The sequence below is a fragment of the Muntiacus reevesi genome, chromosome 10 (genome assembly GCF_963930625.1).
Source record: "Muntiacus reevesi chromosome 10, mMunRee1.1, whole genome shotgun sequence".
Classification (NCBI taxonomy): domain Eukaryota; kingdom Metazoa; phylum Chordata; class Mammalia; order Artiodactyla; family Cervidae; genus Muntiacus; species Muntiacus reevesi.
This window is the reverse complement of record NC_089258.1, coordinates 17,779,375-17,923,553: the sequence shown is the minus strand read 5'-3', so window position 1 is coordinate 17,923,553 and position 144,179 is coordinate 17,779,375. Positions and strand designations below refer to the sequence as shown.

At 39.4% G+C, this 144,179-nt stretch overlaps 2 protein-coding genes across 2 annotated transcripts; one reads left to right on the top strand and one right to left on the bottom strand.

Annotated features, from left to right (window-relative positions):
- Positions 1-52,372: 52,372 nt before the first annotated feature.
- On the bottom strand, positions 52,373-113,022 carry SPTLC1 (serine palmitoyltransferase long chain base subunit 1). Its single transcript, XM_065947029.1, has 15 exons — positions 112,889-113,022; positions 109,950-110,057; positions 107,290-107,384; positions 94,072-94,165; positions 93,125-93,197; positions 84,345-84,477; positions 73,694-73,823; positions 69,967-70,056; positions 65,921-66,028; positions 63,624-63,719; positions 63,164-63,260; positions 61,883-61,937; positions 57,576-57,693; positions 55,395-55,468; positions 52,373-53,671 (listed from the first exon to the last, which is right to left on the bottom strand). The coding sequence occupies exons 1-15, from the start codon at positions 112,943-112,945 to the stop codon at positions 53,578-53,580; spliced, it is 1,422 nt and encodes a 473-aa protein (XP_065803101.1). The 5' UTR covers positions 112,946-113,022; the 3' UTR covers positions 52,373-53,577.
- A 1,557-nt stretch (positions 113,023-114,579) lies between these two features.
- On the top strand, positions 114,580-115,807 carry LOC136176715 (lysine-rich coiled-coil protein 1-like). Its single transcript, XM_065947221.1, has one exon. It carries the CDS (start codon positions 114,924-114,926, stop codon positions 115,695-115,697), a length of 774 nt encoding a protein of 257 aa, XP_065803293.1. The 5' UTR covers positions 114,580-114,923; the 3' UTR covers positions 115,698-115,807.
- The last annotated feature ends 28,372 nt before the right edge of the window (positions 115,808-144,179 follow it).

The following is a 144,179-nucleotide window of genomic DNA, read 5'->3' as shown; positions in this document are numbered from 1 at the left end:
CCTTCTGGTTTCTCATTTCCTCAAAAGCACAAAAAGTAGCAGACTCCCTTCCACGTGGGGACTTTTCACGAGCTGGTCTTTCTGCTTGGAACATGCTCTCCCTGACTTCCTTCACTTTGGTAGCATTTACTCCTCCCATCAGCTGTCACTTCCTCAGGGATGCCCCCTCTATCACCATCATCTCAGGATGGGTCAAGGTTCCATGTAGATGGAGTACCTAGAACCCCACCTGGAGGCACATATTACAGTTGTAATCTCACCCCTATGATACAAGCTGACATGATTAGGTCAATTTTCCCTACTGTTCTAAAGTTCCATAAGAAACAGGTTGATATATCCCCATCAGTGCCTGAGATGTGGTAACAACATACATGGGAGGGAGGGAAGGAAGGAAGGAAGAAGCAAGGCAGAAAAATGCTGGTGCTGAACTCTCCTTTGGGAAAAATGCAATTTTTTTTTTCATTTACCAGCCTACTGCCTTTCTCTCTAATGTGCAGCAAATTTTTATAAAATAAAATAAATGCTAGCAGTTTCTTCATTTCATGCTTACATGACTGAATAAGTCTTTATGGGCCTATCCTGAAATTACACATCCATCCTAAACTGCAGTGGTTTTGAAAAGAATATTTTATCTCAAATCATTTATGTCTACATTGAGTTTAGGTAGGCTTTCTTGTTTCCAAAAATTCAGATTCGGGAATGATGAAACAAAGATTCCAGTTTCCACCACTAACTAAAAGCTTTAAAAGTTCTAGGAGCTTCTTCCCTGGTGGTATCCAGTGGTAAAGAATTCACCTTTCAATGCAGGGGACTCAAGTTCAGTCTCTGATGGGAGAACAAAAATCCCACATGCCTCAGGGCAAGTAAGCCCCTGCACCTCAGTGAGAAGCCCACACATCACAATATAGAAGCCCCTTCATGCCACAACTAGAGAAAGTCCACATGCCACAAGGAAGAATCAGTGCAAACTTTTTTATAAAGAAAAGAGAAAAAAAATTAAAGTGGAAAATAAATGTTAAAAAAAGTTCTAAAGCTTGAACTCATCATTTCAACAAAGAAACTTTATCTTCGATTTCCAATCTTTATGTCAAGAAATGGGGGCAGCAGGAGACTAATAAGAAACAATCTCTTCCTTTTTAGTTCATCATTTCATACAAAGATGACTCCCACTTGGCAGGTGGTCATCTCAAGGAGACCCGTTACTGGTTGAAGCTCACATCTTAATCTCCTTAATTGTGTTGAGAAGTGTTTTCCTCCTCCAAGAACAAATGCATGGTGTCTCTCCAACATCAATTCTTCAATGTTCCAAACAGCAACTGGGAATCCCATGATTTAACTCTATTCTAAAACTAGCTATGGTCAGTTAGCATCAAACTGCTTAGGTTAGGGGCCTGGACCCACAAGACACCCCCACATCAGATGCCAGTCTCAGATACTGGGTGTTCAAATTACCCACTCTTCAGCCCGACTTGGCTGCAAAGCTGAAGGGGGTCCCACAACCCCCACCTCAGGTTTGATAATTTGCTAGAATGGCTCCCAGAACTCAAGAAAGCACTTTAGTGAATATTTCCAGTTTATTATAAAGGATATAATCCGAGAACTGTCAAATGGAAGGGATGCGTAGGGCAAGGCATGGTGTGGTGGGGCGTGGCACGCCTGTGTCCTCTCTGGGTGCACCGCCCTCCCAGCACCTCCACATACTCACTAACTTGGAAGCTTTCTGGTCCTTTTCGTCTAGAAGTCTTTCGTGAAACTTTCACTACAAAGGCATGATTGATGAACCATCAGCCCCTGGTGACTGAATTCCACCTCCAGTCCCGCTTCCTTCTGCAGAGGTCAGGTTGGGATGCAGATGGGGGCTGGGAGTGTGTGACTCTCTAATCATGACTTAATTGGTCTTACTGGTGACTAGCCCTTATCCCAAACTTCTCTAGGACCCCTCCAAGAGTCACCTCATTACCATAAACTCCGGTAGGGTTGAAGTAGTCGTTATGAATGACAGAAGACTCTTCTGTCTCTCTGATTTCAAGGGTTCTGGGAGCTCTGTGCTAGGAACCAGGGATAAAGATGACACCACTATAAAGATTATACCCATTACACCATACATGTGGTTAGAATATTTTCCTAACAGGGCAATTAAAGATAAAAGTTCGTTCTTTTCTGAAAAGTCAATAAGATCAAGAGGTATTTATATCACCACGGTCACAGCCGTAGGATTGTTGGATGATGGTACTATTATTGCTATGATTCTTGTTCAACAATATTCCATGCCTAAAATATCTTCCAAAATCCTTCTAAAAATAACTTATTTCTCAGTAGTGAAAGCAAATGTGTTAATAGAATCTCTGTCCCTTATGGTTCAACAATCACTAGTCTTATTGTGATTGTGATCAATCACTAGACCTTGATCTTAGACTCTAGCCTCCAGAATTATGAGATAATAAATTCTTGTTTAAACCACCCTGTCCTGGTGCTTTGTTACAGCAGCCCCAGAATGCTAATAGAGTGTAATAAATGGATGCAACCCACAGGTAACCCTTTCAAATTACTATTAATCACAAAATTATTAAAAATAACATAAGATTGCCCAATATAAAAGCATTTAAACTAGGGACTTCGCTGAATGTTCAATTGTTGAGATGCCATGCTTTCATTGTAGGGGACACAAGTTCAGACCCTGGTTGTATAACTAGGATCCTGCGTGCCACGCATTGTGACCAAAAATAAAAAAGCGAACAAAAAAATGGTATCAAAACTAGACAAAATGCACACACACACACACACACACACACACATTCCCTTGTGTTAGAGGAAGACCACAGGGCCTTCCCCTTCAGGAGGGAGTGACTGCTGGTCCAGTGATCGCTTCATCCAGGTGGTTACTCTTGTTTTCTCAGGGAGGGGCTGACCTGGTCATCCCAGAACTGGATCCACTCCAAGGGCTGTCATCAGAGTGAGATCCAGAGCTTCCAGGAAAGACTTGATTCCCCAGCTCTAGGAGAGCAGAGCGACAGCATGCAGCCCCTTGGAGGGAGGCATGTCTTCCTACTTAACAAATCCTGGTATGCTGATACCCAATTGGATGGGTGCCCTGCTCCCCCTCCCACACGGTGCCCCGTGTCCGACAGAGTGGAGCCACTCTGGCACATCACTGCTGAAAGACTGTCTCCAGGATTAGGCAGTCCTCAAACAGGAGCTGACGGTGTACTGTGGCCCGAACAGAGGCTGAAGTCTTAATTCCCTCCCAGATCAGAAGGCCAGTAGCAAGATGTTGTACACAGTGTCTAGTCTCTCATCACCCCAGAATGGTATACGGCCATTCTCCCTTTTGATGGAGACTTTGGAAGGGCATTAGTGATACCCACCTGAATATATGACCGTGGAGCTCTTGTGGACAGGAGAGTGGCCTTGACAAGGCAGATAGATAAATACCTTGTCTGTCAGCTGGAGTTTGTATCAACGCCAGTAGTACCTAGAAACCGTGGGAAGCTGAGGCATGGAATCACCCTAAGAGGGTAATTGGGAAAGAAGGACTGGGGAAACCCAGCAGACAATCCTGCTGGTCTCTCCTAAAATAGGCAGTTAACAGAAAAGTCAATATAAATGGCCACTACACAAAGAAAAACAGATATATAATTTAACCAGTAATCAGAGAAACTCGAAGTAAAATCCCATTTTTGATCTGGCGATCACTTTAGGGGAAAATGATATTCCTGATCATTACGGCTGTTGTTGCTGTTCAGTCAAGTCATGTTTGACTCTTTGCAACCCCATGGACTGCAGCACGCCAGATTTCCCTGTCCTTCACAGTCTCCTGGAGTTTGCTCAAACTCATGCCCAATGAGTCAATGATGCTATCTAACCATCATGCTCTGCCATCCCCTTCTCCTTTTGCCTTCAGTCTTTCCCAGCATCAGTGCCTTTTTCAATGTGTTGACTCTTTGCATCAGGTGGCCAGAGTACAGGAGCTTCAGCTTCAGCAGTCCTTCCAGTGAATATTCAGGGTTGATTTCCTTTAGGATTGACTGGTTTGATCTCCTTGCTATCTAAGGAACTCTCAAGAGTCTTCAGCACCACAATTTGAAAGCACCAATTCTTTGGTGTTCAGCCTTCTTTATAGTATAACTCTCATATCCATACATGACTACGGGAAAAAACAATATCTTTGACTATACAGATCTTTGTCAGCAAAGCTCTCTGCTTTGTAATATGCTGTCTAGGTTTGTCATAACTTTCCTTCCAAGGAGCAAGCATCTTTTAATTTCATGGCAACAGTCATCATCCACGATGATTTTGGAGCCCAAGAAAATAAAATATGTCACTATTTCTACTTTTTCCCCTTCTATTTGCCATGAAGTGATGGGATCAGATGCCATGATCTTAGTTTTTTGAATGTAGTTTGTTTTTTTTTTTTTTTTGAATGTAGTTTCAAGCCAACTTCTTTAACCCTCCTCTTTAACACTCTCCTCTTTAACCCTCATCAAAAGACTCTTCAGTTTTGCCTTGCTTTCTGCCGTTAGAGTGGTGTCAGCTGCATAACTGAGGTTGTTGATATTTCTCCTGGCAAGCTTGATTCTAGCTTGTGAGTCATCTAGCCCACATTTCGCATGATATACTCTTTGTAGAAAGCAGGGTGATAATATACAGCCTAGTTGTATTCCTTTCCCAATTTTGAAACAGTCTGTTTTTCCATGTAAGGTTCTAACTATTGCTTATTGACCTACACACAGGTTTCTCTGGTGGTAGGTGAGGTAGACGGTTACTCCCATCTCTTTAAGAACTTTCCACAATTTGTTATGATCCACACAGTCAAAGACTTCAGCATAGTTAATGAAGCAGAAATAGATGTTTTTCTGGAATTCCCTTGCTTTCTTTATGCTCCAGTGAATGTCGGCAATTTAATCTCTGGTTCTTCTGCCTTTTCTAAACCCAGTTTATCTGAAAGTTCTCAGTCAACATACTACAAAAGCCTAGCTTGAGGGATTTTGAGCGTAACCTTACTAGTATGTGAAATGAGCACAATTATATGGTAGTTTGAACATTCTTTGGAATTGCCCTTCTTTGGGATTGGAATGAAAACTGACCTTTTCCAGTCTTGTGTCCACTGCTGAGCTTTCCAGATTTGCTGACATATTGAGTGCAGCACTTTCACAGCATCATCTTTTAGGATTCTAAATATCTCAGCTGGAATTATATCACCCCTACTAGCTTTGTTCTTATTAATGATTCCTAAGGCCCACTTGACTTCACACTCCAGGATGTTTGGCCCTTGGTGAGTGACCACACCATTGTGATTACGGGAGTCATTAAGACCTGTATAGTTCTGTATAGTTCTTCTGCGTATTCTTGCCACCTCATCTGAATCTCTTCTGCTTCTGTTAGTTCTTGTGTTTCCGTACTTTATCGTGGGTGGGGATTTAAAGTGGTATGCAGCCATTCTGGAGGGTAACTCAGTAGGATTTATTTAAGTTTGATGTGCATGCCTAATGACCTAGCCATTTGGTTCTTTGTATACAGAGTTACTAACCAGCCAATCCTAAAGAAAATCAGTCCTGAATATTTATTGGAAGGACTGATGCTGATGCTGAAACTCCAATTCTTTGGCCACCTGATGTGAAGAACTGACTCATTGGAAAAGACCCTGATGCTGGGAAAGATTGAAGGTGGGAGAAGGGGACGACAGGGGATGAGATGGTTGGATGGCATCACCGACTCAATGGACATGGGTTTGAGTAGGCTCTGGGAGTTGGTGATGGACAGGGAAGCCTGGTGTGCCGCGGTCCATGAGGTTGCAGAGTCGGATACAACTGAGCGACTGAACTGACTGACAGAGTTAAGGAGGGAAGTTGTGCTGTTGGTTGCAGTTTCGCTTATCTATTGCCACATAGTAAACCCAACACTTAATACTTAAAACAGCAATTCACAATCATCCCTCAGGTTCTGTGGGATGACTGAGCTCAGCTGGGTGATTTTCCACTGGATTGTAGAACTCTGAAGGTTCAACCGAATTAAACATCCACGATGGCTTTTTCATTTACATGTCTGGCACCTTTGTGCTCTTCTACTTGGCCTCTGTCTCCAACGGAAGTGTGGGGCACGTCCTTCTCCAAGGCCTCCGTGAGATGGTCTGCATCTCTCCAGAAGACTATTGGACTTCTTACATGGTGGCCAGCTTCCAAGACCACAGAAGTGAAAGCTGCCAGTCCTTCTAAGCCTTGGTCCTAGAGCTGTTGCAGCACCAACTTCCCTGCATTCTGCTAGCCATGGGGAGCCACAATGTCAGATTCAGTGTGGGAGGGGACTTTTTTAAGGACATGAAAATCTGGAGATGGACTTTATTGGGAGCCATCTTTGGAGACTAGGCACTACTATATACAGTATTATTTGTCATAGGCAAAAATTAGAAATTACCCGAATATCTATCAATGGGGAAATGTCTAAATGAACAGATACATGTGTATATTTTTCACAATATTGAACTGCAGTATAACACCATGAGGTAGAGCTACATATACTGACAGAGTTTCATGATATGTTAAGTGAAAAAAGAAAGTCATGGAACAATTCAACAACATAGGATTTTTTGTAAAATAATAATAACATAATAATCTCATATCCAATCTGTACTATATAATTGCATATTATAAGCATTTGAAGGATACAGTTTAAGCAGCTAACAGTGTATATCTATGGGGAAGAAGAAATGAAATTGGGGTAAATGTCGGGGTAAATAATATCTATGATTCCAAGTGTTTCTTTATTTTCCTTACAATGATGTCTACCCTCAATTCACAGAAAACTGAAAGTACAACATTGAGCACAGATAAGATTTCTGGAACAAGGATCTGTCTTTTCTACATGCTTCCGTGTGCCCCAAAGAAGAACAACAGTGAATGAGACCTCACCCAAGCCTTTGCCTTGCCCTCGCCAAGCACAAGAAATGAACATCTTTGTTCCTTCACCCTAAGGCCAGGAATTTCTGAAAATAAACCTCATAAAAGGACCTGACTTTGATCAATGAAACTATCAGGAGATAAAACTGAAGTGCCAGTTTCAAATTTATAACTTCTCAACAATTCTCCATGTGATGAGAATTGCACCAGCATAGGTTTTGTGCACACCCTGGTGCACATTTAGCTAGAGAATGGAACTAACACTGTGACGTAGGCCACTGGCCTCAGAACTGACCTACTGTGCTGGCACAGAAGCAGAGCAGTTAACAACAATATCGAATAGATTTGCTTGGGTTCAAATCTGACTTCTATTAACATATTAACATGTCCTTGAGTTTTTGTCAGCATTGAGTTGTTGGCACATAGTAACCCTTAGGAAAAAATAATTGTCATCTGTTGTTGGGTTCAACCTTGTTAAGATATTATTTAAACCAGTATTACTCAAAGTAGCTGGTCAAAATTCAAATCTTTATGTGAGGATAAAAAAGGAGTTAAATCAAGTACAGAACAGACTTTTGAACTCTGGGGGAGAACGTGAGGGTGGGATGTTTTGAAAGAACAGCATGTATACTATCTATGGTGAAACGGACCACCAGCCCAGGTGGGATGCATGAGTCAGGTGCTCTTGCCTGGTGCACTGGGAGGACCCTGAGGAGTCGGGTGGGGAGGGAGGTGGGAGGGGGGATCGGGATGGGGAATACGTGTAACTATATGGCTGATTCATGTCAATGTATGACAAAACCCACTGAAATGTTGTAAAGTGATTGGCCTCCAACTAATAAAATAATATTAAAAAAAAAAAAAAAGAGAAAGATAAAAAAAAAAAAAAAAAAGGAGTTAAATCAATGTTACTCAGAAAAAAAAGATCTGGTCTGTGAATACTTCATCAGATCTATGACAATAGAAGGAAATTATGCTAGAAAATGATTCAATGTAAAAAACTTACTTCATCAAGAATTTCTTACCATTAAAAAAAAAAAGTTATTAGTTGAAGTGAACTATGGGCTTAATGGCATAGTTGATTTACATTCTGGCATAAGCTCCTAACTTGTAGCACATCGGCACACAGATCAAACTTTGAACAGTGCTGATTTAAATCTTCTTTAGTATTTTTTTGCTAATATTTAAATTGACATATAATTGGGCTTCCCTGGTGGTTCAAACGGTAAAGGATCCACCTGCGATGTGGGAGAGACCTGGGTTCGATCTCTGGGTTGGGAAGATCCCCTGGAGGAGGGCATGGCAACCCACTCCAGTGTTCTTGCCTGGAGAATCCCATGGACAGAGGGGCCTGGAGGGCTACAGTCCACAGGTTTGCAAAGAATCGGACACGACTGAGCTACTAAGCACAGCAGAAAGCCAATTTACAATACTATATTAGCTTCAGATGTACAGCATAGTGATTCAATATTTTTTACATATTTTACTCCATTTCCAGTTATTACAAAATAATGGCTGCATTCTCTTTCCCAGGGAACAAGTACCACAAGTACTATGTTTCCTTGTTGCTTGTATATTTTATTCACAATAGACTGTATCTTTTGTGGGGTTTTTTTGGCCACACTGACTTGTTGGATCTTAGTTCCCCAACCAGGGATAGAACCCACACCCCATGCAGTGGAAGCAGAATCTTAACACTTGAACCACCAGGAAAGTCTCAGTAGATTGTATGTTTTAATTCCCTACCCAGTCTTGCCCCTTCCCTCTTCCTTTTTCTGACTAGTATATCCACTAGTTTGTTTTCCGTATCAGTGAATTTGTTTCCGTTTTGTTATGTACCTTCATGTTCTTATTTTTTAGGTTTCACATATAAATGATAATATACATATTTGTCTTTTTCTGTCTGAATTATTTCACTAAGCATATGCCCTCAAGGACTATCCATGTTGTTACAAATGGCAGAATGTCATTCATTTTATGGCTGAGTAATGGTCCATTGTGTATATATATATAAAATGTATATATCACATCTTCTTCATTCATTATCTACTAATGGACACTTTGGCTGCTTCCATATCTTGGGTACTGTAAATAATGTATAAACATTGGGATGCATGCATCTTTTCAAATTAGTATTTTCAGTTTTTTCATATATGTACTCAGAAGTAGGATTGCTGGATCATATGGTAGTTCTATTTTTATTTCTTTGAGGAATCTCCATACTGTTTTCCATGTGTCAGCAAAAAAATATACATTCTTATCAAGAGTATACAAGGATTCCCTTTTCTCCACATCCTTGTCAGCATTTGTTATTTGTAGACTTCATGAAGCTTGCAGAATCTCAGTTCCCACACCAGGGAGAGAACCTGGGCCATGGCAGTGAAAGCCCAGAATCCTAACCACTAGGCAACAAAAGGATCTCCCTATTTGTAGACTTTTTGATGATAGTGTTTATTCTTGCTTATTTTTGTCTACTTGATTTATTTGTGCCCAGAAGAAGCTTGTTTACACTGTGATTGTGATTTTGTAAGTTTGTCTCCATGATCATGTCATGTTTTGCCTTTCGTATTTCTCAGTGATGATGTTAGGTACGTATGTGAAAAAGTGAAAGTCGCTAGCTCGTGTCCAACTCTTTGCAACCCCATGGACAGTCCATGGAATTCTCCAGGCCAGAATACTGGAGTGGGTAGCTATTTCCTCCTGCAGGATATCTTCCCAACCCAGGACCTGAACCCAAGTCTCCTACATTGCAGGTGGATTCTTTACTAGCTGAGCCAACAAAGAAGCCCTAGGTATATATAAATTAATGATAACTTTGTCTAGTTTGTTTTGTCACTGTGTTTAATAATTGCAGATTGAGGCCCACCTCATACACATTCTCCCCTTATTCCTTAGCAGTAACACCCCAGTTTGGTTGGAGTAGCAATATACTCAGCTAATAATTTGCAACTACTGGTTCACCTTCTATTTAGGAATAGTCATGGGTATCACCCATGGGTATAATCAGGACCATTTCCAAGAAAAAGAAATGCAAAAAGGCAAAATGGTTGTCTGACCAGGCCTTACAAATAGCTGTGAAAAGAACATAAGTGAAAGGCAAAGAAGAAAAGGAAAGATATACCCATTTGAATGCAGAGTTCCAAAGACTAGCAAAGAGATAAGAAAGCCTTCCTCAGGGATCAATGCAAAGAAATAGAGGAAAACAATAGAATTGGAAAGGCTAGAGATCTCTTCAAGAAAATTAGAGATACCAAGGGAACATTCATGCAAAGATGAGCACAATAAAGGACAGAAATGGTATGGATCCAGCAGAAGCAGAAAATATTTAGAAGAGGCAGCAAGAATACACAGAAGAGCTGTACATAAAAGATCTTCATGACCCAGATAATCACGATGGTGTGCTCACTCACCTATAACCAGACATCCTGGAATTCGACGTCAAGTGGGCCTTAGGAAGCATCACTACCAACAAAGCTAGTGGAGGGATGGAATTCGAGTTGAACTATTTCAAATCCTAAAAGATGATGCTGTGAAAGTGCTGCACTCAATATGCCAGAAAATTTGGATAACTCAGCAGTGGCCACAGGATTGGAAAAGGTCAGTTTTCACTCCAGTCCCAAAAAAGGGCAATGCCAAAGAACGCTCAAGCTACTGCATAATTGTACTCATCTCACTCAAAGTAAAGTAATGCTCAAAATTCTACAAGCCAGGCATCAACAGTACGTGAACCATGAACTTCCAAATGTTCAAGCTGGATTTAGAAAAGGCAGAGGAACCAGAGATCAAACTGCCAATATCTGTTGGATTATCAAAAAAGTGAAAGAGTTCCAGAAAAAAATCCACTTATTCTTTATTGACTATGCCAAAGCCTTTGACTTTGTGGATCACAACAAACTGTGGAAAATTATTCAAGAGATGGGAAAAACAGACCACCTGATCTGCCTCTTGAGAAATTTGTATGCAGCTCAAGAAGCAACAGTTAAAACTGGACATGGAACGACAGACTGGTTCCAAATTGGGAAAGGAGTATGTCAGGGCTGTATATTGTCACCCTGTTTATTTAACTTATATAAAGGGTACATCATGAGAAATGCTGGACTGCATGAAGCATAAGCTGGAATCAAGAATGCCGGGAGAAATATCAATAACCTCAGACATGCAGATGACACCACCTTTATGGCAGAAAGTGAAGAACTAAAGAATTTCTTGATGAAAGTGAAAGAGGAGAGTGAAAAAGTTGGCTTCAAGCTCAACATTCGGAAACCTAAGATCATGGCATTTGCTCCCATCCCTTCATGGCACTAGATGGGGAAACAGTGGAAACAGTGACAGACTTTATTTTGGGGGGTCCAAAATCACTACAGGTGGTGACTACAGCCAAGAATTTTTTTCCTTTTTTTAAAAAATTTATTTGTTTCATTTATTTATATTAGTTGGAGGCTAATTACTTTACAATATTGTAGTGGTTTTTGCCATACATTGATATGAATCAGCCATGGATTGACATGTGTTCCCCATCCTGAACTCCCCTCCCACCTCCCTCCCATCCCATCCCTCTGGGTCATCCTAGTGCACCAGCTCTGAGCACTTGTCTCATGCATCAAATCTGGACTAGCGATCTGTTTCACAATTGATAATATACATGTTTCAATGATATTCTCTCAGATCATCCCACTGTCGCCTCACCCACAGAGTCCAAAAGTCTGTTCTATACACCTGTATCTCTTTTTCTGTCTTGCATATAGGGTTATCGTTACCATCTTTCTAAATTCCATATATATGCATTAGTACACTGTATTGGTGTTTTTCTTTCTGGCTTACTTCACTGTATAATGGGCTCCAGTTTCATCCACCTCATTAGAACTGATTCAAATGTATTCTTTTTAATGGCTGAGTAATATTCCATTGTGTATATGTACCACAGCTTTCTTATCCATTCATCTGCTGATGGGCATCTAGGTTGCATCCATGTTCCGGCTATTATAAACAGTGAGCAGCCATGAAATTAAAAGATGCTTGCTCCTTGGAAGAAAAGTTATGACCAACCTAGACAGCATATTAAAAAGCAGAGACATTACTTTGCCAACATGTCCGTCTAGTCAAAGCTATGGTTTTTCCAGTAGTCATGTATGGATGTGAGAGTTGGACTATAAAGAAAGCTGAGTGCCAAAGAATTGATGCTTTTGAACTGTGGTGCTGGAGAAGACTCTTAAGAGTCCCTTGGACTGCAAGGATATCCAACCAGTCAATCCTAAAGGAAATCAGTCCTGAATATTCATTGGAAGGACTGGTGCTGAAGCTGAAATTCCAATACTTGGGCCACCTAATGGTAAGAACTGACTCATCTGAAAAGACCCTGATGCTGGGAAAGATTGAAGGCGGGAGGAGAAGGGGATGACAGAGGATGAGGTGGTTGGATGGCATCACCGATTCAATGGACATGACTTTGAGTAAGTAAGCTCTGGGAGTTGGTGATGGACAGGGAAGCCTGGTGTGCTGCAGTCCATGTGGTTGCAAGGAGTCAAATATGACTGAGCAACTCAACTGAACTGATGGATATAACTTCTGATATAGGTACCACTCTTTCTTTGCATTTCTTTTTTCCCTCTTCTCTCTGTAACACGGAGGTTAGGAGTCATTTTTATATCAGTAGGAAGGCATGAGAATGACAGAACATAGAGAAATAAGCCAGGAGACTGCTGAGAGCATGAGACATGGGGTAGGTCTGGCTTGCCTGGCAATGAATTACTGATATTGTTAAAATAAACTCTCTTTGTTGAAGTAACTATTGTTGGGTTTTGTTATAGCCACACATGAAACCCTAATTGATCACAGTGTAAAACAGCATCTCTTGTCCTTTTTTATGTCCCATACCTTAAATTGGGTCTTCCAGCGTATTTTATTTTTAATTGGAGGCTAATTACTTTACAATAGTGTGGGGGTTTTTGCCATATTGACATGAATCAGCCATGGGTGTTAATACTGCTATGCCAGCTTTGTGTTTATAATACAATATTTGTCTTCTAATGATTTTGTGCCCATTTATTTTCAATCTACGTGTCCTTTTTTGAAGTGTCCTTTTGGTGCCCCCCTTTCGTATTTAATATGTACCTTTACGTAGCATATTGTTCTATTTTTAATATCTAATCCAATTTTCTCCAACGCTTCAGAGATAAATATACATATACATACATATAAACTATATATATCATATGTAACAAAACTTATTTTTAAGATCTTATTTTGGGCTTCCAATTTATTAGGCTTTCTCTTTATTTCTAGTTTTTCCTTTTTGACTCCTGTCTAATAAAAATATATTTTTTTACCATGTTTACTTGTTTAGAAAGTTATCTATTATATTTCTATTTTACTGATCCCTAACAAATATACACACACTTAAATTTAAGTCTAAAGTTAGTGAATATCCTGTTCTTCTGGATAAGACTAGAAACTTTAACTTTCCTCCGAGCTATTCCATTTCCATCTCACATGGCTCTGCTTTCGTGAGCCTCCTTGTCCCTTAGTCACTCATTCCTTCCTCACTAGCTTCCTTGGTCTCTTTTTGCAGCCCACTGCCCCTGATGCTGCCAGAAACACACCTCTCTGATAAACTGGATGCCACACTGCTTCACCTCCTCCAAGTTCTACTCAAATGTCACCTCCTCACTGGTGCCCTCCCTGACGACTCTGTCCCCGAAGCTGACCATTCCAATCTCCCTTGACTGCTCTCTATTTTTAATCTTTTGTGTGTATAATTATCTATACACTACTCATTTTACTCATTCAGTGTGTATTCAACTCGCCACATGAGCTGAGTTTAAAATAGTTTTTTTTTTTCTGATTTCATCTCTTCTCTTCCATAAGATATTGTCTGGGCGCATGGGTGTAGCTTACTGCATCCCCATGAGGAGGAGGGGGAAGAGCCTTCACATCCCTGCAGAGAGCACAGCAACCTTGACGGTGGGATGACTTTATTGGTCTGCTCCCTGGTCCTAGCTTGCTTTTGGAGGTGATATGCCACCACCATCCTTTGGCATCTGTGCCTGCAGCCATGAGACTGCCACCCTGAGTGATGTTTTACTCCTGACCCAGGGTGCTGACATTCCACAGATGTGCTCAGAGTTCCTTGGAGCACATGGGAACTCCTTCTGTCCTGTTACACAAGAATGCATGATTTATTCATCTCTTAGGAGGTGTAGATTATACAAACAATGTATTATGCCACAAGTTCCAGCCTTGCTCCTGTCAGTATTTATTTGAGAGTCTGATGCCATATCATAAAAATGATATGAACAGTTAAGAACTAAAATTTATCGGTACTAGTTGAAACAATAAGATTGAGAACTTGTTGAAATAATAAAATACAAAGTGTTTTTCTTTTTAAGGAGAGAAAGAAATTTAGTATGCACATGGGATGGAAACTAAATCCTTTTTGGTAAATCATGATCTAACCAATGTAGCAAAGTAATATAACAGGACACATACCATCCTCAAAATTGATTATACTTTCAAGTTAAACATTTTCTGAACTGCCATATATAGCAATTCTCATTGCCCTGATGTAAAAGGACTACTTCATAGTGAAATAAGTTTAAATAATATACTTAGAGCACTGAGAGTGCTGCCTAGTAACTGTAAGTACCATATGAATAAGCAATTATTATTCATTATAGAACTCAGAGCTGTTTGTTACATTATACATTTTACTTTCCACATGAAAAAACAGTTTGTAGCAACATTACACTGTAAATCTATCAACTTTATCCCAATAGCTGTTTTAGAACTTTTCGAGGCCTAAATGAATATGCATTGTCGAAACCATGAATAATTTATACTAGTAGTTGAATTTCCTGATTGTATTGCATTTTAACCAGGGTCCACTTCACATTTAACCAACATAAACTTTCCTAGCGGAGGCTTGTCAAGGCCCAAATTTGAGAAAGAGAATTTTTGTTTAGTTTCTTGATGGTTTTGTCTAGGGGCCTAGCATATAGATGAAAAGAATGGACTTTGGATCAGGCAATCTAGGTTCTAAGACTGTGTGACAGAACATAGTTTGTGTGGTTTGTAAAATATCTAGAAGTAAAGTTTATGACAATAAGAGAATAAAGAATAGACAGAATAATAAAGAAGAAACAGAAATGGAAGTATAGTATTTTAAGGTTCTCTTATATACATAAAGTGGTGTGACTTCACTTGTAGGGAGGTTGTGATGAATTCAAGATGTACACTATGAACTCTAAAACAATCACTAAAGTAACAAAACAAAGATTTATAGCTCAAAAGCCAATAAAAGAGATAAAACAGAATCATAAAAATTCAATTAATCCTAAGGAAGCCAGAAAACAGAGAAAAGGAAATAAAGAGCAGATGGGACAAATGGAAAACAAAGAGCAAGATGATTGACTTAAATGTAATCAATTTAATAATCACATTAAGTATAAATAACTAAACCCCCTAGTTAAAAGTCAGAGCTAATCGGATTGAATTAAAAAAACAAGACCTAACTATATACTACTTATAAGAAGTGCACTTTAATAAAAAGAAACAAGTAAAAAACAAAAGAACTGAGAAAGGTATACCATGATAACACTAGTCAAAAGGAAACTAGAATGGCTATATTAATACTTCACAAAGTAAATTTCAGAGTAAAGAATATTACCAAGGATAAAGAAGATTATTTCATAATAAACAAAAGGGTTAGTTTATCAGGAGGACATGAAAATGCTCACAATTCTATAGTGTAAACCTTTATGAACCCAGTAACAAAGTTCTAAAATAATTGATACAAAGATAAAAGGAGAAAAAACAAATTGGTAATTATAGTCAGAGTTTTCAACATCACTCTTTCAATAACTGATAGAAAATCAGTAAGGACACTGAAGATTTGAACTGCACTATGAAATCTATAGAATACTCCATAGATGCTGTACCATAAAACAGGTCTCAATAACTTTAAAAAGATTCAAGCCATACAAAGTGTGTTCTCTAACCATAAAGGATGAATTATAAATCAATAACAAAAAAGTCTCTGGAAAATCCCCCAAATATTTGGAAACTAAACAACATATTTCTAAATGACCCAAAGGATGGAGAAGAAATAAAAAGAGAAATAAGATATTTTTAATTGAATGCAAATGAAAACATCACATAGCAAAATTTGTGGGGGTGTAGCTTTAGCAATACTAGAAGGAAATCAATAGCATAAGTGCATACATGAGAAAAGAAAAAATTACTTAAATCAATAACCTCAACTGCTACCATAGAGACTAGAGAGCAAATTAAGCCAAAAATAAGCAGAAGGAGGGAATCAATGAGGATCAGAGAGGAATTAAATGAAACAGACAACAGAAAATTGATAAAACCAAGTCCTTGAGGTCAATAACACTGATGAATCTCTAGCTAAAGTAACACAGTGTGATAGCACTAGAGATTATATAGACATTAAGAGGATAATAAAGGGATATTTTAACAACTTAATGCCAATAATTTCAACAACTTAGATGTAACAGGTTAATTCCTCAAAAGACATAAATTACCAAAGCTCATTCTGAAAGAAACTAAATAGCCCTATATCTATTAAAGACATTGAAATTGTAGCTAAAAATTTCCTCCTATTGAAAATGCCAGACCTAGATGATTTTATTGGTGAATTTTGCAAATTATTTAAGGAAGAAATAACAACAATTCAATACACAGTCTTCTATAAAATCAAAACGGAGGAAATAGTTCTCAGCTCAATTTTTGAGGCCAGCATCATCCTGATTACCAAAACAATATACATTACAAAAACACAAAACTATAGATGAATATCTCTCAAGAACTCAATGTAAAACATTCTAAGTAATATTTTAGCAGATCAAATCCTACAGATATCAAAAGGATTATACATCATGACCAAATGGAATTTAGCCCCAGGAATGCAAATTTCATTACAGAATATCACCGACTTTTTGTCGCATAGAGCTTCTTGGTCTTCCATGCCATCTTCTCCTGAAGGTCTGTTACTTTCTTCCAGTTTCTTATTGCAAAATAAAAAACTACACCAAAACTTAGTGGCTTAAAAGAACCATTTGTTTTTAAGCAACAATTTAAAAACATCTGTTGTTTTTAAAAGAAAGATTTGATTTTGCTCACAATATGGTAATTCACAATTTTGGGGAGAGCTCAACTGGACAGTCACTCTGAGCTACATAGGGTCAACTAGGGTCCCTGAGGCTGAGGCATTCCTTCCAGATGGCTTCTTTACTCAATGTGTTTCAGTGGTCACTGGCCTTTCTTGGCCTTTCTCTCTTTTCACACAGGATCTTACTCTCCAATGAGTCTTCTCACAGTTGGGCTTCTTGTAATGACCTTAGGCTAGTTAGACTTCTTACATGGCAACCCAGGGCACCAAGAGGACAAGATAATAGGTATTGGTCTTAAAGGCTATGCCTGGAACTGGCATAGCTTCATATCTGTCATACTCCATGGGACAAAACAGGCACAGATCAATCCAGATCCAAAGGGAGGGGAAAGACACCCACTTCTATGGGAAAGGTATCAAAGAATTTGTAGCCATCTTTAGCCTGCCTTGTATGCTTATCCCAGGGGCTTCCCTGTTTTCCCCAGGGGCTTCAGATGGTAAAGCATCTGTCTGCAATACAGGAAACCCTGTTGTGAGTTGAGGGGAAATAGCTCACTGATTTTTTTAAAAAATACCTTTATTAGGTTATAATTTACACACCATACAATTCACCCATTTAAAGTGTACAAGTCAGTGTTTTTTAATATATTCAAAGTTGTGAATATATTATCATCACAATCTAATTTTAAAGTATTTGTCTCCACTAAAAGACAGATTTCCCAGCCCAATTTTCCCCAAACCTTCCCAAATTTCCCCAAACCCCTTTGTACTCACATTCTCCCCCTATCTCTCTAATAACAGCCTTAGGCAGTTATTAATCTACTTTCTGTCTCCAAGGATTGGTCTATTCTAGAATTTTAAGTAAATGGAATACAATATGTGATCTTTAAGACCAGTTTATTTTGTTCAGCAAAATATTTTCAACATCTCTATGCACTGGAAAATATATCAATTCTCCATTTCTTTTTATTGCTGAATAAATTTCCATTCAATGAATATATCACATTTCATTTACCCATTCATCTGTTGACAGACATTTAGGTACTTGTTAAAATTCTTAAAATTAATTTCTAGGCTACATTTGAAATATTTTGACCAGCAAGCCATATTCTCAATTACTTTTTAAAAATCCTGAAGTAGTTTTGACATTCTGCCTCCTTATTTCAGCTCCCGCTGAAAACAGGTGTCCTTTTTGTGGTCTACTGAGCACCACATTTTTCTCATTTTTGTGCGCAACAATGAAGAGCTGTCTGGTGTCCTAAGCACAGTTAGGCTCTGATGTGTCATATAAGCTTCTTTCACCCATGAGTTACAGTGATGCTGGCTGTGAGTTCAATGTTCATGAATCAACAAAAGTCTTAAGTACAGTGTCTTTAAATGGAAACCCATATAAAACAAGGTTATGTATTAAGCGTGTGCTTGTGTGGGCTCCCTCAGTCGTGTCCAACTCTTTGCAACCCCATGGACTGTAGCCTGCTAGGCTCCTCGGTCCATGGAGTTTTCCAGGCAAGAACACTGGAGTGGGTTGCCATTTCCTCCCTCCAGGGGATCTTCCCAGCCCAAGGACTGAATTCATGTCTCCTATATTGGCAACCAGACTCTATCACTGCACCACCTGGGAAACCCTTATATATTAACCAGTTGGTGAAAAGGCAACTGGAGTTTCACAGGAACCTAACTCTGTATTTCCTTTAGGAGCAAATGGTTCAGTATTTGTTGATTCACTGTTGGAGGTGACTTCATAGAACATTATTATAATAATGAGAACTGACAGTATATGTAAATGCACATATAATTTTCAAATTTGCATCACATAATACATTGTTTTCCAACTCGATTCTCTAAATGAATGCATGATGGAAATATTTTCATATCAGTACATTATATCAAACGAAATCTTTTAAATGCATGGCAAACAATCTATAGTCAAGTCTGACCTGCTGCCTCTTTTTATAAATGAGGTCTTACTGACACTGCCTTGTTCATTCATTTTATTATTGCCTATGACTGCTTCTGCATTCCAGTAGCAGAACTGAGCAACTGAATATGAGACCATGAGGCACCCACAACCTACAACATTTACTATTTGCTCCTTTACAGAAAAAGTCTTAACCAAACTCTGCTTCAAACTGTTGTAGGAGATTCTGTGGCATGGATATTCAACAATTCAGTCATTCCTTTATTTGAAGGATTATAGGTCCTTTATTTATTTATGTTATTTTAAGTAATTCTACATGGATCACTGTCAACACTTATTTGTGTGAACTAGTGCAAATGTTTTTTAAAGTTTGTTAGAAGGGGAATTGCTAGTTAAGTGTGTACATGTATTTGAATGCTTAAGCGATACTAGTAAATCTCCTTCCAGACAGCTTGTACATTTACACTTCTACAAGAGTATATTTCTCTTTGTCCCTACTTAAACTCAAGATTATCAAAATAACTGTTTGCCAAAATGATGAATGAAGACATTTTTTTCTCCTTATTGTTTTTTACGCTTTCCCCAATGATTAGTGAGGAAGAATTTGCTATTTCTCTATATTCATAATTATACCACTACCACTTGGGCAAATATATATACTTTATAATTTGGAGTATAAACATATGTGTTTGCTCTCCTTCTTTTCAAGACTGACTCACTTGTGTTTTTGCTGATTTTAACTATCTTCACTCCTCTTTTTACTTCTTTCTCCTGTATTTCACTGAAATAATTGGGAATTACAATTCCAGGCTATGGTTCACTTATTTAAAAAACAAAAACAAAACAATATTTGCTCCTACTTTTTAAGGAATCCTTATTTAAAAACTGAAGTTCACTTTACGGCCATATCATTTACAACTGTTTATATACATGTATGTCTCTTTACTTACCATTCTTCTTTGATTTAGGCGTCATCTTTTTTCGTGAAAGTTTTTTTCCTTTATATTGGAGTATATCTTCAAATTATTTCTTTGGAAGAGATATAACAGTGAGTATCAGACATTGTTATTTGGCCATCCAGTACCCTTTTTTTCCCTTTTTTCTTTCAAAGAAAACTCTTTTGAGGTATTCACACTCCTCTCCTGCTTAAACAGTGTGACTCAGGGCAAGTGATCCCCGCTCCTATTTTGTGGATTGATTTAAGATAATCAACGCCTCACTGACTCAATGGACATGAGTTTGAGTAAGCTCCAGGAACTGGTGATAGACAGGGAAGCCTGGTGTGCTGCAGTCCATGGTGTCGCAAAGAGTCGGACACGACTGAGTGACTGAACTGAATCAGCATATGTTATATAGTGTTGAGCACGCACAGCCTGAATCAGTCCCATTAGATTGCAGAGAAGGATGTACAGTTTCCACTCTTTCTCTCCTGATGTATATAATTTAGGAAACTTGATATCCTAATGGAAGTGAGTTGTAGAATGAAATGGATGCTTGAAATGGTAGAATAGAGAGATGGACAGACAGTAACAGGATTTCTAGGACCATCATTAAGCCTTGAAGCAATCCCATGTGACCTCAGCCCTGCCTCAGGGCTCCTGCTATCTGCAATCAAAAGCTTACCTTTTCAAGTCCAATGTTGTCTTCATCTCCCTTCAAATTTCACTGATATTTTGGCTGTGTCCTGGAATCTAAGATCAAAATAGTTTCACCTGAGAAGGAAAGCACGAGATAAAGACCTTAGTCTAAATCTCATTGCTCATGAAAATGAACTGTTTATCTCTTGGAAAGTTTTAGGATTTCCTCTTTATTCTCGATGTTAGGAGTTTCTCCAAATTATACCTAGGTGTGTGTCATACAAATTTTTCTGGTACTTGTTGGATTCTTTAAATCTCAAAACTTGTTCATCTCTAAGAAATGTTCTTACATTATTTGTTCTTTTTATTGTTCCTTATCTGCCTATTGACCTCAATCTCTTCTTCAAGGAATCTAATCAATTTGTTTGACTTATATACATATTTTGATGTCTTAAGTTTTCTCTCACTTCTAATTTCCTTGATTTTACCTTACAGACCACAAATAATTCCTTCTTTACCTAATTTAAGTCAATAATTTAAAACTTCAGGTGAAACCTTTAGTTATAAAAATCATACATATGCATAATTTTATATATATAACACATAATTTTTAAAACTTCTAGAAACTTTTGCTCTTCTTTCCTAGCGCCTATTCTTGTTTTATTGATGCAGTATGCACTTGAATCTATCTAAGGATCATGACTGCAATTCATATTGGCCAGATGATTTTCTTAGGTATATAAAAAAAATAGTGTGCATTTTCCAGATAATAAGGCTTTTAATATAAAAATTTAGGGGCTCATACAACTATTTAAAGGTGGGGGAAAGCTAAGTGAAGAAGTCATTGAAATTTTACCCTGGGTCCCCCAAAATGGGTGATTCTCAGAAGATTCCCAGGATGCTGCTGCAATTCTCATATATCTTTGGAAGCTCCCATCAACTTTCACTCTGCCATAGTGAGGTGGGTGGTTCTGCACAGTAATCTGGGGAAATGTTCTGAGTTCAACATCTGTTCACATGTTCAGTTATAATTGCCACCTCTAAGTAATGTTCTCTCCTCTTACATGTTCCTAATCTCTTACACATGTCTTTCATGAGAAGACACTACCGCAGAACCATCCAAGAAAGGAGATTCTGGGATGTGGTTCCTGGCTCTATTGCAGATGTGGAGGCCATGAATAGAAATGTTGTTGATATTACACTGTCAAGTCCATTCTCAAACTACTGAACAATTGCACTCATCTCACACGCTAGTAAAGTAATGCTCAAAATTCTCCAAGCCAGGCTTCAGCAATATGTGAACCATGAGCTTCCAGATGGTCAAACTGGTTTTAGAAAAGGCAGAGGAACCAGAAATCAAATTGCCAACATCCGCTGGATCATCAAAAAAGCAAGAGGGTTCCATAAAAACATCTATTTCTGCTTTTTTGACTATGCCAAAGCCTTTGACTATCTGGATCACAATAAACTTTGGAAAATTCTGAAAGAGATGGGAATACCAGACCACTTGACCCACCTCTTGAGAAAGCTGTATGCAGGTCAGGAAGCAACAGTTAGAACTGGACATGGCGCAACAGACAGGTTCCAAATAGAAAAAGGAGTATGCCAAGGCTGTATAATGTCACCCTGCTTATTTAACTTATATGCAGAGTACATCATGAGAAATACTGGACTGGAGGAAGCACAAGCTGGAATCAAGATTGCTGGGAAAAATTACAATAACCTCAGATATGCAGATGACACCACCCTTATGGCAGAAAGTGAAGAAGAACTAAAGAACCCCTTGATGAAAGTGAAAGAGGAGAGTGAAAAAGTTGGCTTAATGTTCAACATTCAGAAAATTAAGATTATGGCATCTGGTCCCATCACTTCATGGCAAGTAGATGGGGAAACAGTGGAAACAGTGGCTGGCTTTATTTTTGGGGCTCCAAAATCACTGCAGATGGTGATTGAAGCCATGAAATTAAAAGACACTTACTTCTTGGAAGGAAAGTTATGACCAACCTAGACAGTGTATTAAAAAGCAGAGACATCACTTTGTCAACAGAGGTCCATCTAGTCAAGGCTATGGTTTTCCCAGTGGTCATGTATGGATGTGAGAGTTGGACTATAAACAAAGCTGAGCACCAAAGAATTGATGCTTTTGAACTGTGGTGTTGGAGAAGACTCTTGAGAGTCCCTTGGACTGCAAGGAGATCCAACCAGCCCATCCTAAAGGAAATCAGTCCTGGATATTCATTTGAAGGACTGATGCTGAAGCTGAAACTCCAACTCCAAAGCTGAAACTTTGGCCACCTGATGTGAAGAGCTGACTCATTTGAAATGACCTTGATGCTGGGAAAGATTAAGGGAGGAGGAGAAGGGGACAACAGAGGATGAGATGGTTGGATGGCATCACTGACTCAATGGACATGAGTTTGGGTGAACTCCAGGAGTTGGTGACTGACAGGGAGGCCTGGTGTGCTGCGGTTCATGGAGTCACAAGGAGTCGGACACGACTGAATGACCAAACTGAACTGAAGTGAAAGCTCATACTGCTGTGTGTATTGTCTGTTTCCTACCAAGTCTGTTGTGTTTGCTCATCTTGGTCTGTCTCTTTCATGGATGCTGCTCATGTTTTAATGCTAGAAGGCAACAGAGTGAGCCTTCTTATGTATTTCCTTAATGACTTCCCATCAGTCTCCTTTCCTGAAGGTGTTCTGGGGAGAAGGTAGGCATGGCAGGGAGCCATATAACTGTTGATGGCTCTTATTCAGGGCATGGTGTAAGTTCATATACCTCTTACCCTTGGGGTGAGATATCTTTATATTTCCTTCCAGTTTCCTGTCAGTCCAAAATTACCTCATTCTCTCCCATGCTCCTCTAAGGCAAAATTATCCACTCTGTCATTTTCTCTACATTGTTTAGATCCTTGGGAAATGAAAGAGGGCCTTTAATTTTCAGATAAACATCTCTGCTGCCAGCTAATTGTGATTAGACACAATGTTCAATTCCCCGACAAACCCTTTTGCTGTTTTTCACCAAGCTGATGAATTTGTCATTTAAAAGTAAGTTTTATCTCATTTCGTGGGATTTTTAAGGGAAGAAATACTGTGCTCAGAACTCCATCTTGAAGTGGGAACCATAAAGTAACTTAACCAACATGTGGATTCTCTAAGTCCTTCCTGCGCTTGGCACACCAAGCTATGGGGGGAATGTGAATGTGGGGGAGGGTCAACTGAGCTTATTAATAGGGTTTCCTTGGGAAAAAATAAGAAAAGAGTCTTGTTTATATTTTTATTGTCATATCTAGAGAACATCTGGAAAACATCGTTGTCACTAATTCACTCCATTTGTATCATTTCATCAAGAAGTAAAAACTAAAAGGAAATCCCAAATAACAGTGTTTTCTTTTTCAGGGCCAAACATTTTTTGTTATTATAGACATGTTTGATTATAGCTCCTGATAGAACTCTCAGCATTTGGTAAGCCAGGATTATAGGGAGTATACACTGTTACAGATTGCTGTCTATAATAGTTGCTACTGTTGTTAATAAGACGTATTCAGTGAGTACCTCCTATTTATGCAGCGTGATGCTCCAGAATGTAGGAGATACAGCATTTACCTGTGGCTCCTGCCTGCAAAGGACATATGGTTTGGTTGGAGGGATAGTATTAATGGTCCTAGTATAGCCTGAGATCATAAATTGTGTGGTTCTGACAATGAAGGATCAACAGAGACTCAGGGCATTAGGGTGTTAAAGTATACTAAAGTATTTAAGCTGGTCCTTGAAGACTGATTAGGCTTGAAGTATGCAATTACAGTATGTGGGTTGTAGTCATTATCTATTGCTATTTAATATATCAGTTTAAAACAATACACATTTATTATCTCATAGCTCCTGTGGGTGGGGAATCTATGTGGAGCATAGTCGAGTGATCTGACTCAGGGTCTCTCATGAGACCAAAGTGTTAGCCGGGGCCAAGGTCTCATCTGAGGCTCAAACGGGGAAGGAATCAATTCCAGGCTCTCATGACTCTTGACAGGCTTCGGGTCTTTGAGGGCTGTTGGACTGAGGGGCTCATTCCTCCCGGCTGTTGGTGGAGACCGTGCTCGGTCCTTTACTACATGAACTGCTCCAACAGGGCAGTCTGACTCATCAGTCAGCAAGAGAGAATCTCCTGACTAGGTGGAAGTTCCTGTTGCATGTAAGCTAATCGGGCCAGTGACCTTCCTTCACCTGTGCTGTATTTCACTGGTCAGAAGCAAGTTCCAGGTCCTGTCCGCATGCAAGGGCCATGCTACTGTGCTCATGCTCACTGCTGTGGACCAAGCCTACAGGAGAAAGACGAGCGCTGAATAGACCATAACACACACAGCGGCGTGGAGGGCACCGTGAGATGCTTCAGATCCGGTATAGGGACAGTGTGATACGGGCAAGGAGGGGAGGCACAAATCCAATGGCTGGGAAGCTTGCCTGAGATTAAATGCTGGCACAGGGATCTGTGTGACGAGAAGACACCATGAGAAATACCCACATGGATCTCCTACAGTGTTCTTGCTAAAAACATTTAGACTCAAATCTCGTCAAACCTTTAGACATAACTCCAGTTATAGAAAATAACTGGAAATACAGGGACAGAGGACCAATAAAATGATGCCAGGAGGAAACAACCTGGCAAAATCCTTAGAGTGAGATGTTTCTCATGACAAGTGGTTTGATCTCTCCGACAAACCAATATTATGCAAATATAAGGGGTTAGGAAGGCTAGTTTAGATAAAAACAGAGCACAACCCTTGGATCATGGTTCTAAAAAACAACTATGAGAGACATTTGAGGTGGACGTTTACATTTGGAAATTATTAATTATGAAGCATTGAAGGGTAAGATGTCATGAAAACCGTAACTTATTTTAAAGTGGTTCAGAAAATACACATGCATAGCTTTGTGTTGGGCAGTCATAGCAGAAAAAGCAAAATATTCTAAGACTTGGGAAGATGACAATACCCTCAAACAGGCTTTGCTTCAAAATTCCAAAAAAAGCATCTTCCTTGAGGACTTGTCTTAGTGAAAACTGTGTCTTTCCCCTCAAATTAGCACAGTGCTCTGCTCAGAGCAATTGCCCCATTATTTCTTGTTACATGGAAAATATTCAAAGACATTAGGCCACCTTTGTGCTCAAAATGGCTTCAAAAGAAAAGGACTTCTTCTTATAGAACAAGTCTGGAGATAGCCATCACTGTGCAGGTTCAGCTGCTCTGTGATGTTCTCTGAGACCCTGGATCACTCTCTCTCCCTGCAACTCCGTGATTAGTGATGGATTTCACATTCGCATTTCATGCCCTGTCTGCAGGTGGCGGCAGTGGCCTTCAATGCAAAAGGAAAGGGAAGCTTCCCATGGGACCTTTCCTGACTTATCTTTGGCCATAACTGCTCCCATGAGCTGCAAGGGAGACTGGGAAACCAGTATCAAGCCATTTCCCCACCCCACCCCCAATTGAAATATTGTTGATTTGGCTCAGTGGTAAAGAATCTGCCTGCCAATGCAGGGGATGTTGGTTCAATCCCTGGGTTGGGAAGGTCAATTGGAGGAGGAAATGGCAACCCACTCCAGTATTCTTGCCTGGGAAATTCCATGGACAGAGAAGCCTGGCAGGCTACAGTCCATGGGGTGAAAAGAGTCAGACACGATTTAGTGGCCAAACAACAACACATCAATAGTTGAATTGCAATGTTGTGTTAATTACTGCTGAATGGGAAAGTGACTCGGTTATACATATATGTTCATTCTTTTTCATGTTCTTTTACATCACGGTTTGTCAAAGGGTATTGGATGTAGTTTCCTGTGCTATTCAGTAGGACCTTGCTGTTTATTCAAGTATTAAGCCATTCTAAACTCTCTTAGCAGGAAGCAAAGGAATTGAAGTTATGAACTGGATTCTGGAGGAGGAGCTAACAAGCAGGTTTGAGCTCCAACTGCTTCCTACCATGTCTAAATGTACCTTCTAAGTGGATTTCTTTTGCAAGTATCCATACACAAAGGAAAACAAAAACTTGGAAAAAAAAAACTAATTTGAGAAGTTATTGCATTTAGTATGGATAGAGCATGAATTCTTTCCATAAATGTTTCACAAGGCCTTGGCTACACACCAAACACTGGGCTGAAATCCGTGGAGATGGGGATGAATGAGGGATGTCCCATATCCTTAGGAAGTTTACAGTGCAACTGTGGAAACAGGCCTATAAGTGGATTATTACAATATAATGGGGGAAAGGTCCCGTAAAAGAAAGACTAAACAGACAGTGATAAACTAGCCCGGAGACTCAGAAGTGTTTGAGAGAAAATTTGGCTCCAGTGAAGGCCTGGTGATGAGGACAACTTGGCGCCCAAGAGCTGTGAACAGCATTATGTGACCACTCTTGTGAGGACTTGGGTGTGTTCTAAGAATTTTCCTCTTTCAGCTTTGCAGAAAATGTGCAAGACGTGGAGTCAAGAGTCTCCTTCTGGAAAAAAAAAAAGAGTCTCCTTCTGGTCCTGCTGCTGATGAGCTGTGGAAGCTCAAGCTTGAAATTCAACTCAGGGAGTCGCTTTATTTAGCACCTCAATCCTAGAAATGATTCCCGTCCTATAAGAACACCGGTGTTTCACGTGCTGGTTCTTAACGGCGGAACTGCTATAGTGATTGGAATGGCAGCCATCTGCCAGCACTTGGTAAATTTTGGGGGTAGAGCAAGTCAGACATAACTTACTATGGCAAATTTGTACCTGGAAATCACGGCATTGTGATGGCAGACAAGCCCTACGGTCTTGGAGGAGTCTCGCCAAACTGCGAAGTAAAACCTGAAGGATTTCCTGGGACAACACTGGCTTTCTGATGACTAGCAGCACCAAAACCAACCATGACCAGGAGGAAAACACTTTAAATCAGGAAACACTGAAATAACTTTGTATCTGCCAAATCCAGAGACAGACAGAGAGAGAGAGAGAGAGAGAGATGGCATGCCATCATCGGTGTTCTAATTTCATTTATTATTTTCAAATAGAAAGCCTTCACCTCTCCTTTTTTGGTCCCTTAAGCTTTCCTTGCTGGTGATTTGCAAATGTCTTTTATTCCATGACATTATAGGAAAGGCGCTTTTGGAGCCATAGTTGAGTTATAAATGACTCTCACACAAGTGTTTTCTATTTCCATTCTGTTTCACTCACTGAGAATGTAAATTGAACTTCAGGGCTATTGTGCTTTGTTCTGCTGCTCTTTGTGGAAATGTGTTCTGAATTAAGGCCCACGAATAAACCAGAGCGGTCCTAAGTATTGCCCTTCAGCTTTTGACGAGCCCGAGAGCCAAGAAAAGATAATGTGGTTTTATGAGCCCCAGATGGCGTAGTGGGTGTCATGATGTCTTTATGCGGAGGGGTCACGGGTTCAGTCTCCATCTGGAGCCGGCTTGGAGCCACTTTGTATCCAGAGGAGTCAAGATGGGATCTTGGGAAGGGGACGTGGTGCCCTCTCCACCTCCCCACGCGACCTCGATCAGTGCCCATCATCTGCGCCTTTGATGCAGGGTAAAACACTATCCTGAATGATTTCCCCACAATCTCCTGTCTCCACCGACTTTATCTTTGCTACGAACCCATGTTAACTTCTTCCCTGCTCATTACTGGGAAACTCACAGCATCCTTTTATTTACTCACTCCTGAAGCTTTCTGGACATTCTTAAGCTATAGTCCTTGGGGAAAGAATAGCTAAAAGAAATTTTCTGAGACCATTTTCTGCTTCTCTCCAGAGCAGACATAAATCTAGACATAGTGATGGCTTGGCTCTTAAATAAAACTGATATGGTAAAATCATAATCGATTTGTGTCATTGTTATTAATCCATGTACCTTTTTTTCTTTTATTTTTAATTAAAAAATTTTTAAAATTGTGGTGAAATACACTTAACGAAATTTACCATCTTAACTATTTTTTAAGCATGTGGTTCTATGGCATTAGGTACATTCACATGGCTATGTTACCACCATCCCTCCACAGAACTCTTTTCACCTTGCAAAATTTAAACTCTGTCCCCATTAAACACTAAGTTTGCATTCACCCCTCTCCCCAGCCCTGGCAACCTTAATTCATGTACATTTGCTTGACTTTCAGGAATAAGCTGTAGGGAAATCATTTTACCTCTTACACTCACCCACAGCATTCTGAGCTTAGCCCAGAAAAAAGGGATCTCTTCCCATTCACTTCGGTCTCTGCAAGGGAAGAGGGAGACTTCTCTGATGGGTATTTGGGGGGGAGCTGAGGGCGTCTGGATCATCCACGATTTGGGAGATAACAGACTCTCCAGATCTGGTCATTGGGCTCCACAAAATCTGGTCATTGGGCCTTGCCTTCTCAGGGACTGTAGTGGCTCAGCTCTGCCCATGATTGGGTGGGTCTGGAGGCGGCGGGGTGGGGTGGGGGGGGGGGGGTAGATACTAAGAAAAAGTCCTTAGAAAGTAGAGGAAAAACCCTTTTCTACAATCTAACACTCATGAAACTGATATTTTGATCACTGATTGTCTTATGTGTCAATTTGTTCAGAAGTCAGGAGAAGAAAAGAGAGGTGCTATTTTTTGCTCCCTCCCAATCTCAACATGAGCTTGAGAACATTGAGCATGTCTTCCATTTTAAACTATGAACATATTTTAGTCAGTTTGTAGGCATATCTTTGAAGATTCCTTTAATTCAACTTTCTTCTCAAGTCATACACCAATCTTGGTAAGAAAGAGCCAGTTTCTCTTATTATTAATAACTGGCACCTTCCCATTTTGCACAAGACTAAGTAAATCTTGGCTTCAATTCTCCTGGGACTGTTACTGTTGCCCATGAGAGAAGCAGTCAGGTCACTGATCAAGAAATCCTTGCCAGGCATGGAGAGCAAGCCCCCATGGGACTTATGATCTGGTGCCAAGGGGGAGCAAATCATTTTCTCTGCTGCCAGGTTTCTTATCTTTATATTTTGACATATTTTTAGTTTTGCAGAGAAGTTGCACAATAGAACTGAGAGTTCCTGCATACCCTCACCCAAGACCTGCAATGTTAACACCTTCCAAAGCATGGTGATCAAATCCAGGAAATAAGTGTTGATAGGAGGCTGCTAGGCAAACTGTAGGAAGACCTTACTCAAGTCTCATGTTTTCCCACTATGTCCCATCTCTATTCCAGGATCCCACCTGGCATCTAGTTGTCAAGACTCCTTACTCTCCTGTTTTGGGACAACTCCTCAGTCATCTTTGTCCTTCATGACCTTGACCCTCTTTTGAAGAGCCCTGGTCAATTCCTTCTATAAGATGTCTCTTGATTTGGGTTTGTCTGATGCTTTTTCATGATTAGATTGAGGTTGCACATTTCCAGCAGGCATACCATCCAAATGGTGTTGTGCCTTTCTCACTGCAACGTCCCCTCTCTGGGTTCATCATGTGGGACTGTCTAATTGTTGATGAGATTACCCTCAGTCCCTTGGGAAGGTTGTTTGTTGGGGTCCGCACTGTGCAGTGTCATTGTTAGAGGGGGGATATTTTGAGATAATACAAATATCCTGTTGCTCCTCAAACTTTACCCCAGTAATTGTCACACCCATCAGTGGATCTTGCCTGTGACAATTATTATGCCCCCTCCCAATCTCAAGCTTGAGAGCTTAAGAACATTGCTAATTTTCTATTTCCCTCATTCTTTATACCATTGTTAATTGGAATTCACCTGAAAGAAAGAGTTATTACTACTTCCCCACTTATTTACTTTCTCAAAATTTTATTTTGTATCAGTATGAACTTTCAGATACTTATTTGTTCAAAGAGTAAGATTCCATTATGTACTTGACTGCTCCATGTCATCCCTTGGGTTCAAATTCTGATGCTCTGACTCCCTCCTGGCATGTGTGTAATTGCTGCAAAATGGTCCTAAAGTCAGAGGCAGTCTTTTTTTTTACGTTAGTTACTATTCCAACTGGTGCTCCATGCCAAAGGCACTGGGCTTTTTCTAATATCTTAATATAATATCCTGCCAGTTAATCTGGATTTAATGATTAAATTTTTAGTTATAAAAAGCTAGTTATTCATGTAAGGTTTTGCCAGGTTTTTGAGGGAATCAAATAAGTCCTTGACAAAGTATACGGGTTCATTAAATGCTAATTGTTGACTATGGTTATTGCTCTGATCTCTCAGGAACAGTATCATTATAAATAGGACCACTCAGAAATATGCAAGCAGAAAAAAATTTTGCTGAATTTCATTCAGAAAAAAAATTCCTCATTTATATATCAGGGAGAACCATAGAAAGTCACTCAAGTCATGTTTAACTCTTCGGGACCCTATGGATTATAGCCTGCTAAGCTGCTTTGTCCATGGAATTCTTCAGGCAAAAATACTGGAGTAGCTAGCTAGTCCCTTCTCTAGGGTATCTTCTCGACCCAAGGATCATACTCAGGTCTCCTGCACTGTAGGCAGGTTCTTTACCATCTGAGCCTATATATACATATAATTTTGCTTTTAAGTGTTACATGGACCATCTTCAAACATGTCTTCTTTAAATGTTACTCCCCTCTCCCCTAAACTAACTCTATCACTAATCAAGTTATTCTTTTCATTGTTACCTTTGTGGAGAAGAATTAAGGGTGATTTTTGTCCTTGTTGCTTTCCTGAACATTTAAACTTTTTATACAATGAACACATATTTTTTTCTATTACAATAAAATGTCATTTAAAAGATTTTATAATGTAACCCTTAAGCCCTGCTTGAAAAGAAGTAGAAATCTCACTTTGCTGAAGAGACAGGACACCTTTCCTATTCTGCTCCTTGGATTGAAATGCTCAGTTGTTTTCCCCTTGGGCACACACACTTGTTTATTTATACATCAGAATGGTGTTAGGGAGATTATTTTGTTAGCTTATAACATACACACAATTGGATTCATCATTCTCCTTTTGAAAGTAGTACCACCAGGAAAATGTGATCTGTTCAAATTTCCCCAATACAGTAAAGAATTTTAATTTACTTATGTTTTGGCTTTGAGAAACAGGATTGCTTAAACAAACTCCCTCCAGACCATGGAATGCTGTGGGCCAAGTATTGGATTAAATTCAACAAGCGCGTTTCCTTACCTAACTGTAATCGTATAGGCGTATTAGCACTGCTTTAAAACAGTATTTGCTCAACAAGTTCTGTTACTATCTTGAATGGAGTTTTAACCTAGACGGGTTTAATTCAGAAAACTCTTTCTATGGAAATATACCTCGAAAGCATTGTTATTCAAGAAAACCACAGCTGCCCAGGCTGAATTCCAGGTGAGATAGAACGAACTAAGCGGCTGTGAGCAGTGTCCCTGATGGTTCGGGAAACCCTGAAGGGGCAAGGGAGGCCCTGGCCTGGGAAGGTTCCCCCCAGGGACCCAAATCCCACGGCCTCACAACTTCTGATCCCTGAGCTGACCCAAGTCCCCAGAGCAATTATTTGTGTAGAATATCCCTCTGGTTAAAATCTCCAGGCTGTTTGCTTGTTTAATGAAACTGAGTGACCCTGTCCTGGGAGAAGACTGGTGGGACAGAGAAGGTGGGGATGGTAGTGCTGATGGAGACACCTCTCACGGGAAAGATTCTGATGTTCAACATATTGATTATTTTGAACTGAAAACATTTGAGAAACAGCAGGTGAAAGAAGGGCTCTGACCTACTGCTTCCCACCTAAAAGCAGGTCATCAATTTCCAGTGATTAAGTGCCGTCTCCATACGAAGTGGAGAATATTTTTATTGCCTGAGACAGAGTCAACACCGAGATGGATCCTCACAAACAAATCTTACTAAAACTACTGTTATCTTCCATTCATTTCCCTCATAAATTTATCTTCTTGCAATTCACTGCCCCTAGAAACATAAATTTCTTTCCCTTTGTCCTGTTTTCATACTCTTTCACTCTTCATTAAAAATGGTATAGAATCTCTCAGGCCTAACCACTTCTTTGGGGTTTTCATTTTATTTCCGTGAGGCTCCCTCATATGGATATGAAATAAACCTTTATCTCCTCCTAATATGTTTTTATTTGTGTGTGTGTGTTGGGGGGGGGGGGTGGTGGTGTCAGTTTAATTTGCATTGTCCCAGGAACAGAACACAAGAGGGTGTGGAAAAGGATTTTTCCCTCTTCTTACAACATCTTTTTTTTTTTCTTACAGCATCTATTGATTCGTCTTTATCCACTTGAGTAAAGCTTGCTCACGGAGCCCCTGCAGCTCAGAGAAATTCGAGCTCTTTTCATTGTAAAAGTAAAAAGAAGAAAGTTCCATCTGTTAGTTTTTGGGGGGAGCTTAAAATTTAGACTGGTAGTTTAATGAGTGAATTAACCTTGTTTGGGATGACGAGCCCTTTTGAGAATCTGATGGAAGCTACAGATTCTCTTCCCAGAAGAACCCAGTTGTGTATAATGAGGATGGGTGGTCCCTCCTTACTGCATTCAAAGGCATTTCTTGCTAATTTATGAGAGATGATCAGGGAACACTCCCCAGGACACTGTGGGCTTGGGAGGAGGACTCTATCTGACACCTCATGTCTGGGTCCATGGCTCCTCATATGTTGGTGCAGGCCTCAACCAGCAGTTCTTTAGAAACTTGAGATATCCCTGCTGTAGCTAAGGAGTGGTTATCAGTCCTTTTCAAATGATCTCTTGCCTAAACAACATTTTTTAAAAAAACTGAATTGTTGTGAACACTTCTCCCAGTAGTTTGAAGAGCAGAAATTGTTACTTCATCTTGCTTGCCCACTCCAAGATGTCTTGGGCAAGTCTCCTAGCCTCTTTGTTTCTCAGTTCTCTCATTTGTAAAATTGGGGTAATAATAGTATCATCAAATAGCATTGTTGGGAGGATCAGATAGGCTAGTATGTGTAAAACGCAAAACAATTCCTGGTACCTGGTAAGTGTCGTCTAAATAGCATTGATTTGATGGTCAATGGACTCAATGATTTCTAAGGTTCTTTCCTGCTCTAAAAATCAGAAAAGTTACCTCTGTATATTAATCTACTACCCTGTTGACATACTTTGTTTCACTTAATTCCCTAAATAATCCTGAATTGGATTACATTGCCTTGTTAGAAGAGAGGAGGCTGAAGTTGAATAATTTGCCTAAGATCACACAGTGATTGGTTCAGTCTCAAAGATGACACAGCCAATCTATCAGGGAAAAGAATCTGAAAAGAAATACACACACACATATAACTGAATCATTGTGCTGTACACCTTAAACTAACATGATACTGTAAATCAACTATGTGCTGTGTGCTAAGTCGCTTCAGTTGTGTCTGACTCTTTGTGATCCTATGGACTGTAGCCCACCAGGCTCCTCTGTCCATGGGAAAAATACTGGAGTGGCTTGCCATTCTCTTCTCCAGGGGTTCTTCCCGACCCAAGGATCAAATCCACATGTCCCGCGTCTCCTGCATTGGCAGGTAGATTTTTTACAATTGAGTCACTGGGTTAAAAGAAACAAATAATTCAGTCTAGAAATGCCTACATACTGGATGATTCTGATTATATCACATTCTTTAAAAGGCAAAATAATGGAGATAATAAAACACTGGTGGTTGTCATTGGAGGCAAAGGAGCAAGGGATGAAGAGGCAGAGCTCAGAAAGTATTTAGGGTAGTGAAACTATTCTGTATAACACTATCAGGATAAACATATACTTTAATACATTTGTCCAAACCCATAAAATGTACAATAAAGTGCACTCTAAGGTAAACTGTGGATTTGGGGTGATGATAATGGATTAATGTTGGCTCCTCCTTGGTAACAAATGTACCATTCTGATAAAGGGGGAGGCTATGAGTATAAGGGGGTAGAGGATTTATAAGAAATTTCTGTACCTTCTTCTCAATTGTTACAGGCCTAAAACTGCTCTAAAATATAAAGTCTTGAAAAAACAAAATGACACAGACAGAATGCTATGTCATTTAGCCCTAATCTCCCTAAATCACAGACTGTGAGAAGTTATTTTCAACATAGAGAATAAGGGGTTAGAACTTGAAGGAAAAAGAAAGCTTATACATCAGTAAGGAAAGAGCAAGGAATTCAAAATGTATAAAATGAGTGGACAGTGGACAGTAGAAGAAGAAATCTACAACACGACCAACACATCTGTGATAAATGCCCAGCCTCACTGGCTATCAGCAAATTTAATTACAATGACAGTGGGAGGGCTTCCCTAGTGGTCCAGTGGTTAAAATTCACTTTGCAATGCAAGGGATCTCTGGTCCAGGAAGATTCCACATGCCATGGGGCAACTGAGCCCATGCTAGAGCCCGTGGTCTGCAAAAAGAGAAGCCATGGCAAAGAGAAGCCCACAGACCACAACTAGAGAAAGCCCGTGTGCAGCAACAAAGACCCACCACAGTAAAACAAACAAATAAATAAATCTTTAAAAATAATGACACTGAGAAACCATCGGATAAACCATTTGAAGTGCTGATGAGGACAGAGGGAAATGTAACTCATCACTACTAATTTCTCACTAGCTTTTAACTTCTCATATGACTGCTGTAAAGTTCCATGCTACTATTATTTCTGATTCTTTGTATGTATATTAATTAATCTGTGTTAGGTAGCAAGGAATTATAGAAGAGGAAAAACATTATCTACCTTCTTAGTTTCTGTAGCTGCATTTTCAAATTAAACTGGGAAAAGACTGATTAACAGGAGGAAAAAGCACACACATTTTCTTTGATGTTAATTTAAATTTTTATGTGTACACAAAGAACTTTATAGAATAAAAGTAAGGACCCCAAGGGTTGCTTAGACCTTGAGGCATATATGTCATTTTAACAAAGAGTGATAAATTGTGGAGATTCAACAAGATAAAGGAAAGGGGTTTAAGTTAGGCTTCTAGAGGTAGTAAATACATGGGAGAAAGCAGTGAAAGATACGGGTTATTTAGTAAGACTTGTTTATGCAGACTTATCACCTCCATCTCTAGTAATAAATGTGATTCTTCCCTCCTGGTACTGGAGAGGGGTACACATTCATGAACATAAACTTGTGCCCTGTTTTTAGGTAGATAGAGGGAAGCTAGAGAGCTTTTCCTATAGCTCCCACTTCTCAACTGCCTTCAGTTCCAAACAATTCTTATGCCAAAGTGATATATGTTAGGGTGTTTTCTCCAGATTCTTCCCAGAACATAGCATCTGTCTAAAAATAGCACAAGTACGTTGATTGCTCCCTTAAAGAGAAGTGGAAAAGGAAGCAATCCCAAGGTTGGATTCACAACTTCCCATGTGCTTCAAGGCTCCAGGCTCATTCCAGCTCTGCTCCTCCATCAGTGTGTTAGCAATGGTCTTCATTGGGATAAGACGGATGCACCAGCTCCAAACATCACAGCCTGAGTAACAAGGAAAGTAGCAGGAAGTTTAAACTAGTCCCTGTAGATGTCTCCCTGCCTTTCCTTGGTCAGGGCTGTGACACACCACACCTTGTTCAGTAACTGACCAAGGTACCCGGGATGATCATGCCTGGCCATGACTCTTCCCCTGGGAGGAACCATACTTTAGGCCTCTGTTCCGAGGACATCCACAATGACTGTCATGATAGAAGATCTGTATTTTCCCTCTATGGAAGGTTAGAATTATCAATTCTCCCTGGTGTTCTGGGTGGAAATAGATAACTCTAAACCTCGTGTTCTTTAATTCAGCTTTGGCTAGAACATTTGGTTGAAGCAGAAGTATTCAATAAAAGAAACCTGGGTGAATGGGAATCCATTAACCTTTAAAATTTTTTCAGTTGTTTCTTTCTATGCCCTGCTGTGTGTGCAGGCTCAGTCATGTCCAACTCTTTGTGACCCCATGGACTGGATGTAGCCCACCAGCCTCTTCTGTGCATGAAATTTTGCAGGCAAGGAAACTGGAGTGGGTTGCCATTTCCTTCTCCATCTTTATTTCTATATCTTCACTTAATTAGATACTGTTCATCCTAGAATGATTTTCTAATTTTCTTATATATTCTTCTATTTTCCATTTCTCCATCTTTCTTACCCTGATATTTCCTTAACTTTATCTTCCACTCCACCCATTGAAATTGCAAAAAAAAAAAAAAAAAAAATTAGGCTATTTTTTTTATCTCTGATAATTATTCTCAACTCACAAATGCAGAGTTTTCTCTACTATTTCTGATGATACCCAACCATAGAAATGTGTGATTATGTTTGGCTGGTTCATGTGTTTTGGACGCTCCCACAAAGGCAATTTTCCTCCATCTATTCATATTGAAGAGTCAGGTGCTGAGAAGCTGGCTGTTTGTGTGTGAAGGAGGCAGTGGCTGGTATGCCCAACAAGAGTGCTCCTGGCAGGAAGCCAGTTCTTTCACTCTACTTGTCAGCACATGGAGGTTTTTTTCTCCAAAGAAGGACCCTCAGAGGGAGTGGCCTTGGGCAGTGACAGCCTGCCTGCCAGAATTCTAGAATGTACTGGACAGACAGGCCATCCAGTTACTCCTTTGAGGAAGGGCTTGTTGCCCCCAGCTGTCAGTTCCTTCAGGGTCTGTCTCAGGTGTAGGGAGCCCTTTACCTCAGGAGCAGCAGCCCTCCAATGCCTGACCAGGGAGAGAATCTGCTGTCTGTGACTGGACTATGAAGAGAACAGCCTGGCAGGGAGCTTCTGGGTCCTTCAAAGTCCTAGGTTTAACTCTCTGTTGAAAGTGATCACTGTCTCCTTGGGGACTTGGTAAATGCTGAGTTCTCTTTTGCAAAACTTGTAGTAGCAACATTGTTGATGCTACATTCCTTCAGGGCTCATATCTGGCCCTCTGTGACCCCTACAGCAAGTGCCTGTGGCCTCAGGAGCTTGTGCAGCATGGGCAAGGATGTGTGGAGCAGCCCTCATTCAGAGGGGCAGGAGTGGGGCCACGAATCAGCCTTCTGACTCACCAAACAGTCAACTGGGAGGGTCCCAGCAGGACTGAGCCCCTGATGCCTCCTGCTCCCCTGCAGGTGCTTCTGGGGATCACCGCCCAGATTCACTGCTGTCACTTTAATCCTTATGTCAGGGTCTGTGTTTGGCAGAGCCCAAACTCAGCCACACTGAGTCAGGAGCTATTCAATGGGCAGCAAGTTAGATGCCCTGCACAACTGGCTTGATGCTGGTCAGGGACGTCCATTCTGATTGGCTGTCGGTTGTGGACATCCATTCCAAACGGCTGTTGCTGGGATCAGGGCTCTGTGCTTAGTCTGCTGGGCATCCTATCATCTCTGCCTGTGGAAGGGTCACATATCACCAGGAAGTTGCCTGTCTCACCTCATTTCATAGAAGGGGAAACTGAGGTTCCAAACGTTGCTTGAGGTCACAGAGCTAAGAAATTGAGAGTCTGTTATTGAAATTCCACCTTCTATTTCCAGGGTCCATTTTTGTTCTTGTTTTTTAAAATCTTTTAGCTGCACTGTTTGTGGGATCTTATTCCCAGACCAGGAATTGAAAATGGGTCCCCTGTGACGGAAGTGTGGAGTCTTAATCACTGAAAGTCCCCAGTGCCTTCTGTTCTTAATATAGAAGTCTGCTTTGCCTGTCCAGAAACAGATGAAAAGTGATTCAGAAACAATATTCCATGAATATTAATAGTGTTCCCAAGACTCATTTATGAGTTATTTTTGATACACAAAAGAAAAAAAAACATAATAAACACCATTATTTGAAGGAGAAAAAAATCCCAAATTTAAAAGTAGAAGGTGGGACACAAAGTATGCTAACAGTTCAGTGGGACAAAAGAAAGTTATATTGGATTAGAAGGCAAGGGGGACTTGAGGGCCATTTTGGAAATTATTGTTTTCTAGGATTTGATCTTCCAGGGCTGTTTTTAACCCAGTTTGGATTGCTGTGTGATAGAAAAGTCTAGCAAATAGAGTGAACAGGAGTCAAGAACAAGTTTCGGTGACATCCTGGCGGTAGGAAGAGAGGCAAGACAGTTTCCCTCATTTCTTATCTGTTAGTAGATTTTATGGAGGTTCAAATGAGTTGCAATTTCTTGGAGAGCTTTGAGACATAATACTACAGATGTTAATAGTCTACAACCTTGGATGCTTTTAATCTAAGTCTTGGGGAGCAGATATAAGTGGGATACAATTGTGTCACCCTGACATATGTGCGTACAAATGAAGACTGGTATTCCAGATCTTCTCGGTGCTTGATCTCTTCCCAAAATATTTGTTAAAGAGGCCTTTCAAATTTGAAAGCTCATCAAAATAACCCACTCATCTTTGAAACATAAATGCATTTGGAATTTGGTTTCTATGAAATTATTTAAGAAATGGCTGTGTGACTATTTCTGAAACAACATAAAAGAGGAAATACAGACAGTCAGTAAACTCTTTAGATGTTAAAGTGTATTTTTTCCCCTCTTTAACCAGACTCTGATTGAGAGAAAATAAACTTTCAAATATAAACATTCTCGAAATCAGAAAACTGTACACGTGAGCTGCTGAAAACTGTGTTTAAACCCAATTTTACACCCTCTTTTTGAACTCCTGACCACTGAAGATGGAAAGGGAGTGAAGCTGTAGGACGTACGGTGCAGATAGTCCACGGACCCCCTGGAGCACACTCGTGTGTTCTTAACGGTAGGTTATTTCAGGGGTAATTTTCCATTCATTTAATAAATATTTACTGAAGAGCCTATTTAGTGTCACTTATGCCTCTGAAGGAAGAAGTTAAATATTAATAAAATGCTCTAGATGTAATTTATCTTTGGCATGAAAACCATCACTACTAATGAAGGATAAAAGCTGACATTCTAGAAGCTTATAAAATGGGATACTGAAACAACAAAGTTGATAATTAACATAAATTTTATTTAAGTATTCAGAACTCATCTAATTTCTCATATCATCTTGGGAAACAAGGGCTGTCTGCAGTAGCAGTTTCACAGGCGGGTGGATGCCAGTACCACACAACCTAATTTAAAATAATCAAGTCCAGATGCCATTGCCAAAAAAGAGGTTTGCACCATTCACCGCTGTGACCTGGATCATATTTCAAAAGTGTCAAATCAAAGCTGTCCCACCAAAGCCTGATTTCTTAATGAATTCCTTATGTGTTTCATCTCTTGAATACAAAAAGTGGGGTATCCGTTGGGAAGTAAAATTCAAATTTACAAAAACAAAACCTGTGGGTGTGATCCATTGTGAAGCACACCCCTCACAGATGATCCCCTCACTGTAGAGCTATTTACTGCTTCAGTAAGATGCTTTTACTTAAAAAGCCACATCTGAGAGGCATCATAATATTCACAGAGTAAAGGGACTATGAACTGAAGGGAATCTCATTTAAACCTCAACATTAATGTCTTTAAAAAATGCAGACATTCTGTCATGTTAATCCAGTGTTATTAACAGCAAATTTTTTTTTTAATTTTAGCATTTCTATATCTTAAATACTTGACCTTTTTCTTGAAGACAGATTCAAGCTAAGAGGGTGTTTTTGAGTCCTTACGTACTGTGTTAAGTTGTCTGAATACTGAAGAGTAAGTTTTCTTCCTTTTGGAAAAGAGAAAAGAATAATTGCTCCTCGAGGTGAATATATATATATATATATATAGTAGTGCCATTAGCTTTTAGAAAACAGCAGTCTCCTACCTCAGGCTACCAGTTCATTGTGGTCTTTTCTCAGAAAGATGAAGACTAAAAGCCCTGAGGAGTACTTGTCCAAGAATTCAGGGAAATGGGGCTCTGGCTTATATATGCCTCCAGGACACTGAAATTAAAGTATGAAAACTCCATTTATTCATTCATTCAACCAATAATGATTACAGAATGCCCACTCTACACCAAGGCCCAGCAGTAGCTCTTGTAGCTTTGCAATTCAAGTGGATCATTCTGCTTTCCATTTGCAAAATCTTTAATAGCATTTTCAGTTCCAGAACAAGAAAGTGTAGACTCACTTATCCCTCATCCTCCTCACTGTCAAACAACTAAATAGCGTGGAAATAATCCAACAGTCAAGAATAAAGGATTCTGAAAGCTGGAAAGGAGAGGTTGACTAGTTAGAGACCTCAGGACTGATGATGTGGTGAGTTCCTTTCTCTCTCATATGCCTCATATGGGGCCAGAGAGACCTGAAATCTGGAGACACTAATGTACATAGACATGCAAACAAACAAAGGCACTGGCCAAAGAATCAGAAAGGAGAAACCCAACAGAGCCAAAATGGGGTGGGGAGTACTAACTCCCACGTCACAAGGGGGCACATCAGAGGTCTCCAATTGCCCTCAAAGCCACACTGGACTGACCAGCCCCTTCTCCACCCCTTCCTCTGGGTACTGCTGAGTAGGCTGATCCACTGCAGGCAGCATCAGCATAGCCTAGCATGGCTCTGCCCTCCACCCAGTGGCATGAGAAGATCCAGGCCCAGTGGCTTCAGTCTCTCTACCTCCCTTGGCTGAAGGTGGCCCGTCACCTCTGTGTGACCCAGGAAAGCAACTTTCATCCCTTTAGGCAGCACCTGCAAGGACTGAGCAAGAGCCACATAAATGCCAAAAGAATGAAGCAGACCAGAATAGAAGGTCAAGGGCTCTGAAAACTAAGTGGTTACTGGAACTATGGCCTATGAAGATAGGCTAGAACCTCGATGGTAAACTTAAAAAGGGTGAGTGTCTAATAAAACAGATTTAAAGAGCACTTAAAAGTCTCCTAATATAATAACCAAAATGTCTAGGATACAATAAAATTTCACTCATCATACCGAGAACCAGGAAGCCGACACTTTTAATGAGGAAAAAAACTCCAATATTGAAACGAGAAAAAATGCCAATAATGAACTATTTGACAAGGATTTTAAAAGTTGTAATAAGAATGCTTCAATAAATAAATATGAATTCTCTTAAAACAAATGAAAAAATAGAAAATCTCAGTAAAAATTAGAAACTACAAAAGACAGCCATATGAAAATTACAGAACTGAAAAATATAATAGCCAATATGAAAGAAAAAAAAAAAAAAAACAACCCTCAAAGGGTAAGCTCAATAGAAGAGTAGAGATGACAGTGGCTAGAATCTGAGAACCTGAAGGTAGGTAAATTGAATTCATACAGTATTAATGAACAAAAAAGATACTGAAAAAAATGACCAGTGCAGCAGGGATCTGTGAAACAGATATGGAACTAAAGATCTAATGAAAAAATAAAGACAAAAAAAATCAATTAATTTTAAAAATCTTAAAAACAATCAGAGAGGAATGATGTATTAACTCTGCACGAAGACCAAATTAATGACTCTCGATTTCTCATCTGAAACCATCAAGCCAGAACTTAGTAGCACAACACTTGGCAAGAGATGAAAGGAAAAAACTGACAATGAATTCTATATCTGGCAATTCATAGTATTTGATAGAACTATGAGAGATAAAATCAACAGGAACAAATAAATTTATAAATAAATAAATGAATGAATAAAATCAACACAGAAGACCATCAGCCTAGTGGATCTAACTGACATTTATAGAACACTGCCCCCAACAATAGCAGAATACTCATTCTATTCAAGTGCTCATGGAACATTCATCATGACAACCATGTCCTTCCTAGGTCATACAACAAACCATAATGAATTTAAAAGAATTGAAATCATACAGAGTATGTTTTCTGTCCACAAGAAAATCAAATAAAGTCAACAATTGAAAGACAACAGAGAAATTTCCAAATACTTGGAAATTAATACACTTTTAAATAATCCATGGGTCAAACAGGAAGTTTCAAAAGAAATTCTAAAATAAAAATTAAAAATTGTATAAATGAAATAAAAATACAACATATCAAAGTTTGTATGGTTTATCTAAAGAAGGGCTGAGAGGGGAGATTTATAGCACTAAATCTTTACATTAGAAAAAAAAACAATATATCAATAATCTGAATTTCTAGCTCAAGAGACTGGAAAAAGAAAAGAAGAAAACAGAAGGAATGAAACAAGCAAAAAGCAGAAGTCAATGAAAATAAAAGCAAGAGAGAAAATTAATGAAACAAAAACTCATTTGTCAAAAAAAATCAATAAAATTGGCAAACTTCTTGACAAAGATATAAAAAGAGATTATAAAATCACCAATGTCAACATGAAAGAAGGGTATCACAGTGGATCCTGCAGGCATTAAAATGATAACAAGTAAATACTACAAACAACTCAATCCTCATACATTTGACAGCTTAGAAGACCAATTCCTTGAAAACCACATACTAGTAAAACTAAGCAAGATAAAATAGATATATGAATAATCTTATAGTCATTAAAGAAATAGAATTTGTAATACAGTTTCCTGGAAAAGAAATCCCCAGGTTTCAGATATTTTCAAAGAGAATTTCTCCAAACATTTAAGGAATTAATAGCAATTTTTATAAAATCTCTTTTGGTAAAGAGAAGAGGAGGGAACACTTTCCAACTCATTTTATGATCAATTACAAGGTAAATATGCCCACTACCACTGCCACCATTTAATCTTGTTTTGGAGATCCTGGACAATGCTATAACAAAAGAGAAAGACATAAAAAGTATAATCTACTTAGAAAAAACAAAATAATCAACAAGTGATTCAGCAAATTTTCCAGATAAACTTACAAAAATCAATGCTTTCTCTACACCAGCAATAACTAACTAGAAAGATAATAAAAGTAAATTACAAATTACGATAACTAAAAGTAAAAAATATCTAGAAATTATCCAAGACACCAAAAATCCCTCAATGGGAAAACTTAAAAACTCAAAGGAGATTGAAGATCTGAATAAATACAAAGACATCCAATTCTCTTAGATAGAACAATTCAATACTGTAAGATATTGATTCTTCCTAAATTAATCTATGAATGAAACACAATATCAGACAATTCCATTTGGATATTTTGAGGAACTCCACTAAATTTACTTAAAAACATATATGAAGGAATAAAAACCTATGAATGGTGAATTCAACTTCAGAGAAAACAAAGGGTGAATGTGTCCTGTCAAATATTAAGATAGGCTAAAAGGCTATAATTTAATAAAGACAGTGAAACTGCCATGAGAACAGATGAAAACACCAAAGGACATAATAACGTAAAGACTGACGTTTGTATGAGACTTAATGTAAGATAAAGTATAAAAATAAATTTAAGGGGAAAACAATAGATTGCTTAGTGAATGATTTGGGAAAACAATCTCACCATATGAAGAAGCATAAAAATGAAACTGGACTCCTATCTAATCCTGACTTCAGATGAATTAAAGACCTAAATATGAAAGATAAAGATCTGAAATCAGTGGAGAACTAAGAGTGTTAAAAACTCCTTAAGTAAACTTCAAAAGCACAAACTGTAAGGGAAAAAGAAATCAATAGCTTTCATTACATCAAAATGCAGGCAGCTAAGATACAGATGACAGTAATGCAACTGGACAAAATTTTAAGGGTTTATTACTTGGCATAAACTAAGAACTCCTAGAATAAACAAGTGGAAGGTAGTAATTCAAATAGAGACATGAGGAAAAAATATGTAGAGAATATTTTCAAAATAGGAGATCTTAATGAAGACTGATAAATGAGGAAATGGGGCATAACATTATTTAGACAAATGCTTGGTTCTCTAGAAGAAATAAGAAAAGGTTTAAGTGGACTACCTCTTGAGAGTGTGGCTGAAGGTGGGAACAGTTGGGGTAGAAATCCTTCAATATAATTTGATTTTTAAGTTTTAAAAGAGAAAGAACTAATGTCAAATAGCCTCATCCATATCTTTCAAAAAGTTAAAGGAAATGTCTCACTTAGAGTAACCTAGTCAGTAATAATTACACTTAAAATGCTGCATAAGAACAAAAAATTTTAAATAATTTCAAAAATGATGGCAACATACTGTTTACAAAATAGAAGGATTTAACTAGGTAAGGATAAGTGTTTGACAAATAAAAAACAGGTCTAATAAATCTTATATAGCAATTAAATATATCATATTTTAAAGACATTTTTGGCATATTATAAGAACACAAAAATACATTGAGCAGAAAAAATTAGATTGCAAATGAAATAGGTGTGACATGCAAAAGTTACAGTATGTATAAAAATCAGTTCAGTTCAGTCGCTCAGTCATCTCCAACTCTTTGCGACCCCATGGACTGCAGCATGCCAGGCTTCCCTGTCCACCACCAACTCCCGGAGCTTGCTCAAACTCATATCCATCAAGTCAGTGATGCCATCCAACCATCTCATTCTCTGTCATCCCCTTCTCCTCCTGCCTTCAATCTTTCCCAGCATCAGGGTCTTTTCCAAGGAGTCAGTTCTTCGCATCAGGTGGACAAAGTATTGGAGTTTCAGCTTCAGCATCAGTCCTTCCAATGAACATTCAGGACTGGTTTCCTTTAGGATTGACTGGTTTGATCTCCTTGCAGTCTAAGGGACTCTCAAAGAGTTTTCTCCAACACCACAGTTCAAAAGCATCAGTTCTTTGGCACTCAGCTTTCTTTACAGTCCAACTGTCACATCCATACATGACTACTGGAAAAACCATAGCTTTGAGTATAGAAGCTTTGATATAGAAATACAAACCAATAAATCTTTGGGGTGGGGCAATAAAACAATGGTAATTTATTCTCTAGAGTTCTGGAAGCCAGAGTCCAAAAGCAAGATGTTGGCAGGTCGGCACTCCCTCCAGAAGCCCTGGGGGAAAATCACTAGCTTCCAACAGCTGTTGGTCATCCCTAGTATTCCTTGGCCTGTAGTTGCATCACTCTGATCTCTGCTTCTGTCTTCATGTCTTCTGTCTCATCTCCCCTGTGTCTCTCTTCTGAAGATACTTATCATTGGACTCAGATACCTCCCCCCAACCCTTTTTTTCCTAAATAATTTGAAGCATTCACAGATTCCTGGAATTAGGATGCAGAAGTCTTTTTCAAAAATTAACTTTTAAAATTGAAGTTTAGTTGATTTACAATATAGTGTTAGTTTCAGGTGTATAGCACAGTGATTTGTAAACTAAATAAATCTTTTATTTCTAAAGTACTTTATAGTTTCCAAAGCATCTTCCTTTTGAATTTGAATTAATATCAGCTGAACATCACTCCAGACACCTTCTCTGGTGATAAATATGTATCAGCGAGATGGGCATCTAAGATCCTTAGGATTCTCAGACACACATCACCAAGAGAGAGAGCACAATGAAAATGTGATCTTGCATGAAAAGATGTGTGATTTGGTATATGGGCGCATAGATGTTAGAGCCCAAATATCTGGATTCTATCTAGATTCTACCTCTTTCTGGCTGTGTGATGATGAGCAAGTCACTCCACATCTCTGTATCTCAACTTTCTCAACCATAAAACATGAAGTCAGTAATCCCCACCTCACAGGGTTTCCTTGAGGATGAAAAAGAGGTTAGAACAGAACCTGGTACATTGTAAGCCTTCAGTTAACGATCACTGTTTTCCTTGGTCTGATTTCTGACAACCAGAAGGCCAAGAAAGAGTCTTCTGGCCTTTCCAGGGTCTTTTCCCTGGTAAGGACAAGGAAAAAAGGAGGGGATGTTGTTGGGTCTGGGTTCTGTACACTCTAGTACGATTTTGTCACATGTTTTATTTATTTATAATATTTATTTATTTTCAGCTGCTCTGGGCCTTTGTCGCTTTGCATAGGCTTTCTCCAGTTGCAGTGAGAGGGAGCTACTCTAGTTCTGGTGCTCAGGCTTCTTAATGTGGTGGGTGCTCTTGGGGCAGAGTGCAGGCTCTAGGCATGTGGGCTCAGCCGTTGTGGCACATGGGCTTATTTGCTCCGCAGCATGGGGAATCTTCCTCGACCAGGGATCGAACCCATGTCCCCAGCATTGGCAGGAGGATTCTTAATTCATTGTGCCACCAGGGAATTCCTTGTCAGATGTCTGAAGCAGAGATTCAGCCATCATTTGAGGAGGTGTTTTACTCCCCCAGGTCTCAGATTGCTCCCTAAAGCTTCTGAGGATCCTGAGAAGTACCTCTCACTTCTTCTCATGTTTTTTGCGGGTGGCTGAGGGAAGTATAGCAGACAGTTAAAGAAGAATATTTTAATTTCTTTTCTAGCTTTTACCCATCTTTCCACCCTGCTCTCCTTTTCATTTTGTTAGGATGTTTTACTTTACCTCATTTTCCTAGTGCTCTGGCACTGCGTGGTACTCATTTAGTTCTAGAATCACCTTGCAAGGCAGGCAGAACTTGTAAGACTGTGGCCATCCTACTGATGAGAAAGCCAACCATCATAGAGTAAAGCTGTTTGCTCAGGGTTGTACATGGCTATGACTTTCCAAGTGATGCTAGTGGTAAAGAACCTGCCTGCCAATGCAGGAGACGTAAGATACTCAGGTTCTATCCCTGGGTTGGGAAGATCTCCTGGAGGAGGGCATGGCAATCCACTCCAGTATTCTTGCCTGGAGAATCCCATGACAGAGGAGCCTGGTGGGCTCTGGTCCATAGGGTCGCAGAGCTGGACACGACTGAGGTGACTTAGCATGCATGCACATACGTGCCTGTGAGGAAGAGCCAATGCCATGAGTCTATACCAAGAGCTTACTGCTCTCATCCTGGAATGTATTCACTCAATGTTTATTGTGTCAATGAGGATCTGGCTACACTGATGCAGGGGGTGGGGGGGACAAAGATGAGTAAATATAGTTTTTTCCTGCAGACCTTCTAACCTAGCATGTTCAGAAGAGGCTTCCATTAACATAGCTGTGTGGAGCATTTGATGTCACCAGGCAGTTTGTAGCCCAGACAATAAAGGTCTCCATCAACATGTTTGAAGGCAGTATGATGCAGACACAACCACTCTGATTTTAAAATATGGTAACCTGAATCTTACAGTCTTCTGGAAGAGAAAAAGTGCAAGAATGTCAAAGCATATTTTGAACTAGAGAAAGATAGGAGACTTGTTCTACCAGACAGGAACACATATCAGAAATCAACAATAGTTGCAGTGTTCTGATGTTGGCCAAGATAAGACAAACAAGCTCACAAAGCAGCTATTGATCCATAGGAAGAAGTATTTGAAGGAGAAAGGACAACTTTCTTATAATTCTGGAGTGAGGACACCTCTTTTTAGCAAGGCAAAATTTCTAGGCCATATGGAAGAGACTGGCAAATTTGACAGCATAAAAATTTGAAACAGCTGTAAAGAGAAAATAACACAAGAACAAGCAAGAAAAAAGAAAACTCGTTATATAGATACCTGATAAAACTATTTGCTGGTTTTTATACAAAGAAAGATTTTGCAAACACCTGGGCTCAAGATTCCAGTTCTAGAAGTCCACATCATGGAAATTCCAGAGGCACATTGTTACATGTCTGAGGATGTTCATTTCAACATTCTTCGCCATAGGAAAAAAATAAGAAATTTAAATGTCTACAAAAAGAAAACTAGTCAAATAAATTGTGACACATCCAAAATACAGAACACTCTGCCCAAAGTAAATGGAATGAGGTGCTGTTACAGAAAAATTCCTACTTTAAGTCAGAACAAGAACTATGCAGCTGGTCTGTGCTTTTAAAAATCCACTTGAATATAGGTATACTTGCAAATAGAAATGGTTTCTGGAGGTTCCCCAACAAATTTTGAATAAACAGTTACCCCTGGGGAGTGGAATTGGGTGGAAGTAGGATTTTCAAGTTTTATTCATCATGCCTCCTTATTTTTTTGGATGTTTAATTTGAACATATAATCACTTGTGTAATTTAAAAAATGTAAACAACAAGAAAGCAAGGTTCCTCATCCCCAGGGATGAAGAATAAGGACTTTGCTTGTCCATTTAAGCTGGGGAGTCAGACAAGTCAGGAGGCCAGCCAGAAGCTAAGGGGCAGGAAACAGATGTGGAAGAACAGCAGGCCACGAGCACTCACAAATCCCCTTATTGCTCAGCTCTGAGCAGACTGTGTGTTGACTGCAAAGGGTGAATGAGGGTTTCCTCTTCACTTGAATGAAAGAAATCAAGAATATGGAAGAGGCAGATGTGACAACATATAGAATGATGTATCACCTGCAGGTCTGAGGCCCTGGAGCTATCCTAACTCAGCTCAGCTCAGCAACAGCGGTGTCAGGATGCTCAGAGACATCTCTGATCATCCCGGCCGAGGACTCAGGCCTGTCTGCATGAGGCAGCCTATTAGGAGGCCTGGCCTCCAGATCTCAGTTACTAGTTCTGAGTTTGTGAGCTGAGGAAGGGCTGAAATGCAAATACAAGTCTTTCTTAACTGGAAGGAGTTGGGAAACCAAACAACATACCATACTTAATCCGCCTTTCATTTTCAGTGCCATCAATGACAGAAGAAACATACTGGGAATTTGAACAGAGGGTCTCTCTCCAGCTCTAGTCGCCAGGATGGGTGGGGCACTCAGTTCCTCAGGCTTCTATCAGTCCCAGGGTGGGAGATGAGGGGTGGGCCTGCAACTGACTGCCAGATCTGGATTCTCAACAGAATATGTAGAAAGCTGGTTTAAGCCATGCATGTGAATTAAGGCGGCAGAAATACTTTTCTTGGAAATCTTCAATATTTGGAGTGGCTTCTGTAAACCAGTTGCAGGAAAAAAAAAATCACAGACCTGGATGTTATGTGAGTCCCAAGTCCTTCTGGAATGACTTCCTACTGAAACACATAAGAGAGAAGATAGGCAAACTTTTTGCCAACTTGTCTCAATTATTATCATTAATAACAACATATATTTTGTACTCAGTACACATGAAGTGCAATTTAAAGTATTTGCATGTATCATCTTACCTAATTCTCACAATGGTTCTATGGGCTGAGGCACAATAACTCTCATTTTACAGATGGAGAAACACACAGTCAGTTTAAGTCACTGTCCAGGTTCACATGATGACTGGTGGCGATGCTGGTCCTTTTAGGTGTCCAGACTCTGGGGCATCCTCTGCACTCTGCATGGAACCCTCGGCGGCCTCCTCAGATGTTGCAATTTGTGGAATAAATTTGAGAGGAAAAAGGGGCCTGAGGTGATGCATAGCATGGGGAGTGTCTCCAGGGAAATTCTTGGATGCCGTTAAGCAGGCGAGAGATGGCTTGGGGCTTGGAGGGACAGAATCACTCGGAGGGTAAGTAGCAACAATCAGGGGAATGGAACCCAATCTTTGAAGCTTTCTGACTTGTGTGTTTTCATCAAAATAGTATACTGATTGGTGTGAGTCATATTCCCTGTGGGAAAGGTGTGCACAGGTAGTTCTTTCTCAGTGACAGAGGTCTCTCTGGAGCCAGAGAATTTTCCAACTTGGCTTGGGAAGCACTGTGACAGCAGGAGGATTTAAGATAATTCAAACATAGTCCGTCAGCCCAACTCTATTTCATAAAGAACTTGTTCAGTGAGGAGTAGGGTCCTGTCCAAGGATTCATGGCTAATGAGCAGATAAGCTAGGACCAGACCATGTTCTGCTTTCAAATCAGCCTTGGGCTGCCTCCGGTTCTATTTTGGCATACTGTCCTCTGGTGCTGAGACCTGCCACCCCATCCACATCGTGGACTTCCAAATGTTCATCAGGGACAACACAGATAAGAACACATTTGCTGAAATGACTGCAAGAGTCAATTGATTAGTAATTATGTTCATTATCACAGATTTGTACTTGATTCAGTATTGCTGTTGTTCAGTCATTAGGTTGTGTCCGACTCTTTGTGACCCCATGGACTGCAGAACGCCAGGCTTCCCTGTCCTTCACTAACTCCTGAAGTTTGCAGTCAGCGATGCCATCCAACCATCTCATCCTCTGTCGCCCACTTCTCCTGCCCTCAACCTTTCCCAGCATCAGGGTCTTTTCCAATGAGCTGGCTTCACATCAGGTGGCGAAAGTATTGGAGCTTCAGCAACAGTCCTTCCTATGAATATTCGGGATTGATTTACTTTTGGACTGACTAGTTTGATCTCGATTCAATAGTTTCTAGTATAGCTGAGGGAACTAAGATGGCGGAGGAATAGGACAGGGAGACCACCTTCTCCCTCACAAATTCATCCAAAGAACATTTGAATGCTGAGCAAATAGTTTCTAGTATATTCAGAGTTGTGCAATCATCACCACAATCCTATCTTAGAACATCTGCAAAGGTCCCCTGTGCTGATAAGTCATCAGTCAATCTCAACCTCACCCCCAGTTGCAGACAACCACTAACCACTTTTTATATCAGCTTTCTCTGGACATTGACTATGCATAGAATTACATAAGTTCATGGTCATCATCTGTTTTTTTCACTTATCAAAAAAACTTTGAGACTTTTTAATGCTAACTTGTATTCCATTTTATGAATATACCACTTTCTGTTTATTCAATCATCAGCTGGCAGACATTTGGATTGATTTATGGCCATTATGAATAGCGCTTCCCAGGTGGTGCCAGTGGTAAAAAAAAAAAAAAAAACCTGCCTGCCAATGCAGAAGATGTTAACAGATGCAGGTTTGATCCCTGGGTTGGGAAGATCCCCTGGAGGAGGGAACGGCTACCCATCCAGTATTCTTGCCTGGAAAATGAATGAACACAGGAACTTGGCAGACTATAGTTCATAGGGTCACAAAGAGTTGGACATGACCAAAGTGACTGAGCGTGCACACATGCATGGCAAGTTTATGTTAATTTGAAGAAGCTGCCAAACTGTTTCCAAAAATGTTGTGCCATTTTACCTTTTACCAGCTATGTGTGGGGTTTCCGATTTTTCCATATCTTGCTGACATTTGGTATTATCTTTTTGATTATAGTCATTCTAGTGAGCGTGTAATGGTATCTCATAGTTGTAATTTGCATTCCTCTGATGACGAATCAGACCAAATGTTTTCATGAGTTCAGATATCTGAATGTCTCTCTTGGTGAAATGTCTAGTCTTTCACCATTCTAAAATTATACTTTTTCATTTCTTATTTTGGAGTTGTGCTCTTTACATTCATATGGATACATATCTTATATATGACTGGCAAATATTTTCTCACAGTCTGTGGCTTATCTTCAGCTGTCTTCTGAAGAGCAAATTAAACAAAAAAAATTAATGAAGCTTAATTTACCTATCTTTTTCTTTTATGGCTTATACTTTTGGTATTACATCTATGTTTGCCTAACCAAAGATTTGAAAGATTCCCTTCTGTGCTTTCTCTTAGAAGTTTTGTAGTTTTATCTTTATATTTAGGCCTATGGTCCATTTTTCCTAACCTGACTAAAAGTCCCACTTTTCCTGAGCTGGAGTCTCCTATAGACAACAAAAAGGAAGTAGTTGTGTGTGGCTTCTTCCTCCCCTGGGGGCAAGCGCTGAGTGGAAATCTGCTCCAAAAGCTTCCCATACTACTCACCTAGTCACTGCCTTTCTAAACAGAGGACCACTGATAGAGCACTTCATCACTGTCTCGAAAACAGCAATTTGCAACCTGCTTTAGATTTGAGATATTGTTTCTCACCGTTTCCCTTGTTTTACACAATTTTTTTGTTTCTAATAGATATTTTTTTGTGGTGTGTATTACTGGATTGTGGTCACTCTACAGCTTTAAATTAGACTTTGTTTTTTGTTCATGTTGATGTGTTTCAAGGATTGAAGTTAAACAATATGTGCTGCTCCATCATTTTTTTCCAGGAACTTCCAATAATTTTTTTAAAGTAGCAATAAAAATCTAGATATTGCAATCTTGACTTTGAAAGGTTACAATCTTAACCTGCTTATAAAAAGAACAGGTCTTGTATTTTTGTAGGCATAAGTGACCAAGGCTTAAATCAGTATGAACCAATGAAATTTCTGATACTATATATTGAAGAAAGGCATTAAGGAATTAAACACCCCCATAACACACATACACATTCACACACACAGACTACCACTCTAGGTCTGCAGAATTTAAAATTAAGAGACCATTCTGTTGAACATATTACACATGGAAATAGACTGATTATCAGGAATGTAGATTTATTTAATTAAAAAACAAAACAGAACAGATTCATCCCCAAGAGTACTGTTACCTTTTAAAGCAGCAGCAATCACAAGGCACATATGTACAAAATACCTCAAGCAAAATAGAAACTAAACATTAAAAAATATATGTTATCTAAAAAGATGTTGAGGACCATTTGTTAATATGAACATATACTATAAAAATGATATTTTCAATATAATTTTATTCCTTTCCCTTTAACAAGAGATGGAATAATAATGTAATATCTATGCACTATCTTGTGGCACATATCACAAACATTTATATCACCCAACTTGGTCTGCTAAAGAAAAAAACAGATAGCTAAAGCACGGATTAATGATTTTATTTTCAGTGCTTTCACATCTTTTTCAGATATCTGGATTCATTAAGCTGAAAAGAAATAAAGGTCTCATTTTCTTTAGCTTAGAAAAAGACCATGGTTATATGTCCCTAGGCAAACCCACTATACAAAAAAGAATACATTCAAGATATTCTAAAATACCAAGGACATGATTTCTATTTTGGGATGATCACAGTAACCCTCTTCAGAAAACAGATTAGAAGTCAACACAGAATAAATATAAAGGTCAATTATACTAAAATAAAATAGTATTTGATGTAAATTATTGCTCACTTAGGAAGTACAATGACTGCTCTCTGGTTAGGGATGCTAAGATTCAATGTTAGGAATGGCGCAACATCAGCATTTAGTGTATATAAAAACTCTTGGATTCAAATATATTATAATGAAAAGTTTGTAATAATCACACAAAAGTGTTCCTTTATATATTAGCCACCACTGAGCTTCACATGACAAAGACTGAAAAAGATGTGGTTGGATTAGCTCTTCAGTACATTTTGTATCACATATGCTGAAGTGCCTCTAAGCTTTACCGGTGTAGACAATTTTGTCTAATTATTTAGACAAATAGTACTAAATAACACAATTTAAGTATCAGTTAGATGCTATCATTAGTTTTTCCTTTAAAAAAAAATTAGATTTTGGGTTTTTGGATGTTTTCCCTTAAAGAGTCACCAGCATCCATCTCGTGGTCACACAACACGTTGACATCCACACCGTCTAGAGACACCTCATCAGGTAACAGCAAGGCACCCTCTGCTCGCTCGGCCAGGATTCTGAGGCCTGAGTGTTGCGTGCTGAGTGGACACCAGGCCCCAGACTAAAGCAGCACGGTCTGGGCCACCTCGCTGATCGTGGACGCAGCTTTCTCCAGCTCCTCTTCTGTTTGTTCCACTGTGACCACAACCCTAATGCTGAGAAACCATAAGGGACACAAAAGACAGTCAAATCAGAGTCTCCACAAAGGGTCAGCGGCCATCTGTTTTTGTGCATAAAGCTCTTCTACTGGAACATGGCCTACTGTCCACAGCCACTTTCTCCCTGCCCTGGCAGGGCTGAGCAGTTGTGGCAGGGACCTTGTGTCCTGAGAACCGCAAGTACTGACTGCCACTTACAGGAGTGACTGTTCCTCTTGGACTGCTAGTGATCTGGTCAAGGTAACCTTGCAGTGGGGCTCTGCTGGGGCCAATAGGAAACTCTATGCTTTTAAATCTACCACTGCAGGTTCAAAGCAGGAAGTCAACACTTCTCAAATTAATGAGTCTGCGGTTGTTCACAATTTTAATTCAGTAAGTCATTCAGAGTTCTACAATATTTTGATGCAAGGCAAAGGTTTTCAAGTTTTCAAGAAACTAGAGATAAGAAACATCAGTCTGACAGTTCAATGCTACCCCTGTGCCTTCTACTCTGCTCTGCAAATATCTGCATCAACCATTGGACACGTATGTGTTGAAGTGGGCTGGGCTTGGAGTCCTGAGGGCAAAAAATTAGGGTGGCCCCTGTCCTCATGAAACACAGGCTCACAACTCGGGATGATGTGATTGGAACAGAGAGAGCAGGATTTTCAGGGTGCTTTCCATTTGCTGCCAGAACATTTTTCCAGAACCCAGCCTGGGGCTCCACATCTGCATGGTGCTCTGACTCCATGTGCTCTTCTGGGTCTTTCCCAGCCTCCCCCAGGCTCCCTCTCCATGGTTCCTCTCAAACCTGTGCTCTGGCCTCCCCTGATGCACCTGTAGCTCTCCATAACCCTGCATTCCCTGCTGGAAGACCTCATGCGCACCCCAGCTTGTCTGATACACTCAATTTTCCTGGTTTGACTTAAGCATCACCTGCTCTGGAAGCCTGAGTCCCTCCCAGGCTAGAATTAACCATATCCTCCTCTGTGACCTGTGTCATGACCTCGAACACTCAATGTTCTGACCAACCTCCTTGGACTATACTGTAAAGACTTAAGGGCAGAATAAGGATGTTTTGTTCAATGAACACTGATTTTACTTATTTTTTTAAAATTAATTAATTAATTTAATTGGAAGTTCATTACTTCACAATATTGTAGTGATTTTGCCATACACTGACATGAATTAGCCATGGGTGTACATATGTTCCCCATCCTGAACCTCCCTCCCACCTCCCTATCCATTCAATGAAGACTGATTTTAAATCATGAGTCAAGGTACTTTCCATGGAGGGCTGCTCAAACCTCTCGATTTTCCCCACTGATGCTTTGTTTTTCCTTGGGAGTTTAATAAATGTTTGTCAGATTAAGTATCACACACAGTGCTTGGGCCAGAGGTGAGATGAAACCACCAACCAGACTGTGCCCTTCCCTACAGGACTGTCCTCTTGGCAGAAATGGCTGCCACAGTACGGTGGCAGGTTGTCACTGATGGGAACCTGGGCTGTCCCAGTTCCATCTTGGGATCACAGATGTTTCATTTACTAGGGTCCTGAGGGATTTTCAGTTAAAATAGGAAAACATCTAGTTTAAGAACAACAGGTGATATACTATTTTTTAATGATACATATTCTTCCTTATCTGATGATAATCTTTCAGAAAATTTCAAAACATATTTCAAAAGAGCTTAAAGTAGTAAACAAAATGACGCCTCAGGTCATATTTTAAAGTCTACTAACCTTGGAGGAGGGAGGTACTTTTCTTCTTTCTCCAAGTAGCGTGCCTGAGTTAACGCGATGCCTCTGTCCATGCACTGCATGAAAAAGGAATATACCTGTGACCTGAACTGCAGATGTGCATGGGTGCAAAGTTGCTTCAGTCATGTCTGACTCTGTGCGACCCTACAGATTGTAGCCTGCCAGGCTCCTCTGTCCACGGGATTCTCCAGACAAGAATCCTGAAGAGGGTTGCTGTGCCCTCCTCCAGGGGATCTTCTCTACCTAGGGATCCAAACCACGTCTCTTGCCTCCTGCAGTGACAAGTGGGTTCTTTACCACTAACGCCACCTGGAAAGCCCACACTGCAGACACTGGTCATTAAAACAGGAAGGTACACTGAAATGCCACCCTCAACAGAAGTTTTCATTCATTTTTCCAATTATAACTACCAGAAGACAAAATAACTACAAAGTCATCCTGAGCAACAGTGTCCTACAGAGCTTCCTGCAATGAAGGAGGTGTTTGCTCTGCACGTTCACGGGCAGTCAGGGCCCCACGTGCCTTTCGGCCACTGTGAGACACGCTAGTGCAACTGTGGCACTCAGCTCTGAGTCTGACTTAATTCAAACAGTCATAGGTAATGAGGGATTACCGTTTAGGGCAAGCAGAGTTAGGACACGGGGAAACAGGACCAGCAAAGTCCTACAGGCTAACCAAGAGCTGGATTTAATAACGCCAGCAGAATCACTTCAGAAAGAAATTGCTTACAGGGAAATGGCAACCCACTCCAGTATTCTTGCTTGGAGAATACCATGGACAGAAGAGCCTGGTGGGCCACAGTCCACGGGTTCAAAGAGACACACCTGAGCAACTAACACTTTCAAATGCTAGCAACACCTTTGATTCCCATGTGCTACACTTGGGCACGGTGCTACCAGGCACAGAAAAGTCTGGTAGCACACATTTTGTGGACAGTTTTCCAATACATTAGCTATCTGTCAACAATGTTAAAAAATTAACTAATGCTATCAAAATAAAGAAAGTATAAAAGTCAGACAAGGGTAATGATTTATAACCGTTTCTCTTTGTGGTGATGAATCACCCCAAAATTTGCAATCATACTGTTTCCTGCACAACCCTGTGAAGATACTAAAAACCACTCAACAGGATATTTTAAAGGGTGACTTTTACAGGTGAATTGCATTTAAACAACAACAACAACAAAACCCAGTCAGAGCAAGAGGTGCTCTAAAGGAGAGAACAGTCACGGCCAGCCTGGGGCAGTTATCAGCCTGAAGAGGAGCCACTCTGTAAGCTGTGAAGGCAGGTTTTCCTCTGTGAGGAAAAGACTGAAAACAACGGCAGGCAGTGACGTTTGCTAACTTTACACTCAGGAAGTGTACTTGGAAGAGTTAACTCCTTCTGCAAACATCTGGACCGGCTCTGCTTCCTGGCTAGTTAAGAAACATTATAAACCATAGCTCAGTTTGTACAAAACGGTGTTTTGTCAAACAACTCAACAAAAACTTGGCAGAACCTCCTCTCAGTTCTACAAAGCTTAAAAAAGGGCTACGGTGTCATAATTCCCTTTTCTCTTTCAAATACGGAAAAGAAAAGGCAAAGAGGAACAAAGGCTTTTAGGATGGAAGCTGTGATGATGCAAAAACACTGTAAGAACTGACTCTTCCTTCTTACAAATGCAGCTTTCACAGAGTATTTGTTCCCTCCTCCAGAGCGCCTGTTCTCTCCTCATTCGACTCTCAAGATGATTTCCCATAGACAGCCAGTGTCGGTCGGGCCCACAGATACTACTTAGGGATCTGTGAACTGTCCACAGGCTCACTTTTTCTGTTTGTTATGAGGATAAAGTATGTTAAGTACAGTATGGAGTCAACTGATTCACATGCCCTCTTCTGAGTCTCCCTCTGGAATAAAGTAGCAGTAAGACTAGCTGTTCCCACGAATGAGAAGAGGACAGAGGTGAGTCTGATCAGAACAGACACTCTGGCACCTAGACAAGGCCCACAGCCCATGACACAAAGTGTGTGTGGAGAAACATTACTATTACCCTGACGCCTGGCAGCATAGACTCAGGGCAGGAGGCTCAGGAAGCAACTGTCAGGACAAGCAGGACAAGGAAGCAGAGTGAGTCTGTTATCATTCGCAAATACGTATGTATTCACCTAGTGACTGGATACTCACTTGAGTTACTATTTCCTGAAGCAGTTTAACATCTCTTTCTCGACACCCAGTGGTCTCTTCCAGTTGCAGGTGCAATGCTGGAGAAATAGACTCCCCCACTACTTTTAGTCCAGGAATGCTGAAAGGGAAACACACACAGAAGCATAAATCCCCTTCCAAGCTCAGGTTGTGCTTATGCTTGTGTGAGTTGCTCAGTCAAGTTTGACTCTTTGTGATCGCATGAACAGGATATACTACCAGGCTCCTCTGTCCGCCAGGCTCCTCTGTCCATGGGGATTCTCCAGGCAAGAATACTGGAGTGGGCTGCCATGCCCTCCTCAAGCTCAGGTTCCCCACATGTCAATAATCTTATGAAGTCTGCATTAATGTATGCAACAGAAACTTGGAACTTTCATGGGAAACATCACGTGATGGGATTCTAGATCTGACAAAGCAAGGTAAAAATGCATGCTCCGGGCAGTGCTTCCCGGTCTAGGACACCCTGCAGCGCGGCTGGGAAGACGGTTCCCTGTCTGGAGGGTCCCCCTGGGTTCACATTTCACAGAGAACACGTACATCATCTCCAGCCTCCCACCAGGTGGTCTACATGCCTCGCCCAGCTTGGCTGGGACCTCCCCTGCCTCAGTGGGACCCTCAGAGGTCCCACTCGGGTCGTGAGCCTTGGTCTTGCAGCTTCCTCTCCTCATCGATTCTTCCCCATTCTACTGCTAGTGCCAGACACGCCTGGTCCCGGTCCACTGTCACTTCCCTGAGGGCCTCCCTCATCACCCACTTTAGGAAAGCACCTTCATTTTCTATTATTTTGTTTTTTTCATGGACAACTTATTATAATTGATAATGTTGCTTCCTTATTTTCTAAATCTTTAGTTCATAAATTACAGGAATGACTTCTGACATTGAAATTTTATATTTTGACCACCAGCAATGTTCAGGTTGTAAAGCTGCCTTCTTGTGTGATGTTTTACTTGAATTACAATTATTTTCTTCTTTCTTAGGATTAACAGCACAGAAACCTGCTCTTTCTCAAGGAGAAAAAGAGATTTCTTTAGGGGTGAAAGTCTGTATTTTCAAATGATTATTACAGATGTTATGAGAACTGCAGGCCATATTACTTAGTCAGGAATGGTATGATTTTTGACCTATCTCAAGGGACAGAAACTGTAATACACGCTATTTGAAACTGGGCTAAACATTTTAGATTGCTTTCATTTAATGTGCTTTACTTGGAAAGATCTGCTTTGCCCTTAGACTAAAATGAACACAAAAAGCACTTGGCAGCATATTCAATTCCTCAAATGTTTTTAGGACTCACAACGCTTTTCCTGAATGACTACTTGTGCCAAATAGCACGTAAGGTGGGGAGGCTAAGATCACCTGCCTTTCAAGCCACCGTTGAACATCATTAATTTATGTCTACTTTCTTTACATGTAATAATATATCATGCTAGGATCTCTCAATAAACCAGGCTGCAGATTTGAATGGAACCTTAGATTCTAGGACTTCTAGAATACTGGGAAACCTTATAGATCAGTTGTTTTACTAATTACTAAGCAATATACTTTCAAAACCCATTTCCTAGGTAAATTTTGAATGTGTTAAACCTTATACAAAGAAGTATCAATTATTTTAGGTCATATATTCTCAAACAGAACTGAAAATATTACTTTTCAAATAGCATCTCCTATGAATAAAATGGCCTGGATTTTCCTTGTTAGCAACAAGGCACCTAAAAGCCCAATCAAGGTTATTATTTGATCAAATGGGCTCATTTCACATGTTGGGTGGAGCAAGCTGGTGGGAGAGGAATGAAACAAAATGCCCTCTTTCTGGCTGCCTGGATACTGATGCATGAAAGTTTAACTAAAACCAATGGACAGAGTTATAACTCGAGTTTAGAAACTTAGAGGTTGTGTTTCAGAGCCTATTATACTTAAGAAATCTTTTTGGAGACCTTATTATCTACCATATTTTTTTACCAAATGGAAATCCTACACACTAATCTAAGTCCCAGGGACAGAACAATCAACAATTCAGACACGGTCTATCGTGTATTTACTGTGGGGAGAGCTCTGGGTATGAATAACTATCTGTCAGAATTTAAGGACTTCAAGATTCCAGCAAGGACTCAAACTAGCAGAGACCATTTACTTCCTTTCCCAAATGCAGCCTCAGAGACGACAGACGCAAACCTCTGATTAGAAGAGATTAAAAAAAATTACTTAGAACTGAATGTTGGAAATACTGCCTTTGAAAATGTTTATCTTTAAGATATTTACTGGAAAATAATAAAACCAATAAGTTAAATGTAAAAAAGCTAAAAAAAGAATAAAATAAAAATTCAATGAAACAAGGAAGGTAGAAAAATAAGGAAAAAAAAGATCAACCAAAGAAAACAAAATCAAACTTAAAAAAATGTGCTGGGCAAAAATCCTGGGAAAATATCATAAAAGGAAAAATAACAGAAATAGAAAATAAAAGGAGAAAATAATACACACACAGGAAAGATAATCATAGACTACATGCCCAACCCAAAGGCCCCAACTCCAGAGTCTGACAGAAGAGTCTTGCTCAACTCTGAAGAAATAAATCATCAAGCCTGGTCTTATACAGTAGCTCCATAATGCAAGACAGTAGAAAAACTGTCGATCATTTGAGGCTACCACAACACTGATTCCTAGGTTACGTAAGGCTGTTGGAACCAAGGATTGTAGGCCCATTTAAATCACAAATATGAATACAAAAATTCAAAATTTTAACAGTGAAGAAAAATATACTATAATCAAGTAGGGGTTTACTCAGGAATAAAGGATGTTTTAACATCAAAAAATACAGTCATCCCTGTTAGTAACAGGCACATGCTGGGTAACGTGCAGGAGCAGAGGTGGGTTTCAGTAGCTCCAAGTGTGCAGGAGACGTGAGGGTGCGGAGAAGACTAAACAGTGGGAAAAAGGCTGACCACAAAGAGAGCAGAGCCACGGGCTAGTTGCCAGAAGAGTGTGGAGTCCTGGGAAGGAAAAATTTAAGACAAGACGGGGCAGAGCTAATCAAATGACTCAGGAAATGGGAGAGACTGCAGAGAAAGGAGCGGAGACAATCAAAGGCACTCGGTTTTAAGAAAGAAGAGCTATGATGGATGGATGAACACTTCTCTGCCTAAGTGAGGGAAGACTGGCTTGGATACCGGCAGGTGTACAAGTTTGTGAGGGAAAATGAAGGAGTTCCCAAGTGAAAGCATGAGGCAAGGCTGTCAGCGAAAAGTAGGTGGAGTGAGAGAGAGGGTGAGGGATTTTAGAGAGAAGTGTGAAAGAGCTGGGAAAAATGGAGGACTGGACTTAAACATATCAACACTGCTAGACAGAATAAAGGGCATATAAGGCATGTGTTTATGAACTGGCAGTGACTCCAAGGTGCTGGGCTGAGCAGGTTTATTAATATTTCATAAACCAATGTAACTGGAAACAATAACAACAATATCTCTCTACCATAAATCATGCAAGAACTTTTGCTATGATCGTAAAGTCAGATCCAGACTTTAATTATTTCTGCCCCTATATTAGCTGGAACATCTGTGACCTGCTTATTTATTAACTGTCTTTTTCTTTTAGAAAAGTTTCTAGGTTCCATATCTGGGAATAGGGATAGGACTTCCATGACTGAGAAGGCAGGTTTCACCTTGGAAAGGCAAAAAGAAACATCACAGGCAAGGTGAGTTAATTTTCTATAAGAGCCGGAGGATGTCACCAGCCTCAATTTTTCCCTCCTCAATTCTCAAGGAATTTTGAAGAACTACTCTTGTATAGTTAATATAAACAAAAATAAACAGAATACACATAAGGTTCACTTCATTTTCACTAGTTCAAGTAATTTAAAATAAAACAGTAATTTTCTAAAAAGTAACATGGATAGTATGAACCCACCATCATCTAATTATGTCCTTCTATCCCTACAGATGTGCAGAGATTCTCCAACGTTTATCAGTTATTTTGGGTGGTCATATGTTCTGTTATTTGTTGCTTTTCATCTTTATCTTTTGTACTGCTGTAATTATTTTACTAATGAGCTTGTTATCATTTTTAGAAAAACAAAGCTATGATTCTTTAAAACAATGGCAAAATGGATGTTCTGGATTCACACAAAGAGAAATTTGAATGAACTGTGTTTTTGGTTTCTTGGTTGCAATTTAGTCAAACTGATCCAGCCTATTAAATGCACTCAAAACCAAAGAGGTGACATTCAAAAATTTTCATGAGTTGTTTGAATGTGGTGAAGATAAACTTTGAGTTGGTTGAAAAGATATAAAACTCACCCTTGTAAAGCTTTATGAATTCGTTTGCACTTTTCCTTCAACACTGCAAAAATACCTGAATGAAACAAATACATTTGGTAGTACATTTGGAAAATTTGCTATTACTAATCTAAAAATGTTTTTAAAGACCCAGTTCATCAATTTATTTTAATTAATTAACTTTACTTTTGGCCATGCCGTGTGGCATGCAGGATATTAATTCCCCAACCAGGGATCGAAATCATGCCCCTGCAGTGACAGCACAGAGTCTTAACCACTGGACACCAAGGAAGTCCCCAGTTCATCAATTTCAATCGCTGCAAATCCTTCTGCCTACTAATGACACAGACAGCCGGTAACTCCTCTGAAGGTCCCCAGCTTTCATCTCTGGCACATCTAGATGGCACCTTCTCACCCCACTTTCAGCAAAATCTGGGAGGTTTTCAACAACAAAACAATGCCTTTTTTTCTTACCAAGATTCTATAAATTATCTGGCTAAGAATAAAAGGGTACAAAACTGATTTCTGGACCCTAAAGAATTTGGGAAAACACAGACACTGTGTTAATTAATGTTTATGATCTCTTTGTTGATACTTTTGCTTTCTTTTAAGGAAATTTCACAAGCTGAAATATCTGAGGAGAGTGGTGGGCTAGCTGACAAGCAAGTATATGAATATGCACAGAGAAACGTTCACTTTTCTGATTCTCTGAATTAAAAAAATCAAGGCTGAAACTTAAGAAATTTAGAAAATTTTAAGTTTACAAAACCCAGGCCTGCTCTTGCATTTGTGTTTTATCCCTTAGTGAGGTGTTATCACAACCTCGAATCACATTTTAAATTGAGTCACCTGCCCATTAAGCAAGCTTTAATGGTTGGTAAACCAGTTTGACTTTGGTACCAACTCATGGTTCAAAGGCTGAAGGGGAAAACCAGACAATAGCTATAAAATTATATGTACCAAAAATTAGCATACTTCAGCAAATTTCTCAAATAAATAAACTTAACAGTGACTGGCTCAGAGGTAACCCTCCTGTTTCTGGCATCTTTGCCCACCAAAGGAGCCAGCTCTGCTGTGGCTCTGGGTTTATCTCCAGAAACAAGAAACTTTCTATATCAAAACCCTGGGGCAGGGACAACTTCTTCACCACCATTCTTCCCACAGGTTGCCAGATAATCTAATTCTGAGCCAGAGCTTTGTCTAGGAAATAATTCCTTCCAACCAATTTCTCAAAAAAGCAAACCAGGAGCATGGCTAACATAACCTGTGGTATCTTTGATTTCCTGGGATTAAAGGTTATACCTGGATTCTCTTCCATGATGTTGAGAGCCTCAATCGCAGCAGCAGCTAACAGGGGAGGTAAGGAAGCTGAAAAGCAGTATCCCTGACCAGAAAGTCGCTGAAAAGAAACAAACAAGTTACAAAGCATACATTTGGTGGGGGGTAGGGGAGACAGAGAGGCTAAAAAAATCTAAAGGCACTAAATCTCCGTAACACCTACCAAAGAGTGTGTACAACTGCTAAGGTGGTAAAACCCAGGCATGTACAGACATTATCATGTAACAAAAACAAAACCTTTTTTTAAAAAGGGAAACAATTTCTAAATGTAAATATTTTGAGTGATTCTTTAAGAAAACTATTTCTAAATAAAAACTGTATGATAAACTAAGAATGAAATTTTGTAAAAACAGTTACATGTTTGGGTGATTCAAATGGAGCAGTAAGTTTCAGTTTTTGCTCTTTGTTTTTAAAAAGAACCCACCTGATGGTCAATCACGAAAGACCTGCCACAGCAGAAACCCCCAATAGAAGCAAGTGAATTCTCCATGTTGGCACTGATAAGATCAATATCATCAATCTGCCAGAAAAGAGGGACAGTGGGAGTTACTTCTCAATTTAAAGAAAAGGAAAAGAAAAAAAAAGGCCAACGTCAAGCTTAGAGACAAAATTTCAGCAGTGATGATGTCAACATCTGGATTCAAACTACCTCTGTGAAAATAAAGGATAAGTCATACAAAATCAATTGTTAAAAGGACTGTTGCTTCACAACCCACCTCTGAAAGTGTCTCATTTTATATATACTTTTCTGCCATTTCGTCATGCACTGATAATTTATTCAGAGGATAAAAGATGAAATCTAAAGCCGTTTGACACTAAACGTATTCAGAGGCACAAGATAAGATCATTACTTGCTAAAACAGTGGTCTCAGCTGGCCTTCTCCATAGAAGGTACTTGAGAGAAACAAAAAGGAATCTTTTGAGCATTTTTGCAATGTGTAGTACATTGATCTTTTCCACCTTTCCTAAAACGAAATCCATTTATTCAAACATGAAAGCAATAGGTTCTTTGAACAAACGAACCAATTTGGGCATGGATAAACCTAATGTGCCCAGTGGACTCCTGAATACCCACCACCTGTTCAACTGCTCAGCACTCCTTGGGTCCTCATGTTCTGCTCCAGCCCCCAGCACCAAGTTCCATCCTGTGTACGACAGCCATTCAGTAACTACTCACTAGTGGCCCTAATAACAGGTCAGATCACATATGCTGCTATTCTAAGTGTTCTACAGATCCAACAAGGAAACCTGCGCCCTCTTATTCTTCTTTATCCTTTCCTTATGAAAAATTTCAAACATATATGAAAGTATACAGAATTACCACCAGATTCCATAATTATCAACTTATGGACAAACCTGTTCTATGAACAGCCCCCTACTGCCTCTTCATTTCTTTGGAGCAAATTTTGGACTTAACTTGTTTTCATCCATAAATATTTCAGTGAGCATTTCTAAAAGATATGCACCCTTTCAGAAACATTATCAAATTAAAAAATGAAAAATTTCTTAATGTCAAACATTGAGGGTTCAAGTATCTGTTTACAAACCTTGTTTTCCATAGTATTTGTATGAATCAGGATCCAAATAAAGCCCACACATGCTGTCCTTTTACTCATACTCTTATAAACAGTATCTCTGAGACTACTGCTAAAAGCAGTCAGAAAACCACAACAGTGAAGTTAGATGGCGCTTTTATCTTCTTTAAAACCTTCATGTCTTAAAAGCTGCTCTGGTCTAAATTTTACTTGAACTACATTTCCATTTTTCTTAAATTCTTTAGGGCATTTAGTTGCCAAATGTCAGTCTGTCTCTGAGGAACATGCTTCAGTCAACTTTCTGTGGTATTCATTCTGCTTTACATTTTTCTCTAGTTCTGTATGGGTAGAGGGATGCAAATATAATTGAAGGTGATTTTATGTTTCATACGTTCAACTTTTTAACACAAGTTGTGAACATTTTTATACACAAGATTTGGAGAAAAGCCTCTTTAACTTGACCACACAGTGGAGGGCAAGGACAGGCCATGGCAGTGGTGAATGAAGACAGGCTACAGCAGCGGTGAGCGAGGAGAGATTACACAGTGGTGGGCGAGGGCAGGCTATGCAGTGGTGAGTGGTGACAGGTTGTGCAGATGGGCCCACGCTGCTTCTCCTTCCTGAAGATCTAGGCGCTCACACCACCAAGGGTGGGGCTAACTGAAGCTCATTTTCCTTCAGCAAAAGAAAAACATGACGTACTCCAGTTGTCTGGGACCTTGTGGGGCTTTTCCGTGAATCCCATGTTGGTAGTGTTTCTGATATTGTACATATAAAAATCATCCCCATACATATATGTTACACAGAATATATAATTCTAAATGTTAGAAGGGATATCTTTTCACTGCTGTAATAAATATTTTCTAAGGACAACTTGGGGAATTCTTACTGATTTTAAGGAAAAAAAAGAAGGTAAATTTAACTGTTTCTAGAGAAGAGATACTGAAAGCTGGGATCAAATGCCACCTTGTAAACAGAACACAATTCTGGGATTAGCCACTCTGAGTTCACAGATTTCAAGGGAAGACGGGGCCTCTGGCGTGGCTGAGCCGCCGTCCACGGGCCCAGTGAAGTGCTGCACGTGCACGCTGACGAGGAGCACTGTCTTCTAGCCATGAAACCTGCCCAGCAGGATGGAACTGCATGGTTACTACGTGAGGGGATGTTCCAAAAAAGGAGAGCTTACATTGATTCCAAAATGTTCCGTGACTCCTCGGCCATGCTCTCCCAGGACTCCAAATGAAAGGCTTTCCTCCAGAAAGATTCTTGCTTTATATTTATATTTTAACTTAACCTATGTGGTAAATAAACACAACTTTAAAATACTGATGATTAGCAGTGCACAGAACATACGGGTAAGAAAAAAATTAAACCTAAAATAAAAAGGAAAGGGAAAAAACGTACAGTTGATCCTCAGTACTGGTGGATTCATATTTGTGAAACTGCCAACTCGCTAAAATTTGTGACCCCAAATTAATACTTAAGGCACACTTGCACAGTGGTGAAAACTGTGAGTCACCTGTAACACACTTCCCAGCTGAGCAAACAGGCTACTGCTTCAGCTCATATGGTGAAAAAGTGTCCTCTTCACGTACTGTTTACTACCACATTTTTCACATTTTGTGGTTTTCGTTGGTGATTTTATTATTTAAAATGGACCCCGAGCATAGTGCTGAAGTCTTGTCTAGTGTTCCTAAGTGCAAGAAGGCTATGATGTGCCTTATGAAAAAAAAAAAAAATGTGTCTTACATAAGCATCATTCAGGCCAGAGCTACAGTACTACTGGCCATGAGTTCAATGTGAATAGATCAACAATATATACTAAATAAGGTGTCTTTTAACACAAACACATATAAAACAAGGTTATGTACTGAGCCACGGATGAAAATATCGTGATCAGAGGTCTGCGGAAAACTCACTCTGTATTTGTCCTAGGAGCAAAAAGTTTAGTATTCGATAATCGGTATTGGCAGCAAAGTAAACACACCCACAGACAGTAAAGAATCTGCCTGTAACGCAGGAGACCCGGGTTTGATTCCTGGGTCGGGAAGATTCCCTGGAGAAGGCAATGGCAACCCACTCCAGTATTCTTGCCTAGAGTATTCCACAGACAGAGAAGTCCGGCTAGCTACAGTTCATGAGGTTGCAAATGACTGATAGGCTAACACACACACACTCTTCATAGATCAGAACTGCCATGAATAACGAAAATAACGAAATTTGGATGCTCTAAAATGATTCAATTTAACTCAAATAATACAGACAGCACAATGTCAATTTTTAAAAAAGGAACTGTTTAGACCTTATAAGTACAGACTTGTAATATATCTGTCAAATATTGGTCTAATTATGCATTAAAACTTCCAGGAAAATGTTGTATACATTCTTCCCTCAGAGGCACTGTGCTTCAATTTAGATTCATTTTTATTAATGCAGAAAAAGTTTTCATTAGTATGGTTTTTTAATCTTTTTTTCCTTCCCCTTTGCTTTCTGGCTTGTAGGAAAATCCTTTCCCATCAAAGGTTTAGATGCATATTTATCTATATGTTCGTCTAATTATTTCATAAATTTTTGGGTGTATACATTGGGAAATGCACAAGTGTACAGTTTTTTTTTCTCCTTCTGATGTCTAATTGATTTACCCCTTTACAATATGTATGTGATCAGTTTTACAGCTGAATTAAAATATAGTGATTATCAACCACTAAATTTTTATATATGTGACATGAGAAGTTGGGTCATAAATCCTTCCACAACTCAAGTAATCTTCCCTTGTGCCACAATCATACTTTTAATAATCAAATTTTAATTACTAAGACTTTTCCCACTGAGACTATAGAATTAATGCACAAAAATATACAAGACTCTCGTATCATGAGTCTCTGATAATTTATTTTTTAACCATAATCATGCTAATCAATATCAAGTTGGGAAGGGATCCCCACTGGGCTTTTAGATAAGTTTTCATTAACAATGAATGAACCAATTTGGGGAGAATTACATTTACTGACTCTGTCCTACCCATTAATATGAGATATTATCAAATGAAATAGTTTCTAAAAACTATGTTTTAGAAAATGTTTAATAATATTATTACAGTACTGGTACAAAAACAGACAAGTGTAACAAAACAGGAATCCCTTTGCCAAACCCTAATTTGTATCCTGTAATTTTACATATTCAATACTTACTGTTCCTACACTTTATATTTTTTCCATTGGCTGTATATCTGCCCATGAACACTGCTTTATTAATATATTTCTGTAATATATGGTTCTAGTATCCTGTGGCCCACTCTTTCTCCCACATTATCCTATCAGTCTTTGACACAAAAGGAAGGAGAGAATAAGAAATCATCTCTTTTATTAACATTTAGTATGCATCTAGATTTCCTCAATAAATAGGGAAAAATTTAAAAATAAGATATGAAACTCTTAATTTTAAATCCTTATTCAATTGATGGACTCACAGATTCAGACTTTAATGGTCAAATGCAATGGTAGTTTACTACAGGAAAATCAGTGTAACATACTATACTAATAGACTGAAGGAAAATTACATATTTAACTTAACTGATGCAGAAAAAGCATCTGACGAAACCCAAATCACATATGAGAAAAGGGCTCAACAAATTAGAAAAAGGAGGAACTTCCTCAACTTGATTAAGGGCATTTATGGAAAACCCACAGCTAAAATCTACTCAATGGTGATGGCCTGAAAGCTTCCCCTTAAAGATTAGGAATGAGACAAGGATACACATTCCTGCCACTTATAGTCAACACTGTACTGGAAGTTCTAGCCAGAGCATTAACGCAAGAAAAGGAAGACAACCAGATTTGAAAGGAAGAAATAAAACTATCTCTGTTCACAGATGACATAATCTTAAATACAGAATAATAAGTTCAGCAAAAGCTGTACAAGACCAATACACAGGAGTCAGTAGTATTTCTGTAAGTAGCAATGAACAATTCAAAAAGTAAATTAAGAAAATAATCCCATCGATAACAGCATCAAAAAGAATAAAATACTTAGGGATAGATTTAACCAAAGAAAGATAAGACCTTACAGTAAAAACCACAAACAGTAATGAAAGAAATTGAAGAAAATAAAAATAAATGGAAAACACATTCCTTGTTCATCAATGAAAAGACTTACTATCATTAAGATCATAATACTTCCCAGAGCAATCTAAATATTCCATACAACCCCTATAAAAAAATCTCAATGGCATTTTTTTACAGAAATCGAAAAGCTGATTTTAACATTTAAATGGAATCTCAAGGTACCCCAAATAACCAAAAGAGTCTTGAAAAAGAACAAAAATGGAGAACTCACATGTCTTGATTTCAAAGCTTACCACAAAGCTACATGGATTAAGCAATTAAGCATGGTGCTCACATAAGGCTAGATAGACAAATGGAATAGAACTGAGAGTCCAGAAAGGAACCTATATATTTATAGTCAGATGATTTTGAACAAGGGTGCCAAGACCATTCAATGGGAAAGTAATAGTTTCTTCAACAAATGCTAGAGGGACAAACAGATAATCATATCCAAAAGAATGAAGTTGAACCCCTCTCTCACAGTATATACAAAGACAAGTAAGAACAGCAAGTTAGATAAATTGGACTGTGCCAGAATTAAAGACCTTTGTGCATTATAGGCCACCATCAAAGAAACAGAAAGACAATCTACAGAATGAAAGAAAATATTTGCAAATCACATTATCTGATAAGGGTTTAGTATCCAGAATACACAAAGAACTTAACAGAAAAGACAAACCAATTTAAAACTCGGCAAAAGGCTTCTACAGACATTTCTCCAAAGATCAAGAAGTAGCTGACACAAGAAAAGAGGCTCAACATCATTAATCATTTAAGAAGTGATCCTGAGGGATCCTCTGGAGTGACAGAAATGTTCTAGACTGTGGTGCTGGTGATACAGTAGTGTACACCTGTCAGAACACATCAAATCATACATTTGAAATGAGTGTATTTTATTACATATCCATTCACTTCAATAAAGTTGAGTTTAAAAAACTCAGTTGTGATTACTCTTTAAAGGTCATGGTTGGCATTTATGTTAATCTACTTCCCTAATATGATCAGAATGTGCTTATGATACCTATTAAGCAAAGCAGTGTAGACATTATACATTAAAGTGGTCATAAACAAAAGGTATAACTGCCAAATAGTCTGAATTCTCAAATAATTAATAAACATAGTTGCTCACCAGTTCTGGAAGAGGGCAAACAGTTCCAGTATTCATATACAATCCTTCAACTATAATGAAACGTCGAGTTACACGAGCCTTGCGAGGATTCTTTAAAAGAAAAAAAACAGACATTTTAAACTTTAGTAACTCCAAATACAAAAATCTGTTAGGTGCTTTCCAGCACTTTCACCCTACAAGATTTATTCACCAAGATAAATAAACTGACTAAATTAATTTCAAGCTTTTTTGAGATCCTGTTACTATGAGATGAAAAACAGTGCTTTCTTCTCCCAGGTATGTTTTCAGGTCACATAGCCAATGAGAAGGCCTCAACCACAAATAGAGACTGTTTAGAATCTGAGAATATTAAAACAAAAATAAAACCCTCCAAGCCCAGAATGACTGGAAAGGGACCCAAGGGAATCTTCTGGGGGAGAAGTGGATGTTTTATGTCATGATAGGGGTCAGGACACCTGGGCTACATAGGTATAACTTACTGGTCAAAATTGGATGACTAGGATTTATGTATTTCAGTGTCTGTAAATTTTACCTAAAATAAGAACTACAATAATGATGACAATCATCATCATCTTCAGAGATGGGGTGGGGAGTCAGGTGAAGGTTCAGATGACACAATGACAGAATTTTGAAAACAGAGCTGAGAGAAGGGCACAGGGGGCTTCACTATACTATTTCCTCCAAATGTGCCAGATCTTTTAATAATAAAAAGTTAAAAAACAGACAAACCTTGATCTCCCTTGTCAACCAAAAAACAAATGAAACCTTCCTTATTCCTCAAAACTGAGTCAAGTAAAACTGACTATGGCTTCATCCAGTGATGTTCAAAGGTGGTGTAATGGAGGGACTTTTTCAAATAACACATGCTTTCCACACCCCACTGATATCAAGTCACTAATAAACCACTCCCACTGCTGAATCTGTTGATGTTTCAGGTATGCTGCACTGAAGGAAATGGCAACCCACTCCAGTGTTCTTGCCTGGAGAATCCCAGGGATGGGGGAGCCTGGTGGGCTGCCACCTACGGGGTCGCACACAGTCAGACACGACTGAAGCGACTTAGCAGCAGCACTGAAAAAATTCCATAGACAGAATTTGCCATCACCTTTCTACTCAAAGGCTTCTTGCTTCCAAGCTTCTAGTGAACAACTATAAATTCAAATATCAGAGCTGTTCTTTAAGGTATATTGGAGAACCCACAGCTGTAATGTTCAAAAAAGTGTCTACTGAAGTATGCAAAAGTTTACATCATTGAGTTTTCTTGGTCATCTTCACTCCGCCATTAACTCAAACATGAAGTCTGTGGGTCTCCTGGGAGGCCACAGGGGAGGACATGGGGGCATCCTGCTTCTCCTTGCCTTTCAAGAATGAAGTATCTTTCTTATGATCTTAAAATAATCAATGAAGGAATATTTTATTCCTGTAATATTCTTGGGAAATGGAAAAGTACAAAAAAGAATTTAACAAATGAGTTCATCACACCATACACTGATTAACTTACCTTGTTTAAGTCAGGATTTTGCTGCAATAGTTTCAGGATGTGAGTTTTAAAAATATTATCTGTGAACATTTTTACACTATTTAATATTATTTAAACCATGATTTTAATGGAGATTTACTATTTCACCTTATAGATACACCACAGATTACTTAATTATTCCCACAGTGTTGGATTTAGTTTGTTTCCCTCATTTGGTTTTTCCAATTTGCATTGTGAATATCGGTTGATCTTTTTTTTTTTTTTTTTGGATCTTTGACACCATTTCTGATTATCTTATCTTCTAAAGATAGAAATCCAGAGGATACAGGTATTTAAGAATCCTAGAATATATGCGCCCATTTATCCTCTAGAAACGCTGTCACAACTGAAACTCTCATCAGAGCTAGAGGAGAACCCTTTGTATCATCACACACATCAGTGTGGCACTGATTACTACCATAAAAGTTTTCCCTAACTGGACAGGCAAAAACTTTTACCCTTATTTCTGTAATTGTTAGTGAGGTCAGACTGTTTTTTATTTGCTTAGTTGTTTGTATTTCTGTGAACTGCTGTTTTTAATCTACTTTTTTTTTTCTTAAAGAAGGATTAATATGGGATAAGAGAACTCTAAAAGAAATGAAAAAATTGTATGAACTCCAATAGTTGGGAAATTTTTGACAAAAAAAGTCTGATTCAAATCCAGACTAAACTGCAATATTTTAACTCACTTTCAAAGTAAAAACAAGCATCTAAGTAGGAGTAAATATGAAAATAAAATCTAACAAGATTTATTTCTAAAAATCAAAATGTAAAGTAATTTAGAAAGCTTACTCTTGGCAGGGAAATATGGTATAAATTAACTAGTAAAAAGGTAAAAACTATAAAATGGAAATAAATTTGAAGATAATTCCTGATTATTCATTTTTAAAAAGTTCCACACATTGTAAATCTTATAAAATACATACAGACAAAACTTGAATATGTTGTCTTCCAGATTTGTACAATGTTAACTTGGCAAAATAACTCTAGAGCAGACCAGTTCATTGGTCATACTTTCTATGGCAGTGTTCTTCAATACGGTAGCATTCTATTACTGAATCAGAATAAGGGGCATCATTTTACAATTTGTAGAAAGAATTCATAGGTGGCATGGTCTCAACTTTAAGATGTTCCCTAACATCTATAGAGTTTTCTAAATCGTATAATTATAAAACATGGCTTATAACACATCTATCGCAGAATAGCAGAGTCTACGCATATTCATCACAAGAATGTGTATAAGCATGTAGTGCTGCTCCTAGGCTATCACCTAAACAAGGACAACTGAATCCAAAAGAAATAAAACGAGTATCTAGAAAAATGGGAATTAACACAAAATTAAGAATGTGATGAGCATCTTTATCAGTTACTCTAGCAATGGATGAGTTGCAGTGGAAAAGTCCACTTGAAAGTGGTGTTTCAGACCAAGGATCTGGTGACCGGGTTACTAGTACATCTACGTACAGTGGTTCCTTCTGCAGAACCACAGACCAGAACTACCTTTTCCACCCCTGTTGTCAGAGGCAAATAAATGTTAATTCTAACAGTGATGCTTTGAACACATTTCCTCTATTTCCCCCTTTATCAGAACAACAAGGAGCAAGCTCCACTCCCCCAAATCCCTCCCTGCCCCAAGGAGCAAGGCAGGCGCTTGAGAACTGTAAACAGGCTGCAGGAGGGAAGGAAACCATGCTGGAGGCAGTTGCTTCCCATAGGAAGCAGTCGCTCAGAGCTCTGGGATGAGGCTGGGGTCAGAAGAGTCTCACATAAATTCAGAAATCAAGATACGCTGCCCCTGTTTTTTCCATTGAACTGATACATGATTTATTCTGATATGAATAAGCCTATTTTAAATTCACTAGGTATATCCTGTTAACACTGTAATGAATTCTGGTGTTATTTCCATAGAGTTGAGAATATATATCCCTCCATCTCCAAAAGTGCATGCAATTTTTCTTTTTCTCCTTTTAGAAAGCTCCCTAGATATCCTTCTTCCAAATTTGCCACATATAACGATGACAATGATGAGGCAATTACTATCAGACTTGGCTTTCTAACCTGAGGTACATTTAATAAGCAAGAACACCCTTATTTAATACCCAAATGTGATCCACAGGCAAGTTTTCATGACAAATTACCATTTCATTTATAATTTAGCTGGTTAGAAAGCACTAAAGAACTGTATAATTTTCTTCAAAAGAATCATACCTTTTGATCTTCAATCTCTTGTTCTTTTAGTAGTCGCTCCAGGTCGTCCATATCATTATGGTTAAATAGCTTAATGTCACTACGTGATGCCTGTAATCCCTTCTGAATAGCAAAGCAAGCAGCTTTATCTCTGCAAGAAAGACAGATCCACCACACTGGGGTTTAAAGGGTCTTGTCAACACTCTCAGAAAAGGAATGCTTGCTTTTGTTAGTTGACCAATATCCACTTGTTAAACTGAACAGGGTAAACAGATAAAATATCTTTGAACATTAATACATCATTGTTTGCACTTCACTCTGCACGTCTTTCCACCTAACTACCATACTGATTCTGTTCCAAGAAGCACACTCTTGCCATATTTTGACCTTTGAAAAATCACCATGCATCTTACTGTATGGAAGGCATATTAATTTATTCACAGTAATCTTCTCATTCTGAAAACTAAATGAAACATTGATGTATCTTATCATCAATAACATCTCTGATTTGACTGGCCACCACTTTGCCATTACTTTGCCATAAATATGAATACTGGACTGTTGACTCTACATAACCCAGAGGAGAATGCTGAGTCATGTAGATTAAACTTCAGTACGATCTCCAAAATTGAGTTATTTGTGGTGAAAGGGTGGAATATACTTTTTAAATTAAGTGTATTATTTAAAAGTTCAAACAAGACTTCTACTTCTGGGGAGAAAGGCATTATTAATTTTTCCTATTTTTCTCACTGGGTAAAACCAAAAATCCTGGACATTGTGTATAAAACAAATATAAGACAATACTGAAAAATAAGAAAAAGCAGACAAGCAAGGGATGTAAGAAATGACATGAAACAGGTTCCTGGATTTTCCTGATTTGGAACTGATGCAGCATGCAAACTGGAAATACCAACACACATAGACAAAAAAGGTCTGACAAAAGTCTGCTCTCTGTAGCCAAAAGGACAGGAAAGAGGGCAGCTCAGCAAATGATAACGTCTCTGTGTGTGTTTTTAGTCACTCAAGTCGTGTCCGACTCTTTGCAACCCCATGGACTGCAGCCCGCCAAGCTCCTCTGCCTGTACGGATTCTTCAGGCAAGAATACTGGAACAGGTTGCCATGCCCTCCTCCAGGGGATCTTCCCAAACCAGGAATCGAACCCAGGTCACCCACACTGCAGATGGATTCTTTACCTTCTAAGCCACCAGGGAGGCCCAGTAATGTCTGTACTGCAGCCAAATCAAGAACAACCTGGGCCTGTCTCCTCCACATCAGCAAAGGCTTAGGGGAAACCTAGACTCTAGCCCTTGCAAGGCCATAACAAGGCTCCCCAACACCCCAAGGGAGTTGTCAGAGAAGACAACCAGGACGTGTATGTATCCCTACTGGACAGTAACAAGTGACATCCACTGTGAAGACCATGTGGAGACACCCAACTTCCCACTGTCCTGCCTGAGAGGCTCTCTCCCCTCTGTGCTTAGGGTGTGCCAGGGGCGGCTCAGAGAGAAGAAGGACTCTAGTCAACAACCAGCTGAAATGAAAATAACCCATGTCAGTGTCAATGGAGGCCCGGTGGAGACCCTGGACTTATAAAGTCAACTAACGTAGGTACTGAGATGACAAAGTTGCCAGAATTATCTGCCAATGACTTCAGAGCAGTCACAATGAAAATGCTTCAATAAGTAAATATCAACAAGCTAGAAACAAATGAAGAAACAGGAAGTCTCATCAGAGAGAGGCAAGAAATAAAGAATCCTGTGGAGATGTTAGAATTGAAAAACAAAATAGTCAAGAGAAAAAGCATAGTGGATTAGCTCAAAATCAGAGAGCTAAAAAGACAGAACAGTAGAAATCAAGTCACTGTAGATAGCAAAGAGAAAACAGACTAGAAAGAAAAGAACAGAGTCTCAGGGACCTGTGAGACTACAATAAAATATGCAACATTCAAATCTGTGGAGTTCCAAAGAAGAGAACCAAATTAAGTACTTAAATAAATAATAGCTAAAAAAATCCCAACTTTGGCAAGAGGCTTAAACCAACAGATTAAAGAAGCTGAGTGAAATTCTTGCAGGTGAAACCAAACATATAAATGCCAATAAAATTTTAGTCAAATTTCTGAAAACTAGTGACAAAGAAAAAATTCTTAAAAACAGCATGCAAAAAATTACATCTTACATATAAGAGAAAAAAAATTTGAGTAACAGTACATTTCTCATCATAAACCATGAACACCAGAAAAAAGTGTCACAATGTATTTCAAATGCTGAAAGAAAAGACCGGCAACCAAGAATCCAAAACCAGCAAAAATATTCTTTAGTAATGAAGAGAAGATGATATATTCTCAGTTGAAAAAAACTATGAAAATTTTTCTCAAGAGGACCTACCCTAAAAGAATGGCTAGGGAAAATTCTCCACATAGAAATAATAAATAAATAAAATAAAAGAATTGTACATTCTGATGAAGGAAGAAAGGACAAAGTAAAAAGTATGAACAAACACAGTAGGCTTTTCTTCTCATGAGCTTTTGAAATTATTTTTGGATGGTTAAAGTAAAAATTATAACACTATCTGTGGTTCTCAAGGTATATATGAGAAATACTTAAAACAACTGTATTATAAAAAAAGATATAAGTGATTGTATTATATAAACAAGATAAATAAAAATGGAACTCCCAAAGACATTCAATTAACCCTGAGAAAGGCAGGAAAAAGAAACAGAAAAACAAACAGAACAAGTAAGAAATGAAAAATAAAAATTGGCAGATCTAAGCTCTCACATAATTAGATAGCATTGCCAATTCAACGGACATTAATCTGAGCAAACTCCATGAGACAGGGAAGGACGTGGAAGCTAGGCATGCTGCAGTCCATGGGGCTGCAGAGGTGACACAACTTAGCAATCAAACAGCAAGCTCTCATATACCAATGATTACATTAAGTGTAAATGGCTTAGATATACAATTTAAAGACAGAGACTGGCAGAGAGGATTACACATACTGCCTATAAGAGAAAATGCCTTCAGATGTAATGAGATAGGTAGGTAGTAAGGGAATATGTATGTATGTATATACAATAATACAGGCAGTGAACGTATCTATTACATACAATAAATGTACCCCACAAACATTCAAAAGGGAACGAAGAGTGCCTGTGTTATTAACTGATAAAGACGACCCTGGAACAAAAAAAATTATCAGAGACAGAGAAAGGCATTCAGTTTAGTCAGTTGCTTAGTCGTGTCCGACTCTCAGCGACCCCATGGACTGCAGCACACCAGGCCTCCCTGTCCATCACCAACTCCCAGAGTTTACTCAAACTCATGTTCACTGAGTCGGTGATGCCATCCAACCATTTCATCCTCTGTCCTCCACTTCTCCTCCCGCCTTCAATCTTTCCCAGCATCAGGGTCTTTTCTAATGAGTCAGTTCTTTGCATCAGGTGGCCAAAGTATTGGAGTTTCAGCTTCAGCATCAGTCCTTCCAATGAACACCCAGGACTGATCTCCTTTAGGATGCACTGGTTGGATCTCTTGCAGTCCAAAGGACTCTCAAGAGTCTTCTCCAACACCACAGTTCAAAAGCATTAATTCTTCAGTGTTAGCTTTCTTTATAGTCCAACTCTCACGTCAATACATGACCACTGAAAAAACCATAGCCTTGACTAGACGGACCTTTGTTGGCAAAGCAATGTCTCTGCTTTTTAATATGCTGTCTAGGTTGGTCATAACTTTTCTTCCAAGGAGTAAGTCTCTTTTAATTTCATGGCTGCAGTCACCATCTGCAGTGAAATCTTGGAACCCCCAAAAATAAAGTCTGTCACTGTTTCTACTGTCTCCCCAACTATGTGTCATGAAGTGATGGGACCAGATGCCATGATCTTAGTTTTCTGAATGCTGAGTTTTAAACCAACTTTTCGCTCTCCTCTTTCACTTTCATCAAGAGGCTCTTTAGTTCCTCTTCACTTTCTGCCATAAGGGTAGTGTCATCTGTATATCTGAGGTTATTGATATTTCTCCTGGCAATCTTGATTCCAGCTTCTGCTTCATCCAGCCCAGCATTTCTCATGATGTAGTCTGCCTATAAGTTAAATAAGTAGGGTGACAATATACAGCCTTGACATACACCTTTCCCTATTTGGAACCAGTTTGTTGTTCCATGTCCAGTTCTAACTAACTGCTGAGCCATTATATAATAATAAAAAGGATTAATTAGTCAAGAAAACTCATCCTAAATATGTACCAAATAACAGAGCTTATAAAAGGTAAGAAACAAAAACTGATAAAAATGAAGGAAGAAATAGACAAACCACAGCAACAGTTTGACAGAACCATAGTAGTAGTAGTTTGATAGAACTTCCAAACAGAAAATCAGCAAGGATACAGAAGAACTCAATAACACCCATCAGGAAGATTTAATTGTCATTTACAGAACACTCCATTCAGCAGAATATTGTTTTCCTATTTAATGACAAGGCTTCCCTGGCAACTCAGATGGTAAAGAATCCACCTGTGATGCGGGAAACCTGGGTTCAATCCCTGGGTTGAAAAGATCCCCTGGAAGAGAGAGTGGCAACCCACTCCAGTATTCTTGCCTGGAGAATCCACAGGGACAGAGGAGACTGGCAGGCTACAGCCCATGGGGTCACAAAGAATCAGACACAACTAAGCAGCTAAGCATAGCACAGCACATTTAATGATGATGGTGAAAAATAATTTTCTTCCAAAGTTAAGTAAAATTTCATATGGAAATTATTTTTGTTTTACTAAAACTATGATATGTAGAAATATATCTTAAGAAGTTGACATGTAAAACTACCACTCTCTCTCTGAGTGGATTGATTGTAAGGTAGAAGAGGCAAATAAATGTTTTGTGGTTTCTTTTGGTTTTAATTTGCATATCATTGACTTTTAACAAATAATAATCAGTGTAACATTTCATCACTTAATACTATCATATGAAAAACTGAAATGCATAAGGAAGGAAATTAATCATGTGTCCTATCATGGAGTGATGCGTTCTCACTGTGGTCCTCATACAGGCTTTTCTATTTGCCAGAACATTCTTTTTTAAAGTGACTATGGAACATATTCCAAGAGAGACCACATCACAGGCGACAAAACTAACAAATTTACACTTTCCAAAGGTTTGGACACTAAACAACACACTTCTGCATAACCTATGGGTCAAAGAGAGTATTAAGGAAAAGAAAATACAAGGAACTACATGAAAATGAAAATAAAGACATCAAATTCATGGAATACAACTACAGCAGTGATGAGGTCAATTCATAACACTAACACAGTAGAATGTGAATTAGATGTAACTGGTGATAGAAGCAAGGTTCGATGCTGTAAAGAGCAATATTGCATAGGAACCTGGAATATTAGGTCAACCAATCAAGGCAAATTGGAAGTGGTTAAATAGAAGATGGCAAGAATGAATGTCGACATTCTAGGAATCAGCGAACTAAAATGGAATGGAATGTGTGAATTTAACTCAGATGACCATTATATCTACTACTGTGGGCAGGAATCCCTTAGAAGAAATGGAGTAGCCATCATGGTCACAAGAGTCCAAAATGCAGTACTTGGATGCAGTCTCAAAAATGACAGAATGATCTCTGTTGATTTCCAAGGCAAACCATTCAGTATCACAGTAATCTAAGCCTATGCCCCAACTAGTAACGCTGCAGAAGCTGAAGTTGAACGGTTCTATGAAGACCTACAAGACCTTTAAGAACTAACACCCAAAAAAGATGTCCTTTTCATTATAGGAGACTGGAATGCAAAAGTAGGAAGTCAAGAAACACCTGGAGTAACAGGCAAATTTGGCCTTGGAGTTCGGAATGAAGCAGGGCAAAGGCTAATAGAATTTTGCCAAAAGAACGCACTGGTCATAGCAAACACCCTCTTCCAACAGCACAAGAGAAGACTCTACACATGGACATCACCAGATGGTCAACACTGAAATCAGACTGATTATATTCTTTGCAGCCAAAGATGGAGAAGCTCTATACAGTCAGCAAAAATAAGACCGGGAGCTGACTGTGGCTCAGATCATGAACTCCATATTGCCAAATTCAGACTTAAATTGAAGAAAGTAGGGAAAACCACTAGACCATTCATGTATGACCTAAATCAAATCCCTTGTGACTATACAGTGGAAGTGAGAAATAGACTCAAGGGATTAGATCTGATAGACAGAGTGCCTGATGAACTATGGACGGAGGTTCGTGACACTGTACAGGAGACAGGGATCAAGACCATCCCCATGGAAAAGAAATGCAAAAAGGCAAAATGGTTGTCTGAGGAGGCCTTACAAATAGCTGTGAAAAGAAGAGAAGCGAAAAGCAAAGGAGAAAAGGAAAGATACTCCCATTTGAATGCAGAATTCCAAAGAATAGCCAGAAGAGATAAGAAACCCTTCCTCAGGGATCAGTGCAAAGAAACAGAGGAAAACAACAGAATGGGAAAGACTAGAGATCTCTTCAAGAAAATCAGAGATATCAAGGGACCATTTCATGCAAAAATGGGTTCGATAAAGGACAGAAATGGTATGGACCTAACAGAAGCAGAAGATATTAAGAAGAGGTGGCAAGAATACACAGAAGAACTGTACAAAAAAGATCTTCACGACCCAGATAATCACGATGGTATGATCACTTACCTAGAGCCAGACATCCTGGAATGTGAAGTCAAGTGAGCCTTAGAAAGCATCACTATGAACAAAGCTAGTGGAGGTGATGGAATTCCAGTTGAGCTATTTCAAATCCTGAAGGATGATGCTGTGAAAGTGCTGCATTCAATATGCCAGCAAATTTGAAAACTCAGCAGTGGCCACAGGACTGGAAAAGGTCAGTTTTCATTCTAATCCCAAAGAAAAACAATCCCAAAGAATGCTCAAACTACTGCATAATTGCACTCATCTCATACGCTGGTAAAGTAATGCTCAAAATTCTCCAAGCCAAGCTTCAGCAATACATGAACCGTGAACTTCCAGATGTTCAAGCTGGTTTTAGAAAAGGCAGAGGAACCAGAGATCATAGTGCCAATATCCACTAGATTATCGAAAAAGGAATAGAGTTCCAGAAAAACATCTATTTCTGCTTTACTGACTATGCCAAAGCCTTTGACTGTGTGGATCACAATAAACTGTGGAAAATTCTGAAGGAGATGGGCATACCAGATCACTTGACCTGCCTCTTGAGAAACTTGTATGCAGGTCAGGAAGCAACAGTTAGAACTGGACATGGAACAACAAACTGGTTCCAATTGGGGAAAGGAGTACATCAAGGCTGTAAATTGTCACCCTGCTTATTTAACTTATATGCAGAGTACATCATGAGAAATGCTGGGCTGGATGAAGCAGAAGCTGGAATCAAGATTGCCAGGAGAAATATCAAGAACCTCAGATATGCAGATGACACCACCCTTATGGCAGACAGTGAAGAGGAACTAAAAAGCCTCTCGATGAAAGTGAAAGAGGAGAGTGAAAAAATTGGCTTAATGATCAACATTCAGAAAACTAAGATAATGGCATCTGCTCCCATCACTTCATGGGAAACAGATGGGGAAACAGTGGAAACAGTGACAGACTATTTTTGGGGGCTCCAATATCACTGCAGATGGTTATGGCAGTCTTGAAATTAAAAGACGCTTACTCCTCGGAAGGAAAGTTATGATCAACCTAAACAGCATATTAAAAAGCAGAGACATTACTTTGCCAACAAAGGTCTGTCTAGTCAAGGCTATGATTTTTCCAGTGGTCATGTATGGATGTGAGAGTTGGACTGCGAAGAAAGCTGAGCGCCGAAAAATTGATGCTTTTGAACTGTGGTGTTGGAGAAGACTCTTGAGAGTTCCTTGGACTGCAAGGAGATCCAACCAGTCCATCCTAAAGGAGATCAGTCCTGGGTGTTCATTGGAAGGACTGATGCTGAAGCTGAAACTCCAATACTTTGGCCACCTCATGCGAAGAGTTGACTCATTGGAAAAGACCCTGATGCTGGGAGGGATTGGGGGCAGGAGGAGAAGGGGACAACAGAGGATGAGATGGCTAGATGGCATCACTGACTCGATGGACATGAGTTTGAGTAAACTCTGGGAGTTGGTAAAGGACAGGGAGGCCTGGTGTGCTGCGATTCATGGGGTCGCAAAGAGTTGGACAAGACTCAGCGACTGAACTGAACTGAACTGAACACATTAGAAAAAAAGAAAGCCTCAAATTAGTCACTGAACTTCTCTCCTCAAGAACCTAGAAAGAGCAAGATAAACTGAAAATTAGGAGATAAGAAATACACCAGAAATCAGCAGAAATGAAAACAAAAATACACTGTAGCAAAAATCTATGAAACAGAGTTGATTTTTTAAAAAAAAAGATCAATAGAATTGATAAATCTCTAGCAAAAATGACAAAAAAGAGAATAGACAGAAATTACCAATCAGGAAGGAAATGGGCTTCCAGACATTCAAAGGACAATAAAGGAATACCACATTAGAAGGATAAAAAGGAATACCACAAAGTATGCTATACATACAAATTTGATTATTCAGAAGAAATGGACCAATTACTTGAAAAACACTAACTACCTCATCTCACTCAATTTTTAAATAGTCTTATAAGTACTAAGGAAATCAAATTCATAGTTAAAATACTTCTAAAACAAAACAAAACAAAAAAACTCCAGGCTCAGCTGTTTTTACTGGAGAATTCTAACAAATGTTTACAGAATTTCTCCAGAAAATACTAGAAGAGGAGAGAACACTTTCAAACTGACCTCATAAAGTGTTATTCTGATGCCAAGACTGCTGCTGCTGCTGCTACGTCGCTTCAGTTGTGTCCGACTTTGTGAGACCCCATGGACAGCAGCCCACCAAGTTCCTCCATCCCTGGGATTCTCCAGGCAAGAACACTGGAGTGGGTTGCCATTTCCTTCTCCAATGCACGCATGCATACTAAGCTGCTTCAGTTGTGCCCGACTCTGTGCGACCCCATAGATAGCAGCCCACCAGGCTCCTCTGTTCACAGGATTCTCCAGGGAAGAATACTGGAGTGGGCTGTCGTTTCCTTCTCCAATACCAAGACTAACAAAGTCTAAAAACAGTTAAGTATGGCTAGTCATCAGGGAAATATAAACTAAAACCACAATGAGATATCTTTATACACCTATAGAATGGTTAAAACAAAAAATAGTGACAACACCAAATGCTGCTGAGGATGTCGGAGAAACTAGATCACTTATATACTGCTGACAGAAATGTGAAATAATATAGCCACTCTGAAAAGTTTGGCAATTTCTTAAAAAATGAAATGTGTAACACTGCATGACCAGCAGCTGTACTGTTTCATCTATATTCCAAAGAAATAAAAACTTAAGCTCACAGAAAAACCTGTACATGAATATTTATTGCATCTTTACTTGTAATAGCCCCAAACTAAAAACAACTCTGATGTCCTTAAGAAGTGAATGGTTCAACAAACTTTGGTGTATCCGTACCATGGAATGTGGCTCAGCAATCAAAAGGAACAAACTCCTGTTTTACACAATAATTCTGGAGAATCTCTGGAAAATTCATTCAAAATGAAAAAAGGCAATCCTCAAATATTACTTACTATATGATTACATTTAGTAAGTAATCAGCAATTTAGTACAGCAGTCTTGAAATGATGAAATTACAGAAATGGGAGAAGAGAGTAGTGGCTGCCAGGAGTTAAACAGAAAGCAGGGTATGAGGGACACAGGTGTGACAACACAAGGGATTATCTTGACTTTATCAGTGTCTACATTCCAGTTTGAAACTGTATTACAGTTTTGCAAGAGGTGACCTTTGGGGAAGACTAGGTAAAAGGCCCAGAAAATCTCTACATTTCTTACAGGTGTATGTAAAGCCACAATATATCAACATAAAGCATTTCATTAGAAAAGGGTACATAAAGTAACAGAAAGATAAAGTAACAAGGAAAGACTTAAGTATATCAACAACCATTGCTCTGAGATCTGTAGGCAAAGCATTATCATGGTTTACTACAGAAGAAAGAAAATAAAACCCCGGGCATATTGCCTATGCCTAATGAATTTATCAAAAAACAATTCATTAAACCATTTACTAAATATCATTTTTACCTCCAGTGTTCCTACCTAGATTTCAGGTGGAATATTTAAAATTATGTACAAGGAAATAATTAAGTTGTCTAAAGATGTACTAGAAATTTAAATTCTAAGACACCAGGCATAAGACTTGAAAGTGAATTTAGACTAGGTTTCCCAACTAAACCAAAAGGACAATATAGTATTTATTATTTGACAACGGAAGCATACAAGTTCAACTGTTAACTGTAAGCTTTTTCTGAACTTTAAACTCAAAACAGAATTTATGGGGTGGTACTTGTACAAAGCAATACTGGATGACATTGTAGTTGTAACTATGCTTTATTAAAAATCTAGCCCCTAGTTGGGGACTTTCTTAACTCACAAGGACACCATGCTGTCAGGAGCTGCATAGGGAAGGCAGAGGGCTGGCACCTTCCTGCAGAAGTTTGACCTTCTCAACGTTAAAAAAAAAAAAAAAATCAATATTTTAGGTAAATGATCTCTAACAGAGGCATTCTCTAGAAAGGCCAACATTATTTCCAAAGGAATTTTGATGAGAAATGTAGGTAAAGGTTACTTACACAAACACAATGTCCCCTCTCTTAGAGTAAGCAGGAATAGCACTAGCTATAGTGGCAAATCCATATGAGTATATTATGGCTTCTTCTGTCTTCATAAATTTTGCCAGGCGGTCTTCTAAATCCAAGTGCACATCTAGTTCAAGAGCAAAAAGTTAAACGGTTAAAAGGTCTTTTAATTCTTTCTCTTTGACTAAAGAAGAAATAACATAGGCAGTTTAGTTATGAATAGTCACCTTGTGGTCAAATGTAATTGTTTTTAGTTATAAGTTACACAATATCTACTAAGATAATTCCAGGCCCAAACTATTTCTATACTCTGTGAACTGAGTCAGCTACTCATTTGTCCATAAATGTGTGACTGAGATGGCTCTGACTCTTGGTTTTGCTTTCGTATTACTCTAGCAGTAAGAATTCAAGTCCTTGTCACTTTGCCTGCTTTAACTTCTCTCAATCAACAATGCTAGGTGTTATCAACGTACAGTGTTCATTTATTAATGCCTTTTTGCATATTAGCAGAAGTGACCAAACCAGGCATTAAGACAACTGTCAACCAGCTTTTAAAAGGAAAAGAATGAAAAAAGCAAAGTAGTTAAAAAGAACTCTACACACTCTGCACTGACAGGGAGACTTTCTCAACTATGGAGGTCACTCTGCTGACGGTTTGTGTCGGCATTTATTGGTGGCACCTTCCATCACACTGTAGGACTGAGTCTCTGTCTGGGTTTTCTTTTTAAGAGCACTGGTGAATTCAAATGTAGAGTACAAAGAGAAATATGGTCCTTTTATGGAAGCAGCTTAGGAAGAATGTTGGTATAATTATAGGGATAAATTCTATTAAACTGTTTTTTTCCTTCTCTTACATCATGGTTCCACATAGCCTTTTACCTTCCCAGGCCCTCAGATGAAAAGACCAGCAATATCTGGAATAAACAGTATACTGACTGGCTTTGAACTGGAAAACTTTTTAAGGTGTCTTGAAGCATTACCCAAGAGCGGAAAAATTTTTTCAACTTCCTTTAGCTCTTCTAACTACAGCAGGACCCAAGCCTGGAGAACTAGATCAGCATTTTACCCATGCCCTGTGCAAGGAGAACTCAGAAGCTGATACAGGGAACATGCAGACAGCCCCCTCTAGCCTTGTAGTTTCAAGAGAAAGATGAGGAGCTCAGAGGAGTAAAGGCAGACTTTCAGACAGAGCCGGGGCATGTCCACTGAGAGGAACTCGGAAGTTCAGGCAGTGGCAGAGGGCCCAGATGTTCTCAAGTAAGGGGTGGTGAAGAAGGTTGACAGCCCAGCAGAACCCTCCCTTCAGCCTAGATGTCGAGGACCCGTAGGTGGGAGCATCGCACCAAGAGATCCCTTCAACATCAGCCTTCCCTGCGGTGTGCCCCTCCCCACCAGAGGCATTCCTAGTGAGAAAGTGGAGAGGGGAAAGACCTGAAGGACTGAGAGATACAAAAGAAACAACTTAATCCAGCTAAACAAAGCTAGACTCTGAGTGGACTAAATATTTCCATGGAAAGGGACAGGGACCTAGTTAATTATAAAGATTCCATCACCTTCCAGGGAGGGGTAAGTTCAGCAATAGGAATAAACCACTTTTTAGAACATTTGACTAAAGTATCTAAACCCTGTAAACCCACTTACTGATACATCAGAGGCAAGCTAATCTTACTGCGATGCCTTATAATTAATGAGACAAAATTGAGAATTATAAAAGATACAACTTCACAAAAGACTACATTTTTAAAAGGAGATGAGGGCTAACAATCTCAGTTAATTCAATTGCTAATTAAACATTTAGTAAGTATCACATAAAGATACTCTGATAAGCACTGGGTCAGGGAGAAATACAGGGCTCCTGCCACTTGACAAAGTGAGACAGCTAAGAGAGGCATCTGGCAGTTCTCAATGGAGAACTCTGAGTCTACAGGGCAGACAAAAGACTGAGCTGTGCCTTCGGTCTCCTGGTCTGAAGCATCTGGATCCCTTCTACACTCAGAACTGCAACACCTCCATGGTGACTTCTGACTAAAGGCAGAGGTCCCTCCATCATGAACTAAAGGCTGCAGGGGTGGGAGCCAGTAATTGAGCAAGAGAGGACACAACACAGAGAGTCCAAACTAAATCCCAATTTGATGGCAAGAGAGACACAGTGAGAAATTAGAAAATGTAGCAGCATTATCTGAAAAATAAAATAAATCAAAGTCTACTTCATTCGTAGACTTCTTAAAGGATGATACAGAATTGTGAAACTGAACTATTTATCCCATTCTAATCAAGCAATGATAAAAAAAATAATCTACTTAAAAAAAAAATCTAGGCATGCTTCTGCCCATTTATAAGTTTAAAAGTATACCAATATAGCCTGAAAGTGAAAGTCACTCAGTAGAGTCCAACTCTCTGCAACCCCATGGAATTCTCCAGGCCAGAATACTGGAGTGGGTAGCCTTTCCCTTTTCCAGGAGCCACGGACAGAAGCCAGTCTCCTGCACTGCAGGCAGATTCTTTACCAGCTGAGTCACAGGGGAAGCCCAAGAATACTGGAGTGGGTAGCCTATCCCTTCTCCAGCAGATCTTCCTGACGCATGAGTCGAACCGGGGTCTCCTGCATTGCAGGTGGATTCTTTACCAACTGAGCTATTAGGGAAGCACTCCTAATAGCCTATTACATAAAAAATACATGAAATATCACTTGATTTCCATTACCAAATAGTTATTTTTATAGAACTGATACTTTAAATACATCAATATTAAATAAACATGAGATTTCATGATAACAAGGTCTAGAAGGATGCATCCCGGTTGATCAAAATGGTACCAAAGGAGTGCTTAGCTTTTCAAGCATCAAACCTGTGGCAGCAACACCACCAAGTCTAAAGACTTGATTTTGCTCCTGCCTGCCCGCCCTTCTATAACGTATGTTGCCAGGGAAAGCTTTCAGGCAAAAATCTGACAAGAACAAGGAAAGCAGAAAAGCACCAGACAAGCGGTTTCCCCCATGCAGCTGAGCACAGGCATGTCTCAGGTGTGCCTTCCTTTTCTTCTCTCTTAGTGCCCCCTGAGCACCTTCCCTACAGGAAGACCCCCGCCACTCCACTGCCTCCCGTTTCTGATCAGATGAGAGGGCAGGGCCCATGTAGGAGGACTCCTTCAAATTACAATGCTGCCTCTAAACTGGGAATTAGCTGTGGCAAATCTCAACAATTTAGCATAAATACAACCCAAGTCACAGTGAAATGCTTTCATTATTTCCATTTCAAAAAGAAAAAACATGCTGTGGATACAGACAAACTTTCTGCCAACCACAAAAAGGGATTTAAAATCATTCTGTAGATCTAAATCGTTCTCTTCATTGATTAGCAATAAAACAAATAAAAATAAATAAAACAAACACATCTTGGCTCTGCTTTAGGGGTTTAGAGTTAGCAACTCAGTTGATAAGGAAATTATGTTAATACTCTCATCACACATACTCATAACCATTTTTATCTCATTACCATGAAGTAGTAAGAAGAATCTCTCTACAATAAGTCAGTGATTTACTGGTTCTTGTCTAGTCCCGGAAGCTTAAATAAGACAGGCCTTTTCTCCTCCTACCTAAAAACACTGGGCTTTAGTTGATGACAGCCTTGCAAAGCAGGTTTTGTGACAGGTGAACAAGGATAACTGTGTAACTTCTTTTTATGTATGATACTACTCTGCAATGAAGAAATTCTCAACAAAAGGGCGTGGGAGGCAGCAACAGAAAAAACCGTCAGGGCATGTTCTTGGACTCTGGATGTCTATCTTCCGTGTGTATGATCCATTTCAACAATTAGATTCCTAGATTTGCATGCAGCATTCTTTAATTCACTGCTAGGAACCAATATGGCACGCAAGAGGCTATGGCAGGAGGTGACCAGCACCTCCTTGTCTTCTCAGCACTTGCTGCCCTTTATGGCACTTGCTCCCTCACCAGAACATAACAGATGGGAGGCAAGGCTGGGGCAGGATGCCCCACACCAAGCACAGAGCCTGACCATGGTGGTCATCACACGGGCTCAGATCTGGGGTCCCTCACCGCCAGCTGTGAACCCCAGACAGGCCTAAAACTATTCTGTCCCTCTCAGGTCCTTCCTCTGTCAAACGGCAACAGGTGTGCCTACCTGAAAGGATTGTTAGGAGAACTGCAAGAGTTAATGCTCATAAACACTCAGAATAATGCTTGGCATGGAAAAAGCAGTATGCTGTGTGTTTGTTCAACTGAATTAATATTTGTAGAATAAAAGAAAATGTTTTCTTCTTTTAAAAGGAAATATCAGATATGTTACCTTCTAATGAAGCTATTCAAATTCTGGATATCCAAATATAAGGACTATCTTATATTAAAGCCACTTGGTTCAATTTCCTATTTATCAGAATAAAAGGAGGTATTATGGCCAAGTTTGTTGTTCAGAGGAAAAACCATAAAATTGCCAACTTTAAAACAGTTTAAAAACAACCTACTATATTTTCTCTTATATCTCCATATTTTTATGTTACATATTTTAAATACCTGAGACTCGGACAATTTTTCTTAAAATTACAAATATCACATATATACTCACTAGAACACAAAAACAGTGCTGAATGTTTTTCAGAATGCTTTCATATGCAGTATTTTTTCACAAACAGTATCTTATGTGATTATTACCAAAATGTTCTAAGTTGCACAAAGATCATTCCCTGCCTACACTGAGAAAACTACAATCCCATGATTGGTAGAAGGAAGTAGCAGATCTAGGAATTTTATGACCAAGTGCTTTTCCTACTAAAACATGCAGTCAGGATCCTACAACAGAGAAAAAAATATTTTCAAAATAAACAAATGAACAGTTCTTTACTACTGGCTCTAAAACACAATTAAATGTCACTATCTCTCAACACAAAACCCTACCAGTAACTGTCTTCTGATTTAGTTAAGACCACAGAGCCCAGTATGTATATTACATATGCAAGGCAGATCCCAGACCTGAGGAATAAACAAATAAATGAGATCTGAATGCATTACTAACAAAATAAAAAGGTTCAGTAAGAGCAATTATCAAAGGCATTGGGACCTCATCAGCCTTAGAGAAAAGGAAGGCTCCACAACTTGATAAAACCATTTGACTGATTGTAAAATACACATTAAAACAGTAAGATAAGAAGGTGGAAAAACCTCTGATTCACATGGTCCTTTACTATGTAAGACAACTTGCTGGGCCTTTAGGAGGCAAGAGAACATTTAGTCTAAGAAACTAGAAGAATTTTAACTCAATTCTCAATTTTCTTTTTTCTCTGTTAATCATCTAGTATCACCTAATTTTACTACCAAACAATAAGTGGAAAATGTTTTAATAAGGAAATTTACTTTTCTACTAAGTGATTTTCATTCATTATTTGAAATGTTGAGAGCTAAAATAGGCAACATTTGCTTCACTGAAAATAGATGCCTGAGTGATCCTTCCAAGAAAAGAGACAAAATTACAAGCAACCTTTTGCTGGGCCAGGGAAAGAGACCCTAGTCTCACAAATGCACAAGCTACTAAAATGAAAGGAAAGGGATCTTCACTTCTGCTTTAATGCTCAGTGCAAAGGGTTAATGCACCCTAAATATTTAGAATAATTTAACTGTAGACGGTATTTTAGAGATTTAAAATACAGCCTTAGCAGATCTCAAGTAGCTTCCCTGAACTTAACCTACACTGAAATTTCAAGGTAATGTAATACAATTACAATAATTTAAGTGATTGGTTCCAGAATAAGGAAAAACAGAAAATATCCTATTGAAAAACTAAAAAGTAAAAATACATGCAATATACATATAAAGAAAGGAAAAAAGATGATAAGCAAGCATGGGTAATTGCTGAAAAGGAACAAAGCGAGTTAATAGGAAGGACGATATACTCAGAAAACATCACATGTTACTCCAGGCTGTAGGTTTGGTGTCTTATTACAAAACCATCACACGGCAAACTAACCCTCAATCTTTGTGCAGATACCACAGTCTGACTGGACCTTGAACTACAACAGGACAAGAACAATGCGTGTGAGTGGGTATATGCTGTCATTTAGACATGTCCAACCCTTTGAGACCCCACGGACTGTAGCCCACCAGGCTCCCCTGTCCATGAGATTTTCCAAGCAAGAATACTGGAATGGGTTGCCACTCCCTACTCCACGGGATCTTCCTGACCCAGGATCGAAACCACGTCTCTTGCAGCTCCTGCACTGGCAGGCAGATTCTTTACCACTATGCCCAATAAAGACACAGTGACAAATAAAGTAGTTCACAGAAGAGCTGATAACACAACTATGTGTTTATTACATTCAGACATGTGAGAGATTAAATTTAAAACATACTTGAACAGCATACTACATATATAGGGTATGCTATCATTTTTGTAAAACGGGTGAAAAAGTATGGAAGTGGTTTGCACACACTGAAAAAAAGTCTCTGGAAGAATTAACAAGAAACTACTGACAGCAGCTGTCTTTTCTGGGAGGCAGAATGACAGTGGGTAGAAGACTTCACTATCTTCTTAAACCTTTTTGAGATTTATATCATGGACTGAATTATTCAATCAAGAAAGTTAATTCAGGGTTTTATGAAAAGTGAAATAAGTCAGGCAGAGAAAGACAAACACCATATGATCTCACTTATATGTGGACGCGAAAAAACAAAACAAACAAACCATAATGAAAACAGACTCATAAAGAAGAAATATGTGGCTGCCAAAGGGAAAGGGGATGAGGAATGGGGAGAATTAGGTACAGGGGATTAAGAGGTACAAACGTCCCGTTTCAAAATAAATAAGCAATGGGGATGTAATATACAGCATAGGGTATGTGGCCAATAATATTGTAATAACTTTGGGGACAGATGGTTGCTAGACTTATCATGGTGATCACTGCAAAATGTATGCAAACGTCGAATCACTATACACTTGAAACTAACATATTTTTTGTCAACTATATTGCATTTTAAAAATTAATCTAAAAATCATTAAAGACCCCCCCCCCAACCCACACACAAATCTGGAAGCACACAGCATCCTATTATGCATATTTCAGGTGATTCAAATGAAAAATTGACTGGGCGATTACATATTTCCACAGTTCTGGGAAAACTGGTCTTAAAGATTCAAAACTTTTTTTTCACTAAACTTTACAATAAATCTCTTATTGGTCTTCTCAGATAACTCTCGAACAAGAGTCAAGGCCACACGAGCAAATAAAATCTGCTAGAAAGAGAGGCTTTTAAGAAAGCAAATTCTTTACCCCAGCAAGCAGATCATGGAAAGAAAGGCTTGTTCATCAGATTACAACAAATAAACCTGTAAAAACAAAAAGTGCCTTTTCTAGTTTTCTAATTCTTATCAAGGAAATAATACCCTACCAATAAATGCAGGCAAACAACTCATGTTTGCATTAGGCTAGGAGAAAGAGGGAGGCTCTGATCTAAGCTCTTTAAAGTCTTTAATCTTCCCATTACGATTGCAAATCAGAAAACTTGTTTTCTAGTTTTAGGGTTGAAATTAATTAGCAGTGTGACCATGAGGAAGTCACTTAACCTCTCTGAGCTTTCTAGTTCTCCTCTGAATAGCTGGGATGCAAAAATGCAAGATTTTAAAGATCCTGTCCAGCTGCAGGATTCTTGGACACCAACTCCCATCATCTGTTTCCAATACAAATAATTCAACCACTAAACTAGCTAAGGGATAAAGAAAGGTGCTCCCTTAAATAAAAACATCTTAACTGCAGAAGTGAAAAAAAGAAAAAAAAAAACAAAAACACAGACCAAGAAATGAAAATGAGCAGAGAAGACAAAAGAGACTTCCTTCCCTGGCCCCTTTCCCCACCCTCTGACATTTCATAAACCAGAATGTTGTTTCCAGTAGCATACTCACTTGAACAATTACACAACATTTCTGAAATTTTCAGAAGCAAAGAACAATATACATTTTAACAAAAGCCACCATAAAATTCCAAGGTCTTCTTTGATGACTCTGATTTAGGGAGTTCACTGTGTTTGAAATCACACTCATCCTAACATGTAGTTAATCCATCCCAGGTCATCCACACATAAGGAAATCAATGATACTGCATCTTCATTCCAGAAAGAAAAGGGCTATACAGTTGACCACTGCCCTCCTTACCCCCAATCTGTTCTCACCTTGCTCCTGGCAAGTGGTGGCTGCCCAGCCAGGGCAACTTCCCAGTCCCTCTGCTGGAGACATGATCCAGGTTATGTTTCCACCAATGGAATGTGAGCAGAATGATGAGCAATACCACCTGCCCACCCAAACGGGTACAGCAGCCCTGCACTCCTGCTCCCCCATACTCATCATTTGGCTACAGCCACGCAGACAAGGAAGGTGCCCTTATTAGGCCAACAGCAACAATACAGGGAAGACTTGGGTTCCTGCACAACTATAAAGAGCAGAGCCATGCAAACCAGATGATTCCCATCACAAATGTCATGCATGGCAGACAGTCTCCTCACACCACTGTCTCTTGGGGCAAATGCAACAAGAGCTCAGTCTTCATCCTACTGAGACAGTGCGCTTTTTGGTACCCATGGCCCTTTGACATAAGGGACAGTCAGCCTGAGATCAACACGTCTCCCACCAATGCTTTCAAACACAAAATCTTTTAGAAAGCTCACCTGCTTATTACCACAACTAACTAAGGATACCTTTTCCAAGGAGTTTTGAAATCAGATTGGATCTTAATTGTTGAAAGCAGTAGTCTAGAAAATATGACAGAAAACATACCAAATGTGCCATAAAATCCTCTAGGTCCACAAGTTCCCACACCATACTTCTTTAGAGATGCCAAAGCTGCTGCCTTTGTGGAAAAAAATATACATATTGTAATAATTTAGCTTTAAGAATTCAAAAATGAAATTTCCTGTTTTTTAACCCACATAGCTCCCCAGTCACCTGGATTTTCCTCCTTTATAAGGATTAAGACAATTCTGACCAGATATAAAGAAAGGAGGAATGGAAAGATTTAGGCATATGACTAAGGACATGGAAAAGTTATATTAGCTTGATCATCAAAACCTGGTTGTCAGTTGCTCAGTTGTGTCCGACTCTCTGCAACCCCATGGACTGTAGCCTACCAGGCTCCTCGGTCCATAGGATTTTCCAGGCAAGTGTACTGGAGTGGGTTGCCATTTCCTTCTGCAGGGGATCTTCCCGACCCAGGGATGGAACCCAGGTCTCCTGCATTGTAGGTAGACACTTTACCATCTGAAAACCTGGTTAACTCAATGCATTCGCACTTTTTGGCATTTTGGGTGTAAGTTTTACCTCAAAGTTCATGGACATGAACTTGTGCAAACTCCGGGAGATGGTAAGGGGCAGGGAGGCCTGGCGTGCTACAGTCCAAGGGGTTGCAAAGAGTCGGACATAACTGGGCGACTGAACAACTTTCCTCAAAAAATGTTTACTGGCCCACAATCCCAAAAGCAGATGAGACAATTTCTTAGACACATCTCCAACTATTACTGGGTTTGGTTCATATAGTTCTCTGGCTGTCATCTAACACTAAACCACATGAGGACGCTCCTGCCTTCCTTTGTTACAGCTCTGTCAAGAAAGAATAATGATAAACATTTACATAGACCTTTCAGATATTCTGCATTTGTCTCTTATTTTATGTCCAGTTGCTTAAGTCAGTCATGTTATCTGTCCACTTCAGCATATGTGCTACCTACCTTGAGCCTAGGATTATCCAATAATCCAAGAAAATTGAATGAAGCGAAGTTTATACATTCTTTTCCATTCACCACAATGTTATGGCTTGGAGGGCTGGGGAAAGAGACAAGAGTGGTATACTTTAGCAGTCATTCCTGTTGCAGGACACACATTATTATACTTCTCGGAGAGGGAAGGGGACAGGACACACAAGTGTTATCATTCTACTCTATTTGCATACTCCTATCTCTCTTTTTATTCTTAAAAAGTAAAATTAGAAAATGTTATATTAAAAATCAGATACTTGGTCATTAATTCTACTCTTAATAGGCCCCTCTATACTACTTAAATAAAAAAAGGTGAGCTAGAATTTCAAGATTTTGGATAGATGAATGGCAAACCTTTGCTTGGTTTTGAAACTCACTTAAGTTGCTAAATAAAGTACCTAAGGAAAATCAAGATCAAAAACATGAAGAGGCAGAGCGAGTCACAATCTTACAGACAAGCAGTTTAAAAAATACATGTTATCTACAGGAAGCCACCACAAGAGTAAGTGAGGTACGGCCCCCATTTCTAAAGTTAATGCTGAAATGCTATTTAAAAGGAATTCCCCACCCCTCCACAAAGGGGTAAAATAAGAGTGCCCAGTTGCACACAGCATGGATCTGAGTTCAGCTGAACAGGAGATGGGCTCTTACTCAGACAACCTATTGACCTCTGCTGAAAAGTACTCGAGCTACAAGTCATACTTTAAAAATAAGGGCCAAACTATGGGACATGAGCTATTAAAGGGTGTGATTAATGGACACAGCCAGTCTATTTCACCTAAAGGAAATCATAAGAATAAAGAATAGAATGGAATAGAAACACACCACACAGGGCCAGGGAAAGGACAGTGGCATGGAACTGATTCTTGCTCTGTCACTGGGCTGTTCTGTAAAATGTACTGTGGCCAGAAAAGATTAGGGAACACCATTCTCACCAGTATATCTTAACAGAACTGGTTTTCTATAAGAAAAATAATGAAAAATGCTGGGAAACCAGGGAAGGAAAAGAGTGACTACTAGAAGTAAATTAACAAACGCAGATGAACTCATACAAGACTCAATGAAAAGAACAGTTGTAGAATCAGTCAGGCAGATTCTGTCTGCATTGTGGCCACTGACGGCTTCAGAAACTCAGGGTTGTTACTTGGCCTCCATGAGCCTCAGTTTCTTCATCTATAAAGTGGGGTAAGAACCTATAGCTCAACTTGTCATTATAAAAAGTGCTCATTAACTATTTTCTTCTTTCTTATCTATGGCTTCAAGGGCTTTTTCTCTTTCAAATCATCCACTATGATTCTAAATCCACTATGTCACTTGTTTTCCCAATTCCCAGGACTTCTTTAGTTTCACAAAACTGAAGTTTCATAAAATTTCCTGAGGTGGTGGAGCTGGCACCCACAAAAACATGAAAAACCAAAATACCCATGTAGACAAAGGCTGCACACAAAATCTCAAACATTCCAGAATGGAAGGCAGAATGAGTAATATGAAAGGACCCACTCACTGATCTTAAGAGAGCCTCCCAGAGAGGCAGGAGGCAAATGGGACTTAAATGGGGACAGAGACACTGGCAGCAGTCATTTTTGGAGATCATCACATACAGCAACACTGGTGCTGACAAGTGCCACTCTGGAATTCTCACTCTAGCTTATGAGCGCTGAAACTGAGCTCTGTCTACCAGACAGCACTAGCATGGGAAACGCCAGGTCAAGGGGCCCGATGGGCAGAGACACAGTCCCCCTACTAGCAGGCAGGCTGTCATGGGACCCCGTGAGCTGCAGGAACCCCAAGACTAACCCTGCCCACCAACAGCAGGTAAACACTAGCTCTGCAGCTCCTGGCCTTCAGTCAGCTACTTCGTAACCTGGGCCCACCCATAGTGGGCTGGTCCCAGGACTGGGACTCCACTAGCCATGTAGCCAGTTGTGCAGGATCTGGACATGCCCGTCAGAGGCCAACAACTTCTGCACAACTTCTGTGGCAACCAACCAGACCAAGAACCAGCCATGGCTACCAAGTATACACAGGAATCAGTCCACTGAAACAGACTCACTTAGCCCACACAGGGCATGCTCAGAACATGTAGCTCTGGTAACCAGATGGAAGTGTGCTGTTGCAAACTTAAAGCAATACAAGAGTATCTCAAGAAACAAAAAATCCCTCAAATAAATGACAACTTTACACTTAAAGGAGCTAGAAGAAGAACAAGCAAACTCTGAAGTTAGTAGAAGGAATAAAATGTCACACACATAAAATCACAGAAATTTCACACAAAAAGGACATTACAGACCAGCACCATTGGTGAACATAGATGCAAAAATCTTCAACAAAATATCAGCAAGCTGAATTAAACAATACATTAAAAGGACCATACACCATGATCAAGTGAAATTTATCCCAAGGATGCAAGGATGGTTCAATATCCAAAAATCTATCAACATGATCTATCATTTTAACAAACTGAAGAATAAAAATCATGAGCATCTCAACAAGGAGACAGTTTTGACCAAATTAAACATCCATTTATGATAAAAACTCTCAAAAAAGTGAGTACAGAGGGAACATACTTCAACATTAAATAAAGTTCACACAGAGCAATCCCACAGCTAATATACTCAACTATGAAAAACTGAAAGCATTTCCTCTAAGATTAGGAACAAGACAGGATGAGCAAGGGATCTAAACAGATACTTTTCTAAAGAAAACATACAGATGGCTAACAGGCACAAAAGATACTCAACATCCCTAATCATCAGGAAAATACAAACGACGATGAAACACCACCTCACACCTGTCAGAATAGTTATCATCAAAAAGAAACAACAAATAAATGTTGGCAAGGATGTGAAGAAAAAGGAACCCTCATGCACTAATTGTGGGAATGTAAATTGGTGCAGCCACTACGGAAGACAGCATGGAAACACTTCAAAAATGAAAAATGGAGCTATCATACAATATAGCAATTCTAACCCTGGGTATTTATCTAAAGAACACAAAAACACTCATTAGCAAATATTTTTCCATGCTTATGTTTATTTCAGCATTATTTACAATAGCCCAGATATGAAAGCAATCTGAGTGCCCATCAATATGGATAAAGAAGATGTAAGATATATGTGTGCATGTGCATGTGCGCACATACACGCGCGCACACACACACACACATACATGAAGGAGTATTACTCAGCCAAAAAAAAAAAGAACAAAATCTTGCCACTTGTGAGAACATGAATCGATCTACAGGATATTATGCTGAGTGGAATAAGTCAGAGAAAGACAAATATGTAAGATTTCACTTACATGTGGAATGTGAAAAACAAAACAAATGAACAAACATAACAAAACAGAAGCAGTCACAGAGAAGCAGAGTCACAGTCAGAGGGAAGGAAAGGTGGGGAAATGAGAAAAAATGGATGAGGAAGAATAGGTACAAATTTTCAACTATAAAATAAATGAGTCATGGATATGAAATGTACAGTGTGGGGAATATAGTTAATGATTATTGTAGTATCTTTGTATGGTGACAAATGGTAATTAGATTCATCATTGTGATCACTCTGAAATGTATACAAATATAAAATCACCATGTTGTGTACCAGGAACTAACACAGTGTTTTAAGTCAATCATACTTCCAAAAGAAACAAACTCATAGGAAAAGAGATCAGATTTGTGGTTATCAGAGGCAGGTTAGGGATAGGGGGTATTGGATTGAGGTGATCAAAAGGTACAAACTCCCAGTTATAAGATAATAATTAAGTACTGGGGATGTAATGGGCTTCCCTGGTGGCTCAGATCATAAAGAATCTGCCTGTAATGAATGTACAGCATGACAAATATAGTTAACACTGCTGTTAAATTATATATGAAAATTGTTGAGGGTAAAACTTGTTTTCCTCAGAAGGAAAAAAAAATTACTATTTAATTTTGAATCTGTATGAGATGATATATGTTCACTAAACTTAATGTGGTAATCAATTCATGATCTATGCTGTACAAATCATTATGCTGTACACCTTAAACTTGTACAGTGCTATATATAGCAGTCAAGTATATCTTAATAAAACTAAAAAAAATTATTTTCTAATTTTTAAAAGATACTTTATTGCTAACAAATGACAACTATCATCTGACAACACAAGGTTGCCACAACACCTTTAATTTGTAACAAATGCAGTGCCTACGGGAGTGCAAAGGAATTCCCAGGTGGTAGAGTGGTAAAGAATCCACCTGCCAATGCAGGAGACACATGAGACGTGGATCTGATCCCTAGGTTGGGAAGATCCCCTGGAGTAGGAAACGGCAACCTGCTCCAATATTCTTGCCTGAAAAATTCCATGGACAGAGGAGCCTGGTAGGCTACAGTTCATGGGGTTGCAAAGAGTTGGACATGACTGAGCACGCACACACACACACACACAGGAGTACAACAAAGCAAACTGCAATAAAATGAGGTATGCCTATATATAAATACCTGCAAACAACAGCAGCTGCACCCACTACTAAGTTACACATATTTTGTTCTCAATTGGAAAAAATAAAATTGAATAACCATATACAAAGGTGAATTCCAGGCATTTTAAAAGCCTAAAGAGTACTCTGAAAAAGATAACAGAAGAAAATTTAGAAAGTCTTTGTGACCTTGGAATAGTAAATGATTTCTAGAGCAAGTCTCCAAACACACAAACCATGAGGCTAAAATGGATGGATATGACTAAGTCAAAACTAAGAATTTTGGTTCAGTGAAGATACCACAGACAAAACTAACAGACGGGTGATAGAAATTTGTTGTATTTCATGAATCCAAGATGGCATCGACTGTATTTTATCTACCACTAAGGAAGAAAGACACGGCCAATTAAAATGTAATGATATTTTTCTTATTATATGTGTTTCAGGTTATATTTGATGAAAAGGCATTTCCGACACAGATTTTTGTCATTCTACTTTCACACCTATGTATGGAAAAAATAAACAAGATGAATCAGTTAAGACATTCCTAACTTTTAGTCAGCAGTTCTGACTGACTGCTCCCTGCTACATCATGGATATCACAGGTATTCACACTCCCTGCTAACCGGAGTATCCTGGTATTGCTTAGAAGGATGCTCCACTATCATCTCTGAGATTACCTGACAAGTCAGTATCACCCATTCTCTAAATTTCATGCTGGAACTTTTCTATTGGACTAAACTCCTAATTTAATCTTTCCTCAATTGAATCATGTGTTTCTAGAAAGTAAGCTCTCATTATCCAAAGGCAGCAGGAATCTGATAAAGGAATGCTCAAAGCCGTAATCCCAACAGCCTCGGTTCATCCATCTGGAGGAAGGTGAGCATTTCTCCTTCCATCAGGTGACTTACACGACTGATGGCCACATAACTCAACTGAGGTGTTGGCAGTGAGTATAGTCATGACCAAGCTCATCGGTGCGTAAGAAATGATACCACCCCAACTGCCCCCAGGTAAGAATGACTCTCAGCAGCTGTAAGATTCATATCCATTTCAGAGATCTTAAAATAGAAAGAAAAAAAAAGTTTCTTAGAATCATTGTAATAAATCACTACTCAAGAACTGACCAAGAATTAAAATCTACACAATACTAGGGATTTCTGATAATTGAAAGGCAGGCTGGGAATCAGGTAGAAAAACAAGTAGAAGATACCAGTAGGCATTTTACAGAAGGGAAAAATTCCAACAGCTAATAAGTAGATAAAATTATACTTAATGGCTCAAATAATCAGAGAAATGCAAAATAAAACAATGTTGTCCAGGAATGGGGTACTGGTATACGCCTGTCTCATTTCCCTCTGGGACTTTCCTACATCATGATTCTCCTGCTGGGCCCACACCCCTAGAGAGACTCAAACAGGTCCACAACAGGATATCAATCAGGTTTATCACCACACTGTTTGTGGCAGCGGGGAGTCGAGGCAGCTGAGGTATACATCACAAGGAAAATGGGTAAGTAAAATGTGGTGGCCATATACCACGAATAATACGTAGCAGTCAGAAGAAGTGATGAGAAGTACACTTAGCAATTCCATCTCTCTGTGCTGCTTCATATTTCTTTATACCACTCAACGCCAGCTAACGCTATATTTATTTCATTTTTGGTCTGCCTGGCCTAAGAGAACTAAGATTTTGATTTACTGCACATGTCCAGCATACTCCTTGAACACAGCAGGAACTCAAAACGTTAGTTGAAAAATTGTGCTGAGTAAAAAACTTGTTTAAAAAAAAATCAGAATGGAGTCTAGAACACAAAATTAAAAACACACATTCATAAAACATTAAGATTAGATAGTTTCAAGAATATATACACACTAAAAATAATAAAATACATGATTTTAATGACATAAAATAATGAAAGTAAAATACAAGCATCACAGTGGGATACATTACTGGCGAAGAACAGATGCAGGTGCTGGGGATAAAGGAAACAAAGAAAAAAGTAAATGAGAATGCTGTCTTACATGAGTGCTGATGAGAGCAGTGCTCAAGAGAGGGTCAATATCTGTGTCTGCAAGAAAGGTCCAAAATGAAGAAGATAAAACAGAGACTGAACTAAACCAGAGCACAAACCTTTAGCAAATTTGAGTGAGAAAGGAGACACAACTGACTGCAATGCAGATACAAACCCCACAGATGTCTTGTTCTACACATCTGTTTATAAAGTTGTATATACGTACAAATAGCATATGTATTACTTTACATATAATATGAAGAGGACTTCCCTATAGCGCAGATGATAAAGAATTTGCCTGCAATGCAGGAGACCTGGGTTTGATCCCTGGGTCACGAAGATCCCCTGGAGAAGGAAATGGCAATCCACTCCAGCATTCTTGCCTGGAGAATCCCACGGACAGAGGAGCCTGGCGGGCTATAGTCCATGAGATAACAAAGAGTTGGACACAACTAAGTGACTAACACACACATATATATATTTTATATATATAATATATATATATATTTTACAAATAAGTGATAAAATTGTATAAATTACTTCATGCAAAAGCATTTGAAAACACAAGAAGAAATGAGCAATTACTAAAATGACAAAAACCAAAACTTACTCATAAAGGAAATAGAAACAGCTTTACAAACTCGCTGAAGACACTAAATTCATGATTAAAAATCTATGCTCAACAGAACAAACAACAAATACGTATTATTGCCAAGAAAACTACAAGACTAATAAATTTTTGATACCAAACCTGGGCCGGCAGAGTAAGGGAAAAGAAAAGACTAAACTCGTCTTCCAATATTGATACTAAAGGTACCAAATATTAGCAAAAAAAAAAAACCAAACCAACAATTAATAAAAACTAACCAAATAGTCATGCTAAAATAGGGTTTATCACTAAGTTATAAGAGTTTTCTAATATATATTTTGGATACTAGCCCCTTAACAAATATATGACTTGAAAATATTTTCTCCCATTTTGCAGGGCTTTGTATTATTTCTCTGATAGTGGACTTTGAAGCAGAAATGTTTTTAACTTTAATGAAGTGCAGTTTATCTAATTTTCCTTTGGCTGCTTGTGCTTTTTGTGTCATATCTAAAAATCTTTGCCCAACCTAAGATTACAAAGAATTACTCTTCTGTTTTCTTTCTTCTACTAAGAATTTATGATTTTTGCCCTTAAATTTAGGCCTGTGATTGGGCTGGGAAGATCCAGAGGAATCGGGTGGAGAGGGAGGTGGGATGGGAGACCGGGATGGGGAATTCGTGTAACTCTATGGCTGATTCACATCAATGTATGACAAAACCCACTGAAAAATAAAAAAAAATAAAAAATAAAATAAATAAAATAAATAAATAAATAAATAAAAGCACCATCAAGTCAAAAAAAAAAAAAAAATTTAGGCCTGTGATTAATTTTGAGCTAATTTTTACATATGTTGTGAGTTTGAGGTCTGTCATCATTCTTTTACATATGTCTATCCAGTTGTCCCATCACCATTCGTTAAGAGACTATTCTTTCTCTACTGAATTGTCTTGGCACTTTGTTGAAAATCAGTGGACCATAATTTAAGGTTGTCCACCCATTTTTAAGAATAAGACACTGAAATGCTAACCGGAAAGAAAAAGGTGAAAGTGTTAGTTGCTCAGTCATGGCCAACTCTTTGTAATCCCATGGACTGTAGCCTGCCAGGCACCTCTGTCCATGGAATTCTTCAGGCAAGAATAGTGGAGTGGGTAGCCATTCCCCTCTCCAAAGGCTCTTTCTGACCCAGGGATTGAACCCAAGTCTCTCTCATTACAGGCAGATTCTTTACAATCCGAGCCACAGGGAAGCTAGTTGGAAGCACTGTGTAAATAGGCCTGGCTTCTTGACTCACAGTGGGCTTCACTCTATAATAATCAGACACGAGTTCATCTGTGGAAACCCTAAGCTCAACATTTTCTGTTTTTTCTCTTGACTTTGAGTTTCACCAAAGAGAACTCCTTTGGTCTTTGGTATATATGAGGTATAAATCTGGTTTCCAACTTTCTCTAAGAGCTGAGTTGGAGGAAATGTGATCAGCAACCTACTATTCATTATAAACATTTTACTTGCATTCTGTTTTCAGAAGGGCACCCATTCCCTAACACATCCTTCAGCCTTTTCATTTATATTTAGCCTTTCCAGAGAGTAAATCTCCATCTTTCTGCAAGTCTACCAAGCTAGAATCTGAGTGACCACTGCAAGCATGGTTGCTTGCAATTTTCTCAAGAAATTTTATGTGTTTTAAAATCAGAGTATTAAATTTTATTAAATCTGTTGAGGTGATTGTGACTCTTCTTCTCTAATCCATTAGGTTTTAAATTGTACTGATTGCATATGCTTAATTAATGTAAAAAAATCAATCAGTACAATTTAAAACCTAATGGATTAGAGAAGAAGAGTCACAATCACCTCAACAGATTTAATAAAATTTAATACTCTGATTTTAAAACTAACAAAAAGTTTTCTTAGCAAATTAGGATGAGAAAGGAAGGCCTGTAACACCATACAGGTTATCCCTTAAAATTAATCAGGAACAGGACACCGAAGTCTTTGTTACCACTCCTATTCAACACTGCATGGAAAGTATCCTAGCCAGTGCAATAACACAGAAACAAGAAGAAAATGATGCTCTTCATGACAGAAATGAAAACTCTCTGGTACCTAGAGATAAAGCTATTAAAACATATGCAACATCAATTTCCTGGCTGTGATACTATACTACAGTTAAGCAAGATGTTACCACTTGGGGACATGATGAAGGGTATATGGAATCTATCTGTATTATTTCTTATGACTTCATGTGAATCTATCATGTTTCAAAATAAAAAGTAGGAAAAGTTAAGCAAAATCTTTATGAAGAACGTTATCCAACTTTTCTCAGAAACATGAAAGACCTAAATATACAAGTTATACATAAGATATATGGTGATGAGATTCAATATTAGCAATATGCCAATTGTCTCCAAATTAATTCACAAATTAAATGCATTACTAGTCAAAAATTCAAATTCATTTTCTGGTCAAATCTGATCAGCTAAACCTAAACTCTTAGTGAAGAGTCAAAAAACAGCCTAGACTATTCTGAAGAATAAGAAGGTTAAGGACCCATGCTAGTCAAGACCTATTATTAACTTCGTGATATAAATGAAATTCTGGCATAAGAAGAACAAATAACACTGTGGACGGAGGTTTGTAACACTGTACAGGAGGCAGTGTCCAAAACTATCACAAAGAAAAAGAAATGCAAGAAGGCAAAGAGGTTGTCTGAGAAGGTTTCACAAATAGCTAACGAAAGATTAGCAAAAGGCAAGGGAGAAAGGAAAAGCTATGCCCAACTGAATGCAGAATTCCAGAAAACAGCACGGGGAGATAAGGCCTTCTTAAATGAAAAATGCAAAGCAACAGAGGAAAACAGTAGAATGGGAAAGGCTAGAGATCTCTTCAAGAAAACTGAAGATATCAAGGAAACATTTCATGAAAAGATGGGCAAGATAAAGGACAGAAACGGTAAGGACCTAACATTAGCAGAAGAGATTAAGAAGAGGTAGCAAGAATATACAGAAGAACTACACAAAAAGGTCTTGACCCAGATAACCATGATGGTGTGGTCACTCAGCTAGAACTAGACATCTTGGAGTGTAAAGTCAAGAGGGCCTTAGGAAGCATTACTACAAACAAAGTTTGTGGAAATGATGGAATTCCAGCTAAACTATTTCAAATCCTAAAAGATCATGCTGTTAAAGTGTTACACTCATATGTCAGCAAATCTGGAAAACTCAGCAGTGGCCACAAGATGGGAAAAGGTCAGTTTTCATTCCAATCCCAAAAAAGGGCAATACCAAAGAATGTTCAAACTACCCTACCACTGAGCTCATTTCACATGCTAGCATGGTTATGCTCAAAATCCTTCAAGCTAGGCTTCAGCAGTACATGAACCTAGATACATACATAAGCTGGACTTAGAAACAGCAAAAGAACCAGATTACCTTTGGTAATGGAATCACATTACCAATATCTGTTGGATCACAGAGAAAGCAAGAGAGTTCTAGGAAAAAAACATCTGCTTGACTATGCTAAAGCCTTTGACTGTGTAGATCACAAAAAAACTGTGGAAAATTCTTAAACAGATGATAGTACCAGACCACCACACCTGTCTCCTGAGAAACCTGTATGCAGGTCAAGAAGCAACAATTAGAACCAGACATGGAACAATGGATTGGTTCAAAATTGGGAGAGGAATACAACATGGCTGTATACTGTCACCCTGCCTATTTAACTTATATGTGGAATACATCATGCAAAATGCCAGGCTGGTTGAATCACAAGCAGAAATCAAGTTGCTGGGAGAAATACCAACACCTTCAAATATGCAGATGATACCACTCTAATGGCAGAAAGCAAAGAGGAACTAAAGAGCCTCTTGATGAGGGCGAAAGAGGAGAATCAAAAAGCCGGCTTGAAGCTCAACATTCAAAAACTAAGATCATGGAATCTGGTCCCATCACTTCATGGCAAACAGAAGGGTAAGAAGTGGAAGCACTGACAAATTTTGTTTTTCTGGGCTGCAAAATCACTGCGGACAGTGTCTGCAGCTATGAAGTTAAAAGACACTTGCTCCTTGAAGGAAAAGCTATGAGAAACCTAGACAGTGTATAAAAAGCAGAGATATCACTTTGCCAACAAAGGTCCGTACAGTCAAAGCTATGGTTTCTCCAGTAGTTGTGTATGGATCTGGAGTTGGACCATAAAGAAAGTTGAGCTTCCCAGAATTAATGCTTTTGAATTGTGGTGCTGGGTAAGACTCTTGAGAGTCTCTTGGACTGCAAGGAGACCAATCCAGTCAATCCTAAAGGAAATCAACCCTGAATATTCATTGGAAGGACTTATGCTGAAGCTGAAGCTCCAATACTTTGCCACCTGATTCGAAAAGCCAACTCACTGGAAAAGATCCTGATGCTGGGAGAGACTGAAGGCAAAAGGAGAAGGGGGCGGCAGAGGAGGAGGTAGTTAGACAGCATCACTGACTCAGTGGACATGAATTTAAGCAAACTCAGAGAGACAGTGAAGTACAGGGAAACCTGGCATTCTGCAGTCCACGGGGAGGCAAAGAGTTGGATATGACTTAGCGACTGAACAACATAAACGAGATCCTGGCACAGGGAGAACAAATACACCAAAAGAATAGAAATAAAGCCAGAAATAGATCCTATATAAGGGAACTTAACATATGAAGGCTTCCCTGGTAGCTCAGATGGTAATAAGTCTACTTGCAATGCAGGAGACCCAGGTTCAATCCCTGGGTCAGAAAGACCCCTTGGAGAAGGATATGACAAAGGAGTCAGACACGACTGAGTGATGAACATGACATATGAAAGTAGGGAAATTTCCAATCAGTAGGTTTAAAAATGGATTATTCAACCAATTATGTTGGGACAAGTGACTGTCATACAGAAAACAGGCAAATTAGATTGTGGTAGGAAGGATTTTATGATCATAACATTAATGATTGGTAAGTTTGATTTAAGAACAAGTAAAACTTTCATAAGACCAAAGAAATTCACCAAAGTGAAGAATACAAGTCTCTCTCCTATCAGACCAGAAGTAGGAGGACAGTCCCAGGAGGATGTGGTCCTGGCTGAGGATGTGCTCGGTGGTGTCTGACTCTTTGCCAACTAATGGACTGTAGCCTTCCAGGCTCCTCTGTCCATGGGATTTCCCCTGCAAGAATACTGGAGTAGGCTGCCATTTCCTTCTCCTGGGGATCTTCCTGACCCCACATGTCCTTGAACCCACATGTCCTCCATCAGCTGCATTGGCAGGCAGATTCTTCACCACTAAGCCACCTGGCTCTCTCAAGAGAATATGCTGCATCATATTTCTTAAATGAATACTGAAAACTTTCACGGCAACAGGCATATTGTTGTAAAAGTATAAATATGAGTAAAGGAACATCCACCAACTTCAAGACAGTAAATAGCAGTAAAACTACATATCTAGAGGGATGTATTAAAACCATGTATCTGGAGGGCAAATTATAATTTAGATGTAGGTTTTTGACGGCATGGAGGGTCAGCACCCCTAACTCCCATACTGTTCAAGGATCAACTGTATTGCTAATGCTCTATTTCTTTTAAAAAACGTATTTGAAGTAAACACAGCAAAATGTTAATACCTATTACTTCTTGCTGGTGGATACCATGTGTCTAATATTTTCTCTATACTGAAATAGAAGAACTAAAAATAAAAACAGATAAAACACTGGAAGCCAGAAGGGACTAGCATGAGTGAGTTGAAGTTTCGTAATTCATACTGTGAGAGTCAAAAGGAACTGTCCATATTAATCAATCAAGAAACAGTGGTGCAAGCATACCATTACTATCTAGTTATGAAGATCTGCAACAGATCTAAAATCAGAAACAAACCAGGTGGGGAAAAAGGAGGAATGCTGTTTTTCATTTCACTGTCTCATCATCTGAAATATTATATGTCTGTTATTACTTTGAAAAATAGATATTTTGTTTTAAAGAGACAAACTCTGAAACCCAAACTGGAGACCATTAAAGAGCATTTCCGATCTCCAGAAATTTCTGAAAGTCTTATTTCAGTTAAAAAGGGAATACTATATAAACCAACGTATACTTTGCTGAATTTACTTTCAGGAAACCAAACACCAGCCCTTGACTAGCAAAACCAATTTACCCTGAAACAATGTTGTAGTTGAGAGCAGGATGGTCCTTTGAGACAGGAGGAACAAGAGGCTCTGGTTGCCACTCTTCAATCAATTCTTCTTTTTCCTACAAGAGAAAAGCTGTTAAAGTACAGTGTAGTGCTACTCACTGGAGAGCAGCTCTAGCAGCACCTAAACTGTCTGTTGTAACGACGCCATCGTAATGAAGGTGTTGCTAGAAAGAGGTCCAGGCGCTGTGGCTGGAAACGACACTAAATCACTACTGAGTTTTGTGCACTTAACCCCTCACCTTTTCCCTCAACTCAGGCTAAAGGCTCTTTTCCCATGAAACTTCCTGGGTGATGGAAAATATTTTTAAATTTTACTTTTGTTCAGAATTTTTCACTGTAGGAAGTATAACTGCTACTGATGATAAAACAAAAAGTCTACAACACAAAGATAAGAAGCACAACTGCAGGTTAAGTGAGCTCAGCCTCTTGCAAAATATTACAGACAGCCACACTTTAGGTTCTTATAGGCATGATAGTCACAGGAAGGGATCAACTAGACTACAAAGCACTGTTTCTACAAGCCACTGGCAAGGATTCAGAAGCAACTGAGATACACCAAAAGACTCTCTAATAGTAATTATTATAAAAGGATTTAGTTGTTTGGAAATTTCTCACAGAAAGCCACTTTATTCCTTTTACCTGTTATTTCTTGCATTACAGGTATTTTGATTATTTTGAGTTTCTTATCCTTTCTTGAACTAGAAAAGGAAGCGTAATTTTGAAAATGTACTCTGGATGTACTCAACGAGATGAGGCACACCTAATGAACATGACGGACACAGCAATTCTAGCCTTAGATAAGCCCACTCTTAATATTTCTATTTCCACACTCCTGTTAAATGCTTCCGTGTGTGTTTCTCCTAATAGGCAACTCTAGAGCATGGCCAGGAGCATATTCACTTAAGGCTCAGGGACTCAACAATGCTAACTGAATAAATCAACTGCATGGAAGAATAGTAGCCTGAACAAGCCTGGAGTACGTGTGATACACACAATCCACTCACTACCATGGAGACAGATTTCATAATCAATTCAAGAGTGCCTGATATTCAAGAGACTCTGCACCTCTGTAAAACTGAGAAGGGCATTTCTTCTTTGCTGCTATTAAGTTAAGCTTTAGAAACTCTCACGAGGTTGTTTTTTTTCCCTTCCACAGCTTTTAGGATAAGATGTCAGTGATTACTGAATCTTGCTTTAGGTAAGTTCTGCTTTTAGAGGGTTATACTAAAATTATGTTTAGGCATTATTCTTTCAAAATGCACATTTGTGTGGACTGATATGCTTCAACTTAAATTAAGAATATTAGGAATGATCAACCCCTTAAACAGCTGGGCTAGAAATCTGTTCCATGGCCACATAATTATTCACATGGAGTTCCTAAATACCAAGGGGAAAAAAGTAGACAGGATTTCTGGACTGGATGACTCAATCTTACTGTAATACTATCAAAAGAGTGTTCTATGGCACACTAATCCCACAAGGTATCATAAAAAAAGGCAGGGGTGGGGATCTGCGGTCAAGGTTAGGGTAACTCTCCAGAGGTTCAAATAGCCACTGGTGTATTAAAAACCTTTTATATAAGAAATCATGCAATGAAACACCTCTTTAGTTTGCTTTACCCAGGTTTCCTAAACTTATTTGCCCTAAGAGTCACTTGCTGCATGCCCCCTAGAGGGGATACTGTCTGACCACCTCATGATAAACATTAATGATCAAGATAGCAAGGGCCAGCTACTGAAAACAAGGAGACACCTGCCACATTGCTGTAATTCCATCCCTCTTGCACCTTCTCCTGTGAACGCTACAGCAGGCAAAGAAAAGAGCATGCCCATCTTTGTGCTACACTTAACCTGCCTTGTGAACCTCTGAACTGAAGTTTTAGGCACTTTTGCGGGAAAACATCTCTGACTGTACCTGTCTCTAAGTATTCTGGCGTATCACTACAGAGGCTGGACAGGGAAACAAAGTCACAGAAACCATGCTGCAGTCAAAACTGCTCTCCCCTCTCACAACTGGGGCACAGTTGCTCAGTGTTCCTACCTGCACAAGAAGGTAGGGGACTCCACAGACCCCTGGTCCTCCATACAAACAGCCCCCAGAGGGCAGCATTCAAAGTCCTCTTGACACTTCTTCCCAAGGCCTGCCCAACTTGGGCCTGAGCTGCGTCCTCTACCATACAGAACACATCAAAATTCGATTTGGGGTGGGAAGGTGGAGAGTGGTGGGACGGAGAGGATTCTCTCCAACTCTGAATCTCCTTTATGAAGACCACAGGGAAAACTTTCATTCAGGCTTCAGAAACAGTGCTGCTTTTCCCAAGCAACTCATGTAACCTTATAGGTGGATACTGGCAATTCAGCAATAGCCCATGTTTCCCTTCTAGCATCTAGTCGTTTCCAGACTGCTGTTTACTCCTAGCAAAATATAAAGGCCTGTAACATGGTACTCCTTTGTGTACTTACTTTATCCCTGGATTCCTTGTAATTCATTTACCCTGATATTTCAATCCTGTTTTCCTTATATTCCAGAAAACATTTTAACATATATAGTTGAGTCCTTTTTGAAAGATGTAGCAACTATAATCATACACCAAATAATAAAATAGAAATTTAACTTCTCACCTTGAGTGTAAGATCAGATCGTTCTTGTAATTTGTAAGTTTTAGAGAATAGAAGTCTGATTATCCAGAGTATTAAAATTCCTTCTAAAATAAGATGATAAGCAGGAGCCTAGGAGTGAGTCAAAAACAAAAGTAAAACAAAAACAAGAAATAAAATAAACAAATATTTCCAAACCTGCATATATAATTTAATGCACCTGCATATATTACTACTCATGACCCTCACGAAACCTATTTATTACTTCTGAAGATTTATTTCCAAAGCTCACTTTATTTCTGCTCATTCCATTTCCCAATTCTAACAGAAGGCAATTTCTCCTAACATGAAAAATCTCTAAAACTGCAGCTTTAAACCATCTTTAGGAATAAAAATTAATTTTTAAAATAAAATCTGACACAGAATTTCAATAATTAAACAATATTAACTATCAGATCCTTCAGGTAATTTGTATTTTTACTGGTACGAAATGACTGTAACAAACATTTTGCAGCATCACAAGCCTTCTATCACCTTCACATACCACGGATGAACTGAGAATTATTTGGAAACCAGTTTCCACAATTTTCAAAGAATTGTGCACATCTTACGACATTTTCTGTATCTCTGAAAAGCCTCTTTAAATTCTCCTTGGAACATGGCAGAAAGACTTTATTAATGCTTAAAGAAATAGCATGTCTCTTTTCTACCATAGCTCCCCAAAAGTATGTAGTGTTTTCTGTGTCAACAGGCAAAAAGTTACCTTAATGAAATTATCCATGTCAGGTCTTTTCAACTGTACGTTTCCAGGATAAAGGCCAAGCTAGCTGACTTTTAGGTTTTATACAACTAAACACACCAAGTGCATGTAGAAGATTCCAGATATCAACTGAACCCCCATCAGTCAGTTATGGAGTGCTGTATTCCAATAGGTTGTCATTGAAAAGCCATTTAAAAGAGGTATTTAGAAATGTAAAAACAAACTACTGTAAAGCATTAGACAGAAAGTGATGATTCACATTAGTTCAAAAAATTCTGAGGTGGTGACAGGGAACCTGCTGACAAATGCATATATAAACTTTCAGATCACTGCACAGGTACCTTTAAAACTGCATACATGTTATCTATGCATTGGTACACAACAAGACTCCTTAAATTCTACATCCAAGATACACAGAAATTAGAAGCAAAACCAGAAACCTAAGATTATTTTTTTAAATTTGCTGATCCCTCCTGAATATAATTAATTTAAGAATAAGGGCTCTACTAAAAAAAAAAAAAACCCTTTTGGTTTTATCAATAATTGGATCATAGCTGACAAACAAATATCCAAGTCACTAGTTAAACATTCCACTCCGCAAAGACACCATCCTAAGAAAAGCTGAAATGTCTAGCAAATTAATAAAAATTATAAATGCAGGTTCTTTTCTTCCCTAGGAAAAACATCCAGGAGGACTTCTCTCAAGTCTCACTCATGGTCAGTACTAAGGTATGAGAAGTTACATAATCAAAGGGCAGTCTTCAGAAAGGCAGCAACAATATACAGTAGAAGTTATTCATTTCTGAAACACAAAGCTTAAATTTTAGTGGTTCTTCTTAGTCACTGATAGCTCAGTTGGTAAAGAATCCGCCTGCAATGCAGGAGACCCCAGTTGGATTTCTGGGTTAGGAAGATCCGCTGGAGAAGGGATAGGCTACCCACTCCGGTATTCTTGGGCTTCCCTTGTGGCTCAGCAGGTAAAGAATCCGCCCGCAATGCGGGAGACCTCGGTTTGATCCCTGGGTTGGGAAGATTCCCTGGAGAAGGGAAAGGTTACCCACTCCAGCATTCTGGCCTGGAGAATTCCAGGGAGTCGCGAAGAGTGGGACAAGACTGAGTGACTTTTACTTTCACAGTCACTATGATTAACCTATGGCTGGACATCTCCTAAGCCATACTGTCTCTCTTAACTGTTTTGTTTCCATGTCCAAAAAGTCCTGATGGGTCCTGACGCATCTTTCATCATCACCGCTGCCAATACGTGCAATATTAAGTTTTAAGAAAATTATCGAAAGAAAACTGAGATTCACTTTACATGAATGTGAGTTCTATAAGCACAGCGAGTTTTACCGGTTCGCTCACTGCGCTACTTCCAGCATTTACATCTGTGCTGTCCAACACTGTAGTCGCTAGCACCATTCAACTATTTAAATACATATCTAAACTAAATGAAATATTCAATCCTTCAGCTGTACTATCCACTTTTCAAGTGCTTAATAGCCACATGTGTTTAGTGGCTACTGAACAGCTCAGAGAAAAAGCAGAAAGTTCTACTGTTCTAAAGTTCTACTGCTGGGAAACTCACTAAATGTCGAACGAACATTTTACAAGAACGACATTTAAATTTTATATTATCTTACTACCTGAAATGGCTGGCCTTTCAAAAAACATCCCTTAACTAGTCTTTCTTCAGAGATTTACTAAAGTAGTTGTATCTCTGCAAGACAGAAAATGGGACGTATGCGGAAGAATGACTATTTCATATTTCTAAATCATTCGGCTATCTCCCAACAAAAACAAACTCCAACTTATTATCTTTTCCCCTATTAACCTGCTCCACAGTTCCAAGGACCTGTCTTCCCTAGGACCCCTCCAAACTGAGATTTTCCATTTTACTTTCATCTCTCCCGTTTTAGCAGCTCTGGCTTTTGACTAGCCTCTCTCCTGTATCCGGACAGGACCTGGAGAGGGCTCTCCGCTCGCTGGAGAGCAAATCGAGACCCCCAGTTCGGCTCCCACCCGCGCCTCGCAACATTCCGTCGCCGGGAAATGTGTGCCTGTGAGCCCTTCCCAGGGAGCGACGCCGAGGGTCCGGGCGTGACTGGGCCAGGCCCGCCTAGGCCTCAGAACAAAAATCCACACAAAAGGTCCCACTTCCCCAGGGTTGGGTGTGGTCGTGAGCCCCTGAAGTCGCCAAGCTCACCTCGTAGAGCGCCTGTACCATCTCCACCAGTACCCACTGCTCCGCGGCCGTCGCCATAGTTAGCGGCCGGGACTCCCTTCCGGAAGGCAGATCGCAGGCTCTTCAGAAACGGCGCGGCGCGTCCCAGTGACGTGTAGGTGCCCGGGAGGCGGGGCTGCCGGGAGTTGGCACCGCCTTCTCGCGCCTGCGTTTTGGGTGGCTGGCAGCTGCGTTGTCTGAGGGAGGATTAGCCTGGGGCGGTGAATGTAGACCTTAGGATCTCGTAAGGGTGTGGGGAGTGATGAGAATCGGCAGGCTGGTCCCCGCATCATGTGTTCACAGCCAGGCCATTAACTGCTGGACCCTGTGCTGGGCTCTTGGGATGGAGGGATTGTAATAAATGACCCTCAGGCTTGGCAGGCAGTTGGGTTCAGGGAGTTATTATGCAATCGCAAACATATTCTTTACTTTTAAATTATGTAAGTAATGCAAGAATGCATTATAATTAAAAAAAAAAAAAAAGAAAAAGAAAAGACAACTCTACCACTTACCGTGTAAGGATTTCTACGTACTAAGCCGTATAGCAGTTAGCTGTGGAACCTTCAAGAGCATAGGTATCCAAACGTGATGTGCGCATACTTCGGTTGGATTTCTTAAATATAACTGGGAGCATAGGGATAATACTGTTGGACAGTTGTCTTCTCTTCTTTTTTCTTTCTGGGGCTGTATATTTTGTATTTATAACCAATGAAGAAGCCTATTTATTGTGATTTGTTCTGTGTATTTCTCATCACATTTTATTTAAGCCTTTCTCTTTTCGGGGGCTTCCCTGGTTGCTCACTCCCCCCCCCCACAACGCCCCACTTTTTCACCTGTTACAAACAATACTCAGTAGCCATGAATGTGTGTATGTCTTTCTGTGCATGTTGGGGTATTTCCAACAGGTTTCCTCAAAGTCAGATTTTACTCAGTGTGCATGTTAATGGCAGTAAACACTACCATACTGCTCTCCAGAAGGGCTCAATCTATTTTAAATATTTGAAAGTGTTGTTGTTCTGTTGTTAGTCGTTAAGTCCTGTCTTTTGAGATTCCATGGTCTGTAGCCTGCCAGGCTCCTCTGTCCATGAGATTTCCTAGTCAAGAATAGTGAAGTGGGTTGCCATTTCCTTCTGCAGAGGATCTTCGTGACCACAGGGATTGGATGTCACCTGAAGTTTTCAAAGGTGATCTAAATAGAATCTGGGGGGGACAAATGATTTAGATGAAAGTGAGATAAAAGTGTCTTCCAAAATCATTTGGTAACTTAAAACTGTACAGCTTTTCTGTAAATAAAATTAAATGATGAAAATTCATCAAAAGTCTAGATCATTTCCAAATATGATAGAATACTGAAATATTAATTGCTAAAGTCGCTTACTTATTTTTGTCTTTTTATTATAGCAAAACTAAATATGTTTAGATTTATTAGAAACATGTCATGTACCAAATTTAAAAAATTATTATGTTATGAGGAAATGTATGTTTCTGGAAATTATGAAATATATTCACAAGGTTGCCAACCAAAATATATTGGTATAACAAGCAGTTCACAATCGCTTACTGCTGTTTTCTTAGAAATTAGAGTTTCAAAGGGTGAAGAATTCTAATTAATATGCAATTAAAATTAGTAAGGAGGCCTGTTCGGCAGCGGCGGAGGCGGCGGTGCGGCAGCGGGTGTCCCTGCCTCTCCGCCACCTCCACCTTGGCCTATCCCCGGGCTGGCGGCGCTGGCGGGGAGGGGGACAGTGGTTGTAGATGCTGCCCCTGCCTCAGAGAAGATACTACTTTGAGTGAGCAAAGACCGAACATTTTACAGATACATTTTGTAGAAGGCTTATAAGAATTAGTGCCGTAATTTGAATCATAATGGATTTCACATTATGAGCTCCTCGGTTGTTGCACAGTCTCGCTATTTGGAGAAAGTTCATGCTAAAAAACGGAAGCAATTAATGAGTGAATATGATCAGATTTCTCCACGAAGGTCTCAATCTGATAAGGAGAATCCCTTGTCAAGCTAATGAAGCATTCAAAGAAGACTTATGACTCTTTTCAAGATGAACTTGAAGATTATATCAAAGTGCAGAAAGCCAGAGGCTTAGAGCCAAAGACTTGTTTCAGGAAGATGAGAGAGGATTATTTGGAAACCTATGGATACAAAGAAGAGGTCGACTCTAGACCCAGGTGTAGAATGTTTGAGCAAAGACTCCCATATGGAACCGTCCAAACCTACCCAAGATCATGCAGTATTTCACAAAGAGTGGAAAAGCAGTTACCTCGGTGGCTACCAGCTCATGACAGCAGGCTGAGACTAGACTCCCTGAGCTGCTCTCAGGTCACCAGGGACTGTTTCTCAGGAAAGCCTCTTCCCCCGAACCTGAATCAGCACGAGTCTAACTGTAGCGCATTCAGTGTAGAATCTGGAGTTTACAGGCACCTCTCCTCAGAAAATAGTACCAGCGCCCATCAGGCTAGTTATAAACACATACACCAGAAGAGGAAAAGGCACACAGAGGAAGGCAGAGAAAAGCCAGAGGAGGAGCGGCCCAAGCATAAGAGGAAAAAAGCTTGTGAGGAAATAGATTTAGACAAATACAAGAGCATCCAAACAAGCAAAACAGAGGCAGAAACAGTCAGAGTCAGTACAGAAAAGCTTAAGAACCGGAAGGAGAAAAAAAGCCGAGATGTAGCCTCTAAGAAAGAGGAACGTAAGCGCAGAAAAGAGAAAAAGGAACAAGGCCAAGAAAGGACAGAGGAGGAAATGCTTTGGGACCAGTCTATTCTTGGATTTTGAAGCTCTTGCATTGGTTCCCCCAGGGTTATACTAATAGTTGAGAAGCTTGGTTTTACAGTGTTCATATTCAAATCCCTCTTCTTACATGAGCAGGTACAAAGGCTAAGAGAACAGGCTTCACAGAGTACGCTTGCTATCCAACATGGAAATATTTTTCCTCATTTTCTAAAATCATTACTACATTTTTCTTATACGTAATGTAATTTCCCTTAACGAGAGTGGCTCTGCTTTTATTCATCTGGTTGCTATGATGGTGGAAGTATTTTTCCCTTGGGAGGTCATTTATATTTAAGTAAGATTAATAGGCTTAACAGAGTCTATTTCTTGGTTGGGTTTTAGTTTGGGGTGGGTATTTTTATATTCATTAGTTTTCTCTGTGAAGCAATTTAGATAGATATTTTCTTCTGTTAGATCTAACTTGCAGTATATTTTCTAGATTGAAAAGTGGAAAATGACATACATTATAATAAGCTTAAGTTACATACAGTTTTAAAAAAGAGTCTTGATACAAAATCAGTTTATATTCTGGAAATGTTTATAATATAATAAAGTTCTAATTTCTACAAAAAAAATAAAATTAGTAAGGAAAACATCTTCCTATGTATGGAAAAAAATGTACGAGGAGTAGAAATGCATTTTGCTAAGGGGAACACAAGTAATTTTGTCCTAAAAAGAAGTTTAAAAAAAAAAGAGGAAGGGAAAGCATAGGACAAATTTGAGTATATAAAAGAAAGAAGTTATATAGAGGCTCATGGAAAAGAAACCCTGAGAAAAGTTTTGTGTGTTCTTAGGACTGGCTAAGGTTAAAATAAATTTAATTAAATGAATGAATTTTAATATTAAAACTAAGCTGTTGCTGGGAATTCCCTGGCAGTTCAGGGGTTAAGGCTCTGTTTCTACTGCAGAGTGCGTGGGTTTGATCCTTGGTCAGGAACTAAGATCCCACAGGCCACTCAGTGTGGCAAAAACCACCAAGCTGCTGCAAAACTAGAATTTTATTTTCTCTGTCTGTTAAGAGGACAAAGTTTTCTTGCACTATCGATCTGTTTGATAGCAGACTGTCGAATTTACTTACCTCTTAAGTAGTTTGTTGTAATTTTCTGTATTTGCCTTTGAAATATTTTATTGTCACCTTGGTTAAGTGAATAAATATTCATTTATAGTGACATATGATCCTATTCGAATGAGTGTTTTAAAACCTTTTGTTATATTTAACAAATTTCCCCAAATCAAATTCTGGATAAAATCTTTTTGAACTCAAGCTAACTTTGAGATTTTTCAGAAGGCCCCTGAAAAAATCTCAAAAGAGTGATATTAAACTCATTAAGTTGCAGAGTTCCAAAGAACAGCAATGAGAGATAAAAAGGCTTCCTATGTGATCAATGCGAAGAAATAGAGAAAAACAATAGAATGGGAAAGACTGGAGATCTCTTCAAGAAAATTAGAGATACCAAGGGAACATTTCATGCAAAGATGGGCACAATAAAGGACAGAAACGGTATGGACCTAACAGAAGCAGAAGAGATCAAGAAGAGATGACAAGAATACACAGAAGGACAATACAGAAGAGGTCTTAATGACCCAGATAACCATGATGGTATGATCACTCACCTAGAACCAGACATTTAACTTCTATGCAGAGTATATCATGCAAAATGCTGGGCTGGATGAAGCACAAGGTGGAATCAAGATTGCCGGGAGAAATATCAATAACCTCAGATACGCAGATGACACCACCCTTGTGGCAGAGAGCGAAGAAGAGCTAAAGAGCCTCTTGATGAAAGTGAAAGAGGAGAGTGAAAAAGTTGGCTTAAAGCTCAGCATTCAGAAAACTAAGATATCATGCATCTGGTCCCATCACTTCATGGCAAATAGATGGGGACACAATGGAAACAGTGAGCGACTTTATTTTCTTGGGCTCCAGAATCACTGCAGAGGGTGACTGCAGCCATGAAATTAAAAGATGTTTGCTCCTTGGAAGAAAAGTTTTGATCAACCTAGCATATTAAAAAGCAGAGACGTTACTTTACCAACAAAGATCTGTATAGTCAAAGCTATGGTTTTTCCAGTGGTCATGTATGGATGTGAGAGTTGGACCATAAAGAAGGCTGAGCTGGACCATAAAGAAGGCTGCTTTTGAACTGTGGTGTTGGAGAAGACTCTTGAGAGTCCCTTGGACTGGAAGGAGATCAAACCAGTCAATCCTAAAGGAAATCAGTCCTGAATATTCATTGGAAGGACTGATGCTGACTTCGAAGAGCTGACTCATTGGTAAAGACCCTGATGCTGGGAAAGATTGAAGGCAGGAGGAGAAGGGAACAAAAGAGGACAAGATGCTTGGATGGGATCATGAACTCAATGGACATGAGTTTGAGCAAGCTCTGGGAGATGGTGAAGGACAGGGAAGCCTGGCGTGCTACAGTACATGGAATTGCAGAGTCGGACACGACTGAGCAACTGAATGACAATAACAACAGGTTTATTTGGTGTGTTTAATTACATTGGAAGCACTGTCAAATGAGTAATGATAAGCTTTAGGTTGTATTGTATGAATGTTACTAATATAGATGTTGTAGAAATTGCATAAAATTCTTAAAACTCAGATATGTCCTGGTATAATGTTATCAATCACAATTCTAGTAATTATTTTAAAAGGCAAGAGTTTTATTTTGAAGAAAAACATGAGTAAGAATCTAGTTATGATTTTAAAATATTGTATGTCACAGAAATAACCAAATTTCCTTGTCATTTGAATTATAAGATATTTAACCATGCCATTTTAAGTATTTTGTCATTTATAGACAGTTACTATTTTACTCTGATGCTTTTACAAAAATGCTTCATCTTCAAGAAGATTTACAGAAATGATTTTTCTGAGAAATGCAGATTTCCCGATAACTTTCAAATCATACAGTTAATTGGGTAAGGAATTAACAAATAAAAATCCCCTACAGTAAGGACTTCCCTGGTGGTTCAGGTGGTAAAGAATCTGCCTGCAATGCAGGAGATCCAGGTTTGATCCATGTGTGGGGAGGATATCCTGGAGAAGGAAATGGCTACTCACTCCAGTATTCTTGCTTATAAAATTCCATAGACAGAGGAGCCCGGTGGGCTATTGTGCATGGAGTGGCAAAGAGTTGGACATGGCTGAGCACCGCACAAATAAGTATCCTGTTAGCAGAGTTCCCAGCAACCTTACCAGCTGACTAAAGCAGGCACAAGAATCTTAGGATATTTTGGGGACCTCAATAAGAGGAAAATTCACCCAAATATATAGGTATTACAGGCAAATCTGATGGCAAGTCCTTGGTGTGGCTTCATGACTTCGTGGCATCCATAGGCAAATAAAAATTTAACTTAGAATTCCTTGTGAAAAGTTCCAGCAAAGCAAATTTTAAAAAGCTTTTGTGGTCAATCATCATTTTTTCTGGACATATTTAAGTAATCAGGCCAGGTTTAATGAAATTAAACTTGTTTTACAATATAGTCTTTATTCAGCTATCTTTGTTAGAAATAAAGGTGATATTAGAGAAAAATGTTTTTCAGTAGAAATTTAATACACAGTTATAGATACTAGATTCTAGTTCTGTTAGTTATCTTCAAGGTTTTGTTTTTCCGCTAGTTAGCTAAACTGTATCCTGAATTCTCCTAGTTTCCTCAAAAGTTTTACTATAACGTTCAAACTAATGTTTTCAGTGTTTCTCCCACTTTTGACTTGGAATCATTGAGAACTAAAACTTCTCTTTTCCTGAATCTCTGCGAACTGAAAATGAATAACTCGATATAAATTTAAGAGAGATGACCACAATAGCCCATGTTTAGACAATCTTTGTGCTTATTGCTATGTAAGCCAACAGAAAATTTACCTAAACACCCAAAGACATCCTCAGATACATTCCAAACTGCAAAAGATGCTTCAGATCTGACAGAGAAATCTGGCCTGGCAGCTCTCGGGACTCAAGACAGTGGGTTTACAATGTGCTCCAATCATTAAGCATTGTTTTTCTATCTCCATAGAAATGCCTCTTATTAAATACGTGACTGCCCATACCCTTAGACGTAACTTTGAGAGCCCACATACATCTCCACTTCCTCAAGTAAGTAACTAAACTGATCTGTTATCAAGACTAAGAGACTGGTTCAAAGAGATATAAAACAATCTATCAGTTTAACTTCTGGACCGAGAAACTTAAGTTTCAAAGGTGGGACTGCAAAGGAGCAAAATTTGCCCCCTCCAAAATGTTTCTTTGGCATGCAAATTATTTTGAGCTGAAAAAAGTCAAAGCCCAAAAGACTCAGAAAGAACCTTTGACCTTCCTCCTAACTGCTCAAAGAATGTAGATAGAAAAGCTGTTTCAGGTAGGGGGCTATCACCATAGATAACTGTGGTATGAACTGGGCGTGTAGACAGGAACCTAGCAAAGTGCTTGTTAGAATTCCTCTCTGTTCCCCTCTGCATGACCCAGCAGACATCTGTTTATCAAACATTTGCTTTTCCATATCCATGTAAATTGCTTTCCTCCTCTTTGAAGTCCCAAACCACTACCCACAACATCCTATTTTATCTCTAGCCAAAGATGATATGTAAGGTGAGGATTTCTGCCATTTTGCTGAGTTACCCAGTTTTCCTGGGTCTCTACAATGTACACATTGTTATTAAATTTTTGTGTGATTTTCTCCTGTTAATCTGTTTCATGTCAATTTGATTCTTAGACTACCCAGAGGAATCTCCAAGGTTGGAGGAAAAATTTCTTCCTCGACAGAGTAAACCTGCAAAACCCTAAGCTCCCCAACCTTGGACCCTAATAAAGGCAGAGCTCCAGATTCTCTCCAAGTTCTCTCTCCCTCTCCACTCTCCCACCCCATGACTTCACAGTGTGGCCCTGAAGCATGCTGTGGACTCTCCAAAACCTATGAGTAATAAATCTTGTTCTTTAAATTTCTCTGATGGTTTCTGCTGAAGTGCATACTGCAGTGATAATAAGATTCGCAAGGGCCAGACCAGGTCAGGGAAATGCCTGTGGAGGCTGCCACAGTAATACAGACCCTGGGCAAATTGTCTCAGGCATTGCTAACCAACAGTATCATTTATCAGTATGTATCACAACATACACATACAAGTATTATTTTTAGTAATGTTAAGCATTCTTTATTTATTTTGGGTACCAGGTGATTTATTTCAGGCTGAAGCATCATGTCTTTCTTCAGTTCTAGAACAATTTTTTTGACTATTTCTATTTCATTTATGTGATTTTTTTTAAAATTTATTTATGGGAGAAATTATTTGAAAACTACATAACTGGTAAGAAATTAACATTCAGAATAAAGAACCTCTACAACTGAATGACAACAAAAAGCAAGCTACCAAGTCAAAAAATGGACAAGAGATTTGAGCTGACATTTCACCAAAGAAGATATACAATTAGTCACTTAGCACATAAAAGAATTCTTAATGGTGTTGAATTACACACTTAAAAGTGGTTAAAATTGTAAAATTTGTTATGTGTGCATGTTGTACCACAATGAAGAACTGCTTTTTCTTTATACGTATATATTTATATTTTATATACATTAACTTTTTCTTCAAATTTCCAATGTTTGCCCTTTCAAGTTTCATTTTGGTAGACTTCCTGGTGTCAGCTTTCTAATCCTCTTAATTTATTTTTAGTTGTTCTTATTCAGCCCATCTGATCATTGATTTAAAATCTAATTTCAGTGATCATTTTTAATTTCTAGAAATGCTAATTGTTTAAAATTGTAGATGTGGAATTCATTCATTCATCAACATCTATTTGTTGAGCACTTACTTCCTAAGGCACTGGAGCATAGAAATGCACAAAATACTCATATCCCTGCCCTCCTGGAGCTTACACTCTAACCATAGACAGATAATAAGCAGGTAACATGGCTTAGTGTTATGAAATGCTATGAAGAAAAGGAAAGTATGTACAGAGATAAAGAATTACAGAGAGTGCACAGGGAAGGCTCTCTGAAGAGATATTGTTTGGACAGAACTCTTAAAGAAATGAAATGTGTGAATCTTTGGTGAAAGAGTGATCTAGGTGGAGGAAAGACCAAGCGATGAGAAAATGTTTTGGGAATTCAAGCAACACCAAAGATGGGAGGTAACTGTAAGGTAAGGGTCAGTTCAGTTAGTTCAGTTTCTCAGTTGTGTCCGTCTCTTTGCAACCCCGTGGACTGCAGTATGCCAGGCTTACCTGTCCATCACCAACTCTCAGAGCCTACTCAAACTAATGTCCATTGCATCGGTGATGCCATCCAACAATCTCATCCTCTGTAGTCCCCTTCTCCTCCCACCTTCAATCTTTCCCAGCATCAGGGTCTTTTCCAATGAGTTGATTCTTTGCATCAGGTGGCCAAAGTATTGGAGTTTCAGCTTCAGCGTCAGTCCTTCCAATGATTATTCAGGACTGATTTTCTTTAGGATAGACTGGTTTGATCTCCTTGCGGTCCAAAGAACTCTCAAGAGTCTTCTCCAACACCACAGTTCAAAAGCATCAATTCTTCAGCTCTCAGCTTTCTTTATAGTCTAACTCTCACATCCATACATAACAACCATGGCAGAAAACAAAGGAGAACTAAACAGCTTCTTGATGAAAGTGAAAGAGGAGAGTGAAAAAGTTGTCTTAAAACTCAACATTCATAAAGGTAAGGGAAGTTCATGCAAAAGTCCTGACTTAGATGCAGTTGGTAAGGTTGGTTGAGGTGCGAAGTCGTCATTACAGAGATATCCTCTGAAGGTAGAGCTGATGGGATTTGCTATTGGGGGTTGGGAGAGAAAGGAGGATCAGGATGCTCCTAGGTCTTTATCCTGAATCAATGAGTAAATGGCAGTACCCTTTTATGAGATGGTAAAGATAAGATGAGCAAGTTTGAAAGCACATGTTAGACATATATGTGGAGATGTCCCAAAGACATGTGGATGTTTGAATCTGAGTTCAGAGGCGAGATCAGGAATAGAAATGAAATCAAGTGTAGATACAGAAGAAAAGAGGCATAAAGCCTATACCTTAAAGCACTCCTTTCTGGCTGTGTTAACTGCATTTACTTTAAAATTGTCTTCTGTTTTCTCCATTAATCACATTTCCTCAGACATAACTTCTATTTGATCATATTAGGTATTAGTACATTTGCAAAATATTTCTCAAGTTAAAATTTTTTTCTAAAATTTTAGTTTTTTCCTACCTTGGACTGCTGCCACTCAGAGATTGAATAAAATGAAAGTTAATATAGTGAAAGACTTTACCATAGCCTCTGAAAAGACTTTTTAATTAAAGCCCAGTAAAATCCCATTTACTTTATGTATCAGGATTTCCCTAACTTTTCAACATGAAGGGCCATCCAAGATCCACCACAAAATTGAAAAAACCTCTAACATGAAAGAAAAACACTAAAACAAGGAATAAAAAGGACTTGACCCAAGTGACCTTTTAGCTGTGACAAATGTGCCATACAAGTGTACACTGTTTAATAATATGGGAACTGGTTGTGAGTTATGTAGGACTTTTACTACCTTCACCATTTTTTTCTGTAAATCTAAAACTATTGTAAACTCACAAAGCTTATTTAAGAACTTGGGGAAACACAGTTAATGTGAAATGAAGAAGGAAAAAATATGTTTTCAGGGAAAAAAGGAAGAATATAATGCAACCACAAGGCAAGAGCCATGTGTCATAAAAATGAACATCTAGCTAATAAGGAAGAACTCTTCAGAATTAAAAGCATGGAAGCAGAAATGAAAGAATGTACTAAAGATCTTGAAAGATAAAGTTGAAGCAGTGTTCCAGAAAGCAAAACAAAAGCACAGAGGTTAAAAAAAATTAGGGACAAAAGACATAGAGATGAGAGAATAAGTTTAGGAACTGAAAGATTAAAAAACTTGAGCTCCAGAAAGGTAGTACATGAGAAAAGGTGGGGAGGAAGCAAGCTAAGACATACTCTAAGAAAATTCCCCAAAGGGCATGATTGAAAAACTCCCTCAAGTGCCCAACCCACTGAATATTAGAAGTCCCACAACTACTTATACTTTGTAAAGGTGAAGAAAAATGAGAATATAGAAAGCTCCTAAATCTTCTAAAAGAGGAGATAAAATAGTCACACAAAAAGGATCAAGTGTAAAATGGCATCAGGCTTCTAAGTATTATTAAAAACTAGACAGTAGAGCAGGGCCTTCAGACTTCTGAAGGAAATGATTTCCAACAAAGGATTCTATCATTAACTGTCCATAATTAATAGAAATAGAATGAAGATACACAGTGCATATAACTTAGGATCACCTAGGTGATGCTGCAGTAACAACCATCCCCCAAATCTTTGTGGCTTATTATAACCAGTTTATTTCTTACGTATGCTACATGGTACAACAGACAGCTTCCAAATCAGGAAAGGAGTACATTAAGGCTGTATAGAGTCACCCTGCTTATTTAACTTATATGCAGAGTACAGCATGAGAAATGCAGGGCTGGGTGAAGCACAAGCTGGAATCAAGATTGCCGGGAGAAATATCAATAACCTCAGGTATGCAGATGATACCACCCTTATGGCAGAAAGTGAAGAAGAACTAAAGAGCCTCTTGATGAAAGTGGAAAAGGAGAAAGAAAAAGTTGTCTTAAAGCTCAACATTCAGAAAACTAAGATCATGGCATCCGGTCCCATCTCTTCATGACGAATAGATGGGGACACAATGGGAACAGTGAGAGACTATTTTTTGGGGCTCCAAAATCACTGCAGATGGTAACTGCAGCCATGAAATTAAAAGACGCTTGCTCCTTGAAAGAAAAGCTGTGACCAATATAGACAGCATATTAAAAAGCAGAGACATTACTTTACCAACAAAGGTCCATCTAGTCAAAGCTATGGTTTTTTCAGTAGCCATGTATGGAAGTGTTAGACTATAAAGAAAGCTGAGCACTGAAGATTTGGTGCTTTTGAACTGTGGTATTGAAGAAGACTCTTGAGAGTCCCTTGGACTGCAAGGAAATCAAACCAGTCAACCCTAAAGGAAATCAGTCCTGAATATTCGTTGGAAGGACTGATGCTGAAGCTGAAACTCCAATACTTTGGCCACCTGATGCAAAGAAGTGACTCATTGGAAAAGACCCTGATGCTGGGAAAGAGTGAAGGTGTGAGGAGAAGGGACGACAGAGGATGAGATGGTTGGATGGCATCACCAACTCAATGGACATGAGTTTGAGTAGGCTCCGGGAGTTAGTGATGGATAGGGAAGCCTGCAGTGCTATAGTCCATTGGGTTTCAAAGAGTCGACACAGCTGAGTGACTGAACTGAACTGAACTGAACTGATGCTACCTCCCTTCATAAATTTGAGATTAGAGGAGATTCTGCAATGTCTCTCTTCTTCATGTTCCAGGCCAACACAAAAGCCACCTTCCTGGACATCACCTAAAGTTGTATCGCTGCCAGGCTCACACTAGCAATTAGTGCTCTGGCGTTAGGTGACATGCCCTTTTTATTCATATGGCAAGAAGGTGTGTTGCTAGCCCATGTTTGGAAAACAGAGCCAGAAATATTGGTGAGTAGCACTAACGCCTGGCAAACAAGTTCTTAATAACTGATATACTTTGGTACTCTTTCTCAAGAAACTCCTGAATAATATGCCACACCCAAATGAGTAAGCAGAACAAGAAAGCAGATGGCATGGGGCACCTCGGGGAGAAAAAAGGGAAGAAAATTCCAGGATGACAGCTGTGGTCAGGGCTAAGTGTGACTAGGCCAAATTGGATTAAAATGATGAAGGGCAGAAGGAATGGACCTAAGTAGGTCCAACATCAAGGAAAGAAAAAAAAAAAAACAGAAGAAAAATGTTATAGAGATGAATCGCTGTTTGGCTTGACAGTGAACAATGTCTAAAGCCATTTTGTAATAGAAACACTATGAATGAACTTCAATGAAAGATGGAAAGATTGGAGTTGGTGAAATGTGTATGACAGAGAATGTAAGACACCTGAATATTCATCTTCTATATTAGTGGTCCCCAGCCTGTTTTTACTAGGAACTGGTTTCATGGAAGACAGTTTTTCCACAGATGAGGACAGAGGGGATTGCTTGGGGATGATTCAAGCACATTACATTTATTGTACACTTTATTTCTAATCGAATGCCACCACTCATCTGATAGAAGGTACCAGCCTGGAGGTAAGGTAAGCACCTAACAAACAACGGCAAAATGAAAACATCATAGCAGAATAGCATGAATAAATAGCAGAACAGCATGCTGTTTAAAAACTAAAAGCAATTTTTAGAAATAGCTTTGTCTTTTGGAAATGGGAATGTGGGGTGAAGAAGGGTGAACCAGGACTGATTTTTTTTTAAAAAGTAAATCTTGTTCTTTTATCTGAATTCTCAAGATATAATATACATAAGCATGTATATATATTGTGTAGGAGATTATCTGGAGAGGGAATGGCAACCCACTCCAGTATTCTTACCTTGGAAATCCCATGGACAGAGGAGCCTGGTGGGCTACAGTCCATTGGGTTGGAAAGAGTCAAACACAACCGAACAACTGAGTGTGCACGCGTGCACACACACACACACACACGCACGTATATATATGTACTAAGTTGGAAAAAGCAGTATTTTAAAAAGTTGTATCCTTAACTGTCCTTTATAATATTTTACCTAACATATTTAGCATTATGTGTCAGTTGCTGTTATTGGTAATTTCTGTGAATTGCACAGTGGAATAGTATCTTATTTTGGAATGTAGAAAGATTGCTATTTGTATCTAAAATCAAATAGATTTGTTGGCATAATGAAATTAACTCTGAAAATTCCTTAAATCTCAGCATTCAAATAATTTGTGAGAAATTTAGAAATTGAGGTTCAGGTCATCCTTGAATAGCTCTAGTCCTGTAACTCAACAAAGCCATTGAGGACTCTGATTTTTCTGAGACCTGTGTTCCACTATCCAGAGCAGAAATTCTTTGTAAGACCAGTATCAAGGTAATTTTAAGACCAGTATTCCTCACTGGTTATAAGACAGCAGCTGATGGTAATCAATTCTGCATGATTCCATGTTCATATCCAGGCAAAGAAAGACTGGTTTCCTGAGGTTTTTCTTTCTTAAGGGCAAGGAACCAACTTTTTCAGAGATCCTGAGAACTCTGCTTGGCCCACACTGGCTTAAATCTGCCCACTCTTGAATCACCAAGTGTAAAGGAGCAAAGAGGTGATTCACTGGTACACAGTGGGAAGAATAGAATGGATAATGGAGTCAATCACAGTCCCTTTCACTGGTCTCCTCATTTTATCTTCTTTTTCACCAATCCATTCAATATAGTAGCTATCTGACTATGCCACTTATCACTTAAAATCTGTAAACAGTATGGAAGCTAGTCTTCAAAGATTACCTTCCCATCGAATTACACCTCCTGGTATTCACACCTTAAATCTGAGTTGGCTTTACAATTTGCTTTTGACCAATGATGCCATGTAACATATGAAGGTGAGTCATAAAGGGCTTTACTTTTTTCACCTGAACCTCTAGGAACAGTCTTTTTTTAGAATACTCCCTGTAGGAAACCACTCTACTGTGAGTTTTTTCAGACCAGTATTGTTCCATGGTTATAAGACAACAGCTGATGATAATCAGTTCTGCATGATTCCGTGTTCATATCTGGGCAAAGAAAGACTGGTTGCCTGAGGTTTTTTTTCTTAAGAGCAAGGAAAGAACTTTTTGATTCCATGATGCTAAAGCCACATGTAGAGGCCATGGGTGCTAAAGGTTCCATGATGCTAAAGCCACATGTAGAGGCCATGAATAGGCATGATGGTTGACGGCCCCAGTTGAGCTCCCAGGCAACAGCACATCAGTGAGTCACTTGGAACATTTGGCCCAGCTGAGCCGTCACATGACTGCAAGTCCCAGCTTCTAAATTTGTGCAACCTCCTCTAAGATTGCAAGTGATAACTGCCCAGCTGGGCACAATCAACCTACAGAACTGTGAGATAATAATAAATTGGTGCTTTTTGCCATTAAGTTCTGAGGTGATTCATGACTTAACTGATCACTGAAACAAATGCCTTCCCAAACATACCAGTTTTGGTTGCATTTGGCTGTAAGTAAGAGGACTGACCAACAGTGACTTAAATAATGGCCTTAAGTGATCCTACATATCATAAAGCCTGGGGGAGGCAGCTCCAGGATTTGCGCAGAGGCTCAGCAAAGTCAAGGACCCAGATGCTACTTTTCCATTTGGCCATCTTCAGCCTGGTGGCTTTGTGTTGTTAGGATTGTCATGGGTTCCAGATGACCACAGTGCCACCCTGTCACATAGAGTCAGGACAAGAGGGGTAAGGCAAAAAGGATGTCTTCTCTTGACCTCTGAAGTTTTGCTTGAAAATCTGATTTTTCCCAGTGACCCTCCAGCATTCTTGCATTTTTTCCTTTATTGATTAGAACTGGTCACTTGCCAGCTCTTTGCTGGTCACTGGGAGAGGAGGCATAGAATTAGCCAACCAATTATGACAAATATTTTGAGCCTTGGAGCTGGGCCTACCTTCACTGAGATCAAGGGTTCTCTGCCCACTGCCTCAATAAAATGGGGTTCTGGTCTTAGGAAATAAGGTATAGCATTGGATCTGCCATGGTACCTGCCGCATCATTACATAAAGCCCAGTCCTCAACCATCCTTTGTCTCGTGCCCTATTGCCCACTAACCTTTTCCTTCTTCTTGTCCGTGTATCTCGGCAGGATGTACCTAGAATGCTATCTTCTCCCAGCCTCAATCTGAGACATATATCCTTCAGATCTCAGCTCAAACACTACTTTCTCAGGGAGTTCCCCCTCCCTGAGTTATGTGATCTCTCAGGACTCTACTTCTTCTTTTTTTTTTCTTTTTAGAACTCTGCACTTCTTGATTCCTTGTAATAAAACCTAAGTATGTAGTTGTGTATGTTTGAATTAATGCCTGCCTTCTCCATTAACTAAAGAGCTGTGAAAATATTTTTGTCCCTGTTTTCCCAAGAATCGAGTGGATACTCAATACACAATTAAGAAATATGTGAATGACTGTGTTTTACTCCCTCACCTTCACCCATACCTCCCTACACTGTTACTGTATAAATGCTGAATCATTAAAAAAATTATTCTGGATCCTAAATCCTGTAAAGCTTCAACAGGGTGATCTTAGATTGTCCCAATAGTAAGTTCCATTTTACTTAAGCAAGAGTTTATTTTATGCTTAGTGAAATTATTGTTTCAGTTCAGGTTACTATAAATAAACAGTTCATCATGTCATAGAATCCTATTTATCTTTCAAGTCTTGGATAACTATTACACATTTTTTCTAAAAGTCCAGATTAACATAATTAGGAGAGCCCTCTTAAAGAAGTTTAAATTAATTTTGTAGAAACTAATGTATTTTATCACATACTCAACCTAAGTGTCCTGACGTGACCCTGTAACTTGAGTTTCTTAGGGAACAGAATCTTAGAGGAAATCTTAAAGGGTAGATGATTTGGTAGTGGACAGTCTTCTGTCCCAATAGTCTGTAGAGATAGATGTAAAAAAACAGTATTTCCATACTTAATTTTAAAGGAGAAACCCTGTTTTAAGTTACTGTCTGTGCTTATGAATTTCCCTCCTATACATACCAACTCTTTGACCTTGGGTTGCTTAACCTCTCTGTGTCCTAGTTTCCCCGGTTGTGAAATGGGATGAGATTGTTGTGAGGATTAGGTGAGTTAGCATATGTAAAGTGCTTTGAACAGTGGCTGGCCTGTGGTCACTGCTATGCAACTGGGTTATTATTCCAGTGTCAGCATAGTGGCAGGAGCTCAATGCGGATCCACCAAAAGCATGCGTTTTCAAAGTTTGAACCCAAGCTCTACCACTTAGCCAGCTCTAGGACCCTTGGTAAATCATTTATTCCCTTTAAACCTCTGTATTCTCATCTGTGTAATAGGGATAACGTCTATCTTATGAAATACAGGTTAAGTTAAGTTAAATCAAGTTGTGGCTGCAAGTACCTGATAGACAATACTGCTCTATTAGATGTCTCAGCCACCAAGAAACCATCATACCTGCATGACAGGCCAGAGTGCCTGGGACTGCAGGGCACGAAGGGCATTAAGAAGCCATTAAGCTCAAGTTTGATCATTTTTCAGAGGAAACAAATCCAGGCCGGAAGAGGGGATAAAGTGACTTGTTCAAAGTCATCTAGGTAGTTAGAGACAGAGACCTGTTGTAAAAGAAAAACAATTGTGCACCTCTCTGTTTTATGATGACATATTTTGTTTTATTATGTTTACATTGTGTTAATTTGTAATCACCTTCTTTTCTAGGAGTTGCAAATATCATTCCTTCCTGTAGTCCAGCTGTTACCCATCAAAGTAAGAGAAGCAGAGATAAGTTAGTTGCATGAGTTGAGACCCCTTAACCCTTCACTGTCTTTTAGGAGACCTGTTACAGACAGGTTCTCTGAATAGGAGGAGTTGATGGATTAGAGCCAATCTGGGGAACCCTGGGGCAGAGGCTGTCCTGGTTCGGAGGCCAGTGTAAGGGCCCAGGGTCAAGAGTCAAATTCTATCTCTGTTTCCTATAATGAGCAAAACAGAAGCATTTTTTCAAATGACTGTATTAGTTTTTAATGAGAATCAGCCTTCTCTTGGGCTTCCCAAGTGGTGCCAGTGGTAAAGAATCCGCCTGCCAAACTAGGACATGTAAGAGGTGCCGGTTTGATCCCTGGGTCAGGAAAATCCCCTAGAGAAGTGAATGGCAATCCACTCCAGTATTCTTTCCTGGAAAATTCCATGGACAGAGGAGCCTGGTGGGCTACAGTCCATGGGAATCACAAAGAATCGGACATGACTGAGCACCCCTGTACACACACACACACAGAGGTATGGTCTTATCTTAATGGGTGATCTTTAATACTACCACTATGCACCTATAGAGAATATCTTTATAAAAGGCTCAAAGGTCATATCAGATAAATATCTGGAAGGCAGACAGTGATCCTATTGGTCTACCTTTCTTGAAGTTTCATTGAGCCAAATGGCAGAAACTTGAGTGGCCGCTCAGTGACTCCTGAGTGAACTTGCTTCATCTGAACTGGAGGCAGCTCCAACACCCACTGCAGGGCAGTGTTTGGAGTTGCCAGGAGTGAACATTGGGCCCAGACATGCATCTGGGCCATCAGGGGAGACTCACCCCAGCAGCAGTTGTGGGGTTTTCATCTCTCAGACAGTTGCTCAGCGTATTTGCCCCTGTATCAGGCACCAAAACTGACCCAGTGCCAACCTAGAATTAGCCCAGATCTATGCTGGCTTCTACTGATGAACTTTTGTCCACTTCCTGTGAAGAATAGAATCTTACCCACTTAAAAATGGTGTGGGGGAGAGTGGATCCATGTATATGTATGGCTGAATCCCTTCACTCTTCACCTGAAACTACCACAATGTTGTTAATAGGCTATGTGCTGTGCTGTGCTTGCTCACTCAGTCATGTCTGATTCTCTGCAACACCATGGACTGTAGCCCACCAGGCTCCTCTGTCCATGGGAATTCTCCAGGCCAGAATACTGGATTGGATTGTCATGCCCTTCTCCAGGGGATCTTCCCAACCTAGGGATCGAACCCAGGTCTCCCACATTGCAGGCAGATTCTTTACTGTCTGAGCCACCAGGGAAGCCAAAGAATACTTGAGTGGGTAGCTTATCCCTTCTCCAGGGAATCTTTGTGACCCAGGAATCAAACTGGGGCCTCCTGCATTGCAGCTGAATTCTTTACCAGCTGAGCTACCAGAGAAGCCCCATTAATAGGCTATATCCCAGTACAAAATAAAAAGTTTAAAGTTTGGGGAAAAAAGGAAAAAAGAAAAGAAAGTGTTTATTCTTTCACAGGAAACAAAATTTAATCAAAATCCTAGTTCCGAAACCAAACAAAATAAAACAGCAAATCTAATTTACTCAGTTCAGTTCAGTCGCTCAGTCGTGTCCGACTCTTTGAGACCCCATGAATTGCATTTACTAGGGAAGGAAAAAAGAGTGAAGAGTTCATGTTAGGTCTGAGAAGTCAAATTTAACAAAGAAACTGCTTGTAGGAAACTTGAAAAATGAATATGAACTGCTAAAATGAATATGCTCAAGAGAAAAAACCCTGTTGATGGTATTTGTTGCACTCTGGTGTTGTGTCTTTGTGTTGGGTGGTTGGTGGGAAGCATGTTGCTTAGAGGGAAGTCCCAGGAACACTGCACTTCTCAGTTCTGCTGCTCATAAAAACAGAACCCTGAGCTTAAAACCACCAGGGGATTTGGGCTTGGACATAAGGAAGTTCTATTTTAGATGCAAACTATAATAACTAGGATGGATAAACAACAAGATCCTACTTTTAGCACGGAGAACTTGGGTTGACCAGAAAAATTCATTTGAGTTCTCTATGTTACGGGAAAATCCGAACAAACTTTTTGGCCAACACAGTATATTTACTATCCTATGATAAACTATAATGAGAAGAATTTGAAAAAGAGTATTTATATGTATAACTGAGTCACTTTGCTGTACAGAAGAAATTAAAGTTTGGGGGGAAAAGAAGTTTGCCCAACACTGTAAAGCAACACAATTTGCAAAAAAATTTTAAAAAGAAGAGACTATTTTGCAAGTGAGGCTTCTGAACTTTTAAGATCTATGCTTAGTGTTGGAGAGAGAAAGAGGGTGCAGGGTAGTTAGGAGGATGAGTTAAGCCCCACATACACCCTTCCTAGCTGTGTGCCTCATTTCCTTATCTGTCAAACTGGGATGATGGTGGAAATCAATTCCATGGGTGACTGTGGAATAATAAACAAGACAGAACATGCTAAAACTGTGCCTGGCACTTAACCTAAATTTACTTAGACCCTTATTGTTACTCTGCAACAGTAACAGTTTTTGAGTACCTGTCATGTTTTAGAGTTAGTGCTGGGAGCTTGCCTCCAAACTCCTCATAGCAACCTCAGTAGTAACAATAGAGAAGAGCTTGTTGTATAGAGTTTCAGACAAGAAAAGAATTGTGAGCTTGTGTTGATCAGGAAAAATATTCCTGGAGTAGGAAGACTTAAGCTGGGCCACTTAAGGAGAAAGAGGATGAACTGAGGGGTTGAGTAGGGAGTTGGTGATGAGGTTTTCAGGAAATGGGAACACCATGGGCAGCGGCATGGGGCAGGGATAGGGCACTTTCTATCCAGCACAGCTAGAGACCTTCCTTGATGACAGGAAAGAAGAGAAGTCAGAGCTACTCAGATCCCACAGGATGCACAAGCATCCTTTCTTCCAGTTCCACTGGTTGAGATGGATGACTTGCATTTGTCATTCAGGAAGCATTTTTTCACATGCGTTTAGTTTCAGTGACTCACAATCATGTACAACCAAACCTTATCAGTTTTATACATTAGAGCCAAATATATACATTATCTATATATTTATGTCTGCGCACTCCTGCATATATACATGCATTCATGTGTATGTGTGTGTGTGTACATGTATATATCGATACACTACTTTGCATTACTTTGAATACCCCCAGGGTAGTGAGATAAGCAGTATAGTATCTTTCAGTCTCCCTTCCACACTTCTCCTTTCTTCTGTTTTTCATCTGTTACATTCTTTTATAGATTAAGACCTTGGAACCAAGTAATCATATCAATCCTCTCTATTAGATAGTCAAGGATCCCTAGGCTGTGAATCCAGCTTGGGTTCCGTGTGTGATGTGTTCATGGAATAAAAAAAGATTTAAGTTTGATTCTTTGGGAGGGTTGCAGGCACAAGTCTGAGAAGTGGAATGGGGATAGAAAGTCACAGTCCGCAGAATGGGGGATGACTGTAGTCCAAGCCCAGTTGAATGGATCTGGTCTCCTGTCTTAGCTTTCACGCTCTCAGCACATTAAAACGAATCCCTCTGCTTTCTTAGTTTTTTTTATCTGTACCATGGGGATAGTAATTTCCTCTTAAATTGTCATGAAGATAAGATGGTTTCATAAATATGTAGCCCCTAGCATAGTAATAGACAATAATAACTCACATTTGCTATCATCATTGGGGAAGTTCCAGTTTCAGTGGGGACAGAAGGGCAGGGACCCTTTACCAGAAAGTTGAAGTCTGTATTCAGAGCCAATTTAGAGAGCGACCAGTTGACTTGCCAGGATTCCCAGCTGAGATGGACCAAACATATATACGTATAGCTTCATCTGGGTCATCTAGGGTGAAAAAAGCATTCATATGTACCCTGAACGACAATATAATCAGGGCATAAGGCAAAAGACTCTCTAAGCCACGCTTATGATTTCACCTCCTTTCTTCCTCCCACATCAACCACCAAAGTTAAAGGAAGGAGTCAGAGAAGTGACACAATTCATCTTGGCACAGTGAACAAGAGTGACCTGTTGATGACTGACCTCCCTTCTGTTCAGTTCAGTCGCTCAGTCGTGTCCTACTCTGTGACCCCATGGACTGCAGCATGCCAGGCTTCCCTGTCCATCACCAACTCCTGGAGCTTGCTCAAACTCATGTCCATGGAAGTTGGTGATGCCCTCCAACCATCTCATCCTCTGTCGTCCCCTTCTCCTCCTGCCTTCAGTCTTTCCCAGCATAGGGTCTTTTCCAGTGAGTCAGTTCTTCACATCAGGTGGCCAAGTACTGGAGTTTCAGCTTCAACATCAGTCCTTCCAATGAATACTCAGGACTGATTTCCTTTAGGATGGACTGGTTGGATCTCCTTGCAGTTCAGGGGACTCTCAAGAGTCTTCTCCAACACCTCTTCTTCTCCAGCACCACTTCCAACAACACTCCCTTCTGTACTTGCTACTGATGCACTTGATGTCTTTGGGTGAGTCATTCTCCCTTTCCTCACCTCAGTTTCCTGACATGTATGCAAAAGGGTTTGACAAGGTGCTTACTATGATTGCTGGGGTCAGTGGAAATAATGAATAATCAAATTTATGATAAGAATAGAGGAGAGTTTTACTCAACCCAAATTGGGGACAATAGCTCAGAAGACATCTTCTCAAATTGCTCTGAGCAAATCCCCCAGGGAAACGTAGTTTTCAGGACAGTTTATTTTGTCAGAACAAAACATCAGGCATGATGGGGGTATATTTCTTCAAGGTTTCCAAAAAGACTGGCACATACACAGTGAGTCAGAATGACCTCAGCGTCTGGGAAGGGAGAGCCCATCATGAGCTGCCATTGGTCCAAGTGCTAAGGACTCAGAGAGGAGCTCACAAAGGAGGTGGTGAAATCAGGGCAGTGCCAAGTGGAGGCCAAGGAGGGCGCTAAACTCCTTAGAGTCCCTGTTCTCCTCACTTCTCATCATTGCTTGATTTGAAAGTCAGCTTGTTCTCCACCTTGTACAAAGTGCCCTCCAAATGCACGGTCCAGAACCTCCTAGGTGAAACCACGAAACCCTTCCTTCACCCAAATTCTGGACCAAGTTAGGTTTAGTTGGATTTTTAAGATGAAATCCTTATTGTGCTTTTTGTCTGCAACCTCAAGCCCTCAAACTGAGTTTGTTTGTTTTTTAATGTCACAAACTGGAGATCATTAATAACCACTCTTTCTTTATTTTAAACATCTAAGAGTTTAGGTGTGTGGTAATGCTAGTCCTGAGTCCAGAGTGCATCTTGTTTTGGTGGAAAATGGTGACAGAGCCAAGGAAAGTAGGCATGTTCTGTGTCTCCTTGAAAATCTTGATTAAAATTAAGTGCCAGGTTTCTGGAGTCAAGCATTCAGGATCCACAAGAAGTAGGACAAGTTTGACAACATGTTGATCTCCTTTGCTGGATTTCTCTTAGCTGGATTTCTCAATGACAGGCTTGCACAATAGCATATCAGAGGTTTACCAGGCTACCCACTTTAATGCTGTGTTCCTTTTTATTTCTGTGATTAAATGTGGATTTAAGTCCTAAAACTGTATTTTGATGAAGATTATGTGGGTTTCCCAATGACTTATAAAACCTTTTAGAATCCCCAAGGGAATGAGCAGGTGGTTAGAAATTTATTAACATATCTAAAAACACGTCTTCACTCTCTCTAAGGAAAATCAGCAATGTAATCACCATACAGATAACAGCAGAACAGTGTTGTTCCTGTCTTTGCTACTTGTGGTTGTTTTTACTTGTTTGTTTCTTAAAGGAATACACTGTTTTTCAGAGTAGTTTTAGTTTCACAGCAAAACTGAGCAGAAAGTATAGAAATTACACATTTATTCTCTGTTCATACAAGGCACAGTCTACTCCACTATAAAAATTAATAAAAAAAAAAAAACTATTAATACCACCCCCAGAGAGGTATGTTTTTGCAATTGATGAACCTACGTGGATACATCATTATCACACAAAGCCAACAGGCTATATCAGGTTTCATTTTTGATGTTGTAGATTTTATGGGTTCTGACAAATTTATAATGTCATGTATACAGCATTATAGTTCATATAGAATAGCTTTACTGCTCTAAAAGTCTTTTGTACTCAAAACTGTTCATCCTTTGCTCTCTTCTAACCTTGGGCAGTTCCAGTTCAGTCACTCAGTCGTGTCTGATTCTTTGCAACCTCATGAACCACAGCACACCAGGCCTCCCTGTCCATCACCAACTCCCAGAATCCACCCAAACCCATGTCCACTGAGTCGGTGATGCCATCCAACCATCTCATCCTCTGTTGTCCCCTTCTCCTCCTGCCTTTAATCTTTCCCAGCATCAGGGTCTTTTCAAATGAGTCATCTCTTCGCATCAGGTGGTCAAAGTATTGGAGTTTCAGCTCCATAGTTTTGCATTTCCAGAATGTCATAAAGTTGGAATCGTAGGGTTTGTAGCCTTTTCAGATTGCCTCCTTTCATTCAGTGATACGCATTTAGGGTTCCTCCACATTTCTTCATAGCCATCTGCAGTGATTTTGGAGCACAACAAAATAAAGTCAGCCACTGTTTCCACTGTTTCCCCATCTATTTCCCATGAAGCGATGGGACCAGATGCCATGATCTTAGTTTTCTGAATGTTGAGTTTTAAGCCAACTTTTTCACTCTCCTCTTTCACTTTCACCAACAGGCTCTTTAGTTCTTCTTCACTTTTTGCCATAAGAATGGTATCAGCTGCATATTTGAGGTTATTGATATTTCTCCTGGCAATCTTGATTCCAGCTTGTGCTTCCTCCAGCCCAGCGTTTCTCATAATGTACTCTGCATATAAGTTAAATAAGCAGGGTGACAATATACAGCCTTGACGTGCTGTTTTTCCTATCTGGAACCAATCTGTTGTTCCATGTCCAGTTCTAACTGTTGCTTCCTGACCTGCATACAGCTTTCTCAAGAGGCAGGTCAGGTGGTCTGGTATTCCCATCTCCTTCAGAATTTTCCACAGTTTATTGTGATTCACACAGTCAAAGGCTTTGGCATAGTCAGTAAAGCAGAAATAGATGTTTTTCTGGAACTCTCTTGCTTTTTCGATGATCCAGCGGATGTTGGCAATTTGATCTCTGGTCCCTCTGCCTTTTCTAAATTCAGCTTGAACATCTGGAAGCTCACAGTTCACATATTGCTGAAGCCTGACTTGGAGAATTTTAAGCATTACTTTATCAACACACAAACACACATAAACATACATAATTGAATACATTGTTGCTAATATCATTTTGAACAAAAGAAAGAAAACTAAGTTTTAATTTCATCTTCAATTTATTTATTCTCTGATATCTTTATGTAGATTTGAGTTTCTGACCTGCATCATTTTCCTTCTCCCTGAAGAACTTCTAATGTCTCTCATAAGGCAGGTCTACTGGCAACAAATTATCTTAATTTTTGTTTGTCTGAGAATGTACTTCTTCAGTTTTGAAGGATAATTTCTCAGGGTTCAGAATTCTAGATAATCCTCTCAATACTTGACTATTTCACTACATTATTTTTTCCCTTACACAGTTTCTTAGGAGTCAAATGTAATACTTATCTTTGCTCCTCATACAGGTAGGATGTTTTCCCCTTTGTTTTTCTTTCAATATTTTTTATCTTTAATTTCCTAAGTTTGAGTATTATATGCAGGGTTTTGTTTTGTTTTGTTTTGACATTTATCCTGCTTGATGTTCTCTGAGTTTCCTTGAACTGTGCTTTAATGGCTGACACTAATGTGGGGAAACTCTTGGTGATTACTGCTTCTGTTTTTTTCTCTTTTTCTTCTCCTGATAGTCCTATTCAGTTCAGTTCAGTCACTCAGTCGTGTCCGACTCTTTGCAGCCATGTGAATCACAGCATGCCAGGCTTCCCTGTCCATCAACAAATCCTGGAGTTTACTCAAACTCATGTCCATCCAGTCGGTGATGCCATCCAGCCACCTTATCCTCTGTCATCCCCCTCTCCTCCTGCCCCCAATCCCTCCCAGCATCAGGGTCTTTTCCAATGAGTCAACTCTTCGCATGAGGTGACCAAAGGGTTGGAGTTTCAGCTTCAGCATCAGTCCTTCCAATGAACACCCAGGACTGATCTCCTTTAGGGCTTTGTTATATCCTTTGCAGTTGTCCCACAGTTCTTAGATATTCCATTTCATTTTTTTAGTCTTTTGTCTCTTTACTTTTTAGTTTGGGGAGATTCTGTTGACATATCTCCAAGCTCAGAGATTCTTTCCTCAGCCATGTCCAGTATACTATTGAATCTATCAAAAGCATTCTTCATTTCTGTTAGAATGTTTTTGATCTCTGGTGTTTCCTTTTGATTCCTTATTAGAATTTCCATCTCTCTGTTTATATTGTCTATATGTAATTGTGTGCTTTCATATTGGGTATTTTCTTCATTATAGCCCTTGTCATATTAATCAGAGTTATTTTAAATGCCATGATCTGATCATTTCAACATATCTGCCACGTGTAGGTCTTGTTCTGATGCTTGCTCTGTTTTTTCAAAGTATTCTTATTTTGCTGTTTTGTATGCCTTGTAATTTTTTCTTAGTAGTTAGACCTCATGTACTGGGAGCTCCCTGATAGCTCAGTTGGTAAAAGAATCTGCCTGCAATGCAGGAGACCTCAGTTCAATTCCTGGGTTGGGAAGATCCACTGGAGAAGGGATTGGCTACTTCCTCCAGATTCTTGGATTTCCCTTGTGGTTCAGCTGGTAAAGAATCCACCTGCAATGCAGGAGACCTGGGTTTGATCCCTGGGTTGGGATGATTCCCCTGGAAAAGGGCAATGCTACCCACTCCAGTTTTCTGGCCTGGAGAATTCCATGGACTGTATAGTCCATGGGATTGCAAAGAGTTCAACATGACTAAGTGACTTTCACTTTCACTGGGTAAAAAGACTTGCTGTAAATAGGCCTTTAGTAATGCGGTGGTGAGGTGTGGGAGGAGGAGAAGACAAATGTGACAAGAGGGGAGTGCATGGGGCAAGGTGAAGGAGGATATATGTTCTGTGACTTCCTTTTTAAAAGTTAAACATATCTTAGGAACATTTCTTCATCAATACTTACACAACAGAGCACTGCATTGCTTCCTTTTCAGAGACAAATCTGCATAAGGAGATATGGGTTAGAGTGGACCATTGAATAGATACTACATGCATTAGAGGGGTGTGTGTGTGTGTGTGTGTGTGTGTGTGTGTGTGTGATAAGCATGTCCTGTGGGATAATGCTGGAAGAAAGGAGAGAAGTGGGTCATTCATTCATTTATGTGGTACGCATTTATTGAGTACCTACTACATGTTGATATCTTTCATCATACAGAATAAAGCATTTTTATGTGTCAAATTTGCCATTCTTTTCTGTTTTTAGCCTTTGGGTTTTATGTAGAAAGGCCTTCTTCAAACATTTTTTTTCCCAGTTTTATTGAGTTATACATATAACATTGGGGCTTCCCAGGGTGGTGCTAGTGGTAAAGAATCCACCTGCCAGTGAAGGAGACCCAGGAGATTTGGGTTCCATCCCTGGGTCAGAAAGATCCCCTGGAGGAGGGCATGGCAACCCACTCCAGTATTCTTGCCTAGAGAATCCCATGGACAGAGATAGCCTGGTGGGCTACAGTCCATAGTGTCGCAAAGAGTGAGACACAACTAAAGCGACTGCACATACACACACACAGTCACACACACACCATTGTGTTAGTTTAATGATTTGATATATGTGTATATTGCAAAATGGTCACCATAAAAAGTTAACATCTGTCATATACATATTTTTTATTTGTGATGAAAACTTTTAAGATCTATTGTCAGCAGTTTTCAAATATAAACTTCAATTTTCAACTCACATTTTAAAAAATCTTTTTTCTTCACATTTTAACAGTTTTAATAATTTTGTTTTTAATGACATAACTGCAATTTATTTTTTGTGTACAGCATAAAGGAAGGATTCAGCTTTTTCTTTTGTCCTGCAAAAAAACCCAAACAGTTAATAAATATAAGAAATCAATATGTTATCCAAGGGAGATGATTACTTTCCAGTTCTTTGGTGCACAGGACTAGAAAGAGATTCTGTCACATGCTTGTGGTAGTGTGAGTGAGACCCCATGTGTGGATAGGACTGGAAATAGTTTTTAATCCTCTGATGGTGATGGCTGGGACTTAACTCAGTGCTGGCAAGTTTGTCGATCAGAGCTACTCTGTGAAGAGTAGTCTGGTTGAGCTGAGGAAACTTAGCGTACATGTCACTTAGACTTAGGAATTTTATTCCTGGGCATGTATCCTAGGAACCTTCCCACACAGAACTATAGATGAGCATAGCTGAGGATATTTAATATAGCACTATATGTGGTAGGCTTGGAGAACTGTGACCATTACTTTACTAGCGTGTGAGTTGAGTGCACTTGTGTGGTAGTTTGAGCATTCTTTGGCATTGCCTTTCTTTGGGATTGGAATGAAAACCAACCTTTTCCAGTCCTATGGCCACTGCTGAGTTTTCAAAATTTGCTTCAACAGTACGTGAACTGTGAACTTCCAGGTGTTCAAGCTGGTTTTAGAAAAGGCAGAGGAACCAGAGATCAAATCGCCAACATCTGCTGGATCATCGAAAAAGCAAGAGAGTTCCAGAAAAACATCTATTTCTGCTTTACTGACTATGCCAAAGCCTTTGACTGTGTGGATCACAATAAACTGTGGAAAATTCTGAAGGAGATGGGAATACCAGACCACCTGACCTGCCTCTTGAGAAAACTGTATGCAGGTCAGGAAGCAACAGTTAGAACTGGACATGGAACAACAGACTGGTTCCAAATAGGAAAAGGAATGTGTCAAGGCTGTATATTGTCACCCTGCTTATTTAACTTATATGCAGAGTACATTATGAGAAACGCTGGGCTGGAGGAAGCAAGCTGGAATCAAGATTGCTGGGAAAATTATCAAGAACCTCAGATATGCAGATGACACCACCCTTATGGCAGAAAGTGAAGAACTAAAGAGCCTGTTGGTGAAAGTGAAAGAGGAGAGTGAAAAAGTTGGCTTAAAGCTCAACATTCAGAAAACTAAGATCATGGCATCTGGTCCCATCACTTCATGGGAAATAGATGGGGAAACAGTGGAAACAGTGGCTGACTTTATTTTGTTGTGCTCCAAAGTCACTGCAGAGGGTGACTGCAGCCGTGAAATTAAAAGACGCTTACTCCTTGGAAGGAAAGATATGACCAACCTAGACAGCATATTAAAAAGCATAAGCATTACTTTGCCAACAAAGGTCTGTCTTGTCAAGACTATGGTTTTCCCAGTAGTCTTATATGGATGTGAGAGTTGAACTATAAAGAAAGCTGAGAGCTGAAGAATTGATGCTTTTGAACTGTGGTATTGGAGAAGACTTTTGAGGGTCCCTTGGACTGCAAGGAGATCCAACCAGTCCATCCTAAAAGAAATCAGTCCTGAATGTTCATTGGAAGGACTGATGTTGAAGCTGAAACTCCAGTACTTTAGCTGCTTGATGCGAAGAAGTGATTCATTGGAAAAGACCCTGATGCTGGGAAAGATTGAAGGTGCAAGGAAAAGTGGACGACAGAGGATGAGATGGTTGGATGGCATCACCGACTCAATGGACATGAGTTTGAGTAAACTCCAGGAGTTGGTGATAGACAGGGAGACCTGCCATGCTGCAGTCCATGCAATGAGTCAGACACAACTGAGTGACTGAACTGAACTGGTATGTGGTAGCTAAGGTCTGTCTAAAGGGGAATGATTGTGAATGATGCTGCAGCAGAGGCTGTTTGTACCTCCTCCCCACTCCACAACACCCCCGCACTTATGTTTCTCTGCCAGCACCTGCGGGACTTCATCTGGTCTGCTTTGCCTGCATTCAGGGCAGGCCAGAAGTGCCATAGAAGGAACTGATTTGGCAACATGCCCTTCACCAACTTCTTTCTCTCCCTTACCCACTTCCCCACTGCAATCAGGGGGTTTCTAGGGGTCATCTCCTAAATGAGCCACTTGAACCCTCATTCTGAGATGCACTCACATCTCAGGGTCTCCCTTGCAGGGGTCCTCAATAAGACAGATGCATACTCGAATCTCACTTGGTTGCTAAAACATCCCGCCTCCACACACACACGCTCAACATGGATATAACTTTAAAACTAAGTACCAGATGATAAAAGTAGGACACAAAATGAACTTTTAAAGCACATGCCATTTGTATAAACAAAAAAATCTTACAGGTAAAACTAAAAAACAGGATATACATTTTGAGATTACATATATATGTATAACCAAAGACTTATACTAAACACATTATAGAAAGAAACAGGAGTAAGCTATCAGGAATCAAATGTAAATACCATGCTGTGAACTGAAATTTACACTTATATATATATATATTTATTTATATAAATATAGCTCAGACAGTAAAGCATTTGCCTACAATGCGGGAGACCCAGGTTCAATCCCTGGGTCGGGAAGATCCCCTGGAGAAGGAAATGGCAACCCACTCCAGTACTCTTGCCTGGAAAATCCCATGGACTGAGGATCCTTGTAGGCTACAGTCCATGGGGTCACAAAGAGTTGGACACAACTGAACAACTTCACTTCACTTCATGTTGTTTTTTTTTTTTTTTTAGTTGGAGGCTAATTACTTCACAACATTACAGTGAGTTTTGTCATACATTGACATGAATCACCCATGGAGTTACATGTATTCCCCATCCCGATCCCCCCTCCCACCTCCCTCTCCACCCGACTCCTCTGGGTCCTCCCAGTGCACCAGGCCCGAGCACTTGTCTCATGCATCCCACCTGGGCTGGTGATCTGTTTCACCATAGATAACATACATGCTGTTCTTTCGAAACATCCCACCCTCACCTTCTCCCACAGAGTTCAAAAGTCTGTTCTGTACTTCTGTGTCTCTTTTTCTGTTTTGCATATAGGGTTATCGTTACCATCTTTCTAAATTCCATATATATGTGTTAGTATGCTGTAATGTTCTTTACCTTTCTGGCTTACTTCACTCTCTATAATGGGCTCCAGTTCCATCTCATTAGAACTGATTCAAATGAATTCATTTTAACGGCTGAGTTATATTCCATGGTGTATATGTACCACAGCTTCCTTATCCATTCATCTGCTGATGGGCATCTAGGTTGCTTCCATGTCCTGGCTATTATAAACAGTGCTGCGATGAACATTGGGGTGCACGTGTCTCTTTCAGATCTGGTTTCCTCAGTATGTATGCCCAGAAGTGGTATTGCTGGGTCATATGGCAGTTCTATTTCCAGTTTTTTAAGGAATCTCCACACTGTTCTCCATAGCAGCTGTACTAGTTTGCATTCCCACCAACAGTGTAAGAGGGTTCCCTTTTCTCCACACCCTCTCCAGCATTTATTGTTTGTAGACTTTTGGATAGCAGCCATCCTGACTGGCGTGTAATGGTACCACTTCATGTTTTATATAGGGCTTCCTGGTGGTGAAGTGAAGTGAAAGTGAAAGTTGCTCAGTCATGTCTAATTCTTTGCGACCCCATGGACTGTAGCCTACGAGGATCCTCAGTCCGTGGAATTCTCCAGGCCAGAATACTGGAGTGGGTAGCCTTTCCCTTCTCCAGGGGATCTTCCCAACCCAGGGATCGAACCCAGGTCTCCTGCATTGTAGGCAGATTCTTTACTAGCTGAGCCATGAGGGAAACCCAAGAATACTGGAGTGGGTAGCCTATCCCTTCTCCAGCAGATCTTCCTGATCCAGGAATTGAACCGGGGTCTCCTACAGGTTCCCTGGTGGCTCAGACGGTAAAGCGTCTGTCTGCAATGCTGGAGACCCAGGTTCGATCCCTGGGTCGGGAAGATACCCTGGAGAAGGAAATGGCACCCCACTTCAGTACTCTTGCCTGGAAATCCCAGGAACAGAGGAGCCTGGTAGGCTACAGTCCATGGGGTCACAAAGAGTTGGACCCAACTGATCGACTTTACTTACTTCCTGGTGGTACAGTGGTAAAGAATCCACCTGCCAATGAGGAGACACAAGAGACACAGGTTCGATCCCTGGGTTGGGAAGATCCCCTGGAGGAGAAAATGGCAATCCACTCCAATATTCTTGC

Coding starts and splice junctions, on each gene's coding strand:
- SPTLC1 (XM_065947029.1), bottom strand. CDS start 112,945: ATGGCGACGGCCGCGGAGCAGTGGGTACTGGTGGAGATGGTACAGGCG. Junction 107,385..109,949: donor GATCTGATCTTACACTCAAG/GTGAGAAGTTAA, acceptor TTTCTCTTGTAG/GAAAAAGAAGAATTGATTGA. Junction 63,720..65,920: donor CGGAACATTTTGGAATCAAT/GTAAGCTCTCCT, acceptor CTTTTCTGGCAG/ATTGATGATATTGATCTTAT.
- LOC136176715 (XM_065947221.1), top strand. CDS start 114,924: ATGAAGCATTCAAAGAAGACTTATGACTCTTTTCAAGATGAACTTGAA.